Source organism: Sorghum bicolor, chromosome 6 (genome assembly GCF_000003195.3).
Source record: "Sorghum bicolor cultivar BTx623 chromosome 6, Sorghum_bicolor_NCBIv3, whole genome shotgun sequence".
NCBI lineage: Eukaryota > Viridiplantae > Streptophyta > Magnoliopsida > Poales > Poaceae > Sorghum > Sorghum bicolor.
In genome coordinates, this window is record NC_012875.2 from 56,533,619 (window position 1) to 56,673,787 (window position 140,169).

Below are 140,169 nucleotides of genomic sequence, written 5' to 3' on the forward strand. Positions count from 1 at the left end.
GTAGATTGTAGGATGTGGCAGTGGTGCTGGGGTAGCTGTAGATGAGGTGTGAGAAGCGGAGAACGCGCAGGGCAGCCGCGTTTTCCCATCCCGTCCCGTGACGCCGACCCCGGTTGGACGTACGTGATCGAGGGAACGGCCGAAAAGGAAGAGGGCGTTCGCCGCGTCGGCGTCCGCGAGGCCTCGTGCTCTGCTCTCACGGCCTCACTCACATTTTCGCTATCGACCGTGGCCCGTGGGTGACTGGGGCGTGGCGTGGGATTATGAGATGAGATATCGTCCGTGGGTCTGTCGTCTGCGTGGGAGCCTGGGAGGCGCGCGGACAACACAACCCGGTGGCGGGCGCGGCGACGTGCTTGAAGCTTGGGGGGCGCTACCTGCCTAGGCGGGCCACGGTGCCCGGCCGGGTGTGGGTGGAACTGGCACGACCACGATGGTTGCTGCTCACTCAGAGCGAAGACCTGCCACCCACCACCAGTCATCGGGCCCAAAAGGCAAAAGCTGATGATGTTGGACGACGGACGGACGAATCCCATGCGCGACCTCGTGCCGGCCGGTTTCTGAAACGTGACGCGTCGCTCGACTCCGGAGAATCGCAGGTTGCATTGTGTACATACACGGACACGGCGCGGCGCCGCAGAATTATCGCGGAGCGCAGATGGATGGATGCTGGTGGATCGTGCCACAGTGGACGCCGCTTGGACCGGTAGTACATCATGGTTGGCTCATGGGTTGCCAGCAATGAACGACCCAGAACCAAAGCGATCGACCAGGCGATCGAGCACTCGAGCATGCCGACTCATGGGCGGCAGACGTTATCCACACGCTCTTCTTTTCCACGTTCACAAGGCTTTTCCGGCAGAAGAGACGAGACGAGACGAGACGAGACCCCTGACGGCCAGACCCCGTCAAACATCAAAATGCAAATCGGCAGTAATGTCACGGTCGTCCACCTCTATGCGAGACCACGCCCATGCTGTCACGCTATAAGCTATTACGGCATGCGTAGATCCAGAACATCGATCGTGACAAAACAAGGCAGACAATGAACCTCCTCGCAATACCACAAGATGCCGTTGCCGACTTGCCGTCCATCCATGATATATATATGCTGAGGGGAGCCACTAGACATTAGAGTTCAACACTTCAACCCAAGACTCTCTCGTTGACACAGGCTGGCAGATGCCGTGCATGATCCATGCACATCCACAAAACCTGCGGTGGCATCCGGAAAAACTCGGCCCGTGGTGCTGACATGACAGCCCGCGTCAATCATCACCCACGTACTGTACTACGTGCGCGAGTACCATGGGCTCATGGACAGCGGGCCGGTGGTTGCAGTACGAATACCTACCAACCCACAAGGCTTTTAGCCCAAGAGTAGAAAACCTTGGATGGACGGGCCCTGCAGACGAGCCTCGACATGATGAGTGAGGCCCGTCGGTAATAAGCCCATTCCTTCCGCCTGCCACTGCCACGCGCTGCGCCTGCACGTGCACATTTCATTTCTCTCACGTGTCTGCCTCATGCGAGCACCGAGCAGTTGTCTGCCTCTCCTCGTCCCTGCCGGCTGCCGACTGCCGAGGGGAGATTCCGCGACGGGAGCGAGCAGGACACACGACACAGGGCCCCGCTGCTCCGGCCTCCCGTCGTGCGTGCCCCGCCGCGCCCATGCCTTGCGTATTGCGTTCGCGTCGCGAGCCGGGACGGCCGACGGTGGCCCAGCCCCCAGGCGCCACCGGATGGGGATGGGACGAGACACACATGGCATCTGGCATGGCAGTCTGGCGCCCCTTCCCCTTGTCAGATGCCACGCCATCGCCAGACTGCCCGCTCAAGTGTTGGTGAGCGGCGTGTGCAACTGCTGCTGGGAGACCGGAGCGCAGCGGCGCCATGCCTTGGCGACGTGCGGCAGCGACGAGTGACCCGCTCCGTGCCGTGCTGATGTGATCACGGGACGTGGCTCAACCACCCAGCTTTTGGACAGGTGACGGCAACAGAAAGTACAAGTACACTACAGTACTAGTATATCTGAACCACTCCGGTGTGCCCAACTACGCCGTCGACGTTTGCATACCAGCGGCCGCGGCGAGAGACAGCGGCGCCGGACCCGTCAGTTCACGTATACTCGTCACACACTCAGACTCCACAGTTAGGTGCTATCATTGCCTACCTTCTCCGCCTTAAACAATGCCAAAATCGACATTGCGAGCTTGCCAATGTGCATCCCGTGCTTGAAGAAGGTTAAACATGCCACTAGGAGGCAGATAGCATCAAGTCCCGAGACTCCGTGAGATCCCGATGTTTGTAATCCTGTGATCCTGTCAGGACAGAACGTTTTGCATCGACTGAACATGTATCAATTTGAAACATTTCAAATCCTGTTAAGCAGACAGACAGAAGAAAGGTATTGTAATCCTGTGATCCTGTCTGGACGGAACGTTTTGCATTTTAAAAATCTTTCGAGCAGCAGGCGGCAGCTCAGTGCGGGCAGGAGGACGCACAGCCCGGAATCTGCACGGATCACGAGGCCTCTATTCGAGTACCAACCCATTCCTCTGGGGCAGGGTAGCCGTAGCCGAGCCACTTCATCGGTTCATCCTATTCCGTCGTACTGCCAAGGACATGGAGAAATTTGAAAACTTTGTGACGAGTCGTGTCTCTTCTATAGTCCATCTACTGGAGTACGTAAACATCACTCTATACTTCAGTTGAAGTGATTGACACTGCATATTGATTAGTGCTTGGGTTTTGGAACAGAAGATGTGCTGTTCAAAGAGTAGGAGTAGCCGTAGCACGTAGCATGATGATTGATCTCTGGGGAGGATCAGAGTTACAGTTCGGAGAGGCAATTCAGATCTCACCAAAGTTTCTCTGGGAATTTCTTTGTTCAGATCCTAAAAACTGGACTAATAATATCGGCGCTATATTACAACGATCGGAAGCAAGGCGAGAAAATTAATACGGAGAAGAGAGAAAACAACAACAAAAAAATTCGAGACAAGGAGAATCCGATGCATTATTGCCAGCGTGGCCGCTGCCTAATCCTGTGGATCTCTCAGCACCATGGCCAGCTTCTCCGGCCTGTTCCTGCGGCCTGCTGCGACGTCCCTCTCCCTGTCGGCCTTCTTCTCCTTGGCCGGCGACGACGGCATGAACAGGTGCCCGAAGCCGAAGACATTGATCACCGGATCCACGCGTACATTGGCCGAGTAGGACCGCTCCATGCCCCTCGGCCGCGGAACACGACGCCCGATGCCCGCCGACGCCGGCGTGCTCGAGCAGCGCTCCAGGCCGCGGAACACCACGCGGCCGGACGCGCTCACGCGCGGGCTCTCCGCCGCCACCGCGGGCCGGGACGGACACGGACGAGAGGGCCCGCGCGGCCGCCACGGCCCCGCGCCCGCGCGAGGGTTCCTGTAGGAGTCCGAGGAGGACGCCGAGGACGAGGACGAGGACGAGGCGCGGGTCAGGAGCGGGAGCACGCTCGCCGCCGCTGGCTCCTGCCGCTTCAGACGAACCTGCGCGTCCGCTGCGGCGGCAGCGCTGACGTTGTCGCCGGTAGATCTTGTCCTGGACATGAGGTGGAGGAGGTTCGCCACGGGTGCCGACCGCGTCCGCAGCGGGGAACACGACGACGGCGCCGGCGGGCGGCGCGCGTTCTTGCCCGAGTCGACTGAGGACGCCGACGAGGACGACGAGGAGTCCCGCGAGAGGAGCGGCCGGAAATGCGTCTCCCGTCGCGCGTTCAGATACCCATCCGCCGCGCACTTGCTGGCGTCGCCGCCGCCGCGGCCGCTGGCAGCCTTGGGTTTCCTGGAGCTGGACACGAGGAGGAGTAGGTCGCGCCACCGGCGCCCAGCGCATCGCGGGGCACGAGGGGACGTCGGCTCGGACGCGGGCTCCTCGACCTCCAGGCACGGCGGAGGGGAGCAGGGCGCAGATGCGGGCGCCGGTCGGTGTAAAGGCACGAGCTTCCCGCCGGAGAAGAGCTCGTCGGCAGCCGAGAGCGCTGCCGCGGCGGCTGGCACGACGTGGAACTCGAACTCGTCGACGTCAGCCTCAACCGGAGCCGCTGCCGACAGTGGAGCGACGGGGCAGTGGAACGTGAAGGGATCCGGCGAGGTCACCGCTGCGGCTGCCATTACCGGGGGCGGCGGGGCATGAACGCGTGAGGTGAGGTGGCGAGCGGCAACTTTAAACTCGTGCGAGCGGCAGAGACGAGGAGAAGGAGAGCAGTTGGTTTTGGTTCGGCGGCGGCGGTGGCCGGTGGCGAGCCAGCGCGGAGTAGTTAGCTCCACCGTGTCACGGAAAGTTCCCAAGATATATGGGCGGTTTCGGGCTACCGGGTCCAACGCGCCGCCCGGGCGGACAACCCGAACCCGGGAACAGAGTATACGAGGCAACCCGCGGGCAACGAATCAAACGCTGCCCGGCGCCATTAGAGGCTTGCCGAGCGATAAGATATACGGTGATGGGTGATGCCCCGAATCGAACAGCGATCCAGCATCCGGTTGCAGCTTGTGCGTTTGCGTCTCAGTTATTAGTGCGAACAGGACGCTGCTTACTTGCACTGATCGTGATTACTTCTCTTAGAGCATCTCTAAGAGCTTGGCTAAACTTAGTAGTCAAATTCTAATGTTTAGCCATTTTGTAAAATAGATAACTTCTTAAAAAAGAAAAGGTTCACAACAGCCTTGCTATCAGATAGCTAGTGCCAGTGGTTGGCTATATATGGCCAGCGAAAATTAAGGGATAGCAAACTTTCTATTTTACAAAACCAAATAGCACATCTGTTGGAGCCTATTTTTCTACTATAGAAGTTCTAAAGGGCCTCCATAACAAGAATAGCAAAACTGTTGGAGTTGCTCTTACTCGCTACTACAGTACAAGAGCGGGCCAATTGGACAATTACTGCTTAGATTTGACATTTCCGAACCTGCCTTTAGAGCAACTCCAACAGGTATGTTATTTATGTTGTCTAGGCTATTTTTACATTTTTAAAGTAAAAATTAAACTCCAACAGATATGCTATCTGGTTTGCTAAAATAACAAGTTTGTTATTCCTAAACTTTCGCTTGTCATATATAGCATGCCGTCCTCACTAGCTATCCTATACAAAGGCTGTTGTGGAACTCTATGCTTTGAGTGAGTTTTTTATTTTACATAATGGCTAAATCTTGTAGTTTAGAATATAATTTTACCTATTCTCTTGGAGATGCTCTTAGAAAAGGAAAAAGAGTTTCCTTTATTTATTTATGAGCCATGCCAAATCCATCAACTATTTAGAAATATTTTTCTTTCAAAATAAATTAGTAGACAATATTTTCAGCTAAGCGGCCTTGTTTACTTCCACCCAAAAACTCAAATTTTTTCAAGATTCCCTGTCACATCGAATCTTTAGACGCATTCATTGAGTATTAAATATAGACGAAAATAAAAACTAATTGCACAGTTTGGTCGAAATTAACGAGATGAATTTTTTAAACCTAGTTAGCCTATGGTTAAACAATAATTATCACAAACAAACGAAAGTGCTACATTGTCGCGAAATATTTCCCTTCGCGAACTAAACAAGGCATAAGTGTGTGTGGCTATGGCGTGACTTTTGGTCGAGTGATGGAAATGCGATTCTGACGAGCAGCATGCTGTTGCATACTGTCTGATTGTCATGTGAGCTGCGCGGCACGCAGAGGACAAACATTCCGGTTAGTTAGGGTGGGAGCGCATCAATCATCACGACAGATGATACATCTCGTCGGCCTGATTACATGGGAATTGCACATGATATGAGTCTCGGCAGCCTAAACCGCACGCACTGCAGGATTTAATTCAGTGAGCCCATGCGCATTATACTAGTGGTACTCTGTATACTACCGAATACTGATCTCCATGACATAACCTTGATTTGATCATGGAGCTGAATACATTTCGCGGGGGAGATTTTGTCATCGCGGAAAATTCAGAGCGTATATGGATCGACCAGCGTCTTTCTGACGTAATTCAGGAGACAGGCAATAATAAACGCGTACTGAAGACGACTGCTACACGACCTGGGACGCCCGCTTCGCGCATGAGTTTTGCAGAAAATTCATCAGATGGAGAAACGGCCGTCTGAGATCCTAAATAATCAAGAAGTTGCTCCCAATTTGGTTACCTGTGGACAGTTACAATAATCTATCTACTAGCTTAATGAGATTGGCTCGCCTATCTCCTCTCATCGATCGGCTTGGTGCAACAAGGTTGCCAAAAGACAAAAGGAAAGACATCTAGAGCTACTAGACACCATTAGTCTCCTTTACCTGCCCATCAATCAGAACTACTCTACTACCATACCTACTGAATCAGTCAGGTACAGGCAGCAACATTAGAGAAACGCACTTCTTGGTACCATGCATGTCTCCGAACTCTAACCATCTCTTTTGTCATCGATCGTTTTATCATCAAAAAAAGGTAACAAAAACTGTACTCACGAGTCACGACGTCCCTTATTCTCTGATGTCATTCCATGCGGGCACAAAAGATCGAAAAGCTCAAGTAGAGACAGTGCCCACCCAATTCTGTCATGCACCATCCATCAGCCTCTGTGGAGTGGAGGCAAAGGCATGTGAGGGCTATGAGTGAAAAGATGCCCTGCCGTTTGGCACCCTGTGGGCTGTGGCTGCCCAGTGGCAAGAAACCAAGCTATTTGAGGCCGTTTGGAACATGGCCTAGGAGCTTATTAGCTGCCTATCAATGGCGACTTTGCTAAAGATTTCTCTCTCTGTTTATTCTATGTACAGTGCCTCATGAAAGGCCGAGAGAAAGAGAGGGCAGTATAATGTCCTGACGAAGAATGTTGGCGGACAAGGGCAACAGCAATCAGCGAAGGGCCCCCCCTGCGGCAATCATTTCCACCAGAGTGTTTTCTGTTTTCTGTCCCTAAAAAGCAGTGAACTAGCGAACTAGGAATCGAGTACTCCTCTTCAAGCCCTGTTTGGGTACTTTAGCAACTACATAACTATATCAATTAATATATCATCAACTAACTAGGCTTTAAAATTTGTCTCACAAAATACATGTAAACTGTATAATTAATTATTTATATTTATATTTAATGCTTCATGCATATATTAAAACATTCAATAAGATGGAGCCAAAAGTTTTTAGGTAGGAATTAAACAAGGCCTCAGTTTCCTCTTTTGTCAGAGATGTTTAGTTGAGGATGTTAAAGTTTAATAGGTACTGTAACATTTTTATTTTATTTGACAATTAGTATTCAATTATGGACTAATTAGTCTGAAAAGGTTTGTCTCCCAAATTATTCTCTAGCTGTGTTTTAATTTTCTTAAATAGTCTATATTTAATACTTCATGCATATGTCCAACCATTCGATACAATAGAAGTTAAAGTTTATCGGAGGAAACAGGGCCTCGGTTCTCTCATCCTCCCTATTTTCTTCTATCGAATACCCTCCCTATTTTATCTCTCTCCTCTTCCTCCTCCCTATTTTGTTAGTTTTATCTTCAGAAAATTTACTACTCACAGCCATCTGCTCAGTGCAAAAAAAAAAAGTTATTAGCCGTCAAGAGAGATGTATTAGTTGGTACGAGCATCTCAATAAATGCTATTTAAGCAGTGTTGACAAATATTTGAAACACTATACGTATATATATATTTTATTCTTGATGTATCTGTGTGGCTAATTTATTTGGTACAACTGCTCTATCATCATTAACTAACAATGATAACCGGGTATGTACGCACCCAACTAGAGTGTTGATCAGGCCAACCTTAAACTGAAGACGACAGAAGGTGACGACAAATTCATTTACTTTTTTTATTTTTGTAGATTATTATAGATGAATTTAATTTTGTGCCTGAGAGGGTAGATTGGCAGAGACGATGTGGGCGTGGCCATGTAGGATGTTTTTTTAGCAAAATGTAGGATGGTGGTTGGGGTTACGTACGTTTTGGGCTTCCATGGGTCGTTTTATCGATGCCATGCCTACAATTTTGCAGCCCACGATGTTCGCATAATATCACATTTCACCAATCATCACCCATGTTGAAATTCCTGAAAATTACCCGTGCCAAGTAAATAATGGGAAAAATAAGGAAGTTTCCATTTCAGGACTGGTTTGGCTTCACATAATTACATTTCAATCCACGCAGTTTGGGATGTATTGAGGTAAAATTTAAATTAAATAGATAAAGATGAAATTTAAATTAAACTACACCTCAATCCCTCCAAAACCATGTGGATTGGGGTGGATTTGTGTGTGCAGCCAAATAAAGCCTCAAGGTTTGCAATTAGCTCATCTAACAAGACAAAATTCGAACAACTTGAAGCTTATACAGTCAACGAACACATGTACCTCTTCCTTCTTCTGTTCGTTCAAACACATAGGTATCGATCGTTTTCAATTGGCACGGAGCTGAACTTTCCATGCAAGGCAAGCAACAACAGTAGTACGGATAAGTACTAGAGGGTCACTGAGAGTTGCGGCTCTTCCCCTCACAAAAATACTGTAGAAGCTGTAAAAAAGCTACAGTTGTAACTGCAGCCAGCACAATGGTCAATGCAGTGATGCCTCCCATCTTCATTTCCTTCCGGATCAGGTTAGCATAGTTGCCGATTTAGGTCAACAGTTGCTGTTAGACTGTTTTAAAACAGTATGCATGTGTGATGTACTGACGTTTACCTGCAAGCAAAGTTTGACAATTTTGGAGTTAGAGTTGGCGCCAACCATGCAGATCTTGACAGATTCATGGAACGACGTCAGCTCCGAGCAGTAGTTGGGCTAAACAACTGAAACTCTGTGTGGTCATAATCTCAAACAAGAAGTTGGCTTAAGAAGCTAGAGATAAATCTCCATGCGCACTGCCTTGTAAAAGGGGGCAGTAATAGCAGCAATAATGTATACACTCCAGTGCAGCACAATCGTACAGTATAAATACAAGGGAAGGAAGAGGTGTGACGTAGGCGTGCAGGTCGACGCTGACGGAGTCTGTAGACATGAGGAGAGGAGGTGTGGTGTGACACGGCTCCCACACTACCGACTCCTCGCCGCGGAGAACATGCGAAAATCGGGTCAAGAGGGTTCGCCACATCATATGGGCCAAACTGCCTCGGCCTGGCCCAGCCACAGCTCCAAGCCAGTCACAGTCACAGTTGTGGCTGGAATGCTGGATGGTGGATCAATGCGGTGTGTTAGCGTTAGCCCACCGTGTTTCAGTTATGTCATGGCACAATAGTTAGCTCATCCGACACTCTCCTTAAAAAAAGCTAGCTCATCCACCAGTGCAAAGTTTGAACAACATGAGACCTTATTTAGATAAAAAACCTTTTGGATTAGAACACTATAGTATTTTTATTTGTATCTAGCAATTAGTATATAACTTTAGGCCCAAAAGATTCATCTTACAAATTATAGACAAACTGTGCAATTAAGTTTTTTTTATCCATATTTAATGTTCTATGCTTGTGCCACAAGATTCGGTACGATGGAAAATCTTAAAAAGTTTTTGGATTTTGGGTGGAACTAAACAAGACCTCAAGCTTATAGTCAACATAGCTACAGTATAGTACTCCTTTTTTTAAAAAAAAAAATTCTGTTCATTCAAAAACGTAGGTATCGCTTTCAATTAGCACAGGGACCTGAACTTTGCTTGCAACGCAAGCGACAACAATGGTACGTACTGCTAATAAGTAGTTGAGTCCTGAAACAGTTTTCTGAAGGTATCCATCGACTGCTTAGTTTTATCCATGAAACTAGTTTATCTAATGGGCCAGGTTAGCGACCGATTTCGATGAACGTTGTTGCAAACATTCAGTCCTGCCAGAATAGGTACGTTTCACGTTATCTGCATAGTAGCAAAGAGTTGACACCTGCTCTAACTGAAAGAAACTAGAACAGGAAGACGTTCAGCAGAACGAGAGCCTTCCTTGTGCACTGCTGCTGTCTCCCTCGTTCTTCCTTGATAAGCTGTCATACAGATATCCTGCAACATATGGAGAAATCTTTCTCGGTTTCATCTTCATAATCCTGTTCATATTCGTTGTCGCTATCATCTTCAGCAGAGCGGGATTTGAGACAAGCCACAGCTTTGGCACAATCTATTCTATCAGCATACCACTTCACAAGGTCAATATCTCTGTCAGGATCGAAAAACCTGTAGTCCACGTCAATCAGCGTTGGGCAAGAAACTTGTTCGTCTTGCAAAGGAATGCAACAAGCCTGTGCCAGATGGATATAAATGTGGCAGTAAGTTCTTAAATGTATTCTTTTCATCATAAATACTTGTCTTACTATACATGTACTATATATGCAAGAAATGTTCATACTAATTTTACACAATTCTTATTGATGTTTAGGTTGGACTGTTCTGCCAGATTGGGCTACTCATCCGCCAATTTTTTTTTTTTTTTGAAAGAAAACTGGAGGGGCTTGTGCCCCTACAGTACTTTGTTAACTTAGGTAAAGAAGTACAGAACAGAAAACATAACTAGGGATTCAGAAAGGAAGACAGCGGGACTAGGAAACAAAAAAGGAGAAAAATAAGACTCGGCCTACAACCGCTAGGAACCAGGCTAACCGCCGCCACCAGCTGAGGCACATCCATGAGTTGTGATGAAAACATTCTTGTAATTTGTAACCCATGGAGGAATAATGAAATAATAAGTGTTGGTAAAGTATTTAATTGTTGAGAGTTGATAAGTGTTCAATTATTCGGGCACCAAAAAAAGCAAAAGGAATTTTGGGTGTATCTTGAGCTGCTCTATCAATTTGATCTGAAGAGCATAAAGACTGCATGATGATGAGTTGAAATCCACCCTAGGGATGAATGATTTCCTTTGTTATCCTTTTCTTGTCGAAGAAATATGAGACATAGACCCATATCATCGCACCAAAATGATTTTTCATCCCTGGATCATTGTAAATATACTGAGCGAGGGTAGTCATCCCCATCCCGCCAATGCCAACAATTAATGTTTTTTAATACTGTAGTATCCTCGCTGCAGTCTAGATGAAGAAGGGATTTGGTAGTTGTGTGCTCACTACAAGAAAAACATTAATTATCTTAGAGCTAGAACTGTGTCAAACAGTCTAGATGAACGAGCAAGAGGTCTATTTTGTTCATTTACTGAACTAAAGTTTAGCCCCCTTTAGTCACCCCTTAAGGGACTAGAGGACTAAAACACACTTTGTTTGCAATTTTAGGGACTAAAAGACGCCAAAAGGGAGGGACTAAACTTTAGTCCCATGGAATGAAACAGACAAGTATCCTATATTTGGTAGTTAGGTCTGGAGCTTTTAATGTGGGCCTATCACTTTGAGATTCTTGGAAACTGAGGAAAAGCACCGTGTGTATCATCATTTAAATATTTTAGATACCATAATTTCAAAATTACGTAAGTTTAATTAATCAATGTTGCATGCTACTAGTATAAAAGACCAAATCTCTTCTTCATCTAGATTGCAGTGAGGATAATATTATAAAAAAATTAATTATCGCTGCCATCTATATAACTTTTGATTAATTTGATATCGTTCGAACGTTCTTGTACATTAATGGAAGTCTCATTTAAATATTTTGGATACCACAATTCCAAAATTAAGTAAATTTAATTAATCAATGTTGTATGCCAACTATATATACTAGTACTAGTATAAAAGATCAAATCTCTTCACCCAGTCTGACTATGCCGCTGCCAAGTTTGGAAACTCATGGCGTGGTCCCTAATTCATCTTCATTTACCCATCAGGCATATCGCCTGCAATAAACTTCAATATCTTCCTCGGCTATATCTTCATCATTTGTGTTCCCGTTTTTCAAGCCCAGCTTGGAATAAATAGCTTCAGCACGATCTATCTTATCAGCATACCACTTCACAAGGTCAATGTCTCTGTCAGGATCGAAAAACCTGTAGTCCACGTCAATGGTGGTTGGGCAATCACGGTCATCCTCAGTTTCATCTGTCTTGTGTGGATGCCCTCCGAAGTGCTCCTCACCATTTGGATGATCAATTTTTCTCTTGATCCTCGCACAAGCATAACAATTATCTGCGTTTGTCCACAAGCAGGATTAGAGACAGAATCTGCCACTGAAATACCCCAAGAAAAAAGGAACTTCACATCATAAATTTTGCAAACAGGACATGGTACTATCAGGTTGTACAAAACAAATGCATCTCTAGGTTGCAATACTCTACATTATTAAAAATAGACAGATTGCAATGCATACCGTGTAGATCCCAAAATCTTTTGCTCAACATACAAGGCAAACACTGCTGCATATCAATCAGCCTAAACCTGTTATTGGTTTTTTTTCCTTTGCAGAACCATCGTGTTTGTTCTGGCATTAAGCAAGATTCATAAGAAGATTTCATCTACTCCGTCTATTCCAAATTATACTTCGATCAAGTTTATAGAAAAATGCACCAACATCTGTACAATCAAATCAGTTTAATTGAATTCTCCATAAATATGCTTTGATAGTGCATTTATTTGAACTTGTAGATGGTAACATAATTTTGTGAAAACATAGTCAAAGTTAGAAAAGTTTGACTTGGAACAGAGAAAGTACCAACCAACAATGAGTCTTATTTGTGGAACTAATCAAACTGGGAACAAACGAGGAACAGAGAAATAGATGCAACAAAATTAGGGAACTAATAGAAGCTTTACCAGGTTTAACTGGTATATTATGCACAGAACATGCAGCTTAACACAGAATCCGCTAGCCAGTCGTAAAGGAACACCCAATCTACTAATCATATAGGAACGTTAATAACAGGAATGGCCCTGCATATTGCATTTGCAAAGCAGACAAGCAAGCAAGCACGATATGTTGCCCTAGGTGGTCAGGTGGTGCTCAACTTGTAGTAATGTATATGGCGAAAAAGGATCTGAGATTAAAAAAAACATACCAACATGATTTGATGGTTGTGCGCATCCAAGCATGCAGCAGGAGGTGATGGCTTCTTCAGAACAGTTTCTGGTTGCTGGATTATGAGCTTCAGCAAAGAAGCAAACTGGAATCTGGCTTTGGGTTTGTTTGCCCTTTGGCCAGGCCATGAAATTGATGTGAAAATATTGGTCCATGCCACAGCAATCCCCAGCCTCCACGATGCTTTGGCCATAGATAATATGAAGGCGGTATCGTGCCCCAGTTTGACGAGCAAACTTGCGCAGTGCCGCATCTGCAATGTCGATAAACATTTGGTAGGCGATCCTACAGCACCTCCTCCTCTCGGCGATGATTCGGCCGATTCTTATGGTCAGCTCTCGAGAACATGGCTGCTGCGGCAGTGCATCTGGCAGCGGGAGAGGCTGAAGCATGGCGGAGAGGCGCAGGATGTCATGCGAGGAGAGCCTACGCCGGCCTGCAGCAAGCAGCGAGAGCACATCGCGCTCCACAGGTGGCAGCACCGAGGTGACGAAGCTCGTGAGGGCGGAAGGTGTTGGGTGCCGCGCCGCCTGGGCAGCCACCTGGAACGGAACGGCTTCCAATCCCGTGCGGCCGATCGGCACTGCCCCGCGTGCGGAGGCGGAGGCGCCATGGAGGGCGGCAAGGGAGAGGGCGAGGTGCCAGAGGGCGTCGTCGTGGGAAAGATCAGGGCACTGGTGGCAGAGGTAGGCGACCAATCCATCGAGGGACCGGTGGGACAGGCGGCTTATACCCTCGGTGCTGACGAAGTCGACATCGATGGGGTCGGCGCGGAAGGGGAAGGCGGCGGCGTACCAGACGGAATTGAGGATGATGTTGTGGACGGGGTGGAGTGGACCGTAGCAGTGCCCACCGAGAAGGAGGCCACGCGCGAGGGTGGTCCGGAGCTCGGCGGCGGGCAGCCGGGAGATGGCGTCGATGTAGTAGCCGCGGATGAGACCCAGCAGGAACGGACGCACGGCTCGAGCATCTCGTGTCGTCCTCCGTAGATCAGACTTCGTCTCCTTGGTGACCTGCTGCTGCCGATTCGGAAGAGAGGTTTTGCAATGGGCGGCCCGATCGTAGGAGGACGAACCGGAAGAGGATTCGGAGTGCCCCGAACCCAGATTAGCACGGAGGCGGCGACGGCGGCGGCGGCTACGATTACGCCGGCCAGCCATGGCCTAGCTCCTGATTTCGCACGCCTTATTATTTTCCTTTTATTTTAAGCCTTCTTATTCTTATTTTCTTTTATTCTGCAGATCAGAGTTCTCCTCGGTGACATGCTGCTGTCGATTTGGAACAGGAATCAGGGCCTTTAGCGTGGAAGCGGCGACGACGCCTGCTACGATTTTGCTACGCCGGCCAGCCATGCCCTAGCTCCTTTTGACTCGCCCAGGCTCCTGTCCTCACACCATCAGAACATATGGCACGTTACTGATTTTCCATGACAGTCCATTAACATACGATTAAATTTTAATTAGTACTTGGACTACTTTCAGTCCGGAAGGGGAAGTTCCTGTCAATTATCAGTAACACTGCAGTTTCGATTTTTATTGCCAACGCATAAACATGTTTTGATTAACATGATTGTGCACTGTGCAGGCATGCAAGAGCAGCTCCACAGCTAAATTTTTCAGCTTACCTGCTTGTGAGTTTTTGCGAAGCAAATTTGCATAAGAATCAACAGTACATCATGTTTCCTATATCTGGGAATAGCCGAATGTAGTAATAGTGTCCCATTCGAACATCACAAGGAGCAGGACATTTCCATGCGCCTATCAACCTCATGCACTCATGCTAGGAAATGTAGCATGTCTGTTAATGATAAGTAGGCCCAAAACAAGGGGAACAGAAAACTGGGCGCAGAACCAAACACTACTCTTGTTATTGATTACTATATACATGATCGGAGAAATAGTCTGCATTATCAACCAACTCATGACAACAAGAGAGATAAGCACCACGGTAGCTGCAGTGTTCTATTCTATTTTGAAAAACAACCCAGTAGGTCTACCATCGCACTTGCTTAGTCGCTTCCACCAAGACACCCAAACAATCCCTATGGTTTATCTTCCGGGTTCCAAAGATTAACAGCATGGCACCACTCCTAACAGCCAAACTCAATGATCCGTGCTCTCCCTCCACAAGTAATTTGCAAAAGCCCTGTCTCTATCAGCATCAAAAAAGATAGTCTACATCCAAGGGAATTGGAAAATCATTGCCACAATCGACTTCATCCTCTTGAAATTCACGGCCACCAAGGTATTTATCATAAAAGGGGTGCACCACCTTCTTCCTGTTGCTCTCACAAGCAAAGCAGCAGCCTAAGAAGAATTTGAAAGAAAGGTGAGTAACTGTTGTTTGGTTACAACTTCTCAAGCATGCACTGAAGCAGGAAATGAAATTGAAAAGTGCTCCCTCCATTCCATATTGTAAGTCATTTTGACCTTTTTAGATAGATAAATTTACTATGCATCTAGAAATAGCGTATATCTTAGGTTCATAGCAAAAACTATGCACCTAGAAAAGCCAAAACGATTTACGATTTGGAACAGATGAGTATCATTGAACCATATTTGCACATAGATAAGGATAAAGCATGTTGCTGATATGAATATGTCAAATGAAGAACGATATTAGAATCTGATAAACAATCAAAAGTAGCCATGTGTACTGTCAACAAGTTCATAATCAAATCAATTCTGCAGGCGCACAAAACTGAAGGGCCTAAGGAATGGAATACTAATATAATAAGGCAATATTTAGCAAGCTTGCAATGTGGCTTAATTCAAGTGAGGACAGGGGAAGTATATATCATATTCAAGGGAATTATTTGTAGCTGGAAAATGATGGTACTGGAAGCTACTAGTGGAACGAGTCAATCAGTAGACAGCAGAGCATTTGACTCAGCTGCTTCAAAGTAAGCCTGAAATATGGGAGGAACACACCAGAAAATATGCTAATTGGTGAGTGAATACTTGGATCAGAAAAGTTTTCAGTTGTTCAGTGAAGCAAGCAGACAACACTTCACTGTGGACACTCTGGACAAAGAAAGGATATTTCATCTGTAAAATAGATGCACCCTGGCTAATTGACATTTCAAACTAAAGAGGACCAAGAACATCAACATTTGTACGAACAGCAAATGCTCCTTGAAAGTAAAAAACTTGAATAAAGCATACCCAATAAATAAAAATATAAACTGTCACCCAGTCAGGCAGTCACAAATACTTGACGCTTTAGACAATGTCCAGTCAAACTCAAGAAAATTAAATGTCTAGCACAAAACGTTATGTGTACTAAAGTCATCAAAATAGTTTTCATACTGTTTCTTTTTTATAGATGTATTCCAAAAGAATTATTGGTCCATGCTAGGTTTTGGAGAATGTGTTCTCCAAAACATTATGACTGGAGCGGGTATATGAAGTAGTGATATGGGTATGTACAATAAAAGGAACACCAAATGTTTAAGGCAGCAGAGAAACACCAAGAATCATATTTATCCCTCTGCAAAAACAATAAGGGAGCAACTTGTACAGAAATTATCATCCAAATAAGGTGATGACCAAAATTGCATTATGGTGATTGACTGACAATAAAGAAGCCCCGGATGGAGCATTGCATTATGTGGCAGTTCTCCTATCTGAATGGTTGCTTTCAACTCTGGTAAGGATAATGAATACTTATTTGGGCATAACAGTAACTAAATAAAAGAATAATATAATAAATCAAGTTCATGCTGGTAGTTGCCTGCCATGCTTCACACAGATACAACATTGTGTTCCATTCATGTAAACACGAATCAAAAATTGAATTGTTTCACAGAGGAGGGGGCATACCAATGTCTGTGACTGGATCAACTGGCACGCATAGGTGGATATCAGTCTCATCACAAGAAAGAATAACTGCCTCAGTGAAGAAGAGCACAGGAGTGCCTACTCGAGAACCAGAGCCGTCGTGGCACGCCAGGAAATTGATGTGGTAGCAGTTCTTTAGTCCCTCCTCCTTTAGCAGATTAGAGCCACACACGGAATGAAGCGTCAGCTGTTGACCAGACCGTTGAGTGTATTCTTGAAGTGCCATGTTGGCAACATTGACCATCTGTTTTCCTATGCCCTTGAATTGCTGCCTCTGAGATGCAATACAGTCAAGGACTCGTGCGCTTAGCATGAGAGGCGCCACAAAAGGTCCATTTGGTGATGACGGCATCAGCACTTTGGAGAGGTAGTTGATGTGCCGAGTTGCGAGCGCATGCTTCATGATCAAGAGCTGAACAATGTTGTGTTGCCCGTTGATAGAAGGTAACGCTGATGATGCGAAGTCAGTAAAGGCTGTGGGATCGGGGTGTTGTGCAACCAAGGCGGCCAGATGAAAAGCGGCATGGCCCTGAGACGCGACGACACGCAGCGCGCTTGATTTGCTGACCCCGTTTGCCAGTGCGAGGGCAGCGGTGATGTCAGCGCTAGAGAAGAGCCGCCACAGAGTATCACCGTTGGAGAGGGAGGGGCACAGGTGGCGGAGGGCGGCCACGAGCCCGTCGAGAGAGCGGTGGCAGATACGGGCAATGCCGTCGGTGCTGAGCAGTGCGTTGGCCTCATCTTCGTTGTCGATGCCGGCGGGCCGCCGGACGGGAAAGGCGGTGCCGTACCAGATGGAGTTGACGACGATGTTGTGGACGGGGTGGAGTGGACCGAAGCAGTGGCCACCGACGAAGAGGCCCCGCGCGAGGCCGGTGGTCCTCCTGAACTCGGTTGGGGGCAACCGCGAGATGGCGTCGAGGTAGAAGCGGTGGATCATGTCCAGCAGCCTCCGCCTCATGGCCCTCTTGTCCGACTGAGTCCAAGCCTCATCGTCGTCGTCGTCCTGGAGCGGTTGAAACCCAGAGAGAGGGGATTTGTGATGGGAGGTGGCCGGGTCGGTGGATGTACCGGAAGGGAAAGAGGACAAGGATGTCGGGTCCGTGTCGGTCGGCGAGTCTTCGGCAGGCGTCGCCGCCACCTTAGCGACCCGGCCGGAGGGGCGTCTACGCCGGCGAGCCATAGGAGCGGAGATGTGGAAGCTGCAATTGGGAATTTGGGACGATTTCGATTTCGGCTTTCGTACCGGGGAGAGGCAGTGGGGGCTGCCCTAGGCTATTTGGGCATGTTTGGAATTGGAACGATGAAAATTTTATCTGTTTCTATGTCTTTTCAAATAAAATAAAATTATTTCATACGAAATTTCTATAGAATATTTATAAAAAAAATCTGCGTTTCAAACATTTCTTGATCAGAATGAGCAGCTCCTCCTCCTTGGTTGTATAAAGTGTGTTGCTTATTTGGACTATCAGTTTCAAAACCAAAATACTTGAAACCGTGAATGCTCACGTAAATTCGCTTGAAGTTGAAGCATTGCACAATCCACAAATCAAGATCCATGTCACATATGTTTTGTCCAGGTGTCAATCTCACAATTTAAATAATTGATATGATTATCATCAATAACCTCTTTCAACCAAAACTTGGCTCGGCTATAAATCAAACCCAACATTTTAGACCAAAATTTGATCATGTTTCTAAAGCTGCACAGGCAAATATGTTTTTGGGCCTTGGTGGCGTAAACAGGTTAGTGTGTTTGGGCCCATCGGAGAGCGGTGGCTATTGGGCCGTGAACATGTGGTTAGACAGCCTCAGGCTGGCCCAATGGAACCTAGATGGATCAATGCTATGTAGTAGCCTACCATATTGATAAAAAAAAAACCCTGATTTCTCCCTTGATGCTAGGTACTGTTCATATGGTATTAACTAAGTAGATTTGAGTTAGAGCGTATGATCAATTTAGTTCATCTGAAATTTCTATATGATATTTATAAATTTCTGCGTTTCAAGTAGTTACTAACCATGTATTGCTTATTTGGACTATCAATTTCAGAATCAAAATACTTTTGATAAACCGTGAATGCTCTTGTAAATTCGCTTGAAGCATTGCACTCCCTATAGTCAAATCTACAAATCAAGATCCCTATAGTTCATCTGAAATTTCTATATGATATTTATAAAAAAAAATCTGCGTTTCAAATAGTTACTAACCAGAATGAGTAGCTGCCGCTCGTTGGTAGTATTAAATGTGTTGCTTATTTGGACTATCAGCTTTAAAGGCCTTGTTTAGTTCCTAACTCAAAAAGTTTTCACTCATCTCATCAAATCTTTAAGCACATGTATGAAGTATTAAATATAAATAAAAAATAAATTAATTAAACAGTTTGGATGGAAATTACGAGACGAATTTTTTAAGCCTAGTTAGTTTATGATCAACCTTAAGGGCTTATGCTAATGATGAATTAATTAGGTTTAATAAATTTGTCTCGTAGTTTCCAAGCGAGTTATATAATTAGTTTTTTTTATTAGTATTCAAATACCCCTTTCGACATCCTACGAAACATCCTATGTGAAAAAAAAATTCGGACTCCAACTAAACAAGGCCAAAATCAAAATACTTTGATAAATCATGAATGCTTCCGGAATTTTGCTTGAATCATTGCACTCCCTATAGTCAAATCTACAAATCAAGATCTAGTCACCTAAGCTTTGTCCACATGTCAATCTCACAGTTAAAATAGTTGACATGATTATCATCATTCGTCAATAACCTCTTTCAACCTAAATTTTGGCTTGGCTATAAACCAAACCAAAACATTTTAGACTAAAATTTGATGAAGCTTCTGAAGGTGCATAAGAAAATTTGGTGGCGCATGCTGGGTAGTGTTCGAGCCGACCGGACAGCGGTGGCTATGGGCCATGAACATGTTGTTAAACAGCCTCAGGCTAGCCCTAGTACGCAGTTGGGCCTAGATAGATCAATGCTATGGAGTAGCCCACCATGTTTCTGTTGTGATGATTTATTATTTTTCTCTTGATTTCTCACTTGATGCTAGGTACTATTCATATTCTGCTCAAGAAAAGGTACTGTTCGTATGGTACTATTATTATATTATTATTATGGGAGCACCCAAATCCCCAATGACAAGTGCTTGTACATGAATTCATCTTCCTGAAAATAATTCGTACACCAAACAACCATAGCTAGACAAAGGGGCCTCTAGCTAAAAATTTATCAAAGTTAGATCTCTAATGCATCGAACAGGAGGGCTAATGGCTGGGGTCAGTTTTAGACAATTTTTCAACTAGTTATTAGCAAACTAGCCAGCAAACCACATCGTCTAATTTGGTTAATTTTTAGCCTTAACCAGTAACTAGCACCATGTGTATCTAAAAAAGGCCAAACACTCCTCATTTCTGGTGTTCGCAGTTACCTCATCATCTACAACCACAATGTTTATAAAACTTGAGGCATACAGTCAGCGCAAGTATGGTTTCAGTTAGTCTGGAGAGCTGAGCTGGGTATTCCATACAAGGCAAGCAATTGATACAGCTGCATCCTAATAGTGTTTTGAACCTACGCATTGGTAAAATTTCTCCATGAAATCATTTTATAAGCAATCCGGATGGTCAACTCGTCGAATTCCTCACGCCTTCCTGGAGGTTAGCTGACCGTTTGGATAATCAGGAAGTGCAAAAATATTGACAGGATGTGCACGTGTGACGTTACTTGAAGGAAGAATTTGACAACTGGACAGATGCTGCCAAACAGGCAGATTTTGACCAGATTCAGAGAAACATCAGTCACGCGCTATTTCAGCATGTGCTAAATTTGTACTCACAGTCTTATCTGAAATTCACGAGGGAAGTTGCCTCGAGGCCTCACGCTTTAATGACTTGAAGAAGGGGGCAGTAACAGTGCCATGTCCAGTGTCCTAATGGAAGTGGCAAAACGGGAAGAAGCAGCTCTAAATCCTGATGTGTTTTCAGCATCTTGGAGACTGAAACTTGATCCATTTATCTCCATCCCCTTCAAAAGCACGTTCTTCACAAAATTCAGACTTTCTCACAAACATGTTTCGTACACCTCAGTATACAACTATACATCACCAAGAAGCATCAGGCCATCAGCATGAAGAAATTCAGGCAGCATGTTCCTCCTGCTCGATCTTTTCCATGGAAAAAACCAGCTGCGGAGATGCTAGTTGCCAGTAGCTGCCTAGCTAGCTGGAAGCAAGCCAAGGAACCTTGCCTCACTGCGTTCGTCAAGCTTGCACAGCTATTGGATACCGCACGATGGCAGTGATATCTGGTCTTCCTGAAGCTGTTTCAAGTCATAACTTTTCAGAGAAGCAAACCAGAAACGCATCAGGGAGAGATCTTGCTTACGTCTTTTTGGCAGCGTTAATGGTAGCACCACAGATGACATGGATCAGTTCAGGTGTATCTATCACAATTGTGCTACCCAAACCTGCTCCAGCTGCATCTGCACCTCTGAAATTTTGACTTTGGCAGAGTAGTGACCTTGGACTTGGATAGGCCTTCTTGGTGAAATCCGCCTCACAGGATTTTCCCTTCCCTGAAAAAGACCGACATGACTATCTCTCGAGGTGGAGGAGGCCGGACAAACCTAACTGCTTATCAGTACCAGGTGATCAGGAGCTCAGAAAGTCGTGACGAGACCAAGTACGGTACATGCGATTTTCCACATGATCATGTTTGATTTTTTTTCGCAGGATAAGTCTGCTCCGCCCGTGTGCGCGCTACCGAATCAGATGGCGAAAGCCGCTGTTGGTTTGATTTGATCGGGGGAGTAGACTTTCCCATAGGTCCAATTTTCAGGCTTTTGCGTTCAAACTTCAGCTTCAGTGAGATGGATTATTGCTTTGCTGCCCTCCTCAAAACAGCATTTTTGTATATAATTTTTTTTTGCTGAAGCAGCCTTCTGAATTCTGAATTTTCAAACATATAGGTGACAAGTTGCTATAACAGATCTAGACATCTAGTAACAGCTATAACAAGTTGTCATCCTGGTACCTTTTTTTCGAAAAATGCTGGCAGAAAATGCCAAGCAAATATATCAATATAGAAGAGGAAACAGTCAAAGTACAAGTGAAAAAATCGAAAACAAACAAACCAATAGGCTCAAATGAGGGATATAGGCCTGAAGCAGCCTTAAGAATTGTGATTGTTACATATATTAAGTAACAAGTTGTAACAGCACAAGTTGTCATCATGGTACTCCAATCATCTGAAGCAGCCTTAAGAATTATGATTGTTATTACATTAAGTAACAAGTTGTGATAACAAACCTAGTATGAACTATAACAAGTTGCCATTCTACTAATCTACTTTACAGGTTTTAACCACTTTCCACTGAAAAAAGGGTAGCTGCTGATGCTGCTAGTTTCAACTGTCTACTAAGTAGTAGAAGGTAGGCCTTGTCATTTGTCAACTGCCCTACTCCGGATTCCAGGCTTCTGAAAACGTAGTATTTGAAATCTTCAGAATCAACCAAAAGCTGATTAAATATACTAAGCATAAATCCGTTTTGGTATTCTCTCGTCGACCGCATTTGCGATTTGCACACATCATTGCCATCGATATCATTTGAATAACTGCTCATCTCCTTTTCAATGGCATTTTAAAACATTTCCCTCTGGAATTAAACTCTCTCCCGCGGTTGGAAGTTGCTGAACGTAAAAGTGATTGACATGGTCTGGCAGGTCAGAGAACAGTAAACTGTGAAAATTTTCTCGAGGCCGACGAGTAGAGTACATCGACATCGGCTGATGCCCTAAAACATGCGGATGTTGCAGACATCATCGACGACATCTCGGCGCTGTCAGAAGACAGTGTTTGTTGGGCAGATTTGGAATAATTCTCTACATGAGGAAGCTCCTATTCTGATCGATCGAGACATCTCCGTCGACGATCTGATGTTTCATGAGGAGTTCCTAGAACTTTCAATTTTACCCCCGTCGAATATTGATTTCTCTCCAGGGGAAAAAATGCATGTATATATATAGGCCAAACCGACCACGCATCATTCCATGCCTAACTTGATGATGAGCTATACAGCCAGCAATTTGCCACGGCGTATGCTTAATGCTTATCATCGTGAACGCGTCAGTGAGTCATCAGTTTCATAACCTCTTGGGCTCTTCGCTCTTGAAGAGTTGGAGCCTTGTTGGGGCAGCGTGGCGGAAGTATATGCAAGATAAGATAGGAGCTCGATCTGCGCCTGTGACCGCCAGTAGGAAGAGATGAGCATCATCGCTTGAGCCCTATGAGCCCCTGAGCAATCAATCATCTCGTGCCGTCGTGCACAGCTGGTCGTCGGGAAGAGACGCGTCTCTTCCGCCCTGTAACCATCAGGGACAGATGCAATGCAAAGAGTACAGCAGGACAGAGATGCCGGCGCTGGAGCATGACTTCCACGTCTCCCGGTGGCGTGGATCGCCGATCCAGCAGCGGCGGCCGCCGTGACATGGCGCCGTTAGCACGCTGGCACCTGCCACCGCGATCCATGTTGGCTTTTCGTTTGGCTGCCAAATCGTGGCAGAAAATGTTGTTCGTTAATTTGTTGTGAGAGAAAAACACTACTGAATAGCTGATAGATTCGGCTGATAAGTTCAAGTGAAAGTTGGATCGGAAAGTGAGCAGTAGTTTGGAATTGGATTGGGCGTGATGTTACCTCTGAATCATGATGGCTGGCAAGCATTATCAGTTGCTAATATGAATGACACTGACAACATTTTGATCGAACGGGTCGTCGTCCTTTCCGGCATCCTGCAACCGTGGATTTCTACGACTCCAATTTGCTAACGCGTACTACTATGTATTGTCACATGTTCCGTCGCAGTAGTTTTTCCTTCCTATATTACACTGAACTGTCAACTGAACAATAGACGCATGAACGGCGCAAGGACGGAGTCTAATGAGTCTGTACGTATCCCAGACGTTACGGCACACACTGCAGTAGGGAGGAGAGATACCTCCGTACGTATGCAAGCTGCAAGCACATGCATATCCCCATAGACCACATAGCTAGGCTGTGTACTCTGTATTCGAATTGGAACCGGGTACACTGGGCATCATGGTCATGGATGACGTGGCTTTGTGTTTTGTTTTTTTGTGCCCAAAATTAACCAAGGTACCCTCACACCAGATACTATCAAACAGTGCCAACCCTTTGCGACATGCTCGGGAAAGGGTCCCTTGCCAAGATTTCCCTATTTATACCCAGCCCCGTCCTGGGTTCTGAAAGACTGAAACTGCTGAAGACGCCACCATCTTCGTCCCTGTTCTTCTTCCTGCCACCATCTTCTTCCCTGTTCTTCTGCCTCTCGTCGCCCAGCTCCCAAGCCTACGTCGTCAAGAACGGCAGGGCGCGTGTGTGTAGCAGTAGCCTACGGGCTCGGAAAACCACCATGAGCTTGATCAGCATGATGGAGGCGCGGCTGCCGCCGGGGTTCCGGTTCCACCCCAGGGACGACGAGCTCGTGCTGGACTACCTCTGCCGCAAGCTCTCCGGCAAAGGCGGCGGTGGCGGCGGCGCCTCGTACGGTGGCATCGCCATGGTCGACGTCGACCTCAACAAGTGCGAGCCGTGGGATCTTCCAGGTACTTGTCAGGCCCAACTTTGTGCGCTGTGCCATATATCGATTTGCTGCAGCAGGTTCTATGGTCCTGCCTGTATGTTGCGCATGCACACTTGCACGGTAGCACCGTAGGAAATTAGTGGTTGCAATAATAGCCGGACATAGTTGCATACTACGTAAAAGGGAATTAATAAAATATGTAAAAGGCAAAAGTCATTAAAATAAGCAGGGAAATTTCGTAGAAGAATAGGCCATTCTTCGGTTAGGCCCTGGCCGCCGAATCAAGCAGATTGTAGCAGAAAGTGAACCTGCCAAAAAAATAGACAAAATGAAAATTTGGCGTCGCCCGGGTTCGAACCGGAGACCTTCAGTGTGTTAGACTGACGTGATAACCAACTACACCACGACACCATTGATGCTTAAGACCTATAAGTTTTTTGGATTAATAACTTACTTAAATATGTAAAATTTGGAGAGAATTCATCCATCTCTGCGTCCACATGGTGTGCCAGCTGCCAAACAAAGTCTATGCCAATTTTATTTGCTATTTCTTCACAATGCTAGCTAGTCGTATACGACCGGTGGTTCCCTTTTTCCAAGGATGCATATGTCCTAGTTTGAAACTTCCTACCATGTAGAGAGAGAGATCGAAATCGAATGAAGCTAACATAAGAAGTCTTTGTGCATGACCATGATCAGGCGAGGCGTGCGTGGGCGGGCGCGAGTGGTACTTCTTCAGCCTGCACGACCGCAAGTACGCGACGGGGCAGCGGACCAACCGCGCCACGCGCTCCGGCTACTGGAAGGCCACGGGCAAGGACCGCCCCATCTCCATCTCCGGCCGCCGCCGCGGCGGAGGCGGCAACGGCGCCGGCGCGCTGGTCGGGATGCGCAAGACGCTGGTGTTCTACCAGGGCAGGGCCCCCCGCGGGACCAAGACCGAGTGGGTCATGCACGAGTTCCGCGTGGACGGCCCGGCCGTTGCCGACCGCCCCGGCTCACCTCTCCAGGTACGTATACTCCTACGTCTACGTGCGTACACACGCCCGTTACATGGGTGCCCTCGCTTTGTCTCTGTCTGCATCTGTTTCGTGTGATTCAGAGAGTGCAGTGAAGTATTGAGTATTAAGTAGCTCTAGGACGTATTAAACGACGCACTTGGTCAGAAAGCATGTAAAAAACAGCTGAATTACCATGTTAGTTAGTTAGTTAGTTAATTACCATGTTAGTTAATGTCGCTCGTGCGGGAACGAATGAAGCTTCTCGTTTTGTTGAAATATTTTGCCCATCACACACACACACACACACACACACACACACACACACACACACACGTCTCTGTTAACCCCATGCATGTTTCTGTCAGACAAACAACAAAAAAACGCAATCTTTTTTCGTTTTCGCTGAGGCTAGCAAGAGATCCTGCTCTCAACATTCTGATGTGTGAATATGTGATAAACTAGTCGAGGTCGAGCCACTTGGCAAATGGCAATCATTGGAGCTGACCCGGTCCAGCCCAGCACAATGATTCCAAACCTGGTACACATCGTCGCCAATCCGTTCCAAGGTAGTTCAGTGGTTTCTTTCAAAGGGCCACGCATGGTGCATCAGCATCACTAAATTACCAGCAGTGCAGTACGTGCGCAAAAACATTTGAAAAGGTTTTGACCCCCTGTATATGCCTGTTCTTTACACGCCAAGTTGGACTTTCTTTTTTCATCGATATGACATCCAGTGGATACTCCAGCGTATATTCTGTTGTACGAGTTCCAAACTTCTTACTGATGATCGTTGATCGATCAAGCAACGAGTTGCGTTTTAGCAGACTCCAGAGAGTTCAAACGTGGATGCTACCCATGTTTGATCCGATCAATATCATGTCTCATTCACATGCTCTGAACTTGTCAAATCTCACTGTCTGAATTTTTGTACTCCATTGCAGGAGGATTGGGTCCTGTGCAGGGTGTTCTACAAGAGCCGAACTACCACCACAAGACCGGCGGCAGGCCCCGACGAGGCCGGGCCACTGTCCAGCGAGCTGATCGGCCTGCCGATGCCGCAGATGGCCCCTGCCGGCGACGCCTACCTGTCCTTCGACAACACACCGGCGGCGGACGGTGGCTACTACTACCACCACCAAGACGCCGACCTCGCGGACGCGCACCACCACCTGCCGCTGCCGGCGAGTAGCCTGTCGAGCTTCCGGGACCTGCTGAGCAGCATGGTGGAAGGCAGCGACGCCGCCGTCCGGGGCACGACGGAGCTCCACCTGCAGGGCTGGACGGAGGCGGCCTACGCGCAGCAGCAGGGCGGCGTGATGTCGTCGCACTCGCAGCAGACGTGGAACCCGTTCCTGAGCTCTGGATGACGGCACACAGCTGAGCTGGGCTAACGTGTGCTGTGTGCATGGCAGGCTTCGCGTCTGTAGTGACTAGTGAATAGTGAGCAGTTTGCTTTGTCTTCTTTGGTTTCTGTAACTTTTGATCTGCTTACTGCATATGATCTCTGCCGTTTGTTAGCCGTAGGGTAGAAACCCACACACAACGGATAGGTGGAATGTCTTGGTGACTATTAGCGCAGTAACTTTTGTACAAAGGATTGTTGCAGAAAATTGCTCCTTGTTTTTCCACCTATATATACTACACAATCTATCCCTAATTATAAGACATTTGACTTTTTTCATCAACTTTGGCCATTCGTCTTATTCAAAATTTTGTGTTTTGTTGTGGATTGGTTTATTAATAAAAAGTCTTCAAGAATAACTTAAATTTAACTATATTTGTACAATTTTTTAAAAAATAATGAGTGAACAAATTTGGGGTAAAAAAAAGACAAATTGTCTTATAATTTAGGATGGAGAGAGTACCAATTTTTGCAGTCCTTAGATTTGTGGATTGTCATGATATTATATTATTATCATGGAGGTGAATATACGCCTATACGGACAGGGCACGCGAAATAGTCATATCGCACGCGGGCCTGATGGGCTTGGCCAAGTTCTTTTAACGCGCCTCGTGGGCCATAATCAAGACGAAAGTCATTTTATTGCGATTCATCATTCAGTTGGGCTGGAGCGAGAGCGAGTCGACCGCCCTTTCAGACCGATTTGCCTATAGAATTGCAGTGCCAAGAGCCCGAGATCCTGGCCAAACGATCCAATAACTAGACGACTACGACGTGGGATCTCTGATCTCGGAGTTGATTTTTTAGATAATGAAAAAAAGTTTCCGGCCTCTGCAAGCGTACACAGCCAAGTTCTTATAACATTTCAGCTAATTGCTGTAAAAAGAGGGAAAGAGAACACGACTAGATCAAAATGATTATAATAAGCAAAGTCTATTATTTCTCCTCCATCCGCTCGTGCAATGCAACAACTTCTAGTGTTCGGCTCGCCAGTCAAATGGTTTCCTTTGCATCCTCACGCTGTAACAACACCCAAAATGGCAAAATCATGCCCAGTATGTGGAGAAATGGCGAGGTGAGACAAATAAGTCACTGCACAATTAGCAAGGCGAGAGATAGCCAGATTTTAGGACTCTCAAATAAGTCCCACACCATTGTACAAGTTTTTTTTTTCAAAAGGGCAGCAAAGGCTTTGTCGCGATTTCTATTAGACGAAGAAACAAAAAGACAAATGCAAGCCTAGTTTTTTGAATGAAAACACCAGAGAAACCATACAGCTGAGGGGAGTGTCGTACTTAAGCCATATAACTCTAAAACAACTAACACGACCCACGCACCACTTGCAGCGTGGTAAGAAACTACTTAACTAAACTCCGCTACTGAATACTCCGGTGAACAACACAGAGCCAACTCAACTCATGTGGTAACTCAACTTGGTCAAAACCCGAACCAACTAGAACATGCACAACAAACAACTAGCATAAAAAATACTTAGCAAAGAAAAAGAGAACAGAGAAGCCAAACACCCCTAGCAGATCCTCCAAAAAGCCTAGGACTAGGCAGCGCAGAAGGGGTAGTAGAGCATAGTAGGAATGCCTCACGACGCTTGTAAGAAGAACACGACGCAGACGATGTTGACGTCGCAAGCCCATAAGGAAATGTTTTCACCAGCAAATCCAAGGATGGATGGGGGAAGAGGTACAAGAAGGACGCCTCCAAAAAAGGAAGCAACGTCCACAAACGTCGCCTTCAAGGCTTTCGCCATGACAACTCACCCCTACACCACCACTGGCCTCCGTAATGGAGACAATCACAAAGGAAGGCACCAGTGACAAACGTGGGCGTCCCCGCCGACACCCAATGCCACCATGCGTACCACAAGTGTCCTCGTAGCAAGTGCAACCAAATGACAATGCCCCGACCAATCACAGTGATCACAAAGAGCCAGGTGGAGCTGCAAACCAACCAACCAAGAGAGGAGTCGGACGAAGCACGCCGAAGAGGAGACCCACCGTCGGAAACGGTCGAAAACCAAACGAGGGTTGCGGCAAGGAAGACAGGGGATGACGGGGGGAAGAAGGGGCCCATGGAAGTGGAGGTAGAAGCCCCAGCCACCCAGTCCGCCAACCCCAACCCCTCGGTCACAACCAATCGCCCTCCACGTGGCCCTGCCTGTCGGACGTGCCTATCCAGCCGTCGGACATATGGATCCAGCCGCCGACAACCCGAGGCTGCCAGCCCACATGGATACTGCCCGCCACTGCACCATAGTCCGCTAGAGCTTGTGCCACGCCAAAAACATAGGATGCGCTTGCACCACCACCATGCCACTAGAGCCGGATCTAGCCAGCGGGGAGCCAGATCCACCCATAGGGAGTCACCACCATGAGGAGCATGACAACAGTGCAGGTCTTCATTGTGTGTGTGTGTGAGAGAGAGTGAGGAATGAAGAGGAAGGGAGACGCACGGCTGCCGTCGTCCTTGCCCTCCACCGGAGCTCCCGCGACGAGCTCTGGCAGTGGCCGAGACGGGAAGGGCGGATAGATGGCCTCAAGTGTGAGGGTGACGGTACCACCTGAGTCGCCCTCGAATGAGAGCGACGTGGGGGCCAAAAGGTGTGCTGGCGCTGTCATCGTATAAGTTATGCTAGTAACTTATAATGTTTCTTTTGTTCTATGCATAGATTAAGTAGTTGTGTCTGTAGAAGTTATGTATTAAGTTGACTCATGATTACATGGAACTACAAGGTAATGTCGAACTTCTAGGGGATATAGCTACAGGATATGAAAAACATTGTGATGAATCAAGCGATACTATAGGGGGAAAAAAGCTATGGATCCATAATATACAAGATGCAACATCATCTCGAGCTTAAATATATAAGAGAGCAGGAACTGGATAAAGACTTGAACAGTGGTTTTACCACCAATAATAAAGCTCACACAGATTTGACTGAAGACTACTCCTACTTGATTTGGCCTTAACTGAAATTGGGTGACCATGCAGATATAAATCTAGTTTTTAATAAATTTATTTAAATATATAAATATTATACATATTTTTTATAAATAGAGTCAAATTTGTGGTATGGAAAAAACGACAGTACTTGGTATTTCAAAGCTGTTATTTAAAGATATAAATATTGCACATGCGGTACCTTGTGGCGCAATAAGCCAACAATAATAGTGCAAAAAACTTTAACTTGATTTATAAAGATATGTACAATATTTCTAACTTCAAATACATTTATTAAAAAATTAGATTTAAATATATATAATGATACTAATTTTATATTATAAATATTAACATTTTTAATAAATATTTAATTAAAGTTTTTTTCGAGAAGCGAAATGACAAATATTTATGAATGAAGAGGTAGCAAAACAGTACAACAGCGGCACTGTGCCAGCATGCTGCCGCATCAGGCGCAGCACTGTTATCATTTTTGCTTCTCAAAAAATAACTTTGATTATATATATATATTAAAAATAGTAATATTAATAATATAAAATTAAAATTAATAAATAGATATTTAAATTTAATTTTTTATTAAATTTATTTGAAATTAGAAATTGTATCTTTTATAAATTAAGTCAAAGTTGTTTGCACTGTTATTTGCGACCGCATGCTTTTAACAGCTTTAAAATACGGAGTACTCCTTTAGTTCCTATTTAACTGTCGTTTTATCCATATCACCAGTTTGACTCGATTTATAAAAAATATATACAATACTTATATCTTTAAATAAATTTGTTAAAAAACTAAATTTAAAGATCTTTCTATTAATATTAATTACGTATTTTAAATAACTTTGTCATATATATTTTAATCAAAGTTATTTCTCAAGAAATATAAATAACAATTATTTTAGGACGGAATACCCTGCTATGATGGGGGTGGGGAACGCCTAACCCACCATGGATCATGGCCGGCAGGGGTCTGGTGCTGCATGCCACGTGGCAGTTGTAGCCCGCCGTTATAAAAGCGGGTACAGTTTATTTGTCCCGCCATACATGGTGGCCGGCCAAACGGACTACTTTTTAAAAAAATTTCGAAACCAGATTAAGGCCGTGTTTAGTTCCTGATGCGAAATATTTCGCGACACCGTAGCATTTTCGTTTGTTTGTGGTAATTATTTTCCAACCATGGACTAACTAGGCTTAAAAGATTCGTCTTGTCAATTTCGACCAAACTGTGCAATTAGTTTTTATTTTCCTCTATATTTAATATTTTATGCATACGTCTAAAGATTCGATGTGACGAGAAACTTTGAAAATTTTTAGATTTTCGGATAAAAGTAAACAAGGCCTAAATTTGAAATATGTTTCGAATTTACGTTAAAAATATATATAAAAAAAAGTCCCCCTCGCCGTCGCAGTTGAGCAGAGAGCACCCCCGCGGCCGCCCCCCTCTCGTAAAAAGCTACCCAGCCCAGGCAGCCACAGCACCCCAGCAGCCACCACCACCACTACTACTCCACTACCAATTGTACTGCTACTAGCTAGCTACTGCAGAGTGGTAGTACTCCTATATACTAGCGGTACTGTAAAGAGGCCGGGTTAGGATCTCGCTGGTTCGTCAGAGTTCTTGATTTTCTTCCCCCTCGCTCCATCGGACCACCGCTGTCCCGGGCAAGAGATCCGGCCAACTCAGGTGAGCTCTCTCGCCGCGCGCCCGGCGCCGCCCGCCGAGCGGGAGGTCGCCACATTTTCGTTCGTTTTTTTTGGGCAAGGTGACGGTGACGCGGAGTGTAACCGCTTTCCTCGTCGACCGTACCTCGCAGGTTGCTCGGAAGGCCGGCGAGCCGCGCGTGCCGGTGGACCGGATCTCGCCGGCGGCGCGTCTCGGCGAGGTGAGGCGGTTCAATTCTCTCGTGTTCATCTCTTTTCGTTTCCGTTCCAAAGCGGGGTGCCGTTTTTTTTTTTGGGTTGTTATTGTTGTCTGTTAGTATTATTAGTTTTTTCCTTTGCTCTTATCGGTTTCAGAGTGTGTGCAAACTGAAACCGAAGTGGTGAGCTGCCAAAAAACTTATCTTTTGCTGGCGGCGTAGTTCCTTCTAGTGGAGGTCTGGACTCTGGAGACAATGGCAGTGAATTGGTTGGGGAAAGGTGTTTGTTTCCTTTCACCTTTGGGAGGTGGAGTGGGTTGGAGCCCGAGAGCCCCTGATTTTTAGTGCATTTTGTTGTAGAGTAGCCACATGGTCTGTGTTGTTTTCTGCTGGTTGATGAACCGATTTTCAGTTTGAAAATAGGGTGGTATTTTTACGGCATCTGGTAAATCTTTGCTAGTTTCTTCCGTGTTCGTAGAGTGAAGGCTTATGGCCTTTTGCCTTGCGTCTGGAACAATAATAATGACTAATGGAATCAGCGGGGGAGCATCCGTATATTTTATTTTCTTCAGTTTTGAGACAATGATAACAGAAATGTGCCAAGTAAAGTGCTCTCCCATCTCCGCATTTCTCTTGTGAAACTTGTTTAAGACTGTATGCGCATTAAGCTTTGTTAAACCAGGAATCAGTCGAGTTAGCATTGTGTTGGAATTTTTTTTTTAATCTTGTCCACCTGTTTTGTGACAAATGTAGCCTAGTCATGGTTACGACTCATCATGTGCTTGCTCTTGTGTGATTTATTGGTTGATTGATATGATCTGACTGAATTAGGAGTCTGTCGTGCAGCAGTATTCTTGCTGCCTTCCTGATACTGTTATCAACAACGAAAGAAGAGTAGCTTTACCTCAAAGAAAATTTGTATGGGAGAGTATCTTTGAGATTTTTAGCGCTGTAGTTTAGAATTTTAGTTGATTCTGGATACGGCATAGGTTGAGATCAGCAATGAAGATCCTATGTCTTAGCAAGCGTTCAAATATGAAGTTAGTTTTTCTGTGTCCTAGTATCTGCCATGGAAGTATAAGTATCTTGTATCTAATATGAAGTTAGTTTTTCTGTGTCCTAGTATCTGCCATGGAAGTATAAGTATCTTGTATCTATTATATGCTCTGCTTTTAATCCACAATTTGTGTGAAACTTATCAAAGAATGTTATGCATTTTCTGATAGTTTGTCTCTTGATTTTTCCAGTGTGGGCCTCTGAACTTTCTGACCTTGAGTCCTCGATTTTGTCATAGATCAGACAAATAATGGAAGAGTTACAAGATTGCAACTCGAAAAGCCTGGTTGTATTTGATCCCGCTTGGGAAGCATTTGATCCTTCACGGAAGCGGTGGATGAGGCTCCCAAGAATGCCATGGGACGAGTGCTTCTCCTGTGCAGATAAGGAATTACTTGCCGTCGGAACACAGCTGCTTGTCTTTGGCCGTGAATATACTAGCCTTGCTATTTGGATGTACAACTTACCGACTCGCAGTTGGTCCCCATGCACTCCAATGAATCTGCCCCGCTGCCTTTTTGCGTCGGGAAGCTCAGGTGAGATTGCTATTGTTGCTGGTGGGTGTGATAAGAATGGACAGGTGCTGAGATCTGTTGAGTTGTACAACTCAGAGATTGGCCACTGGGAGACTATCCCAGACATGAACCTGCCCAGGCGGCTCTCTTCAGGTTTCTTCATGGATGGCAAGTTTTATGTCATTGGGGGTGTATCGAGTCAGAGGGATTCATTGACTTGTGGAGAGGAATATAACCTTGAAACAAGGACCTGGAGAAGAATACTTGATATGTACCCTGGTGGAACCAGTGCATCTCAATCGCCTCCTCTTGTTGCTGTTGTGAATAACCAGCTCTATGCTGCTGATCAGTCAACAAATGTGGTCAAGAAGTATGACAAGGTAAATAACGCCTGGAACATAGTGAAGCCATTGCCTGTTAGAGCTGACTCATCCAATGGTTGGGGTCTAGCTTTCAAGGCTTGTGGCGATATGTTGCTGGTAATTGGAGGGCATAGAGGACCTCGTGGCGAGGTAATACTGCTGCATTCCTGGTGCCCCGAAGGTGGGGAAGATGGTGCTGATTGGGAGGTTCTCTCGGTGAAGGAACGTGCAGGCGTCTTCGTTTACAACTGTGCAATAATGGGGTGCTGAGTTACCTTTGCTTCAGTACATGCCGCTGGTTTAGCAAGCCAACCATTTCTTGCTGCCATTTAGCTACCCTTTATAATGACTTGTAATTCAGAAATGACACACCCCCCATTTCGCCGAGCTCTCAATTGATGAGTTCAGTTTACCTGGAACTACTATTTTTCTGTTAAACTCTTTCAGAATTCTTTGTTCTTGTCCAGTATGAATTGTATGCAGTATTCTTTATTCACCATTGTTGGAACCCTAGGTGTGCCTACACAACCTGCATGCCGCCAGAGCCGGACCTAGCCAGCGGGGAGCCAGATCCACCCATAGGGAGGCCGAATCCGGGCCGCCAACCACCACCATGAGGAGCACGACAACAGCGCAGGTCTTCACCTGGAGAGGGAGAGATAGATAGAGGGAGGGAGGGAGGGAGGGAGAAAGAGAGATAGAGAGGAAGGGAGACGCCTGGCCACCGCCATCCTTGCCCTCCACCAGAGCTCTGGTGGCGAGCTTTGGCAGCGGCCAAGATAGAAAGGGCGAGGGAGGGCCTTGAGTGCGGGGGGTGACAGGCTAATAGCGCCACCCGAGTCACCCTCCGGGGAGAGCGACGTGGGGGCCAAAAGGTGTGCTGGCCCTACCATTGTATAAGTTATGCTAGTAACTTATAACGTTTCTTTTGTTCTATGCATAGATTAAGTAGTTGTGTTTACTGCATGGCAATTTAAAAGGACAACTCACTATAGAAGTTGTCTATTAAGTTGACTCATAATTACATGGAACTACAAGGTGATGTCGAACTTCTAGGGGATAGCTCGAAGATATGAAAAGCATTGTGATGTATCAAGCGATACTATGGGGAAAAAAAGCTATGGATCCATATTATAGAAGATGCAAGATCAAGAACTTAAATCTATAAGAGAGTAGGAACTGGATAAGACTTGAACAGTGGTTTTATCACCAATAATAGAGGTCAGAAAGATTTGACTGAAGACCACTCCTACTTGATTTGGCCGTAATTGAAATTGCGTGACCACGAAAAGAGAGAAAAGAAAGATAAGAGTTAGCTTTAATCAGAGTTAAAGTTCATCCCAGTAGATAGAATAAAGACGCGTCAAGTAAAAACAGCTATAATAATGATCAAATAAATGAAACTATTAAAAAAGGCATTTGAATAAAAATTTAAATACTCCTTCCATCCCAAATTATAAAGTATTCTGAGAATCTTGCATAAAGCATCTTAAGTTTGACAAAAATTGTAAAAATAAATTATAAAGATTTGTGACATCAAATAAATATATTATGAAAATATAATTAACGAAGAACCTAATGTTATTTAGTTAATATCATAAATGTAAAGCAAAATACTCTCTAAGATTCTTATCATATAAATTTATCTTATCATATAAATTTGGTCAAACTTAAAATACTTGGACTCTCTAAGATTCTTGGATGTCTAAATTGATATGGGATGGAGGGATTACAATAATAAGCAAAATACTCTCTCCATTTCCAATTATAAGACAATTCAAAAATCTTGAAGATTCTAAGCATCTCAAATTTATCTAAAATTATAGATAAAATTATAAAGATTTATGACATAAAATAAATATACAATAAAAATATAATTAATGAAGAATCTAATAATACTTAGTTAGTATAATAAATGCTATTATCTTAATATATATGTTTGATTGGACTTGAGATATTTTGACTTTCCAACATTTTGAGAATATATTATTATTTGGAACGGAAGGAGCAGCTATCTACACTCTTTGCACGGGCGGCCCGGGCTCTACAGGTGTCCAAGTGCTTATCATCACCAATTACGATAACTCTGAATTTTAGGTTGGGTGCTTTGGTGTACAATTCTACGGGGACATCTTTGACTTTACCGTGCATAACGATCACGGTACATATTGCAGCACCAGCGAAGGGATGTCCACCTTCCTCCATCGGATGTCTGATAGTCACACTGCTGTCACTGCAACAACAGCGGCACCAGATGCCGACACCACATGCCGAATCCGAAGCCCCCGCCAGGCCCCGGCCCTGAGTGAACTGATCGAAAAAATTAGTAGGAGCCTGTATATTTCTTTCCAAAATGATGACGCTAACACTCTGACATGTCCGATGGCATTTTGCAGTTTAGTGATCCGCGCGCGTGCATGCTTCGTCTGCCAAAAACCCAGGTGCTGAACCCCGCTGTTGTACTAAAAGAAGGCCATGCTGATTTACCTATTTTTGGCTTAACCTTTGACGTTCATTTTAAAAATGTTTGCAATCAATTATGCTGCTTTTGATCTTGACCGAGTATCAAGCGCGTGTCCATATTTCGGTGGTAACACAAGAACCTTGCAAGCTTCCAGTAAAAACATACAGACCATTGAATGAGGTTCTATTTTAATGAAATGAATATCTTTGGGTGGACTTAGTGGCCATATGGATGCATCGTTTAGCATATCTCTAGTTTCGAAAATTGAAAAATGCGAAGCTTACCAATTGATCAAAATGTGAAGCACCTATTATCTCATTAAACCTCTCGCTTTGGAGATTTAGATGTTGCCACTCAAGATGTGTTAGTCCCTCTGTATTGTATAGTAGTGTCTGGCTAAAACTCTGTTTGATGAGAGTAATATATATCTTTTCCCGTTTGTGGTGGCTAGCTAGTCCGGTTTTCCCTTTGTAATATTTCAGTGAAGCAAAGCGAAGTTAGCGGCTTTGGGGCCGTGAAGAGGAAACTAGGAAAGAGCATCCTGGGAGCCTGACGCCCACGCTTGGGGACAAAAGAAGAGGCTGACTGGATTGCGAAATTCCGTGTTGTATTCTGTAACAACTGATGATTCTTCGTTACTTGTGGATGATGGGCAATCCCACATTCGGAGTCTGGTACCGCTGAGGCCTGAACACTTTGTGGGCATGAAACGAAGTGCCAGGCCTGGAAGCTTTCTTCTTGCCTCCGGGCTCCGGCCGCCAGTCCCAAAGAAACCGAAGAAGACCTGAACCTGCAGTGGTATTGACTGTGATAGCAATCAGTGGTACCTGGAGTAGTGCTAGCCTTTTAGCTCATCTGCCGCCGCAGCCCGCAGGCAGGCATGGACCGACCGACGCATGGCGCAGATTTTGTTCGTGACACCGACTGCAACAACAGCGCGCCACCAGATGCCAACGCCACATGCCGAATCCCAAGCCCCCCGCACCCCCCCCCCCCCCCCCCGAGTGCACTGAGGCCTTGTTTAGTTTCAAAAATTTTGCAAAATTTTTTAGATTCTCCGTCACATCAAATCTCTAGACGTATACATAGAGTATTAAATATAGATAAAAATAAAAACTAATTGTCCAGTTTGGTCGGAATTGACAAGACGAATCTTTTAAGCCTAGTTAATTCATAATTGGACAATATTTATCAAATACAAACGAAAGTGCTACTATTTCTATTTTACAAAAAAAAATTTTGGAAGTAAACAAGGCCTGAAAAAACGTGTACTAAGTAAGAACTGCAGTACTGGGCCTTGTTTAGATCCAAAAACTTTTTGGATTTTGACACTGTAGCACTTTCGTTTTTATCATTATCCAACTATGGAGCAATTAGGCTTAAAAGATTCATCTTGTGATTTACAGTTAAACTGTGCAATTAGTTATCTTTTTTATCTATATTTAATGTTCCATGCATGTGCCGTAAGATTCGATGTGATGGGGAATCTTGTATAGTTTTAGGTTTTTGGGTGTATTGGCCTTAAGAACCTGTAGTTAAACTGACGACGACGCTAACACTCTGACATGTCCGATGGCACTTTGCAGTTCAGTTCAGTGATCCGCGCGCGTGCATGATGGCCTCGTCTGCGCCAAACGCAGATGCTGAAGCAGAGAGAGGCGATCGATCAGATCCATCCAAAACGCTCCTCCAGCTATCTGCTGTGTTGTCGCGCGGCACATCGTTTTCGCTCGAATAAAACCTGTAGTTATGACGGTATCGATCGGCGTTTCAGTTGTAGGCAAGGCAGAGGCAGCATTCAAGTGTCCGCATCAGGGTTGACAAACTTAGGTAGCGAGAGCTAGCAACTGTGTGTTGTAGGTATCGTAACGTACTGTACCCAAAAAGACAACTTAAAGTAGAAGCATGTGGGAAGTAGTACTTATCACGGTGCTGATTGGGTAGATCTGCAGGGAGGAGGAGTGACCTAACCTAACATGGTTTCCCTACACTACATACACTAGCAAGCAAGCAGCAGGAGCTCGCAGCGGTACGTACTACGTGGTCTCCACTCCAGGAAGGCGCCTACTCCATGTAACAGCCACCAACATATAGCAGTAGCTAGCAGACCGATGTACCTCTACCTCCTGCGCAGGCACGGCACGGACCATCCAGTAGTCTTCTCCTGTACCTGTAGTAGTTACGAGTATGAAACATGCATGCATGCATGCATGCGCCCATGCATCCCCCCGCCCCCGCTAGTGATTTGTGTGGGCGCCCTTCCTGTTATTCTAGGAGTATGTATCTACTACTATCAAAGTGTTTTATTTTAACGTGGGGGAGTCGTTGTTTTATCACACCAAATGCAGCCAAGTACGGCACTGTGCGTTAACAGCGGCACATGGCGGCATGGCACGGTGAAAAAAAAGAAGGGAAAAAAACCCCACGAGGACACAGTGGCCCTGCTACTGTTTGGTTGGGTTAATGGCGGGCCGGCGGGCGGCGACCCAACGCCGGCCGAATCTTTGCCGCTACCAGTAGCTAGTAGTAGTAGTAGATCTCAGGTCAGGTTGTGATTGGAGATGCTTTTCTTCCTGATCATGCAGTCATCTCTCTCCCTCTACAGTGCGTGTCAGGCATTATAATACGCCGTTCTGGGTGGTGGGTGCAGATCTAACGCGGATCCACACCCACTTTGCGATTGCGGATCTGGAAGAAAGGTGAGCAATGCAACAGGCGAAGGAAGCCACAGCACCACCCCGCAGCATGCGCCCTTGTTTGTTCTTCTGTTAAATATAAAAGCTTCGATTGATAGCGGCCCGGCCCGGCCGGGCGGGGCAACACAAAAGGCGTCCAATCCTTGAGTGGCCGCTTAACGGTTTCGGTTGCGTGCGAAAGTAGCGTCGTCATCTGCACGTACGTACTGGTAGTAGTAGTAGTAGATTGGATTTCAGATAATGTATTTTAAGGATGCACAGTATTAAGCAGCTGCTGCATCATTACGACGGGCGGCCTCGCTCGTCTCGCTCTCGTCTCCGTGGACGGCAACCACACCACGCGTGCTGCCGCGACTGCAATGCGGTTGTTGCACTTGCTGCCGTGCCATGCCGCTTGGTACACCGCGCGCCGAGACCAAAGGCAACAAATGAAACGGGGGACGGAGGAGCAAGCAGAGCAGAGGGCCGGGGCGTGGCAAAGCTCGATGGGGCCCGCCGCCTCCGCACGTCTCGCGGGGTGGTACTACGCGGCTACGGACCGCATGGGGCCGCGAATAATTAAGCGCGACCTGCCACTGGCAAGGCTCACATGGGCGGGATTATTAGCCCGCCACCGCCACGCCTCCTCCGGCCCCCGCGCACCTACACGAGCACGAGTAATGGCCACGCGCCGCCACCACCTCACCACCTGGCCTTGCCTGCCTGCCTGCCGAGCTGAGGCCCCGCCCCGCCCCGGTTCCTTCCGTTTCCTCACTTCGCGGCCAGGGCTGCTGCCGCTTCACCTCGCTTGTCCGCTCCGCTCCGCCTCGTCTCGTGCAGTGCCGGGCCGTGGTGCGTGCGAAAAAGGCAAAAGCCGCTCGTCGTCGTCCGGTCCAGCTGCGGCGCGCATGGGGCCCGGGCCCGTGCCGGTGAAACGTTCTTTGGCCGGAGTAGTAGAAAAAGTTTAGGACTTGTTTAGTTCGTAAAATTTTTTGTTTTAGGTTACTGTAGCATTTCGTTTTTATTTGACAAACATTGTCCAATCACGGAGTAACTAGGCTCAAAATATTCATCTTACAAATTATAGATAAACTGTGCAGTTAATTTTTTTTTGTTTATATTTAATGTTCAATGCATGCGACTAAAAATTTGATGTGACATAAAATCTTAATTTTTTTTGCAAACTAAGGCCTTGTTTAGATCCAAATTTTTTTGGATTTTGATACTGTAGCACTTTTGTTTTTATTTGACAAACGTTATCCAATCATGAAGCAATTAGGCTTAAAAGATTCGTCTCGTGATTTACAAGTAAACTGTGCAATTAGTTATCTTTTTTATCTACATTTAATGTTCCATGCATGTGCCGCAAGATTCGATGTGATGAAGAATCTTGTAAAGTTTTGGATTTTTGGGTGTATCTAAACGTGACCTTATTTGTTGCCGGCGCAGATAAGACGGAATCTCGGGGACAATGAAAATACTACAGCGCCCGCCCGGCCTGTACAAGAGTTGGGCGACGGCGAGTACGTACTGAGCTGTAGCAGCCACTGCTAGACTGAACAGTGGTGCTTCCTACGGTCTACGGAGTAGTAGTGTGCCTGTACCCCGTGCCAGTAGTGTACCGCGTTTCCCGTGGCAGTTTCTCTTAAGAGAGAGAGAGAGAGAGAGCGTACGTACACAGGTAGAGCAGCCGTATGCCCGTATGTATGGCAGAGTGTAAAGTATCGTCGTAGGAGTATCTCGGATGGGGCGGGGGTACCGTACCCAAAAAGACGGAAGGGACGGGGGGAGGCAGCCGCAGCTGGCAGCGCTGGGTTGGTGGGTGGATCTACCTATACCTATCCTATCAGATCAGGGGACGGGATGGGCCCAGGCCCAGCACCGGCGCTGTCACCGCCACCAACGCCTCCACCACCACCCGATCCATCCATCCATCCATCAGGGCGGGCGGGCGAGGCGTGCATGTGAGCATCATGTGATGGAACAATTCCATTCCATTTGGACGCACCCGTGCTTTTTTCCTCTTGTGGTATCGCCTCCCCACCCTCGCAGTCGCAGTTGCAGACAGAGCAGAGAGCACCCCCCGCGGCCGCCCCCCTCTCGTAAAAAGCAACGCAGCCACAGCACCCCAGCAGGCAGCCACCACCACCACTACTCCACTACCAATTGTACTGCTACTAGTTAGCTACTGCAGAGTGGTAGTACTCCTATATACTAGCAGTACTGTAAAGAGGCCGGGTTAGGATCTCGCTGGCTCATCAGAGTTCTTGATTTGCGACGACGCTAGCTAATGGCTAAAAGCCAGCCGGTTTGGCAAAGGCAACAACAAACAGGGAGGGGAGTCGTTATCCATGAGTTTATGGCGGGCATCTGCGAGGTGGAAAAGTTTGGTACACTGCTTTGCGCGGGAGCGAGCACTGGCATGGTAGCTGTACTGGCCAGGGTACACTACACGTATTTTTATGGGTCCTGAGAAAATGGCAGTACCAGTACGCAAGTACACAGAGTTTTTTTTTTCACATCAAACGCCGTGCTTTAGTATTAGTTAGTGAGCCCTGTCAGGAGGGGGGGGGGGGGTCTTAAATCAACATTATGGCACGTCACATGGCACTAGTGTACCACTACTCCAAATCCAATGTATTTATGTACCAATGTCCACATCCACCACCTCCGCCGGCTGCCATGCATGCATGTCCATATATGCATGGTAGTAGTGGTTGTGGTATTTGCGTAGCTGGCTTTGTAGATCCGATGCGTACCACCAGCCCAGTAGTGCAATACAGTACGTGTTGAGCAATGAGGTGCGTGCCATGACCATCATCGAGCAAGGATACCTGTCCTGTCCCCTTTTTCCTCCCATCAAGCACGGCCCCCGCCCCTACACACACGCTGCTTGTACCGCAACAGAGGCGTACCCTTCAAGTCTCCCTTTCCCTATCCATCTCTCTCAGATGCAGCTGGCCAGGTGCAGCGGGTAGCCAGGTTATTTTCTAGCTAGCTGATTCAGCAGCCAGCTAGCTATAGCCTCGTTTGAGCCCCAACCGGTGCGTCAAGCCTCGCCCTGGCTTTCACTGAACATGCCACACAACACATGCAGGCGATACACGCATGAAGCTAGCAGAGCAGCGAGGAGATGGGCCGGAGTGGAACGCATGCATGCATGCATGCATATGGTCGCGTTGGGGCCGGGCCATGCCACAGCCAGTTGTGTGCTGTGCCCGGCCTGTGCGCTCCCATTAGCGGCAACCAGATCTGCACATTTTCGGGCAACAGAGCTGGCATGATGCGTGTCGTACTTGCACACTACCCGGGCCCCCGTCGTCTTCGTCGCCACCGCCCAGCCGGCCGGTGGCAGATCGATGGATCCCGGGCGGAACGGAAGGATCATCGGAAGACGGGAAGAGCTTTTCGCGGTCGGTCGGTCGCGCGGCCGACCACCATGATCTCGACGCGATGGTTCCTTCGGTGCTAGCTAGGGCGGGGCGGGCCTCGCGCGGCACAGTTTGGCTCGTCGCTTGGTCCGCGGGCGCATCACATGACGCATGTTGGGTACTTCGATCTGGCTATCTCGATCTCAACGGAAAGCTAGCGACGGGACAGGGTCGCGGACTGGTGATACATCCTTGTTACGGCGGCGTTTCGGCCGGACGGGAGGGGACTGCGGCCGTGCAACAGCAAACACTCCTGCCTCTCGTTCCTGCAGGTGTAGGGCGGCTGTAGGATTCAAGTCCTGCCTGCCAGAAAAACACACGCGCCTCCGTTTCAAGACTGCTACAGCAAGGCACAACCGATGCTCGTTTCCCAGGGTACAGGTACAGGTACAGGTACAGCAAGCAGCCAGCAGCGCATGCATGTAGAAGGAGAGGTCAGAGATGTCGCGGCGAGACAACAAACAAAAGCTCACGCTGTTGACGTGAACGATCCGGGCATGCATGCATGCACGCACGCATACGGACGCAGCAACAGACGGGGAATTCTCCGGTTCTCCCACCCTGCCCCTTGTACTCTCCACGCACGCCACTGCCCACTGCCCCCTGGCCTGACATCACCGGAACGCCCAGGCCACCAGAAAAAAAGGGGTCCAGAAAAACCCCCACAGCCACAGGGATAGGGGTCAAACGGCCGGCCGCTGTAACTTTCACCCAGGGCCCGGCCGGACGGCCGGCAGGGCGGCGGCGGCTTTCGTGCTGAGGTCAAAGCAAAAGGGACGCTCGATCGAATCAAACGTAGCCGGCCGGCGGCCGCTTCATTAAACTAGTAGTCCGAAATTCACCGGCCCCGGGCGCCACCGCAACCGGTCGCCGGCCACTCGCGTCGCGAGCCCTGCCTGTCACCTCCTCGCGCGGCGGCGACTGCTCCCGCTTTGACCGCGGGAGGCGGATTAGCGTAGGGAGTGGTGGATTAGGGCGCTGGGATGTTAAAAGAGGAGACGTGGGTGCAGTGTAAACAAGCCAACTTTCCCGTTTACCGGGGCGGTAACTTTACCGCCATGACAAGACAGCAGTCCTTATCCACAACGGACACCCTGGCACCCGGATTGAATACAATATATATGGATGGATGGGAGTCATAAAAGTTTATTATTAGTACTACTAGTAGTAAAATACTCTGCTGCTCAGGTATTTCCAGAATTTGCTTCAGAGCCAAGATATATATATAAAAGGAAAAATGCTTGCTGCTCTCCGGGCGGCTGCTGCTGCTCACTCTCTCAGGTCAAATCACCTTTGATTATGCGTCCCACATTACATTATTATCGCAAAAGATAATGTACCAATAATGTAAGCTGCCAGCCAGAGAAGGAAAAAAAAACCACGCGCGCAGAGAGAGAGGTCGATGGCAATGCGTTGTCGCTTTTCGTTTCTGTCGCGTTTCAACGTGGGGTAAAAATGGTCGTGCTGCGTTGGCCTACCACGCCCTTGGCTTTCGGTCATCGCCCACTTTGGGTCTTGTTTACTTGCAAAAAATTTTGCAAAATATAAATAGTAGCGTTTTCGTTTGTATTTGATAAATATTGTCTAATTATAAACTAACTAGGCTCAAAAGATTCGTCTCGTCAATTACGACCAAACTGTGCAATTAGTTTTTATTTTTATCTATATTTAATACTTTATACATACGTCTAAAGATTCGATGTAATGGAAAATCTAAAAAATTTTGCAAAATTTTTTAGAAGTAAACAAGGCACATGGTTGGAGATTCTTTTCCGCCCCCAGCCCCAGCCCCGTCCCGTCCCCCCTCCCCTCCACCACCACTCCACGTCCACGCCCTGAATCCTAGAGAGAGGGAGGCCAGCCAGCCAGTCGCAAGTACACTGTGAAAAAAACATTCCATTATAACAACAGAGAAAAAAAAAAAGTGGGATGGCAAGCCAAGTACAAGCTCTGCGACGTGTTCAGCTGCTGGATCTATCCACGTACGTGCGCGCCAGTGCAATCCATTATCTAGCAGTACTATTTATTTGAGATTCTCCCATTTCTGACACAGGATATATATATACATGCATTTTGATTGAATCATCTAAAATCACACAGGTTTTGAAATCCCTGCGATGGCCGGCCCTTAGAGCCGCCAATAGGCACCGTCCAGATCCAACCAATCGGTTAAACTCTTTTTTTGAGTCTCAAATTACGAGGCAGGAGGAGCCGTCCAATGGGAAGGTGACAATTTTTATTTAAAAACGCAACTGGCTGATTTTCGAGATAACAGTGGGATTAAGCATGGTAACCGAGGTAACAGTAAAAGCGTAGAAAAGGGTAAAGGTAACTAGCGAGCGATTTGGCACTCCAACCCCGGGGCTAAGCACATGGGTGTCCCGTCCATATATATACGCCTTTCCCCCCCCACCGGCTGCAGGCCTCGCCCCCCATGCCCTCCCCGTCTCACTGACGGTGGCCCCCCACCCGCCCGGCCCCGCTCGTCGGCGAGCCCCTTCCCTTCCTTCCCCCTCGCTCCATCGGACCACCGCTGTCCCGGGCAAGAGATCCGGCCAACTCAGGTGAGCTCTCTCGCCGCGCGCCCGGCGCCGCCCGCCGAGCGGGCGGTCGCCACATTTTCGTTCGCTTTTTTTTGGGCGAGGTGACGGTGACGCGGAGTGTAACCGCTTTCCTCGTCGTCCGTACCTCGCAGGTTGCTCGGAAGGCCGGCGAGCCGCGCGTGCTGGGCGCCGGGATGCAGGCGGCCGGCGCCAGCCGGTGGCCCGGATCTCGCCGGCGGCGCGTCTCGGCGAGGTGAGGCGGCTCAATTCTCTCGTGTTCATCTCTTTTCGTTTCCGTTCCAAAGCGGGGTGCCGTTTTTTTTCGGGTTGTTATTGTTGTCTGTTAGTATTATTAGTTTTTTTCCTTTGCTCTTATCGGTTTCAGAGTGTGTGCAAACTGAAACCGAAGTGGTGAGCTGCAAAGAAACTTATCTTTTGCTGGCGGCGTAGTTCCTTCTGGTGGAGGTCTGGACTCTGGAGACAATGGCAGTGAATTGGTTGGGGAAAGGTGTTTGTTTCCTTTCTCCTTTGGGAGGTGGAGTGGGTTGGAGCCAGAGAGTCCCTGATTTTTAGTGCATTTTGTTGTAGAGTAGCCACATGGTCTGTGTTGTTTTCTGCTGGTTGATGAACCGATTTTCAGTTTGAAAATAGGGTGGTACTTTGACGGCATCTTGTAAATCTTTGCTAGTTTCTTCCATGTTCGTAGAGTGAAGTCTTTTGGCCTTCTGCCTTGCGTCTGGAACGATAATAATGACTAAGGCCTTGTTTAGTTCACCCTGAAAACCAAAAAGTTTTCAAGATTCCCCGTCACATCGAATCTTATGGCACATACATGAAACGTTAAATATAGACGAAAACAAAAACTAATTACACAGTTTAACTGGAAATCACGAGACGAATCTTTTGATCTTAGTTAGTTCATGATTGGATAATATTTGTCACAAACAAACGAAATTGCTACAGTACCCAAAAAAAACTTAAACAAAGCCTAATGGAATCAGCGGGGGAGCATCCGTATATTTTATTTTCTTCAGTTTTGAGACAATGATAGCAGAAATGTGCCAAGTAAAGGGCTCTCCCATCTCCGCATTTCTTTTGGGAAACTTGTTTAAGACTGTATGCGCATTAAGCTTTGTTAAACGAGGAATCAGTCGAGTTAGCATTGTGTTGGATTTTTTTTTTAATCTTGTCCACCTGTTTTGTTACAAATGTAGCCTAGTCATGGTAACGACTCATCATGTGCTTGCTCTTGTGTGATTTATTGATTGATTGATATGATCTGACTGAATTAGGAGTCTGTCGTGCAGCAGTATTCTTGCTGCCTTCCTGATACTGTTATCAACAACGAAAGAAGAGTAGCTTTACATCAAAGAAAATTTGTATGGGAGATTATCTTTGAGATTTTTAGCGCTGTAGTTTAGAATTTTAGTTGATTCTGGATACGGCATAGGTTGAGATCAGCAATGAAGATATGTCTTAGCAAGCGTTCAAATATGAAGTTAGTTTTTTTGTGGCCTAGTATCTGCCATGGAAGTATAAGTATCTTGTATCTATTATATACTCTGCTTTTAATCCACAATTTGTGTGAAACTTATCAAAGAACGTTATGCATTTTCTGATAGTTTGTCTCTTGATTTTTCCAGTGTGGGCCTCTGAACTTTCTGACCTTGAGTCCTCGATTTTGTCATAGATCAGACAAATAATGGAAGAGTTACAAGATTGCAACTCGAAATGCCTGGTTGCCCTCCCGGGCTCTTTGGTTCTGCATCTCTTTAGGCTGTTTGGCCAGCAGGATCAGAGTTCATGGCAGAAGTACATACTAGCTTACTTTCTGTTGGTCAGGAATGACTACTTCTCTGGGGAGTCGAAGAAACACTCAGATGTGTTCTGTGATATTTCAGAATTAGATTTCTTTCCATATGCTACAGATTTGGATAGTGAAGAACTTGAACTGAAGGAGCAGAAACCTATTTCGAAGGCTCAATCAGGAGGTGATTCAAGTAGCAACAGATCAAATGATTGCTACTTCCCAGGCCTTCATGATGACCTGTCTCAAGACTGCCTTGCTTGGGCAAGCAGATCAGACTACCCTTCCCTTTCTTGTCTGAACAAAAGATTCAATTTGTTAATTAACAGTGGATATCTGTACAAACTGAGAAGGAAATATGGCATCGTTGAGCACTGGGTGTATCTCGCTTGTAGCTTGATGCCCTGGGAAGCATTTGATCCTTTGCGGAAGCGGTGGATGAGGCTCCCAAGAATGCCATGCGACGAGTGCTTCTCCTGTGCAGATAAGGAATCACTTGCCGTCGGAACACAGCTGCTTGTCTTTGGCCGTGAATATACTGGCCTTGCTATTTGGATGTACAACTTACTGACTCGCAGTTGGTCCCCATGCACTCCAATGAATCTGCCCCGCTGCCTTTTTGCCTCGGGAAGCTCAGGTGAGATTGCTATTGTTGCTGGTGGGTGTGATAAGGATGGACAGGTGCTGAGATCTGTTGAGTTGTACAACTCAGAGATTGGCCACTGGGAGACTATCCCAGACATGAACCTGCCCAGGCGGCTCTCTTCAGGTTTCTTCATGGATGGCAAGTTTTACGTTATTGGGGGTGTATCGAGTCAGAGGGATTCATTGACTTGTGGAGAGGAATATAACCTTGAAACAAGGACCTGGAGAAGAATACTTGATATGTACCCTGGTGGAACCAGTGCATCTCAATCGCCTCCCCTTGTTGCTGTTGTGAATAACCAGCTCTATGCTGCTGATCAGTCAACAAATGTGGTCAAGAAGTATGACAAGGTAAATAACGCCTGGAACATAGTGAAGCCATTGCCTGTTAGAGCTGACTCATCCAATGGTTGGGGTCTAGCTTTCAAGGCTTGTGGCGATAGATTGCTAGTAATTGGAGGGCATAGAGGACCTCGTGGCGAGGTAATACTGCTGCATTCCTGGTGCCCCGAAGGTGGGGAAGATGGTGCTGACTGGGAGGTTCTATCGGTGAAGGAACGTGCAGGCGTCTTCGTTTACAACTGTGCAATAATGGGGTGCTGAGTTACCTTTGCTTCAGTACATGCCGCTGGTTTAGAAAGCCAACCATTTCTTGCTGCCATTTAGCTACCCTTTATAATGACTTGTAATTCAGAAATGACACACCCCCCATTTCGCCGAGCTCTCAGTTGATGAATGTTTTGTAGAGAGCATAGAGCATTGAGTTCAGTTTACCTGGAACTACTCTTTTTCTGTTAAACTCGTTCAGAATTCTTTGTTCTTGTCCAGTATGAATTTTATGCAGTATTCTTTATTCACCATTGTTGGAAAATTTATCTGCGTCATTGTCCTGAGACAAATCTTAGGCCTCGATTTTCAATGCACCGTACTTCCGTACTGATATTCAGAAATCTTGTAGTCAGCGCAAACAACAGTCAGAAGTCAGAACTTTGTTGTGTGCAATACTTTCAGATTTATATTAGCCATACTTTCGTATTATCCTATAATTCGATTATTCTGTTCACACCTAAATTTTAATTGCAAAAGTTTGACCAGTGATCTCTAGTAGGAAAAAAAAAGGTTCAGATTTGTCCCCTCTGCAGAACAACCTCATGACTGGCTGACAGCAGGGTACACTTGCTAGCGACAGACGTTGAACTGGAACTCTGCTATAAAAAAACACAAGCTGATGTGAACGTGAATATGTGATCTCTGAATAATGCAATACATGGGGGTCAATCTCGCTTTTAAAAAAGAGTTGAAGGGGCTTCGATTCCGACAGCATATGTAATATATTTGACATGTTCACGCCGGGCAATTCTCGCAGCGATACAGCAGCTACCCGATGACGACGGCGACGCGTTTGTCGTCGAAATCCCATGCATTGGAGTGCGGGGATTCCAGGTTTGATCGGTTCTTTGCTCTCAACTGCCTGTCGCGTGTCAGCATCTCTGCGAAAACTTGGAGCCACTTGACCGTCCCTGTGCTGTTGAGATGTGCGACACTTGGACATCTTCTTTTCTGCCGACATCGGCACGGCGTGCTGTCAACGTCAGGTACACCTTTAGTACTAGAAATCTAGGTGCTCTTCGATCTCTTCCGCGTGAGATTAGAGATGTCAAAAACTTTTTATCACGTAATAGTGCAAAGATAAGCAACTATCGTTCGTATTCTCTGGGACAAAAATCCAAGAGATACAAGGTGAACTGATACAAATAATCACTGAAGTTGTAGCAGTCCAAGACTCCAAGTAGTTCGAGAATGAGAATCGTGCAAAGCTTATCTCGATCATCTTCATTTTGAAATATTTACAGAATCAAAGATGCAATAAGAGACCTATGAGATCTTTCCTCATAACGAAACAAACAACAAACTCATCAAAAAATTCATGTAACCTAGCCCACCTACCACATTCACACACTATACAAACTGAAACAAAAAAAAATATCTGCTTCTTACGCCCACAATTTCACATGGATGACTGTGTGGGCGTCTCTGACGATGAGAACGGTTCTGTGCTGGTGAATGATTTCGTCGTGGGAGCCGTCGTGGGAGAGCGTGTCTCGCCTGACCTTTGCTCCTTGTTGCTGATCTTGAGATCTGCAAAATCAGTGATCATGGCAGGCCTGGTGATCTTGTCTATGTTGATTCTCTTCTCCCCTGAGAGCATCCGAAAGACATTGGTCATGTTGGGACGACGGGCCATTGCATCTTGTGTGCATAGCAGGCCAATCTTCAAGAACCGGCATGCCTCCTCAACATCCAGGTCATCGCCGATGTCGATATCTACGATTTCTTCTAAACGTCCTTGCTCATAGAGTACCCATGTCTGCAAGAGAAGCAACATAGTTGTTATGGTCAGTAGTGTTCCTTATATCTTTTGTTCCAGGCACACTGATTCGTGCGAATTTAGACAAAATTGTCCAGGTTTGTTTTTTGCAGGTTGTTTATTGGATATGTGACAACAGGGGCTTACCCTCTCAAGGAGAAATTGATCTTCACTAGGTAATCTTGTGTTGGTGTTGCATCTCCCACTAACAATTTCTAAAAGAAGAACACCATAACTATAGATATCAGACTTCTTTGTCACTTGACCTCGGATTGCGTATTCAGGAGCCAAGTATCCTCTGAACATAATAAATGGAATAAAAAGTCAGTGCTACCGTCCATTATGTAAAAGAACAATCACAAAAGGAATTAGGGGTATGCTTACAATGTGCCTGCTACTCGGGTGCTCACATGGGTCGCATTGGGTGGTAGGAGCCTTGCCAACCCGAAATCGGAAATTTTTGGGGTGAGGTCCTTGTCAAGAAGAATGTTGCTTGCCTTTATGTCCCTATGGATAATGGGAGGACGGATTTCCTCATGGAGAAATGCAAGTCCACGGGCAATGCCAACTGCAATTTTGACACGAGCCCGCCAATTGAACCGAATGTTACTGTATCTGGATCCTGCGATGGCATAGCCCAAACATCTGTAAGTATGAAAACTATGAAGATATAGACAATGTGCTGAGGCGATAGGCAGAACAATGTGTCACCTAGCAATGTCTGTGCAAGGCTGTTGTTCTCAAGGTAATTGTAAACTAGGATTCTGTGAGAGCCTTCAGCGCAGCAACCAATAAGAGTGACGAGATTTTCATGCTTGATATCAGATATTGCTGTAAGTTCAGTCAGAAACTCGCGGATGCCTTGCCTGGAAGTAGCAGATAGAACTTTCACTGCTACTACTGTCCCATCTTTAAGCACTCCCTGTTTAACCAATATTAAAATGTAAGCCAAGGATTTTTCATACTGTATGCATAAGACACTGATGAAGTGCTGAAAAATGTCGTGCATATTTACCCTGAAGACAGAACCAAAACCACCCTCGCCAATCTTGTTTGCGCCACTGAAATCTTGTGTAGCCTTTCTCAAGTCGTTGTAAGAAAATACTTTGACGCTGTGTAGATCTGGAATAAGAAAGCAAGCACATGTAAGAATCGGAAATTGTTTGAAGGTACAAAGTAAGAAGCAATGCTAATATGAGCAGAATTAGCTAACCTTCATCGCCTTCAACAGCTTGTTTAGCTTTCTTTCCAAACAGAAAGCAGCAGGCCATCTTTATCAACACAATTGCAGATGCGCCCACAGAGAAGCTAGAGACTCAACAGCAGTTTCTGAAAAAAAAAAAAGATATCCAACCAGATTAGTATCAGAGAAGGGTTCAATTCAGTATCCAAAGAAAGAAAAGTACAGTTACAGCTAGTATTGGGAAGTAGCCACTGGTTTCACATGGAAAATTCTGACATAAACAACAATTTGCGTGTTCAAAACTGACCAATTGGACCACTTGAGAGAGAAAAGCGCTGGCAATGTCGCGACATACATGGAAGCAAGTTGTTTAGTTACCACATTTTAACTCATCAGGTCACTACAGTAAAGTCTACATGTACTTACTACAAGATAGCTAGGAAGGTCACATAAAAATGTGAGACCGCCAAGCTAAGATATCTCCGGTTCTAGGTGCAAGTTAGATTTAGCCAAGTCAAGGACAAAGTCAGCCTTGAATTTGCCCACCAACTTGAAGAAATGAAGCAAGGACTGCAACATGTACTCACGTCTCCGAAAGGAACCAGCACCTAACGCGACAGGCGGGCCAATCATGTCCGTTGGAGTGTGGAAAATGGCTAACTATAGTAGAAGAAAGAATGGCGATGACTACTCCTAGTTCCTTGTGGTAACCATCTGACGCCGACCGAACGAATGCAAACTGCATCCCGATTCATGGTTAACTTTTTTGTACCAGGAAAAAACAAACAAACAAGAGAGGATGCTTGAATCATTGAGGACCCCAAGGAACTGAGCAGATGACTTCCCCGTTGTAGAGATACACGCACAATTGCTAGTGGTTTCTATCTATGTCCCAAATCAATCGTACCTGAGCCAGGACATGCCAAAACGGGCTCTTGCTTTCTATGTCCCAAATCCAAATCAGAACTGGAATCGAAGGAGGACGAAAATTCACTCTGGAATAATCAGGCAATCCCAACAAACCAAAGAACTCACCGACGCGAAGCAGCTATTTGGACTTGGAAGAGCGGGGCTTCATGGTCTTCTGCGTGGACATGATTCAGCAGACGCACTGAAGAATTAATCGATGGAACACGAAATTTTCTCGGTTTGTACGTCACCAAGCCCCCAGGTTCGTTGCACAAATCCAATCCCTCCCGATCCATACGCGTACGAGTGCAGAATGAACGAGTAAATTTCGAACCCCTCGCTATGTGTCCAAACAGGGCGCCAGTGAATCCAAAACCACCCGAGAAGAAACCCCCAGCTGCCCAACAGCACCAGCAATCCAAGGACAAAAGCTAAAACATCACCGAGCGCAAGAATCACCTGTGGAGGAGAGGCGGAGCGCAGCTCCCCGGCCGCTACGGCGCAACCAGTTCAGCGAGCGAGACAGCCGCAAGTGGGCAGCGAAAGAGAGGGAGAGAGGGAGGGAGAGGAGGCGCGCTCTGCTCGACTGCGGAGGTGGCGGTGGCGGGCGTTGTTAAAAGAGGGGAAGCGAAACGTGCGGGGTAGGCGGAGCAGACGAGGAAGAAGGAGAAGGTGACGAGAAGGCGCCGGGGGAGGATTGCGAGCCTTTGACTTTTCCTCGCCCCCGGCCGCAGCTCTGCTCCTCCTCCTCCTCCTCCTCACCCGTGTGAAGCGAGCAGCTACTCCGCCGCACAAGTCTCCTTCCCCTTCGTCCTCGCGCTCGATCGATTTGTTTTTCCGGAAGTGCCTTGGCGGTTGCGGGCGGCTTAAATAAATGAGAAATGGCGGGGTGGGGCGCGGCGACGGAGCGAGTCGATCGATCGGTTAAAACGAGATGGCGGGGTTCGGTGGGGGGAGCCGATCAGACGTGGCGGCGACGGCCGGCCCGGCCTGGTTTTTGTCACCCGCGCCGCACGCCGTGCTGCGGGCCTGCGGTGCGGAAGGGTCCGGTCCGGTCCGGTCCGCACCGCAGCAGCAACGCGGGAGGAAACCACGACCCGGCCCCGGCCACCGGTCAACGCAGGAGCATGCCTCGTCTCGTCAGCCACGTCCGCCCCGGCCGCGGGGCCCGCCGTCTGCTGCGCGCGCGAGAACGACGGCGAGCTGGGCACTTTACTGTTAGCCGATGGGACGGCACTTGACTTTACCACCTGCAGCGGCTGCGGTACAACGGCGTGCTGGCGTGGTACGCGTTTGACGCCGGTGAAGAACGGCCATGTGATTCGTGGATTTGGGGGTTATGTTAGGCCTTGTTTAGTTTTAAAAAATTTTACAAAACAGGTACCGTAGCATTTTCGTTTGTTTGTGACAAATATTGTTCAATCATGGACTAACTAGGCTTAAAAAATTCATCTCATCAATTCCGACCAAACTATGCAATTAGTTTTTATTTTCGTCTATATTTAATACTCAATGCATGCGTCTAAAGATTCGATGTGACGGAGAATCTGAAAAATTTTATAAAATTTTTTGGGAACTAAACAAGGCCTTATGCTTTGGGGAAAAAAATGGCCAATGCTTGCCTATTCGTGCTCACACTCTGATGATGATCCTCCTCTGGTTGAAAAAAGATAGAAAGTCATCCGTCACATCTAATTTTTCCACGCCGATCGACAGCGGTTGTTTTACCACGGAAATCGGAACCGCATGGCATCACGTGACGTACTTATATTATCACCGCTTGCATATTGTGACAGTAACAGTGGATTTTACTGCTCCACGGATATGATCCAGCTGCACTCGAAACTAAAGCAGGGGGTGTTATTTGTGAGCACAGCTCAATAGTACGGAGTATACTAAAAGAAATTAATTGAGAGTATACATGCATACAGTCATTCTCCCGTGACCAGCTGTAGGCCTGTAGTGATCGATCGTGGATGAGATTTTATTTAAACCAAGTGTCCGATCGATGGAGGCACTGCATTATACTATGTGAATAGTTTAGGCGAACAGTAGTTTAGTATCCTACATATGCCGTTATATGGCTTCATCATCGACCCCAGCTATCGTCGATTACTTCGGTGGGGCACTGCCTAATCATAGTTAGGCTAACTGCCAGTCATCAAAAACAACTATGCATGCAGTATAGTCTATACTGTGTTGGAGCAGGAGAGGCCCTGTCTCAGTCACTGTAATACTATACACGTACCACAAAACCGAAGTCCATTAATTACTTCACAAACAACATGGAGTAAACATGGGCATATAGGATCTTATTTTTTTTTATATAAAAAAAGCAGGCTGGATCTAGTCAATACAGTCTAGGGCTCTAGGTTTAATCTCCTGCCAGAACTTGCCCATCAACCTGATAGGTGACAGCTATATGTAGCAATTAGCATTAGGTTAGATTTTTCTTCTTCAACAAAAAAGGATTCATGGTCCCCAACACGTAAAGCAGCTAGAGGCAACGGAATAGTACGTAGTTGTAGGCAAAGGATGCATGTGCTTTCTTCAGCCGTATAGAAAAATAACCCACGGTCACGGCGAATAAAAAGGGGCAACGGAAACGAGTATGCATGCATGTGCTTTCTTCTTGTGCGCATATAGAATCCGTTCAAAAATCTCCGGCTTCTTGGTCGTCCAATATCACGACACGACAACCGCATCGTCGTCATGGGCCCCATTGCCGTCCGATCCGTCGCCACACGCGCGTGGGCCCGTTTGCGCGACAACGATCGAGACTGGCTACGTGGCGGAGGGAGGTGACGTGGCAAAGTAGACCGCCGTGCGAGGCCAAGGCCTTGACTCCGAAATCCAGAAAATTTTCAAAATTCCTCGTAAAATCGAATCTTGCGGCACATGCATGAAGCATTCAATATAGACGAAAACAAAAACTAATTACATAGTTTGTCTGTAAATCACGAGACGAATTTTTTGATTCTAATTAGTTTATAATTAGATAATATTTGTAAAATAAAAACAAAAATATTATAGTAGCGAAATCTAAAATTTTTTCCCAACTAAACAGGCCCAAGAAGGGGGCCAGGCGGGGGGCGCGATCGAGGAGGACGTGATGAAAAGGACGACGGTGCGCGCGGAAAAGTCCACGGTCGACGGTCGATCGACCGATCCCAGCGAGAGCACGAGCTCGTGCGTTCCCATGCATCCATCCATCGTGCAAGCGGACCGGTACACCAAGGACGTACGGCAGGTGGCCGGCCAGGCGTGTCGAGCGCCCGCGCGTATGTACGTGCGTGCGGTGGACTCGGGTAGTCGCGGTAAAAGCAACCGCGGCTGCGATGCACGCCGCGGCAGCCTTTCACGCCACTGAGCGCGCGTGTTGGCTAGCAATAGCAGCTTTGAACCGGCGGACGAGACGAGCCGTGCCGCCGCCCGCCGGGCACCAAGCACAGCCGCCGGAACCGATGGACAACAAGCGGGCAGGCGTCTGCTTCCGTATTCTCGCAGCGCTCGTGCGTGTCAGATCGACGCTGCTGCGACCTCGGACGTGGGAGTGGGATGGCGTGCCGTAAAGGCTATCTGCGCTGCGCACCTGCAAACAGTGTCCTGGTCTCCATCTTCCCAGGTGATTGATGGGGGGCATGTTTAGGCTTTGTTTGGCCCTGTTTAGTTACTCTGCTAAAAAATTTTCATCCACCCCATCGAATCTTTGGACACATATATAAAATATTAAATATAGATAAAAAATAAACTAATTACACAGTTTGGTTGAAAATCACGAGACGAATTTTTTAAGCCTAGTTACTCCATTATTAGCATTAAGTGCTACAGTAACCCACATGTGCTAATAATAGATTAATTATACTTAATAGATTTGTCTTGCAGTTTCCTGACGAGCTATGTAATTTATTTTTTTTATTAGTTTCTAAAAACCCTTCCCGACATCATTCCGACATATTCGATGTGTCACCGGATGTGTCGGAAGGATGTCGGGAGGGGTTTTTAGAAACTAATAAAAGAACAAATTACATAACTCGTCAGGAAACTGCAAGACAAATTTATTAAGTATAATTAATCTATCATTAGTACATAGGTGTTACTGTAGCACTTAAGGCTAATCATGGAGTAACTAGGCTTAAAAGATTCGTCTCGCGATTTTCAACCAAACTGTGTAATTAGTTTATTTTTTATGTACATTTAATGTTCTATACATGTGTCCAAAGATTCGATGGGATGGATGAAAAAATTTTGGGTGGGAAACTAAACAGGACCTACATCTAAAAAGGATTTTGGATTTTAACAATATAACACTTTTATTTTTATTTGACAAATATTATCCAATCATGGACTAACTAGGCTTAAAAATTATAGACAAACTGTGCAATTAGTTTTTGTTTCCGTTTATATTTAGTGCTTCATGCATGTGCCACAAGATTCGATGTGACATTAAATCTTAAAAAATGATTTTTGGGTGAAGTAAACAAGGCCTTAGTTCCAATTTTTTTGATTTCGACACTGTAGCATTTTGTTTTTATTTGAAAAATATTATCCAATCATGGACTAACTAGGCTTAAAAGATTTATCTCGTGATTTACAGGCAAACGGTGCAATTAATTTTTATTTTCGTCTATATCTAATGCTTCATGCATGTGCTCCAAGATTTGATGTGACGGGAAATCTTGAAAAGTTTTTGGTTTTCGGGGTGAACTAAACAAGGCCTTAGTTTAAAAGATTTATGATTGATGGGGGGCATGTTTAGTTTTAAAAATTGGACAGACTTTAGTATTTTTGTTTGTATTTAATAAATATTGTCTAATTATAGACTAATTAAGTTTAAAAAATTTATCTCGTAAATTATATGCAAATTGTATAATTAATTATTTTTTCTATATATATTTAATGCTTCATACATACGACGCAAGATTCGATATGATAGAAAATCTTGCGCGTATGTATGCAGCATTAAATATAAATAAAAATAACTAATTATATAGTTTATTTGTAATTTGTGAGACGAATTTTTAAAAAATAGTTAGTTCATGATTGGATATTATTTGTTAAATATATAAAAAAAATACTATAGTACTCATTTTATAAAATTTTTTAAACTAAACAAGCCCTGAGCGATGAATATGGAGAGCACTGAAAGCACACTGTACGGACATCTCGTCTCCAACGGAGCTAGCCAGCCACTTTGTAAGCTGAGCCAGAGGTGAGAGTGAAGAGAAAAACAAAAAAAAGTAAAAGAGTCTTGACAAGCAAAAATAGACCTATAGTGTCAGTGCAGGCACACAAGTATTTCCTCCATCTCTAAATAATTATCATTATTTGATGTGCGCGCTACAAATAACTTGATTTTGTAAAAAATACATGAAATATTTATAACTTAAAATAAATTTATTATAAAGTTAGATTCAAAGATCATTTCAGTGATACTAATCACGTACCATAAATATTACTCCCTCCGTCCCAAATTATAAGTCATTCCAAGAATCTTGGAGAGTCAAAGTTTTTCAAGTTTGACCAAATTTATATAGCAAAATAATAACATTTTTTTGTACCAACCAAGTATCATTAGATTCTTTGTTAGTTATATTTTCATAGTGTACCTAATTTATGACATAAATCTTTATATTTTTCTCTATATTTTTGGTCAAACTTGAAAATACTTTGACTCACCAAGATTCTTGAAATGACTTATAGTTTGGAACAGAGGGAGTACCTATCATAAGGTTTACATTCTATAAACCTTGTGATGTGTAGAATTGTGAGATAAATATTTCTTGATGGACTTGAATTTCTTTGATTTATTGAGCCTAGTTAGTTTATAATTAAACAATATTTTTTAAATACAAACAAAAAATGCTACAGTGTTTTGAAAAAAAATTCGTTGAGGAACTAATCACGAATCACGGTCTAATAAGTTAGGTTCTACTGTTATGGCTGGGTCCAAACTTAGGCCTTGTTTAGTTCCAATTTTTTTTTGGAAAATAGACATTATAGCACTTTTATTTATATTTGACAAATATTGTCCAATCATGGACTAACTAGGCTCAAAACATTTGTCTCGTAAATTACAGGTAATTTGTATAATTAGTTATTTATTTTATCTATATTTAATGCTTTATGTATATACCGTAAGATTCGATGTGATGGAAAATCTAAAAAATTTTACTATTTTTGTTTTAGAACTAGACAAGGCCTTTGGGTAACGATGGCACAACACATCATGGTACAGTTAGGCCATAGTGCTTGATAGTGTCATGTCGGGGATATCATGTTGTATAGTGCGAGTGTCGTGCTAGGGTCGGACCACCCGTTTGGCTATCTATAAAAGGCGTGGAAGGATATAGATATTTGATGTTTATTGGTGAGTGTGAAGTTACTGGGTGCAATAGCGCTAGCAAGTTCACTTTTTAACGTTCTCTCTCCTCCATGTTATAGAGAATATGAGGTCAGCCAACGACTTCTTCAACCCGTCAAGGATGCCCCGAGGTATTGGTTGGGCCTTGTTTACTTCCCAGAAAATTGTGCAATTTTTTTTAAATTCTCCGTCACATCAAATCTTTAAACGCATGCATGAAGTATTAAATATAGACGAAAATAAAAACTAATTGCACAGTTTGGTCGAAATTGACGAGACGAATCTTTTGAGTCTAGTTAGTACATGTTTGAATAATATTTATCAAATATAAACAAAAGTGGTACTATTACTATTTTGCAAAATTTTTTAGACCTAAACAAGGCCCTGGTTCCCAAACACCCCTGCCATGCCCCGGGTGTAGTGTCGGCATAATATTACTTGACGCTGTTTGGTTGATGTTTAAGGCCTTGTTCAGTTTCCAAAAAGTACCCAAAATATTTTAGGATTTTCTGTCATATTGAATCTTATAGCATATACAGAGAGCATTAAATATAGATAAAAATAAAAACTAATCACATAGTTTGCTTGTAATTTACGAGACAAATCTTTTAAGCCTAGTTAGTTTATAATTAGACTATATTTATCAAATATAAACGAAAGTGTTACAATATCTGAAACCAAAAAAATTTTACAAACTGAACAAGACCTAAGGAGTATTAGGTAGCCAAAAGTACAACATAACAGTCACTATTCTAACTCTAATTTGTGGCACCGATTTTACGCGCCACAAGTGTAGCACCCCCGCAACAGAGAGCTTGGCAAGCGGCATTCATCAAACAACCTAATCTTCTTCTTTATGGCTGGTGACTGGTGAGCGTGAGCCGTTGGGCACGCGCATGTGCCAGGTCGCGGCGCCCGCGTCCCCGTGCGCAGCCCGGCAAGGTGGAGTGCTGAACGTACTCGCGCGCGGCCGAGAGAAACTGCGGCTGCCTGCCCCGGCTGGGCACACATACGCGGTGAAGTCGCCGCGGCCTTTCCACACCCGTCACCCGCCAGCCAATGTGCCGCTGCCACCCGGCGTGCCGTGCCGCAGCCGTGCACGACACTACGCTGTACGCGCGAGGAGCAGAGCTCGCCCCGGGCCCCGTCCAAGGCCTTGGTCAGTTCCGAATTTTTTTATTTTGATAACGTAGTATTTTCGTTTTTATTTTATAATCTATACCTACCTAATAATAAATCATGAAAATTTCAGTATGCCAATTTTTCTATCCGCTCCGTCCTGTCTGCCACTTCGACTCGCTCACGTATCGAATCCAGACAAAATAGGAATCCAAATCAGACTACATTTCCTCCTCAAATCAAACTAATAAATTCATTGCTACCTCCATAAGACCATGACTCTTCAAATCAACTATTTTGAAACAAAATCAATACAAATTATAGATCGAGCTCGCCAGTGGATGGATTTCGTCTAGACTCAAATTCAATACAATTACGAAACATGTGCCGCCGGACCAGACAAAGGAACAAATAGAGAGGCACACCAAATCGAGACCATCACCACTGAGAATGAATAAAAAACACCATATCGATACAAATCTAAATCCAAAGACAACAACTTATATAAAACCAAATTAATAAATTTGTTTTTTTTCTTCTCCACACACGAATCAATCGAGGAGAAAATCAAAGAAATATAATCGAAATGAGAAAATCAGAGAAATATAATCGAAATGAGAAAATCAGAGAAATATAATCGAAATGAGAAAATCAGACAAAGCATCAAAGAGAGTCGTGCTTCTAGGGCGCCTACATCGCCAGCCAAGACCGCCTGTTTCGCCGGCTTGGTGCTGGCCGGCCAGGGTGCCCGTGCCGTCGCCTCCCCACAAGCACGCATCCAGATGCACCCATGCCGCCGGCCAGGTCTTCCTCGCACATCGGCCATGTGGCATGTGCACCTGCGTCGCTGCCTCCGCGAGGCCTGGCCAGGCCTAATTCACGCACGGTGGAGGAAAGAAGGAGTGGGGAGGAGCAACGACCGCGCCAACTGATAGAGGAGCGCGAGGGAGCGATGGCTATATCGGTGAGCGGCGTAGGCAAGCTACGCTGGCATTGGGGATCAGCCGTCGGCACCGGCGAGCGAGCGAGCGAGTGAGTAGCTTTGTGAGCGAGCGGCGGCCATATCTGTTCGTGTGTCCTGGACATATGTTCCTTTATTAATCATATTGAAGAAATGTGACACACGTACGTGGGCTAGGGCCCAATATTTACCAACCGACCAAGGCCAACCCAAATTTGTTAAAAAATACTCACTGTGCTACAAATTATAATAAAGGAAAATAAATATTTAAAATAATATATATCTATATACCTCTGTATAACTAATATTAAATAGCTAAAATTTATGCTCATTCTTTTGGTACGACCATCTACTAATCTATACCTATTAATAAAAAGTCAAAATTTCAGATTTTTTTCATCCGTCCATTTTTGGTCAATCTCCCTCCGACTCTAGGACATAGAGGCGTCCGGACTCCGCGATACGGATTCGATTCCAAAGCTTAGTCGTGTATGACCCGGACTCATAATAACATATATAGAATTTTCTTGTGATAAACTGCATAGATAAGAGTTCTAATTTTAATAGAGCTTTTAATATGAAAATTTCTTTCGACACATACGTGTAGTTACTCTTATCTTCAATAAACCATATATCTTTCCCAAATATATAATTGTGAAAATTTCAGTCCATCATATCTTTATATGTCCACCGGTCCAAGGATAATTAGACGATGCTCCTCTCATTTGGATCTGGTTTCTTAATATTTTTAGCTTATTTTCTGTTTATGGCACGGGGACTCCGGGTCCAATTGGTTTAGGGGAAAAAAAGGAGAGTTATGGGCTAAATCTAACTCGAAAGCCTAACACGAGTTAAACCATTTTTAGACCGAAACAAGCGAATAGTTGGGCTCGAATCCAAAACGACCAGAAATTTTGCCTTTTTATTATTAGAGAAGAAGAAGGAGGAGGAGAAGAAGGAATTACATATTAGGACTTTGATTTTTCTTCTGCCTCTAATTGACATCTAACTAAATAAAGAAAAGCGGAGCAAAATAAAAAATATAATTCTTATCCTTTTCTATTTGACTACGAAGAGTTCTATTTACAATACTTAGGATGTGAGGAATCTATTTATATTAGGACTCCTTCTCCATATTGGTTTAGATGCAAGTTATTTTAACTCGTATGAGCACGGATTATATATAAGTCCAGATAAAAGACTCCATAATTCGGTAATTAGAGAAAGGCAGACAGAAAAAATGAATGGATAAAAAAAAGAGTCTGTAATTTTATCTCTTTATTATTAGGTGTAGATATATATAATTAGATAATAGAGATATAGATATAAAACTAATAGTTTTTTCTCCCGTTGCAACGCACGGGCATTTTTGCTATATACATATACTAAACAAAAATATAGGAACAGTCCAAGGCGGATTTAGCACCTGCCGTAGTTGGTTAAAACAGGAGCGCCCTCACGTAATTGGCTAAAATATAGGTTGGTTTGGACTTCTAAGTTTTGACGATGTTATAGAAAAATTAATATCGCCAAACCTCTATTATATATTGAAATGGACTCTTGTATGTAAAGACCAACCGTCCTATAAATATAAAGGATAATGATGGATTGACAACATATAATCAAACCTATCAAATACATCTACTATTATTTTTCATCATATCTTACTATTTAATTATAAACTAACTAGACTTAAAAGATTCATCTTAATTTACAATTAACTGTATAATTAGTTTCTTTCGTATATTTTCATATGTGTATCGCAAGATTTGATGTAATGAAAAATTTTGAAAAAAATTTAGTTTTTTGTGTGAAGTAAACAAGGCCCAAGTTCCAACCACGTCGCCTGTGTTCAGATAAACGGTTTTTGGGCCTTGTTCAGTTCAAAATTTTCCATCACATCGAATCTTTAGACGTATGCATAAAACATTAAATATAGATAAAAACAAAATCTAATTGTATATTTGTCTATATTTTACGAAACAAAATTTTTAAATCTAGTTAGTCTATAATTAAATAAAAATTGTCAAATGCGAAAATGCTGGGGGATCAAATCGGCCGGGAGTCAACTTTGTGCTCCCCGACATGGCGGACGTACGGCTTCGTCTTCCTCGGCGCATCACCACGGCGACATATTGAACGGTGATGAATGAATTCTCACGAGAAGTTCATCTGAAGTTGTGGTTTGATTGCAGTACGAAGTTCAACTTTGGACTACCCATTTCGTACCGTACCTATAGCCTCCAAAGGTCGTGTCCTCTTATCCAAGTACACGACTATTTGGAAGCGGTGCGATCGATCAAACCCACCGTACGGTCCAACCATGCTTGCTGAAGCTGAAACACGTGGCATGCATATTCGGTGAAGTCATTTTTTTTTGTGTAGCTAGGGGTATCTTCGTGTTGTAAAAGAAAACGATTCCATTGACGACGGAGCCCCCGCTTTTTCTGACACTCGTGCGTGCTTCAGAGACGACGACGCTGCGCATTGAGAATTCAACTTGCTCTGGTATACAAGCAGGTCTGCACGCACACAATCAGCTGCGGTATGCGAATCTTTTAACCCTACAATATTTGTTAAATAAAAACGAAAATGCTACAGTAACGAAATCCGAAATTCTTTCGGAACTAAACGAGCCCCTACAGCGCTGGCGCCGACGACGACTGGAATCCAGCAGCAGGTCTGCAGGTGCGCGCGCGGACGACGCCGCTCTCGGCTGCCACCAGCACGGCGCGGTGGTGTTCTCGTGGACCGCCCGGAAGCAGAGGCAGGCCGCGCCGCGACCCCACGCGGTGCACCACGGCCACGGTGAAGTCGCCGCGGCCTTCCACACCTGTCGGCAAGCAGCCACCGATCCAACATCGAAGCGCGCGTTCTTGGCCTCGGACCGTCTGACGAGCCATGCCGGCTGCCGCAGTATAACCGCAGACCGCAGGCAGAGATCTACTGCAAGTTGTGCGGCAGCGCGCGGTTGTAACGAAACAAACATTCGAGTGATTTGCATCTCTTTTTTCTGTTATCAGTTGGGTCACTGGGGCGGTCTTTTACAAGTGATCTTCGTTCGGCATATACCTATGGGCTATAGGAGACTAGTGGATTGTGCGCGCCCCGGCGCGCAAGAGCAAATGATACAACGGTGTTTTGAGCAATACTAAAAATAAATAATGATATATGTTGAAAATATTAAATATCATAGTCATGCTTATTAACAATCATCGAGTTTGTCAACCGGTACATGGAAGGATAGTATGGCCTTGTTTAGTTCCTAAAATATTTTGCAAAATTTTTCGCATTCCCATCACATTTAATCTTGCGGCACATGCACGAAACACTAAATATAGATAAAAGAAATAACTAATTACACAATTTATCTGTAATTTGTGAGAAGAATCTTTTGAGTCTAGTTAGTCCATGATTGGACAATAGTTGTCAAATACAAACGAAAGTGCTATTGTTCATATTTTGCAAAAAAAAATTGGAACTAAACAAGGCATATGTTACAAAAGTATTGTACACCTGCGATGATATGACATAAGGTAAAAGCAGTCTTCGGTTGGCTAAAAACATAGCGTTTATTTTGTGTTTCTTTTCAAGCTGCATAGAAGGATGATCAGTAGTTCATGCTGCGGTCGGATTCGCAGCTAAATTCATGTTCGCTTGAGTTCCGCACCGGCGAAAATCTTTCTATATCTGAGAAAATATGAAACTATTTAGGAAATCTAGATGTATGATCTTACTTTTTTTATGACTGGGTTAGAGAGTTTGTAATACGTGCCTCTTACATGTAGGCTTTGAGTATTGGTGGATAGTTTAGAAGAAGAAAGCATAGATTTAACAAGAATAAAGCTAAAAAAATGTTATACCTAATCCAATGAGTACGAAACTTTTACCATTGTTCAAACATATAATAATGAGCCCACTATAAAAATTTTACCACAAATGAACAATATGAAAAACATATATGATTTGTTCTTATTAATTATAGAAAAACATAGATTTAAAGCTACAACAAAAACTTTGTACTAAAGCCTTGTTTAGTTCACCTCCAAAACCAAAAACTTTTCAAGATTCCCTGTCACATCGAATGTTGCGGCACATGCATGGAGCATTAAATATAGATGAAAACAAAAACTAATTGCACAGTTTGCCTGTAAATCGTGAGACGAGTCTTTTAAACCTAGTTACTCTATAATTGGACAATGTTTGTCAAATAAAAACGAAAGTGCTACAGTGTTAGAATCCCAAAAAATTTTAGATCTAAACAACGCCTAAAGTATATCATATTATATATTCATTCCGTAGATCTACTCATCAGGACCCCAACAAAATTAAATTTTTTATTTTATATTTTTTTTGATTTACTACAATTTTTAAAATATTCAGCGGAAATAAATAAATAAAAGACAAAACCACCCTCTAAAATCACGGGTTATTTAACCGGTTTTAAAAATTCAGGGTGTAGAATATCCGGTTTATAGTTTAGGGATGAAGTATTGCACCCTAAATAGTTTGAGGGGTTAATCTGCATCCCACAAATAATTGCATTTCTTTGACTTCTATGATTCATGTTTGACCGTCCGTCTTATTCAAAAATATAATAAATATTATTTTTTTATTTATGACTTATTTTGTTGTTAGATATATTTTTATAATGATTTATTTATTTTATTGTTTGATAAAAAATAAATAAGATGAATAGTCAAACATGAATCGTAGCAGTCAAGAAATGCATTTATTTTTGGGATGAAGGGAGTAGCCTTTTTACTTTTTTCTTTTTTTCTCTAACGACCTCTTTAACCACCGAGAGGTTGAAAGATATCAGAAGCGCACCTTCCTTTTTTTCTATCCAAATACATATCACGCAACATGGAAAAAAGATGTAGATGGACACGTGTACCAATGAAACATTTCAGATGACTTCAAGAGAGATGAGAAATCATGGGGAAAATAAGCGGTGGCAGTTTTTTTTTTGTTTTCTGTTGGTACTTCGCTTGACCACCGAGATGCTAGAAGAAAATATAAAAGGCCCCTCTTTTTTCTCCCTTTTATTATCTAGAACAGAGTACACAGCGGGCAGCACAAATAATTGAGAAAGAAAACACAAACAGAGTGCAGGTGGACACATGACCCAAGAGATATTTTTAACTGCACACTGTAGCAGTAGGTGGAGTGAATTTGGAGCGTTGATCGAAGAATCCAATGGCTAAGAATTTTGGGACGACGTGTCCCATGTAGTCTGCGCCCTTCAACCTGGCCATTGTAGAGAGTAATTACAGGACTGAGGACAGGGGAGATCTTCATGCGACGACATCTGGCGGGGTAGATGGCACGGATGATCGACGTCGCCCCGTCGTCGCCGGCGTCAAAAGATGAGCTTGTTCTGGGGAGTTCCATGATTGGTGGTAAAGTTCAGAGTTAAGACTTGGGATTTCTTTCAGTCAAAATTTGTTTCTACTGGCTACCGCGATCGACAAGCCGACAACCTAGCATCTAGCCTAGCGCTATTTTGCAAAGAATGGCCACTAATAATATAGTCATGACTTCCTCTCGTTCCACAAATTCTCCAAAGCTGAACCGAAGAAAATCAATCTGATCTTCCTCCCAGCCGTGCGATCAAGATTAGGAATTCTCCCGCAGCTGTGGCCCTGGCCCATGCTTGCTATTGCTACCCAAATCACAGTTGTTGGTCAAGTCAATTTTCTTTATGGATCGTTGGCTATGTATCTTGGGACCTTGGTGTTGAAATATTGACGGAACTCCTCATTTTTTCCCCAATCTCTTAAAAGACGAATCCTGCCCCACGAAAGCAGGCATCTTATTTGGCCACGTATCCAGTACTTCAAACGGCCACGTGCCCACGTATCTGGCTCGCTTCATCTCCGACTCGATACGGTGATAAGTCGAGAAGCTTCATGGACCGTCTCCTGTGTTGCTCCAGACCAGACTCCTTCCCCTCCACCGCCATGCGTGCCATCCTTGGCGCCGCTGCTCCATCCCCATGGCCCAACCTCCTTCTCACTGCTGCGTCGTCCCTCACCTTCCGCGGTCTCAGAATTAGCCGATGCTCTCGCTTTTGCCGCCTTGTGCGGTTCTGCCATCTCCAGCTTCCTCCACTAGCGCACCACCGGCTCCTCCTCTGAATCAGTGCCGTCACCTTCTACTCCTTGCCGCCAACGCGTTGCACCAGAAGGCCATCCCATTAATAAGGTGCACGCTTCTCTTCAAGAATGTCTCATACTCGAGACTCTTCGGTGGTGGTGGAGCGGCTCTCCCCTTCAGCATGGCAGCCACGGGCGGACCTAGCCTGTGCGGGTGCGGCGCAGCGCAGCGCACAGCCGAGAGGGCGAACTCAAACTCAAACACAAATGACACAGCTCCATCCTCAGTGAGCCCAAATTCGATCCTCCATTGCCCTGTGTTCCTCCCTACCTTTAGTTCTCATTTGACCTGCACCTAATGGGTGCACAGGCAACACAACTCCAACAAACCGTTCTGAATGGGGTGTCACCGAGGAGAAGGACTGTTCTAATGTTTATGATTCTACATGCTACATTGCTAACAGGGAACTAGTAGGTAAAGTGAAGGAAGAAATAGTATTTACTAAATAACTCACTTTCAGTTTTCACTGTAGTCCCAACATTAATGAACATGGACTTATTCAAGCAATCAGACCAATGTTGTAACTATAAGATAAATTGCTGAATTTTCAGAATAGTATATCTTAGAACCAAAATGGCAGCCTGGACTCTGAAGCAAGTAAATACCTCCTCCTTGCACACCATCTTCGGAAAGACAAAGATAAACTAAAATTCTTATGAATAGAAACCGCTACAGTTCCTGTAGCAAAAAATAAGTTCTTGCGTAAAAAAATAAAAAGAAACTGCTAAAGCTGGGATCACTCGGTTCTGTTCAGAGTATTCAGGTTCAGACTGTATTGAACAAACATGGTTGAAATTCTTGGCTGAATTTGCTAAATTTTAGTACTTTTTCCTCCAACATTCCAAAAATTTAGTTGCAGGCGTAAGTAGAAATGTGGACGCCCGCAAAGTCCCAAAACCACCTGAGAATCGGTAAACATAACAATTTACTAACTCAGCTGTGCTTCCTTTTCTCTCTGCACTTGCAACAATGTCTCTATATATGGATCATTGACATCATTTTAGTATGATTGAATGGAACAGGTGGCAGCAATGCCAATTTGGCAATGTGCCATGGAGGCATGGCTCATAGAAGGTCAGGATCCAATCAAGGAGCATCAAACTCACCTGCACTAACCAAAATCAAGTATCAATGATAACACAAAAGTGCTAGGCCGGCACACTCCAAGGGGGGCGCGGCAAAGCCGCGCCGAGTTTTCTAGTATATATACTATGCCGGTGCATGTTCCCAACGTGTTATGCATAAAACTTGCTCCGGACCGGAAGGTTAGCTGATGCTAGGCGTTAGGCGGCGGTCAAGAGTTCCAGGCTACGCGAAACGACATCGCTGCTGGATAGCGGTCAATCATCTCCGCAGTTGTAGCCGTGCACAGCGTTGAGGACCATCTATCTAACTTCGAATAATTCTGCGGGCTTTTGCCCCGCTACAACTCCTGCTGACCCGTGCACGGTGGCTGATCCCGACGCCGGCCGGTCACACTCACTCACACACGTCGGCCGCCGATGAAGCCACCATTGCACCCGGCGCGCACATTGGGCATGCATGTCTCTGATGCGCTCGCTGGTCGGCTTCACGACGACTCGAGGTCGCGTTGCCTGCCGCCGCGCCCGCAGAGCAAATTGGCTGAGGCTTCCCACAAAGCCTCGCGAACCTTCCAAGCGGACGACGTCGTTGCGAGGCCGAGGCCCATGTAGGCCCGACCCGGTGGAGGACCGGATAGGAAGTCCTCGGAAACCCCTCGCGGTGCCCAGTTTTGTATCAGAAGTTCAGAACTTCAGGTCTTCAGCTGCAGCTCAGATTTCTCTTTCTCATGATGAAGACAGGTGTCGCATGATTGATTGATTGATTGATTGATCCATTATAGACTGATGACTGATACCGTGAGGTCGTCTCCCTAATCTCTCCCGGCTGTCACCGCCTCCGTCAAGAGACCACGCCGGTGGGTTGAACGGAATGCCGTAATATGCGTGCCATATTTTCATCTCATCAGAAGGCACTTGCAGGTTGCCGTGACAGGTTTTTTTTTTCGTGCAGTCTGAACCTTGGGCGTTTCGGTAGGCATGGGTCGGACGGATCTTCTTCGCGCACGGCGTGGACGGACCTCGCCGGCGACCCGCTGAATCCCAAGTCCGAACTGTGTCCTGCATCTTTCTGATCCCGTCGCCCTCCTGTCGAGCTCAACTTCCTCCAGGATTCACTGCAAAACAAATGTCTTACAGACATTGAGGGACATACCCGTTCCGTACGCGAGCAAAACAGATACCATCTTCCGGAGCTGCACTACCACTACCACCTTCTGTATCCATTTGGTACATCAAAACTTAACAGTGCAGCTGAGGCTGAAATCGTGTGAAACATACGAAATGACAACAAAAGGGGCATATCTAGACATAGCGTATACCTCCGTTCCAAATAACCAAATTATAGGCCGTTTTAGGTTTGCTAGGTTACATAGCCAAAGATATACTGCGTTAGAAAATAGCCAAAGTTATGTACCTAAAGAAATCAAAACGGCATACAAATTCGGCCGGATGGAGTACTAATTACTAAATAAGAAGTTGCCACTAAGCATTGGCACAAAGAAACCAGGTCAACAATATATCCTCAAAGATAATAATTATCAGTGCCAGTTATACAGGTTACTCAGGCAGCAGTATAAGCATTGGTACAAAGAAGCCAGGTCAACAATATATCTTCAAAGATATCCACTATAGTTATCAGTGCCATTTATACAGGTCACTCAGGTAGCAGTACATGGACGGTGGTTATGCAGATTTCATGATACAGATGTCAAGGAAAATCTTGACACTTCTGTGTCTTTTTTTTGGGCGGGGTTTGGTAATCTACACAAGAAAAGAAAACACTATTATTCTACACTTGTCAAGCAGGAGAATGCCCAAAGGAATAAGAAGCAACTGACAGCTAAAAAAAACTAAGAGAACAATATAACACAACTTTACATCAAGATCATGGCTACAAAGCAAGATTTTTCAGTGAGTTTTGCTGAAGTCAGAAGTTCTCATGTGTCTAGTTCCTCTCTGATACTTGATGGCTTAGAGTGGCGTTCCTCTTCCCCCTCTCTGATGTGAGGGAGGCTAAAGGATATATCAGCGAATCCCAACTCACCGCTTCCAAATGATTCAGACTCTACATTTCGCTTGTAAGCTTCATGGAGCTGCAGCACATACTCAAGATGCCACAGGACCTCGCCCATTGATGGCCTGCTTCTCCCATCATCAGCGAGACATTTCTCTGCAATTTCACCAAACTTCTTCAGTGATTCTGATGAGAAGTCGCCATCCAGACGAGGATCCATGATTGCTTCCAGCGAACGCTGGCGCTGCCACCTCATCGCCCACTCTGCCAAGTTGATTTGATCCTTTGGCAATGTGGGATCTATCACAGGCCTTGCACAAGCAACTTCAAAGAGCACCACTCCAAAAGAATACACATCGGATTTTTGTGTGAGTTGCTGCCTCCGGAAGTACTCTGGATCTAGGTATCCAAAGCTTCCCCTGACTGCAGTACTAACATGGGTGTGGTCGAGCGTTGGTCCAGTTTTGGACAGCCCAAAGTCTGCTATTTTTGCAACAAAATTCTCGTCCAACAGGATGTTAGTGGTCTTTACATCCCTGTGGATTATACCTCGGTCCGCTCCTGTGTGGAGGTAGTGAAGGCCACGGGCGGCACCAATGCATGCATCGATCCGTTGCTTCCATGTCAGAGGAGGAAGGTTGCTCCCATAGAGATGGCTTCTCAGTGTCCCCTTAGCCATGTATTCATACACCAGAATCATCTCTTTCTGCTCTTCACAGTAGCCAATCATTGCAACAAGGTGCCGATGCCGAAGCTTGGAAAGCATCTCAATCTCTGTTTCAAATTCTTTCAGACCCTGGCCACATAGTGTATTAGCACGCTTGATAGCCACTGTAGTGCCCTCATCGAGCTCACCTTTGTATACCTTTCCAAATCCTCCAGTTCCAATGATTAAGGACTCATCAAAATTCTTCGTGGCAGCCCTAATCTCTGCAATGCCGAATCTTCTTCCCATCCTATGACCGATGTTAGAGGCATTTCGTGCCAAGGATGATTTACTGGTTGCACGAGCATCTGTAGTGCTTTTCATAGTCTCATGGAGAACCAACGGATGCCACCCGAGAGGGGCCTCCTTCTTAACAGCTTTTTGTTTCTTTCTTATATAACACCAAGAGAACAGAACAACGCTTGTAACTGCAACTAAAGATGCTGAGCCAATACCAACTTCTTCCCATAGACCTTTATTCTTTCCCCCTTTTGAAGAACTCCTTTGGTTGCCCGTGTCAATATGACCAAGCACGTAAGAAAGGTCGGAATCCTTGCTGAGCTTGAATATCTCCAAACCATTCAGAAGTGCATCAGTACCTGAGGCACTGGTCATGGAATCAGGGCCTAGCTGAAGCCAAAGTGAGTCTGCCTGCTGTGTTGAGTTGTCAAAGAAGTCCTCATGATATGCTTTATTAATTCCCGCAGCCCTCGCATATACATCATAGTTCTCAGCAGCAGTCTTGTTATTGATGTAGATCTTGAAGATCCTCTGGCTGGGCTTGTCATAGACAAGCTCACAGAAATGAAGGCGGACTAAGTAATCAAAGTTTGGGTGGACATAGAATCGCCATGACACGTTAAACCGCTTGTCCACAACCATGTTATTGCTCATGATTCTTGCAGTCTCGTAAACATCAATCGGTGCAACTGATGAGTCGTTGCTTGATACATACATTATGCTTGAAACATTAGACACAGTCTGAGCAGCATTTGTAGAAAACATGAATGCTTCATCAGTGTACCATGGCCTATGGAGATACTGATCACTGGCCGATTTAAGTGCAGGACCTCCAATGTTCAGCCGGTACATTGTCTCAACACCTCTACCGCGCAAGCCAAGCGGAAGCTGCACGCCTGCACCACCAACTTTGCTCACTGTATCATTGAACAAATTATCTGGAGCCAGCATGACCTCAATTGCATTCACAAAGGCAAATGACCCAGGTCTTGGATCAAACTCAATATTCAGGCCATGAGCACCAACTACAAGAAAGTACTCCTTGACAACTGCACTGATGACTGAATTGCTCACAGAGGCTCTCCAAGCAATCTCCTCTGACACATTGAATTTTGAAACAAGCTTGAAATCATTTGCTGTGACATCAAACACAGAATTGTTTGCACTGAAATTCCCGAATGTTGAAGGGAAGAAATGCAATCTGACACAGTAACTTCCAGGCAGCACACTAATGGTATACCAAGTTGCTGCGTCAAAGAAACGGGCAGAACTGTAAAGCGGTCCGAATATTTCATCGGAATTGCTCTTCCCAACCTGTGACGCGGCAATCCCAGGGCTGCTCAAGGTAAAATTGCCCTCAGGGGTTATGTCACCGATCCATCTCCGCCCATCAGCATCAACAGTGCCGTTCGAGCCACAGCTCAGAAGCAATTCACTTCCATGAGCTTGCAGGAACCACAAGTTGAGAAATGCAATGCTCACCACAGCCAGCACAAATGGACTCATCTGAACGTCAATCATTGCCACTTTTAGCTCTTGCAGGTCTCATTTAGTCCACAGAACCTAAAATTAAACAGAAAAGAAGCCTTAAACACAGCAATTACAATAGGCAGAGGTAGCATATAATAAGGAAGATGTTCGTCATTTCCCCTTTAGATCCAAATCGTCAAAGCAGCTAAAATACTTACCAACGAGAGAGAAGCAGAATTTCACCGTCTTCCCCTACTCCTCCGCCGCAGAAACTGAGATCCCAACCAAGAACACGCACGCTGCATCAGCTTGGATCCCACAATATCTCAAGAAAACGACAGGCTAAAGAAGATGAAACTCAGCTGCGGCCACCTTACCTGCGCTAGACCGAGTTCGGCAAATGGGAAGCAGCAGTGCCCGAGTGCTGCCTTCGTCGGATCGGTGAACAGCAGGGGTCTTCACTTCAAAGGCCGCTGATTCACTGCGACCTGTCGCGGGAATCGAGAGGGGACGCGACACTGCAAGGACAGGGCCTATCTAGTATCCAAGTGGATCGCTTTGTCTTCTGGGGATGAACGATTTCTTGGATGGGCGGATGGATTGGCCAGCCCCCCTTGACCCGTGGAGCACAGGAGACACGAGTGCCAACTGTTTGTGGAGCAGGCGCTGCCGGAGGCTGAACTGCTGGAACACAGCAGCCGCAGACGCTACCGATCGAGCCCGAGAGAAGGAAGGAGAGGAGACGAGGAAAAAGGCTGAAAAGGTGCCGTGGCCGTCCTCTACAGCTGACGCATTCCGCCAACCCCAGCCAGGGGCAGGCGGCGCAGACGTCGGTGAAGCGGCGCGCTTGCTGTGCCTGCCTGCCTGCCACGCGTCGCCCTCGGCAGCGGCGTCCCGGCCCGTTGGGGCGGAAAGGCGATGGCGGCGCGAGGGATCGAGCCGAGCCGGCGGCGAGTCTGGATCGATTCCTTGTGCAGGCGGGCGGATGGATGGATGGATTGGTTTCTTGGAGAGCGGCACAAGAGAGACAAAAGCGCAGGCAGAAAGAGGAGGGAAACCAGGGGAAAAGAATGAAGAATTGGGTGTGTGTGTGTGGAGCGGCGGCAGCGGCAAGCGCTACTGGAGCACAGCACTCCGCTGTCTGCTCGCCCAGCTGACGTGTACGCGAGCAGCAGAGAAGCCGCAGCTGATGTGATGTGATGGCTTTTAATTAATGATATTGCAAAGAAGCAAACTCCTCGGCCGTGTTTGCTGATGAGAAAAATTTCAGGATACTATATTTTTGTTTGTTTTGGTAATTATTATCTAATCATGAATTAAGATGGCAAAGATGGCAATTAGGCAATGGTATAGTATGGGCTGCACTGCAAGCTACCCCAACCAATTTCCCTGTCAATCCAAGAAAGATTTGAGTCCATTTATCAGTAATGACTAATGAGGAGACGGTTGAAGCAGGACCATTCTTAGGGCTGTAGCATTTATATGACTTACGTACTTATTATAGTATGACGAATTTGTCATGCCTCATGACATACAAAGCAATGTTAGGTTTATATTACAATAATAAAGTTGAGTTATCCACTGATTAAAAAATGGCATCCTGCCTTGTTCTTGTTCAGTGTCAGTGCTCCTCCTCCTCCTCCTCCTCCTCTGCTTTCTGGGCAGTGGGCCCTCCTTGATTCAGCTAAATTGTTGGGAGGGTGGTGGTGGGTCACATGGATGGAGGGTGGCAGCAACACATGGCCCTGTTCCTCCCTTCCTCTCTTGCCGTGGCCGACTGGCCGTGCCTGCACGCAGAAGCAGATGATGACACTGCCCTCTACTACTTCCCTTGCTCCTCGTCGTCACGTTCACATGAACAGCAGATCACTGGCTGGGGCTGCCCTGTGACCGCCATTGCAGGATGCCCCGAGAAGCTCCGATTCTGAATGGCCAGAGAAACCACGCTCCTGCTGTCAGCTGTGGCAAACCACTCCGTTGCATATATACATACATACATTGACATTGCATGGTGGTGTGCCGGAGCGGTGGACGTTGGCATGTCACCGATTGAGATTCCGATGTTTTTTTAGAAACAGGCATGCAAAAGTTTTGATTGCGAAGGCAGTGCCAATCGCTGGGCGACACTTGATAGTCGCAGCTGCTCCCAAATAATCTAGTCACTACTGTGTATCACAAGCAAAAGCGACGTCGAGATTCTACGCGCCGACGCATCGCAATTCGCATGCATTTCAGTTCAGAGAGGCCGCCGACGCGGAGCGGCGCAGGCGCAGGGAACAAGATGTGCCAACCTCTCACATCAGCGCTGCACTTTCTTTCATCTTCAAAGAAAGGGCGCAATTTGACGCGTCACAAGAAAATAAACTAAGGCCTTATTTAGATATACCAAAAACCCAAAACTTTACAAGATTCCCCATTACATCGAATCTTGCGGTACATGCATGGAGCATTAAATATAGATAAAAATAAAAACTAATTACACAGTTTGTCTGTAAATCGCGAGACGAATCTTTTAAGCCTAGTTACTCCATGATTGGACAATGTTTGTCAAATAAAAACGAAAGTGCTACAGTGTCAAAATCCAAAAAGTTTTTGGATCTAAACAAGCCCTAAACAACAGGCGCATCAATCGCTTCCAACCGGGGGTTCCCGATCAGGATCAGGCTCATCATCGCACTGCTCAAACGGTCGGCAGATGCGAGCAAAGGAAATTGGAAAACCTAGAGGTCAGATTGCGAGGAAGCACCCAGGAAGCTTCCTGCTGCGAGAGAGCAAAAACTCTCTTGCTAGCACTGCCGAGTTCCCAGTTTTAGGCTCCTGATAAAAACCTGCAGCATGTGGGCACTGCATGGCCTGTCAGATGAAAACGCTAGTTTAACACACACGCATAAACAAAACAACGGTGATGATGTAGATGTAGGGATGCAGAATTGTTTTATGGCTATGTTACTGCTAAAATATTAGCAATCATTCAGACAGAGCAGAACTGGGCAGGCATTGAAAATTGCGCTTCCTGACATTGCCAATGATTCAGAACGATTGCTGTCTTGCCCAGTGGCCAGTGCGGCAGAGCCAAGACATCAGAGTGAGTGCTGGAGAGTGTATTATCACAGGATTCTTTAAAATTTAGCACCATCGAAAAGACAAAAATGTTAGCATCGAATTCGTTTGAGGCTTTGACAAAGCTCGCAATATCTGCATTACACCTGATCAAACAGTGTTGTTATCAAACCATCACCAAATAAACTGAACTCCTGGACCTCCCGGAGAACAGAACAAGCTCACATTACAACAGAAACGCTCTCACATGTAAAATTGCCATTCTCCAGCACCATCGGGTACTACTGGTGTCAACACTTTTGAAGCATGTGCAATATGTTTTGTAGTAATAATATATCTGAAAATTAGAAAACATACATACGCACTTCAGGTTTACTACTGGTTACGGCTCTAGCACTGAAACGACAGTAGGATCAGACATGTAGCAGCTTACCATGAAAAATGTAAACCGGGCCATTGAAAGTGATGCCGTACAAGCACAAGATTATAGAAGGGAGAAAGCCTTCAGTACAAGTACTAGGTCACTGAAAACTAAATATTCTTTTACAAGTAACAGAAGTACACAAGTCGATAATGTAATGTTACCAAGTCTCTCAATTGGCCAAAAGCCCAAAACTGCAAAAGGAAAGCTAAAAGACCAAAAGCCTTTAGAATTCAAAGATTTGAAGGACTTGTCATTGATTTGGTCAATATACACTAGGCATAGAAGAATTGCATATATTAAATTGGAAATTATAACCACATAAAGTAGAACACCTGAATGTGCCAATGTTGAACTAAGTATTAGTTGACCCATCTTCAATGAAAATAAACTCTTAGCAAGTACTCCCAACAAGGAAGTACCCAATGATGGCAATGTATGGCCACAATAAACTGCAACTCAGTGAAGGGCTACTAATCCTAATCTAAGACTTGGCCTTCTCATTAATGGCACGCTTGTTGTGCCAAGTGGCACTCTTATCAGCCTTCAGTTGGTTCTTTTTCATGGCTATTGAGCACTGGTCAGGCCTTCTACCATTTGCATTCATCTCTACTTGTGCCTTCCTCCGCCTCATGCGGTTCTCCTGCCTCAAACTCCTTAGAGCCTGTGCCCTCCTCTCAATCTCCAGTGCTTCTGAGAAGTTCCAGACTCTAACAGAACCATCCTCACCTGCACATACAATCCTATCTGCACCAATGGCGATGGAGAAGAGATCACATCCAACGCCATGAAGCATCCTCTGTGGAGGCTCTATGGCACTTGCATCAAAGCTCTTAACACGCAGACCTTTTGATGATCTTTTGGGAGTCAGAAGCTTCCTCAAATCAATAAGTGCAATCCTGCCATCACTCGAGGCTGACACAAGCCATGGATACTCAAAAGCAAGAGAATGAACAGGACCTGAATGTGGCACCCAAGTTGCCACTGGTTTAATGTCCTCCTCATCATCAGAGACATCAGAAACATTGAACAAGCGAATAGCGCCATCCTCTCCACCAGTAAACAGCACATCCGCCAGGTGTGTCCAAGCCAATGAATATGCATTACCAACATGGGCATTGGAAACTAAGCTTGTTAACTCGCCGTCCCTGATATCCCATACATATGCATCTCTACCAGCAGTACTGGCAACAGTATTTCCACGCAGAGCAAGAGACCACACCCAGTCTGCATGCATGAACTTTTGCACGCAATCCATCTGGGCTCTGTCCCAAACACGAACAGTCATGTCCCAAGAACCACTATAAATCCTCAGTGAATCCAAGGCAAGACTAGTCACAGGACCTTCATGCCCCCAGAGGCGAAACTCCGCATTCTGGTCAGTACCACTTCCAGAGATGTGAAATAAGTGATCATTGCCTTCAACAGCCCTCCAACACTGAATATAGGCATTAGTTCCTCCACTCACTAAAAGCCTAGAGTCAGCTGCAATCGCCCGGATGGTGCCACCAAGTGCACGGGATGTATCAATCAATAACCCTTCCTCCATTTTCCACATTCTAACCACAGAATCGCGGCCGCCAGTGAATATCAGATTTGCTGATACCAAAAGGAAGACGGCTCGAACATCCTCATTGTGGCCACGGAGAATATCCACATTGAATCTACCCATGAATGATTTACTCCTGAACTCCCGCTCCACGAAAAATGTTTTCCAAGACTTCCCATCTAGGGGGGCACCAGGCAACAAGGGCCCATTCAGGGCGTCGGGAAGGTCTGGAAGCCCCCACCTTTCGCAGTATAACTTCTTCCATCCCTGATGATCTGTGGCTAAGGCATGCAGGAGGGTGGAGACACAGGATACAATTCCAAGGTCCTTTGCATCGAGGCGTGCAAGGACCTCGCAGACCAAAGCAGCCGGCAGATCGGTGAAGCACCTGATGCCACAGGTTGAGGCAGATGCCTCATCGCTCGCTTCAGCTTCTTGTTCTGGATTATCGTCTCTCGGAACAGATCCATGACTGGACTTCTGGTTCTCCAATTTGTTGAGGCTCTTCAAACCCTTAGGCTTCCAGTAGTGAGATAAGGGATTTGCCTGGACGAGAGTACCCTCAGTGCAAATGCGGGAGCAATTATCAGGCGAAGAATCTCCTCTTTCCTTGTTGCAGTCAAAGGCCATAAAATTGTGAGGTCCAACCTCGAGATTAATCTCCCTAGACCTCAAATCCCCCTGAAACGAAGACAATCAGAATTGAGTTACATTAAAAAAAATAATCAACATCAATTCTCCATCACAAATCATATGCAATATCATTCAGGTACACCATAAACTGAACCTAGAGAGCAACAGCAAAGCAACGAGGCTGCTCGGGATACAAACATCCTGGCTATGGTTTGATTTAGGCATTAATCAGATCGAAGCAAATTTCACTCCCTGCCTAACCGACAAGCTTCGCACCATAAACTTCACCCACCAAACCAAAGCGGAGATTAGGCACACCAAACCTGATAATAATTCGACCTATAATGGCTACAAATGAGTCCAGAGAGGTAAACCAAACAGGCCAGATCTAGATGTTCTACACCAACACAGGTCGAGGTGCTCTACCTAAATCGAAGCCCCAAATCCACGGCAATCCCGCCGCAGAAGCACGGAACCACTCCCACTTGAAGAAAAAAAATCACCAGAAAGTATGGCCCTCTGCATGCCCAGACGCCTAGATAGAAATAATAGAAGCTACACACGTAATATTGCACGAATTTGTCGCCGCAAAAATTACCACCTCCTCTACGGGACCGGGAGCATGATTGAAGAGCGCATCACCAGCCGGGATAACTTGAATCAAACTAGAAGGAAGCAAAAAAAAAAACGAAGAGGGTTACCTCGAGGCGGCCTCCGAGATCTCGTCGAATGGTTGGGGGACAAATTTCTCTCGTGGATTTGGGCGAGACCGCGGCCGGTGGGGAGGGGAAGAGGACCTGACGGCTGACGCGAGGCTTGGTCTGCACCGCCCGTGCTCGGCGCCGAGATTTCCCTGCTGCTTTGGGCTCTACGATCTGCGCCGTCGCGGAAGCAAAGGAAAAGCATCCGTGCCGCACAAGGAAAAGGCCGGTAGGCCTGTTGTGGGTTGGGCGTGGTTTTGCTGGGCCGGCCCGTTAGTGATTTTACCTGTGGAATCAAACTTCCTTCGGAACGGGCCCAAGTTTGTCGAATAAATCGGGCTTTATCCCATTTTGGGCTTCTGAACTTAGCTAAGCACGCCTGTCTCCCTTATTATCACTTTGAAACGAAGCCGAGCAGGTTGTGACATTGCAGCACATCGCCGCTGCAGGTTGGTTTCGTTTCAACTGCCAATTTTGCTAGAAATAGCTATCGAAAGCAGAGATGTTCAGTATATTTGTGTATGTATATAAAGATAAAAGCAAAGCGTTATCACTAAGCATCAAACTTAGCACATACGTACTAATGTATGTATAATCTCTTCATACGTTATATACTCTGTCGATCTGCAGCCGGCAAGGCGTAGGCGTCTTTAGAGCTGATGGATGGGGCTTGTGACCTGTAACTTTAAACAAGATATATAATCTATCCATTATGTCATTCTGCAGTCTTGTTCGCTTGAATCAACACTACTTTTTAACCATGGAATAATTTTTTTTTTCATATTAGCCAATGAAAGTGGAGGCGTGGTATAGATCAGCGGCAGGAACCAAACGCACTCTATTACCCCATGAAAGTTGGATGTTTCTAAGGCCTTGTTTCTTGCCAAAAAAAATTGCAAAATGTGAACAGTAGCAATTTCATTTGTATTTCACAAATATTGTCCAATCATAGGCTAACTAGACTCAAAAGATTCGTCTCGCAAATTATATGCAAATTGTGTAATTAATTATTTTTTTACCTATATTTAATGTTTCATGCATGTGCCGTAAGATTCGTTGTGACGAAGAATCTGAAAAAATTTGTAAATTTTTTTGGAAACTCAACAAGGCAACTAGAATTTTTTGCATGCCTTGTCAGAACTAAGGTGAAGGCTCCGTGCAGCCTCTAATAAGTACTCTGGTTCAAAAATGAAATTTTATGAAGAGGGGCGATATCTGCATGAAGACATATCAATTAAGATAGGAAAAGAAATGGTTTACAAGATCGCCCCTAAGGGCCACAATACAGTCTCAAGCACTTGCCCACTCGCAAAGATAACAATAAATACAACAACAGCAACATCACCCCATGCCATAAGCCTCAATCCTACAAGGTTGTCCCCAACAGCATAAGTGTATTATTCTATTAAGATCCAATTGATTTCATTTAAAGGAAAGTCAAATTTAAATTTTGATCAACAGTTATTCAAATTATATATAATTGAGGCCATAAACGCACGCATCAATAGATTTGTATCAAAACAGTCGGTAAGGCAGATCCATCCATTATTCCAGGCTTCCAGTTCCAGCTATGAGTTTCCCATGGTGCTGGGGTGGGGACTGTTGACGGAATGACCGAATCATACCATGGTTAGTTTTTACTTTTAGGACACTAATCAGCCATTAATGCATGGAGAGAGACAACTGAAAAGGAACACACGAACGCTACCTAATTACAGCCAGAAGAGGCTCATCACCATGTAGCCAAAGTACTCCCGTACAAGCGTACAGGGTACAGGCGTGCAGCAGTACAGCACGTGTCCTTCCCGCTCGCATTAAGCAACTGATAAACTCTGTAACAGGAGCAACTAATCATACTACCATGCACCATCATCAAGGCTCATCATCAAAATTCAAAAGCTTAAAAAGCACACTCACTACTGCACACGCCGGGACAAAAGATCAGCTGCCTGCCCCCAGCACCCAGCACTCCAGCAGCAACAGCCAGCTACCGCACCGCAACCAATTTAACGTCACGTCGCAACGATCCAGATTCCCGTACAGACAGTCGTGTTGTCCCGTCGCGCAAAAGAACATGAACGAGCACGGCCGAAGCGCCCATGGGGAAACTCTGTCGGCGTCACTCCACCAGTGACCACTGAACACAGTCCGGGTAGATTAGCTTTAATTTGGTCCTCGCTATCCAGTCTCCCTCTCCACAAGAGAAACATCACTCACGGTAATAAGATCACGGAAACTTGATCGGGATAGTTGCGGTGAATCCCTGGGAGTGAGGAAGTGGATTAGTTAGAGAAAGCTCCAAAGACACGCATGCATGGGGCATGACCGTCCAGGTTCAGTCGTCAGAGTATCCAGTCGATCAGTCACACAGTGATTACCAGTAGCCTACTAGCTAAACAACACTGCCGTCGTCTGTCCTGATCCATATGATATGGTGAGGGAAGACCTTTATGGATTTATTGGGGTTAGGTAGAAAGAGTGTAAGAAAAGCAGCCAGCTAACATAATCGGCTGGCCCAAAGACCACCCCTTTTGTTTTTGGGTCATCTAAGCTTACAACTTATTTTAATACTGGACCAGCAGACAGCAGACCGTACCTACTCCGATTATCAGATTCCTTTGCCTCTTCATGTAGATCCAATGCACTCACACTCTTGTTATTACCGGCCGCTCAACTCACCTAAAAGCAGTTAAAGTTGTTACCACTGGCATTTTATTACTACTACTCTAGAGCCTATCTAGATTCTTGATCTAACAGCTAGTATGCTGCTAAGTTTAATAAGGATTAATCTAAACAGCGAGTCCTAATAGACCACATTTTCATCCATGGTGTCAGCGGCAACACATATAGCTGCATGAGCTCTACTTTAGTAGAGCCTACTATTGGCTTATTTATTGTGAAAGAAAAATATTATTGAATGGATGATAGATTCAACAGATAAGCTCAAGCGAATAAACTCATAGTCTCTCTTTTACCGCCATGGAGCTGGTAATGCGAAATCTCCCAGCATTTTATTGCATGCTAGGGCCACTATTTTCCTCTATTTTTTTCTTGCACGTTAGACTAGTGAGCTACGCCATTGGCCATTAAGGGAATGTACAACGTGGGGCGTTACTCCTTCACCGTGAACGTAGATCCGTCCACCACTTCGCGAGGCAGTGGCGCCATGACCGACCTCGCACAATCCCCAAGAGTCAGACTCTGGAGAAAATGCTCCATGGACAATGGAACAACCTCAATACAATAGACGATAGTTGAATCAATTCCAGGACTGGCTGGATCGAGAATTTCTAACCAGGGTACTGCCAAGTTGCAATCCCCACACAGCATCGCCACGACCTCCAGCCACTAGTGGAGCTTCATTGGAGCCATATTGGGTCATGCCCCCTCGTTTTTACAATTCTGAGGTTGTTATAGTGCGTATGCATATTTCGCTTGTAAAGCTTTATAATGGACATCCCTAAACCATGTATATTTTCTTGTTGGCCTCCTCTATATTTATCGTCAAGCTTTACCACTGTCTCCAGCTATCGTGGTGCCATGGTTGCACACCGTTGCTACTTGTGTTCGTCACACCACACTACCATGGCATCCTTTCCCTTGTGAACCCATAGCTCCATACTGATATAGCTCAGGGTAACATCGTCTCTAAAGGTGATATAGCTCAGGGTAACATCGTCTCTAAAGGTGGCTCTCATGACGTCGTTGCAGGATCTTAGCCCAAGCTCCATGGATCCAACCTATGAGCTTATCATCGTCCATGAGTAGTTGAGCTAGATTGGGAATTTGGGAATAAGTCAGAAGGCAAAGGCAAAGCAACAAGATGAGGAAGGAACAAGAAGAGGACACAAAAGCAGTAGCATGGTAGTTGACCGCTCAGATGGCGCTGGCATTATTGAGACATTTGGTTAAAACTTAAGCACCCTTAAAATAAATTTTTCATTGCAGGTTCAACTCCTTGAGAGACATTTGCGGACATAATTTTTTCTCTTACCTTTGAAGTGCCTTTGTCAGAACTTGAAGAAGAAGAAGATAACAGTTATATTGTTAAATTATCAATATCCAACTAGAGCCTAGACTCCCTCAAAAAAGTTATATAGCAGCCATTCGCAGCACCCGATTTTTTTCTTACCTCGTGCCACCACACTCACACCCACCTGTGCCCGCATCGCCGCCGCGCCCGCCTTGCATCTTCTCCAACTTCGGTGAACTTCTTCTTTGCCAACTCCGGCACGGGCCACCGAATTTGTCCTTGTCTTAATGTTTCTTGTGATTTATGATTTGTACCAAGGGCGGGGCGGTGGATGGCAGCGGGGAGATGAAGAAGATAAACAGTACAGTGGGAAAAAAGAGCGTGTGCCAACAACCGAAGCGTTGGATAGACTGACTCTTTTCTCTTGGTTAATCCAGCAGCCGGGCATCATTGCTGCCCCTGTGCATCCGCGTGGATCGATCTCAAGGGGCATGGACATGGAGTGATGAGTTCCGTGATTGGACGGGCAAACGCCAAGAAAGCGTGAGCCCGTGACTGCCTGCCAAGAGCAATGCGGCGACGCATGAGCTAATCAATCGAGTTAACGCTCCTCGTGGTTTCATTAATCGAGAATCTAGGCCCTATCAGCTAGACATTAGACACGAATTAGCGGTAGCGTGGCTTCGCTTCCCATGCACGGCGTCACCGTCGTCGTCTTCGTCTTCGTCTCCGTCGGTCAGAGACTCAGAGCGCGGTGGCTTGTCCGTGAATCTCGGCATCTCGCCTTGTGACGAGCGATGTGAATTGCATTGAGGTGGCGGCGAACGAGAGCGAGGCGAGTACGGCCGCAGAATCTCGACACGGGCGGCGTACGTGGTAATAGTAGATCGAAGCAAGCCGACAGAGTTTGGTGAAGGCTCACATGCCCACCTAACATGGGTGCCTGTGCCTCTCTCTCTCTCTCTCTCTCTCTCTCTCTCTTCATGCTGTGCTCTTCCAAAGTCCCAGCCATGGTCATTCTAGCTTCGTTCTCACTCCAGACTCCAGGCTCCACACCACGCACAGACAGTGAGCTCTTGCCCCCACAGAGCAGCAGGGTCCAGGCAGATAGATCCTCACCAATTTTCTCTCTCACTCTCACTCACATTATCTCCCTAAATATACTCTTGGTTACCAGGAATCATCACTGGAGTGGAGCGTGTATAAAAGGGCCAGGTCCTCTCAAGTCTGAACCTTCAAGTGCCCTGTGCAGCCGTGTGCTAGCTCCTCAGTCCTCACTAGTCCTTTCTCCATCACAAACGCTAGTCTTTCTCTAAAGGTATGTGCTAGTGTTACTCAAAGAAAGCAACCCTTTTCGATTGAGCTCTACTCCTACCTTTGTGGAATTGTGAATTGTGAATTGGCATGTTTGCTTGTGTCTGCTTCATCATGAACACAGACAGCTCCTTTCATAATCAGATCTATCATCGGTGGGACCTCGGTCTCTAGATTTTGGTTATATAAAACTGAGTCCAATTCTTGCCTCATGATTGGGTGAACAATTTGATTTACTCTGTCTGCATTTCTTGAATTGCTAATCCTTAGTCAAGTCAAATGCCAGAAACTCGAAGCTCTAGATCTTGATGAAAGGGGGGAAGAAATGTAGCAGTGCCAAAGAAACCTTAGGTTCAGCTGTTTGTAACAAATTCTCTGGCAACGACGACAGGTCGGAGACTCGAAGCAATGGCGTCCAAGATGCTGCTCGCCGCGCTGTGCGTGGTGGCGCTGCTCGCGGTGCGGTCGGAGTCCCACGGCCTTGGGGACTTCACGAACAGCGAGGCGACGCCGCAGATGCAGAACTTCTTCAAGCCCGAGGCCGCGGCGCTCCCGGAGTCCCTGGACCCCTCCTCCATGCCCGCCGCCACCATGGCCGCCAAGCCGGAGGCCACGGTGATCCCGACCACCACAACCACGGCCACCACGGCGGACACCTCCGCCGCGACTGCAGGCACGGTGCCCAAGTCGTCAGCCACGCCGCGCAGGTCCGTGTCCGTGGCCGCCGGCGTGGCCTGCGGCGTGGCTGCCGTGGCCGTGGTCGGCATCGCGGCCGCCGTGGCGTACGTGGTGCGCGGCAGGCGCGGCGGCGCGCGGCGCGGGACGGCGGTGCAGCTCGGCTCCTCCCCGTGAGCTCGGGCTCAGATGGGGGCCCCGGCCCGCTTCGTAGGCCAGGCCAGCGTCGTTACTCATTAGGAGCTGGTTAAGCGCGTCGTTTAGCTTCGCGATTTGTGTTGAATCGATCGGATTATTGCTTTTGGGTTATTAGTGGTTGAATTCTTTCGTGTGTGTGTGGGGGGGGGGGGGGGGGGTGTCGGTGAAGATCAATCACGCTACCGAGTACGGACCAGCAGTGGTGCATGTAACATAAATAATGCTGGTGGAGTGGTGGTAGTAAGCGTCATGTTGTTGTGTATGGTGTCTACTGTAGACCTTTGATATTGCTGTGCATCAGGATTTTCAGGATTTTGTTGTTGAGATGTGATCATGTGAGTGAGATGTTGCCGTGTGTACTAGCTACTTAGTAGTGATAGAAGTAAAGCGACTTAATGCGGATCTGCTAACCAGGGAATTAGCCGGGCAGATTCTAATACCAGTAAATAATGGAGTATTTCGAGAACCTAATACAAGATCTAGATGCACATAATGTAAAGAAGGTTAGGGTAAAGCACAGACCATCCGTCTTAGGAGCAGAGGAGCCGGGATCCACCATCAGCGCCGGATCTTGACGCGCGGTGTGCTCGCCTTGCCGGAGGTGAAGAAGAGGACGCCGGGAAGTAGCGCAGCGGCGGTGGATCTTCCCGTCACTGCCTGCGACCCTCTAGATCGGATTAGGGTTAGAGATATGGGAGAGAGTGTTGGCGGCGGCCAACTTCGTGGTGCGTGCCCCGGCTCCCCTCCCTTCTCTTTATACCGATCAGGAGCGGATCTGGCCGTTGGGCCATCAGGGGAAAACGGATCCCTCTGCATGGCCGTTGGGCCATGCAGGAAGAGGTCAAACTAACAAGTAGCTCCGGACGCCTGAACTCAGTACCTTGGTAGCCTACCATGAACATGCTTGAGAAACTCTGAATTAATTCATGCCTCCCAGAGATGGAGCCAAGTGATTTGATGATGATCACGTACTAATTGACTATAGGCGGTACGTAGTAGCCGGTAGGAAGAAAGGCCTGCGACCTGCCAGAGTGGCCGCGTTGTCCGGGCACGCGAGCAACGGAACGGGACAACGTCGTGGCGCCTGCCTGCCTGCCTGCCAACGCGATATCTCACCCTGGACCAGTCATTGCAGTGATTGCGCAGGCTCGCGTCGCATGCAGGCGATCCATCACTCTGCGTCCGCGGGACGAGTGGGCAGGTTGTGCTGGCGCTGGGGCTTGGCGTCAGTGGATCGTCGGAACATACACCCTGCAGAGCTGTAGATCCGTGAATGCAGTGCAGGCAGCTTCCGCGGTCCTGCCGAACTGCTCCCGCACCGACGTGGTCATCACGGCGGTTTGCCCAGATCCCAGAGGGCTCGGGGCTCGGGGCTCCACCCCCGCTCCACTCCACGCCACCGCTGGCTCAGCTGTTGTTTGTTACCAACTTTTAGTAACTTACCACCACCACCGACTGTCGCTCGCCCCAGCGCTAGTGATTGTCGGTGATCCGGCGGCGGTGCCGGTGCCGGTGCCGGTGCCGCCGGGTTCTGAGGTCCGAACGGCCAGAGGCTTGCCAACAGCGCGGCACGATGCGCGTGAGGATGCCGCGCGCGCGGCCGACACCCGTCGCGTCGGCGAAGGGGGGGGAGGTGCCCGTGCGCACACGCCAGCACGCGGACCACGGTCGCGTGCGCGATGGTCGATGCACGCATGCATGGAGCGACAAGAGGCTCGGCTCCCATACGCGGTGTGATGGCGCACGTAGATTACCGTCTTCGGGAACTCGACGACGGTACGGTACGGTGCTTCGGGTTTTTATAGGCAAAAAAAAGATGCATCGGATATCTACGATTTACTGGAACCAAGGGGAGTAGTATATGTTAGTACAGTTTAGAGCCCCACTCCTTGGTTATTAATCAGCTCCGGCTGACCGGCTCCTTGATCCTCTGTTAAACTGATCCTGGTAGGAGAGAGTAGTTGGAAAGTGATTTTGGTCGAGATTGAATATGAATAGTTGAGGATCAGTTTTTTTTAGCTCTTAGCTCCCGATGTAAAATGAAAAATTAATTCTCTAATTCTCACTAGAATTTTTTTTTATCATTTTTTACCTTTTTTTTTTAGAAACTGCCCTCCCTCATCTTTATTCAGAAGCAATTATATCACAGACTCCGTCTGGTGGAGAGAGATACCAGACATGCCTACGTACGGATCGAAAGACTTATTCGTCCAAGGTGCGTGTGTTCCTGTGGAGGTTAGCACCGTACCAAATTGTATACCAACGGAAGTCATTTGTCATCGCAGGAATATGGCATCAAACAAAGGATGTTCTTTATGTGGGGAGTTAGATTCATGGAAACAATCACTGATTGAGTGCAATGTTTCAAGATGTGTATGGAGCTTAATTAGAAAGGGAAGAGATTTGTGGAGTTCCTTAGACAAGTTCCGAAGGTTCATCTACCACACGAGGACTTGACGCAGGTGGTGGCGCGCCTTTGGACGATGTGGTACATTGGACCTAAGATTATATACACTAGGGCTAGTTTCAGAGCCCGCTCTCTATCATTTTCTACTGTTTCATAATAAGAAGTGTTTCAAAAAGGTTCGACTGTCCCGTTGGTAGATTCCTGCAGCCCTTCTAGCCCAAGATATAACAGGCGCGCCCATCAATCGCTTGCTTTTCCTGCTCTCAAAAGCGCAGTCGTTTAGCCCAAGGTATGCACTTTCCATGGTCCAAGAAGGCCCAAGCAGAAGTAGCCCACGATTCTTGGACGACACACGACGCTCCTACGTGCAACGAAAACCACCGGTCCAGGTCCACCGCAGACCTGGCGCACATGCATGCTGCGTGGGTGGACAGAAGGGCATCCGGGCAGGTGAATCTATCTACCTCGGTTCATGCGCCTCGATCTGGTGCCAAGCCACGCCCGTGGCCGTGGGCATGGATGTTTCGGACGTCACGAGCCAAGTACGTACCCCTACTACTGATTACTTGTCGCGATCTCTCGCTCCACTTGTAATATAACTACTCGATCGATCGTATGTGCATGCATGCATGTTCTCCTGATAGCGACGGATTGGTTGCACACAGACGCTTCCCGTTTTTTGCTCTAACTAATGATGTTAGCGCGCGCCATACCGTCTTGCTTGCTGCATGTAAGTTGTAACCACAAATCCTGTGTTGTCTGTATCCCTCCCTCCCTCCCGTGAAGGCGAGGGCGTAATTGTGCATCGCAGCCCTGTCGTTTCACGGCTCTATTTTCAAGACTCTCTGGTATTGTAAATAAATTTGATCTCCATGAAACTCATTTTATTCTATGAAACTATTTCCATCTCTCTTTATTTAAGCTATGTCATGTCAACTTATTTAATACGTATGGAACTCCTACAAAACTCCCATTTAGACTAGCTAGCTATGTCACATCAACTTATTTGATCCTCAACCAATTGGTAGCTAGTGCTATTTGTGGCGGCCATGTACTTGTGGCGTGGCAGATTGAGGTCGGCAAGCAAACACCCCCGCAGGCCTCGCGATCGCCGCCACGATAAACACAGTACGGTCCACCATTTTAATTCCACGAGAAACGGCCGGTCGATGCATGTAATGTTCCCGGTTGTGCCACTACCTATCAATAAGTCTTCTCTGTGCATATATGATGAACGGAGATAAGCTCGACCGGGCGGAGTGGACGTTGCACGTTGCAGCATCAAGATGCATGCGTGCATGCATGCATATGCATGACGCCCAGTTTGGTACGGTGTTGCTGGTAGGTAATAGACTGTTGGATGCCTTGTGCTCTAGACAAAGGGCACGTATTTAATTTAACTCTACAAACTGCGTGAGGTTCACAGAAGCCACGCCCACGTCTACATAAATAAGCCCTGCCGTTTGATTACCTGCATTAGCGGCCAAGATTACTTCATAAAGTGTGCTTAGAAGCTGATTCTAATTCTGTTGCCGGGCTTCTACTCGATTCCTTCAGTCTTTATGCGGTCCCTCCCGCTTCTTGTCCGGATCAGCTAGATTTCTCCCGACCCAATCCGGTGCCTTCCACGCTCTTCTCTCCCTGTTTCTCGATCTTCTCTGCCTCCCGAACTTTCTTCCGACGCGAACAGATGGGCGGCGGCGGTGGTGCTAGCCGTCACCGGCGCGCCGCGGCGTCGCTCGTCCGTTTCCTCCTCCTCCTCCTCCTCCTCCCTCCCTCGCCTACTTCTTCCTCTGTTTCTTCCTCTCCTTCCTCTCTCTCTACTCTTTCCTCTCCCTGCGGCGGTGTGTGCGACGCAAGGGGGCGCCCTCCTCGGCCAGGGCTAACACTGGTGAGGCCTGGCGACCCTCCTCTCCCCCATCCTTCGCACGCACTCGTCAACTCTTCCTCTCTTGTCGCGGAGTGTCTGCTTCGCTCGTTCGTGAAACCCTAGGTACCTAAATGGATCATTCGACTTCATCCTTCCAGTACCGATTGCCAGGTCTCATCTCAGGAACATCAGCAGGTAAATGAATTTTTTTACTTTTAATACAATATATAACAATTGTGTCTACTTTTTGCTGGCTGTACTTAGGTTGATTCAAGGAGTTATGGCAAACATTGGCCTTACCAAACATGTTCGTTCTGGTCCTGTACACTAAATTTATTTTTTAGTAGATTCTTGTCAATACTTGCAGCTATTTTTCTTACCTCTAGATTTCTGCGTGTAGTTCTTTCCTTGTTCTCAAATAATTATTACCCCAGCCGATTTGTTGCTTGCCACAATCACGTCAATATCAAGGTATTCTGATTCCTGTTCTTCCTTTAATTATTCATCTCTTCTTGATAACTAGGTGTGCGCATTATGTACCTGTTACAAATTTGGTTATGGCTATATCTTGATAGTATGCTGCTATTTTTGAATTATCAACTCAAACTGCTGGAAGCCTGCCTGCCTTTGGCTCGATGAAAGTTGTGTCTATGCGTGTCCCCTGCCTTTGTAGGATGAATGGCAGCACACTCTATAGTATGTGTTCATGCAGTATCTCTCTTAGTTGTATTTTCATCCCACCTAATGTGTATATTAATGCCTTAATCTACAAATACACGCTTCTAGCTTGCAATGTACAGAGTTTAGCTGACTATGCTAATGTGAGATCTGCTGTTTTTCTGTTGTAGGTTTGATTGTCCATATCTAGGATTCCGTCATAGTTCAGTATTGTCATCCTTACCTAGATCTCCTTCCTGTAATATGTTTCGTGCCTCCAATCCTATTGAAGCATCTGCCTCTATCGGATGAGGCTACCTATCCAGCTCACTTCTTATGTGTTTTGTCCGAAGATGAACTTTAAATACTTCACCATGGTTTGGAATTAGGATTTTACAGTGTATGTGCAACACTGCTATTTTTGCTTTTCTATAGTTGAGTTAGTTGATTTATGTGAAATTGAGCTAATTTAGAGACATACTATATTTATGGTCTGCTTATTCATGTTTAGGATATGCTTGATGGATGCTATGTGGAACCTTGACAAGTAAATAATGGATTATTCATTGTTCTATAAAAATGGCAGGGCTTCCATATTCCAAACCCCACAGTGCAGGGCGCAGTCTCAGGATAACAGCCAAAGCAACCTCCCAATTCTCCAGGATGTGCACAAAAGTAGCCTCCACACTAGGTACTACGTATTTTTTTTAGCTAACTCACAATACAGACCTAATAGATAGGTATTACGATGGCCATCATCTTGTATTTCACGAATGTAAGATTCTATTTTAGGTCAACATGCAAAGTGAAAATATAGGTGCTTCCAACAATGTAGGTGGCATCACTACTTGCTTTTCTTTCCCACGCCCGAAAATGTAGGTGATTCCAGCAACATTGCTCAGTTTGGTATTTCCCCTGCTTCTGCCCTTGCTTGCTTTTATTTGTGCATACCAGCTTCATTGCCACACATGATGATTGCTAACTGAGGTCCTTTATTTGGTGTTTAGGACAAATAGTTGTCACATTTAATGTATTGTCCTGCACTCTCTTGCTATAATTTTTAATACTGAATTAGAGAATACTAATATTTAGATGTATCCGCACACAGATTTGTCATATGCCCTATATTTTCAAACAAAAGTTCTCTCAATAATAGATACTTCATAAAAAAAATTGATTAATATGAATCGTTAAATATGTTGTTATTTACCTACTGTTGCATCCAAACTTTGTCAATGACATGCTAATTTTTTTCTTTGTAAATGGCACAGAGCACTACTCTACATGAATTCATTCATAGTTATATACAGTTCAGGCACAAATGGTATGATTTGATACGCTGAAGTCCAAGGGGGACAGTAGCAGGTTTGGTTGTTGGGGACCTTGCGGTGTCTCCCCCCTCTCTTCCCTAGATGTGGGCGATGGCGACAGTACCCTTCCGGTGCACGCCCCCATGGCTGCCCTTCTCAGTGTCTCCCTCTTTGCTCGCCACTCGGCAGCGTCTTCTTTCCCTCTGTCTCTCTCTCTCTCTCTCTCTCTCTCTCTCCACGTGCCATGGCGCTCTGCCTGGGACTCTGCATTGGCCACACATGGTAGACACACCCAGGACAGATGGGCCTTAGCAACCCACGGTTTGGGAAGGAGCAATCTTAATTAGGTGCTCCTGTTTCCTCTCCTTTTGTGGTTTTGATTCTCTCGATTCTCTCTGATTTCTTCCTAGGTTGGCTTCGATTCCTAAACTTTTTCCCTGGAGCCTGTGATGAAAATTCTAGACCCACTGATCAAGGATATGAACTGATGTTCGTTTGCCTGTCAATTAGTTGTGCAATTAAAGACAACAAAGTGCATCAGCTCCTCAACAAGAAACCACGTCCACTTCTACCTAAATAAGTCCTGCCATTTGATTACCTGCATTACCCCATAAATCGTGCTTTGAAGCTGATTCTAACTGTGTTGCCTAGCTTCCGCTCGATTCCTTCAGTCTTTATGCGGTACCTCTTGTTTCTTCTCCGGATCAGCTAGAGACAAATATATATGCCGAATCATCATAGATTCCTCCTGAGGCAGTCCGGTGCCTTGTTTCCTCTCATTCTTGATTTTGATTCCGTCTCTTTGATTTCTTCCTACATTGGCTTGGATTCCTAAACTTTTTTCTTCTTTGGCCTGTGATGAAAATTCCTGAATATTGGTCAAGGATATGAACTGATGTTTGTTCGCTTGTGAGGTACTAGGCATGATCTGCTACTTATCTTGTGCATTTTATGGGAGTAACAAAATTGTGACCACGCCTAGAAGCTCCAAGTTCATGAACAAGTGATGATTGGAATATTTCTGAGGCCTCTAAACTTTTCCCTTCTTTGGCCTGTGAAGAAAATGTAGACCCATTGGTCAAGGATATGAACTGATGTTTGTTCGCTTGTGAGGTACTAGGCATGATCTGCTACTTATGTTGTGCAGTTTATGGGAGTAACAAAATTGTGACCATGCCTCGAAGCTCCAAGTTGACGAACAAGTCATGACTCAAATATTTCTGAGGCCTCTAAAGTTTTCCCTTCTTTAGCCTGTGATGAAAATTCCAGACCTATTGGTCAAGGATATGAACTTATGGTCATTCACCTGTGAGGTACTAGGCATGATCTGCTACTTATGTTTTGCAAATTATGGAAATAACAAAATTGTAACCATGCCTCAAAGCTCCAAGTTGATAAACAAGTGATGATTAGAATGTTTCTGTGGCCTTTAAAAATCATGTCTTCATTAAGAAAAATTTTAATCTTTTTTGTTGTGTAGATGATGAGTTGTAGGCTCTGCACTCCTTCCCACTCTGCATTGAGTTCTTCCTGCAATTAAATAGACTTCTTATTTATCTAAAGTGCTACCAGGCATTGAGTTCTTCCTACAATTAAATAAACTTCTTATTATCTGAAGTGCTGCCAGGTACATAGGTACCTAAAATCTTCAAACACTTTTGTTTTGTGAACACTAAGTAGTACGCTCTCCACTCCTTCCCACTCTGCATTGAGCTCTTTCTGCAATTAAATGGACTTCTTATTATCTGAAGCGCTACCAGGTAGACAGGTATGTACAATCTTCATGCACTTTTGGTTTGTGAATACTTAACGTGATAGCATAGTACTTTAACACAGGTAGTTGGTGACAATAAGAAAAACTACGGTTGCAAGTAATAGTTCAAACGCTACAAAATTAGGATTAGTATATGCACAAAATGTAGGAAGAAAAGTAATGCCTATAATGTGGCTGACCTGCCACAGATAGCAATGTATATATATTTTAGATGCCCCTATTTTGTGCCCAAGCGCCACATTTGTCAGACTCCAACAGAGAGTTATGCTAACCGGTGAATAACACTTTTTTTGATATTTTCCCCATTCTTCTTTGATGCGCGAATGGGCTGATGGCACAGAAATGCTTGTCACTTTGTTTATTTGTACAGAATCAAGCACCAGTGTGACGGTGTGGCTGTGCCAAATGTCAGCGCAGATACGATCGAGCTTGCATTGTTTCCATTCTGATGTTTCATCTATATTAGTTACATGCAGGATGATAAATTCATGATGGATGCTTATATACTGTATGTCTCTTTGATCTCTCTTCACAAAAATTTACTGCTAGGATGATTAGCACAACTAATATAGTATATAACTATATGATGACTTTTTGTCAGTGGTGACTAACATCCATGAACCCGATGCAGGATGATAGCTTCAGTAACAACCTCTTCAGTAAATTAGCATCTGCACTGCAAAAAGAAAGGCTCATGCCCTGTCATCAACCTTATGTGCTCTGTCAGCTCACACCATCCACCCTTTGTATAAAGTTTATAGTATGTACCATGAACTCTTAATTGTAAAATTCCTATTTGTACAAAAACTACTGACTGCTCAGACCATGTATGCACCCTATATATATTAGTGTAATATGGCCTCAGCTTGTTTTAGTCGCACTGCTTTTCAATTGTAGCATCCAAAAATAATCAAGACAGGTCATACTTAATTAATATAGTTAGCTTCATAAATAATACTATTTTCATTTCCTTCAATTTGTGACCGCACTGGCGCGCGGAGGCGCGCCCTGCCACTAGTTATCAGTGTATCACAATGCAAGCTTGGCCTGCCCTTTTCAACGCCAGGTCTTTGGTCTGTGGAATTGTGGAATGTACATATACTTGTAATTAAGTACTTCTAGCGTGTGTGTTCTATTTGGACACGTGGTGTACTCCATACATATGAATATGGTGATGATGCAGGGTTTCAAACATAATGTTACTACCGTAGCAAAAGAAAAAATAACTTCTTAATGCAATACGGCCTCCAACCGGATCGTGAAAAAAAAAGAAAAAGAAAGCATACACACTACTAGTACGTAATTAATCTAAGTGACACCATTACCACACCGGTCATTTTCTAAAAAAAAAGGTGATACCACCGGAGGTACGTACACAGTTCCTTAAGCTTCACGCAAATGATCGATTTGCGCAAGACAGTGTACGCATGTAAATCAGGTGCGCCTTCAGCTAGTACTGTAGTACACATGTCGTTGAGCGTCACATGACGAGCAATTTTAAGTGTACAAACTGCGACAGCTTCGTGCACAGAAGCGATGTCCACGGTAGCCTGAATGTGGTGGCCCGTCCGATTTGCCCACTTACAGGTTCAGATTTGATTCACTGTTAACTTTCAGAAGCAAGTTTACTTGCTGCAGCTCTGATTGTACTTTGTGTCTAAGATGTATAGTAAAAATTATATATTAAAAAAATAAAATATTTTATAATTTAGAATTGAAGGAGTACCAAGCTAAGAGATGTTTTATGCTGTTTAGGAGGATCTACTAGTATATATACAACTTGTATGCAAGGGCCGCATTATTTGGTCAGGAAACCTTCGGCGCGCTGGACCACGCCCTGGAAATGATCTAGCTATATATTCGGTGATTGATCTACATTTGCAAGCTCCCTCTACTACTTGCAATTAATGTGTGCCTACTAGCTACGAGGCACAACTAATTTGCTTAACTAAATCACTGATGAGGTGCGTAATCATAGGGCGAGCGAGAGGTTAAATTTGGAATGGACGATGTAATCGATCGAAGGCGCCCATTAGATGGTTCCTCGTGTTGCAAGCAAGCTGGCATCATTAAACAGTGGGTAGCGACTCAGTGCAGTACGATTTCCTCATCCCATCCCAACTGCAGCTATATATGACGACAATGATGAGCGAGCTTATTTCTTGACTAGTCTCGCGAAAAATTTTGCGACACTGTAGTATTTTTGTTTGTTTGTGGTAATTATTGTCTAACCATAGACTAACTAGGTTCAAAAGATTCGTCTAGTAAATTTCGACCAAACTGTATAATTAGTTTTTATTTTTGTCTATATTTAAAGATTCGATGTAATCGAAAATTTTGAAAAATTTTAAACTTTTGGGTGGAAGTAAGGCCTAGATCAGATATCATATGCAAATGCAATGCAAGTGGGCCCATTTGGTCACTTCCAAACACTGAAGCATAGGCATAGCCAGAAGAGTCAAAAGCATCATGCATGGGTATGCATTGTCCGTGTCAGTCGTCGCATTTAATTTGGTGTTTTACAGTACTCCATATAGTTGTAGTTCACACAAAAACTAAAAATTTTTCAAGATTTTCTGTCACATCGAATTTTGTGGCACATGCACGAAGCACTAAATATAAACGAAAATAAAAACTAATTATATAATTTATAAATCATGATATGAATTTTTTAAGTCTAGTTAGTCCATAATTAGATAATAATTATTAAATAAAAACGAAAGTGTTACGGTAGCTAAAATCAAAAAAGTCGGAACTAAACAAGGCCATAGTATATACGACTAGAGACATGCTGGATATGTAGGAAATCTCCCGTTCTTCGTACGTGTGACGGCGCCAACCGCCAAATGTCACAGCAGCGTCGTCACGCCACGCCTTTCCCATGCATTCTTCCAGGATGATAGGAGATAGCAGCAGCGAATCACTTTCAGTTTGAGATCACGCACAGGGCGCGCCGAGGCAAAAGCAAGGCAACACGGCCAGCGCCTTTCGCGAAACGGAACCCTGAAATGCTACCCGTGGAGGCAGCAGTGTTATAGCTGAGGCAGCAAAATAAAGGCGGCATGCATCGCTAGCTCATGCCTCATGACAGACAACATATACTCGCCGGTGCCCACTACAACTACACTTATGTGTAGCATAATAATCGTATCAGTTAAGCTACAAGCAGAAGCAGCCCCGATCGAATCGATGGATATCTTTCCCTGGGCTAGCTGGCTGTGGCTAATGATGTTGTCAGGTCAGGGACATATATCTGCTAGCACAGCACGAAAGCCGCGCATGATGAGCGCGGCACTTGGAGATTCTTGCCTGGAAATGGACGCTGGCTGCCCCGCCTGCCCCTGCCATTTCTGCGCCAGGCAGCTAGCCGCCGCCTTTTCCCCCCGTGCTCGATGGTGCGTGCCGCCGCCGCCGCCGCCGCCCCGCCCGCGCCTGGCGGCCGGCGGGCGGAGCACCCAGACCCAGCACCGGGGTTTCGCCCGCGCAGATCAGCGCCGTTCGTCCCCGCGCGGTGTCTCGGTTCGCGTGGCCGCGTGGTTGCCGCAGGGGTGGGGTAGGGCCCTCGCTCGCACGCTCTGTTGCACGTACGGCATGGTGACATGATGAGGCGATGCGGCCGGCCGCGGGGGGAGGTGGCAACGCGAACACATGGTTGGGGACAGGACAGGCTACTGTCTATATCCGCCTTCATATCAGTGTCATTCTTGGAGCACGTGGTCGTGTCCAGTGCAGGATATATTGCGCAGCGGGCTAGGGTAGTACAGCAACAGCAGCATGAGACAGGGGAGTTTTGTTCGCCGAAGATAAACTTTTTGTGAGAGCACAACAATCGTTGAACGGTTCAACTTCAATGTTTTTTTCTTTTAAAAAACATGCAATCCTAATTCTTTGATCTAACAATCTAAAGTTTGACTACTTTTTTTTTTAAAAAAAAAGAAAATCATTATCTAGGACATCAATTTTTTTGAAAAATATATTTTGTGATTAATCTAATAGTTAATATCATAAATATTGATATATTTTTTATATAAATTTGGTTAAAATAAAATAAATATATGATTTGGTATGATAGACAATTCTAGTATTGTTTTGTGGATGGAAGGGGTATACTACTTCCTCCATCCTAAATTATAAGTTATTTTTATTTTTCTTTGAGAGTTAAATTATCTTAAGTTTAACAAAATTCATAATAAAATAGTAACATTTATAATATTTAATAAGTATCATTAGGTTCATGCATTAATTATATTTTTATTATATACTCCTTTTGTCTCTAAAAACTTTAATTTTTGGAGTTGTCTTAAGTCAAGCTTTTTTTAACTTTGACCGAATTTCTAGAAAAAATGCTAAAATTTATAATCTCAAATTAGTACCATTAGATTTATTATAGAACATATTTTTATAAGATACTCATTTTATGTCATAGATATTGATGTTCTTTTCGATAAAGTGGCCAAACTTAAAAAAAATGAATAACATAAATTTTAGGAATTAAAGTTTTCATAGATAGAGGGAGTATCGATGTCATAAGTTTTTTTCTTTAATTTTAATCAAACTTGAGATGATTTGATTTTTCTTTAAGAAAGTTAGAATGATTTATACCGAAGTCCATATGCAAGCAACATAACACGTGCTGGATTCTATCTGAAAAAAGGGAAAAAAAAAACCAAAGCAGTAAACATGACATGAGGCTGCAGCGGTACGGCCCTGCAGAGTAACCATCAAATCTTCTGTACTCCTACTTCTCAGAAAAAAAAAACAAATCCTCTGTAGAGTCGTTCTACAGACAGGTGGGCCGGCTTCAGATCAGACGGGCAGCCTGGCGTGGGCCCATCTTGAGCTGTCTTCCGTAGATGTTGTCTGGTCCTGTTTAATTCTTGAAATATTTTATAAAATTTTCAAAAAAAAAATGTCGGCATATACATGAAATATTAATTATATATAATAACTGATTATATAATTCATCTGTGTAGAACTTTGCAAAAATTTTCACAATCTAAACAGCCCCTGTAGCTTCCTCATGCCAAAATCAATTAATGAAAGTCTAGCTTCTACGAGTAATAAACATTTCTAAGTTTGACTAGGTTAACATTTATATTTATATATTTAAATAGGCTATTATAAAAATATAATTTATTCTGAAAATTATAAAAATATAATGTATGTATGATTAATCTAGTGATACTTACTATATATCATAAATGTTAATATATTGTAAATATTTAGACAAGGTTAATATTTTTTGTCTTTTCTGGGAAGCTGATATTTTCATTTTTAGATGAGGGAGAACTGCTATCTATATTTTGAAAAAGATACAATCATACGACGATCTTTAGTTAAACTATATATAAAAATATAATATTATAATTTATGTATGATATAAGTAGGTACTCCCTTCATCCCATCCCGTAATAGATGAGATTTTAGAATCTCTTACAGAAACTAACACTAAAGGCAAAAGACCAAAATACCTCTTAAAGAGTAGATATAGAGATGTATTGAGAAAAGATAAATGTGTAATGGGAAATGAGAAGGTCAACTACCACATATGTATCTCTTAAATACAATTTGTTATGAAATATATTCTATGACTAATTTAATGATGTTTATTATGCATCATAAATATCAATAATTTTTTAATATGTTTAGTAAAACTTGAGATTGATGGAGTCAACAAAATGCAAGAATTATATTTTTTGGATTGAAGGATCATTAACTAGTACTTTCTCCATCCTAAAAAATACAATTCTAGCATAGTTCAAAGTCAAACAATTTTGACTTTGACTAACTTTATACCAAAGAAAAATATCAATATTTCTATACCAAATAAGTACTATTATATTTATCATAAAATATATTCTCATAATGTACTGTTTTATGGGATAAATATCAATACTATTTTTTTTTGCAAGTTTTCAATGCTTTGATATATGGAAGAATTAGAATTACATTCCAGCCGAGTAGTATTACATTTCAAGCACCACGGTCCCTTTGTTCCCTGTTCTCTCTAGTCCCACCATCTGTGCCACCACAGCTCCATAAAGAAACACCAGTAGAGAAAAAGGAGCAAGATTGAGACATGTGGTGCTGTTCTATATAGTGGAAAATGGAAAGTTCCAGTACCTCACTTAACCAGGATATGCAATGAAATTATTGCAAGTCCTCTCTAACGCTGAGTTTAAACAGTATTCTTTAACAATAGAGACACAGATAGCTTTTTCCGATGAAGGAAGCTTGATGAGACTTGTTTCGGTGGACGGTCTATGTCTTTTCCAACTACTCTGAATCTTGCAAACTAAGGCCGTGTTTTGTTGCTGAACAAATTTTTTCGAGAACACTGTAGCATTTTCGTTTGTATTTGATAAATATTGTCCAGTCATGAACTAACTAGGCTCAAAAGATTTGTCTAGCAAATTACAGACAAACCATGCAATTAGTTTTTAATTTCGTCTATATTTAATACTCTATGCGTACGTTTAAAAGATTCGATGTGACGAAAAAATCTTAAAATTTTTTAGGTTTTGGAGAGGAAGTAAACAAGACCTAAATATACCCGCATCAAGTCAAAGCATTCAAAATGTTCCCTAGAGTGACAATTGGCATCTCCCTCTCCCCATTCTTCACCCTGAGTTTCCTCTGAAATTCAGGTATACGGCCATGCCAACACCATACGGTTTGCCAAAACCATCGCACGCACCCACAGGCAAACCAAATACGGAAACGTTATCGCCCGGACGCCGTAGGGGCATATCCGTCTTCCCCGCGGAAAAAAAAAAAAGGAACCCAACCAAAAGGCCCATTTGGCCATTTCGATACGTGCGCCCTCCCCCCGTATAGACGAAACCGGCAAACAAAAGAGAGTGGGCGAGCGCAACAGCCCGAACGAAGAAGCGCGTCTCGTCTCGTCTCGTGCCGTGCCTCCCCTCCCCTCTCCCGCGGGTCTCCTCTGTCCTCCGTCTCGCCTCTAGCTCTCCCACACGCCGCCACCACCTCCCGCACTGCACCAGCCACCGCACCCCGCGACGGGCAGAAGCTTTCCATCCTGGGACGACAGCCGGAGGGAGGGAGGGAGCTGGTTGCGTACGTACGTGTCGTCGTCGCTAGCTAGCTCTCTCCATGGCGGCGTCGGTGGTGATGCACCGGTCGAGCTCGGACGGCGGGTCGAGCAGCGGGTGGTCGGACGCGGCGGCGGCCGTGGCGGCGGCGGCGGAGGAGCGGGCCGGGTGGGAGGTGCGGCCGAGCGGGATGGTCGTGCAGGCGCGTGACGACGTCGCGGCGGGGCCAGGCGGTGCCCCGCCGAGGCCGCCGCCGCCGGAGATCAAGGTGCGCGTCAAGTACGGCGGCGCGCGGCACGAGGTGTCCGTGTCCCCCATTGCCACGTTCGGTGAGCTCCTCCTCCTCCTGCCCTTAGCTTGGTCGTCTCTCGCTCGCTCTCGTCTGTCCTCGTCGCTTTCGTTAAAGCCGCTTCCATTCTCTCTCCAGAGGAGAGGAGTAGTAACCGCGTTCTTAGCTGGTCCTCCATGAACAACTTGCTTGGGTTTACTGTCGTCGTCGATGCTTGCTTTCTTTTCTAGCTCTGTAGCAGACGAGACAGAAACTGAAAGCTCTTCTGTTCCGTCTTCTTTTTGGACTTTGTATTTTCCTTCGTCGCTAAGTCGATGCTTTCTTTGTTCGCTAATGCGGCAACTAAGTTAGTATAGGTTAATCACGAAAGGTGATGACAAGGCAGAATTCTGGTTTATACAAATCTAGTATACATCTTTGTTTATTTCAAAGTTTTGACCTTTGGGCAACTTTAAAATCCGAGCTTGTAATCATGGCTCGCACGAGATATTCTTTATTTCCGATATAAGAAATCTGCACTTATGTGAGTAAATATAAAATGAGTCAGCGAGAGCGACAGAGACATCATCACCCCCCCCCCCCCCCCCCCCCCTTTTTTGTACTGCCACCATTTTCCTCGCAGCAGCATTTCTCTTCTTCTTTCATTCATCAATGGCACAGTCGGAAGAAACAAAAATGGCAGGAATATTTTTCGTACACCATGCACACGCCACATGATGTGCTGAGAATTATGCGTCGTGAAGCGCAAAAATTCTCTGCCCCCCAAATCCAAAATCCTCTCGTCCTTGGCCCCCGTGCCCACGCACGCAGACGCAGCCCGATCGAGTGATTCGAATCCACCGCCAATTCCCCTCCTGATGAGGAAACACGCTTGCCAGAAAAACCAGCCGCAACCGCAAGAAAAGCCATCTGGCAGGCGCCCAAGATTCTGCCGAATCCGCCGTGCTTTGGGACTGGCGGTGTAAAAGAAAACCGAGACTTTTAACCCACCAGGACCGTACGGCGAGAAGAGAGCGATTCCTTCCGTGAAATCCCGGCATTGCCCGCTTCGTTCAACGTTAGCCTCGGATCACGAGGCGAATTCACCGGTTCAGCGGTCACCGCCGGCGGTGCCGTGGCGCTCGCTTTTTGCGGGGGCACAGCATGATCCGGCGGTGGCGCCTTTCCTTTCCCCGACAAAGCGACGGGGGGGAGCTGGCAGTGCCCGGTGCGGGGAATCCTGGGGCAGGATGGCTCCCACGTGTACGGGACGGACCTGTCGGACGGCGTGGAGGTGCACTGGACTGCACTCTGCAGGCACACGTTGCTGTGTTTCCCTTTTTTTTTTTCCTTTTGATTTTTGACTCGTTTGTCCCGTTGCACCGACACCTTTGGCCGCAAGCGATCGCCACGCTGCTTCGTTCACCGCGCGCAGTAGTATTCTGCGGAGAGAAGGCTGGAAGTGGATGTGGGTGTTGGGAATGGGTCGTATCGTATGCGCAGCACGTTCTGCTACTACTAGTCTACTACTACTAGCATCGGATCACTCTGGCTTAGCGTGCACATGTGCGTCGTTATCCTTTGAAAAATCATGAGCGTTTTGGGGGATCGGAATCCGATGGAGTGGAGGTGGTTTTAGTGGCATGGCAACTGTCAACTGTGCAATGATCTGTAGTGCCATGGCATGCTGCGAAAAATCTCAGGAAAATGACGTCTGCCAAATGGTTATATCCCCGGAGATATTTCTGTTTGGTTTTACACAGAAAATAAAATAAGACCTTTTTTTGGACGTAGGGGTCATATTAGCGAGAATGCTAGCTAGACCTGCTGGTGGCCACAAAGACAGAGCTCCTCGTGGGTGTAGGTGTCAGCCATCACTGCCATTCACCAGCAGAAGGAGCAAGTACCGAGCAATGGCGCTTCAGCATGGATCGTCCTCGTCCTCGTCCCACCACGCGCTAGCAATTAGTAGCAGCTAAATGCTGGTGAGGACTCGCAAGTACTCCTACTCTACTCTACTCCTAATAGGCACCAGGCAGCAGCTGCCTGCTATCGGTGTCGCAGATCGACCAGGAACGAACACATTTTACTTTGGATGTGCTAACCAATGCAATATCATCGCGCGACGTACGCAACCCCTTGTGAAGTGTGAAATGTGCAATGTGAATTGCTACGAATGTGTGATCTGATGGTCCGTGGTTAGTTGTGCAGGTCAGCTGAAGAAGCTGCTGGCGCCGAGGACGGGGCTGCAGCCGGCGGACCAGCAGCTGAGCTACCGGGGCAGGGCGCGAGGCAACGCCGAGTACCTGGACTCCTGCGGCGTCAAGAACAAGTCCAAGATGGCGCTCGCCGAGGACCCCGCCAGCCTCGAGCGCCGCTACATCGAGCGCCAGAAGAACGCCAGGATCGAGACCGCCAACCGCGCCATCGGCGCCGTCGCGCTCGAGGTCGACAAGCTCGCCGATCAGGTACCAGCTCCGTGCATTGTTGTTGTTTGTGGTGGGATCGGAGTGTCAAGGTGCCATGCCGATCCGTGCTGCTTCGGACAAGGACAAGCAAGCATGGGAGGCGGGGAAGAAGGTGCAATTGAATGGCGAGCTGAGTACGTAATGATCTGTCCAAGGGAATTAGTATAGTAGGTGAGCAAATTGATGTTGCATCAATGGACGGACACGGATGAATGCCCTGCCCTGCCGATGTGGTCATGTACCTAGCTAGTGCCGACTGGGGAGCAGTGGAATTCCCAACCCACATGGTCCCCGGTCGAGTCCATTTACTGGTAGTGAGTGGTACTAGAAGAGCCATAGCCATTCCCATTCCAACAGGGACACTGTCAGCTCGAATGAATGAATCCCTGACAAGGATGTGCTCCTGCAGAGCAGGATACTTCCATTTCCATCCATCATTACTGTATTGTATTGTATTGTATTGCTGCTTGTCTGATGACGACGATGAAGTAAGTGGTCTTCGTAATGCTGATTGCTGTTCCCTGTCGTAGGTAACCAGTATCGAGAAATCGATTGCCAGAGGGAACAAGGTGGCTGAGGTGCAGATCACGACGCTGATCGAGCTGCTGATGCGGCACGCCGTGAAGCTGGAGAGCATACCTGCAGCCGGCGGGGACTCCTCTTCGCAGAAGAACATTCAGGTACACCTACGCTGAATGGCATCACAGCATGGGCATTATTATTCAGACCAGTTTCAGACTTTCAGCAGGGGCACCGTTCAGTGGTTATCATACAGTAAAGTAGCAACGTCTAGCGTTGATATCAATAGAAAAATATCTGCCTGTGAGTGGCCAAGCAGTGCCATGACAAGCAGTGCTCAGTGCATGCAAGTGTTCATGAGACTAGCTAGCTGCCTCATGCCTGTCACCTGTCGTCGTCGGTGGGTGAATGAAGGTGTCCAGTGTCCTGTAGCATGCCACCCGAAACAGGCTCATCAGTCATCACCTATTCGCCATACTTTTATTGAACAGTAATGAACACATGCATGGTCCCGGGCACGGGCATGCATTCCACCTACAGCCCTTTCCCTGCTTCAAATGTCAGGTTTGGTGCCAGCTAACCTGCTACTCTCCTAGATTGTTCTCTGAATTAGCCTACCAGCCCTGTTTCTGAAGATACCCTCTCTAGAAAGGATGCCCTTTTAGATAGATAGAATTTACGAAGAGTGCAGGGCAAGGCATGTAGATTGCCGCAACCAGGCCACCAGAAACCATGTCGCATGAGCATAGTTGATTGATATATAGGATGGAAAAGTCAGGCTACTATTTCTTATGAAATGATGATGGCTTTGCATGTGAACGATTTCATTCAGCAAGCCAAGGCTTTAGTACGATAACTGTAAACAAAAATGAACCGGATGGGATGTTTAACATCATCACAGTTACATATAAGTGTCTCGTCCTGCGTAGTATAAATCTGACAGGCAGAGGCATGCATGCGTGTTTTTGCAGGCGAAGCGGGTGCAGAAATGCGTGGAGACGCTGGACGTGCTCAAGGTGTCCAACGCGCGGCTGCAGGCGGTGGTGGTGACCACGAAATGGGAGACGTTCGACGCGGCGGCCACCACGCAGACGCAGTGGGAGCTCTTCGACTGAAAAAAGGAGAACGTCGATCGTCAGTGCAGTGCAGTGGATACGTGCATGGTGTTTTTGTTTTTGTGTCGTCGCTATTCTCTCTCGGTTTTAATTTGGTGCGCATTGATTCGTTGTGGTCATGCATGGTGGTGAGACGACGGTAGGTTAGGACAACGCTAGGAGAACCAAAACCCCACTGTTAACTGTTTGTAATCACAGTACCGTTCCTCCCCTCCGGATGATGGAGCCGATTGATCCGTCTAGTGTAATAAATAAAGGAAAGCAACACCGTTCTTTTTGTATCCTAGAGTCCAGAAAAATGATGAAATGCAACACATAGGGACGTTCTTTTTTGTATAATCACAGCACTGCTTATAGCGGTGCATATGCTTCTCTGGGCCTCTTGGCACACATATGCATAGCTAAATAGCTATGGTAGGCTGGTACTGGTACTGGTAGCACACGTCCTTGAACAAACTGGTAGCTCGGCGGCTTGCGCTGAGGATTGGGCAGCTTGTTGGGTAGCCGCGAAGGCTGCTGCGACACTCTCTCTTTCTTGCTCCATCCTTTGCAGCTGATCTTGCAATTGCCGAAGTTCTTGAGCTGCTGCAGGCTGCGGTGGTTGATGTTCTTCTTCTGGCAAAGATTGCTCTTGTGCCGTTTGGTCGTCCTCTTCTTCCTGGCTTGGAGTTGAGGCATATGCGCTACGTGCGCTGCGCCTCGGTCTGCCTCTTTGGGTGGAAGGTGTACACTGGCGGAGGCTCTTCTTTTGTCTGCCATTAGTGCCTTTTTGTGTTGGCCAACCACGGTGGGCATCAATGTTAGTGAAGATATCACCAACGAGAGTGTGAGCCTCCGCCAAGAGCGGTGGAGACAGTCTTGGGATTTAGTGTGGAGGAGCCTTCGCTTGTTGGAGCGGAGGTCCCTGGACGTTATTCGAGAGATAGACACCACTACACCAGAGTTCAGAGTCATAAATTCATTCACCAACCAACCCGTCAAGCATTTACAACCCTTTTTTATAGGGCACACATCCTGCTAATAGAATGTTACACATTTGCCTCGTGACGGTGGCAGGATATTCCTGTATATTCCCTTCTCCAACCACTCTAGACAAGGGCACTCTAGTTACTTTTCCTTCCAACCGCCTTCAGCTTACTAGGCTGGAACACAGGCCAACATGCAGCTCAGGACGGAGCTTCTCGGCATTTGCCGGCCCATGAGGTCCTCTGCTTGCCTCTTTGACGTTCGCCAGGCCCGCGGAACCTCTGGCTTCCGACTGTCCAAAGGTCCCAGGATGTGTGTCCCTTTGAACCCGCCACAACGGCTCCCTCCTGCAATGGGACCGCAAAACCAAAGTGCGTTAGCTTTTCTACTTTGATAAGGACATTCTCTGATTCTCCTCCGAAGGTTGCCCTTGCCACGGCCAAAGGCTCCCTTTAGGCCACCAGCTCGGCGAGAAAAGCGGCGCGAAGCCTTCAGGTCGTCCCCCCTTTTGGCAGCCTCCGGCCAGGCCAAGAGCCGGAGGCTCAAGACCTCCGTTCCTCGGCCGCGGCCTCCGTTACGCGGAGGGATGTTCCTCCAACAAAGTTCTCCATGTAAAGAAAAATATTTGGACAAACTGGGATATCAATGCTAGGAAAGCAAACTCATGTATGACACCCACTTCAACCCCCAATCCATGCCATATGGTCCACTGTTGCGTTATCACACATAATTATATTCAAAGTTAGTGTTAAATTTATCATAGTTTGTCTTACTAATAAGGCAACAACAATGTATATTACAAAATTAGTTTATATGTGTGGGACTTAGGTAATTAGTTTTTAGTTATAACAAAGTTTACAAGGTGGGAGCCATAAGGCATTGTGAGGGAGAGGGAGGAGCTAAGTTTGTACCATGAGTACTTTATGATATCAGAAGTACCGTTTTCTTCTTTTGTTTCACATTGTGGACATTGAAGACTGCCTTCTATGTCACTGACAATTCTAGGGCATCCCAGGTTTGGTAAAAAAAAACCTGGCTTATGTGATGTACTTTACCTATTACTGATTACTAGTTAAGTGCCCGTGCGTTGCTACGGGTATACGATTAGTATATTATGCATGCATGACAGAGATGGTGAATCAACGCAACCAACAATCTATTTTCCCATATAAAACAACTGAGTTTAGGAATTTTTCAAATAGGCTGCTAGCCGTGTTATGTGAGCTGCCAAAGTAAGATGATGACGAGTACCATGTTGTCTAAGCTCATATTAGAACTGCAAGAATTGCCAAAGAATTGGTGTCAAACAAGGAAAGTGTGGTTTGTTTTTGTTTTAGTAGTCACTCGGCTATATGCTAACTAAGAGTGTACTCTCTATATGAAATCATGTTGACCCAGTTTGCAATGCATATGGACAATAGCACAGTCCCTTGAGTTCTAAAAAACACTACATAGGATTTGGTTGCTACCTCACATTTAGGTTAGTCCAACCTGATCAGGTTTCATTCTCGTCTTCAACAATAATACCCAGGTAGGCTAACTTATGCGAGCGCTTTTGCATTGAGTTTACAGGACCATGAAAGCATTGGAATGTCACTACTAAAAAACGATGACATATCAAGGCAGCACTATATAATATTTGCCCCAAAATTGAATGCACAAAATCACTCGACTTACAATTGAATGTACTATGAACAGAAGCTATAGCATCAGATGTTTCTCTGCTACCCACGCATGACACATTTTCAAGGACCTCACCGATTGCTGGATTCTGAACCTATGAGAAACAAATGATATTTTAGTAATCGACAAATAAGATAGAAAAAAAATGACCTAGCACCGTCACAACCTAGAGTCATACAAGTCATGAATTCACCAAAACGAAGTGGAAACTTCACTCAAAACCCAAACTCCTAAATCACCCAATTTCACTTAAAATAGCTCCTCTATGCTCTCCACTGATCTAGAATCAATGCAGCTGCCAAAAAAGCCCAAAAAACATGTCAAGCTATGGCGTGATAGGAGCCAACCAACACACTACACATTCCCATGTAATTTCCAACTGAACATGAGGTGCACAGGCGCAAAGCAGGATTAACTCGGGAAAGTGGCGCGTACCTCAACCCAGTATGTGGTGATGAGCCCTTGCGTGGTGTCAATCATTTTAGAAGGCACTCACATTCTCACAATGGTGTACATGCAACAACAAAAAAATACTCTCAAAAAGCATGAATGAATCAATAAAACGAAAACATATTGTCACACCTATTTCCTCGTGGCTGAAGAAGAGTTCTATTATATGCCTATAAAATATCAAAACATGATGCAAATGAGATCAACATAAGATCATGGAGTAATGGAGATACTAATATCACTGTATAACTGATATCTAAATCTTAGAAAAATATTATTAAGCCAAATACAGAAAATTCAAACAAACAGGGGAACAAAGAAAAAGGAACTACAGTAAATCAGTTTTCAAAACCTATAAGAAAGGTCCCAGCTTTCCCAGAGTTTGCTTGACTTTCAATTTGAGATTTCATAATTTAATTTTGGGGCATATGCCTCTCTAGAGAATGGCAGATCAAATATGATGGATGTGGTTTTGGGGCTGATCTGGCTAAAATTTGGAAACCTGTTCTGGGAGTGGTTACAATGAACCAACGGGTTCAAACCAACCTGTTCTGGGAGTGGTTACAATGAACCAACGGGTTCAAACCAGTTCTCTGAACCTGTTGTGAAGTCCAGAAAGCAAAAAAACATACTTTGCGATAGGAATGCAGGACTCTTATCTCAATAAGCCTAATTGCTCGAGTAAATCCCCCTGAGCTAAGGACGAGACTAACTGGACATGAACATCCAATAAAGGCAAAATCAAATTCGTCCTGGAACCTAGTGGCACAATCTAAGAAAGCCAGAATCGAATTCATCCTCCAATAGGAATGGCATAAGAAAATAGAGGAAATTCTTGCTGAAGCCCAATCATTGTACCTTGCCGACCTCAAGGCAGGCCCTCTCGTCTATCAAGCACGAAGATGGTGCCGGGCTGCTGCTTCCCATTGGCCGTACTGGGTAGGATTGGGAGCCTGGCTGCCGCGCATGCTCCTCCTCCCCTGCCACTACCTCATCCTCCTCGTTGCTGCTGACCTCTGGCGATAATAGCTCCGCCGCTTCTTTGGCCCGTGCTCGTCCAGCACGTCCAAGTCGCCGACCAGCACGCTGTACGGAATAGGGGTAGTCGAGGAGGACTACAATAGTCAGGCGGAGATTCCGGCAATAGGTGTTGGCTCGGTTGTGGACCGGGCGTGGTGGGGCGGCGCTCCGTTAGTCACGGTGGAGGACGGCAGCTCCAGGGCAGCGGCCCTGGCGTGATTGGGGGCAGTTGTCGGGCGGCAATCTGGGAGTCGCAGTACCTAGCATCGCCTTGTGGGAGGGGCAGGGGCGGCGGTGCCGCCTTCGGAGTCGCGGTGCTGGACAATGGCCTAGAGTCGCGGGAGGGGGGATTGCACGCGGGGTGAAAATGAGTGCGTGGTTTTCGCCCGCTGGGTGAACGATTGACATCGATAATAGCTGCGACCTCGCCTCTCGCTGGCGGCCATGGAGGGCGTGCGCTGGGCGAGGATGAGATCTTCGTCGCCTCTCCCTTGGTGGCAGCAGGCGCGGCTCCTAGGTGAGAAGGGAGCGAGGCGGCTAGGTGGGAGGGGAGCGAAGGGAGTGCGGCATCGATGGGAGTGCGGGAGCGAGGGCAATCCGAGCAAGAGGAGTGCGGGCTGTGCGGCGTCGATGGGGAGTGCGGGTGCGAGGGAACTGAGGGGGAGCGAGGGGAATCGAGTGGACGATTGCTTTTCGCGTGTTTTAGTTGTATAGATAGAGATTTTTGTTTACCACCCATCTGTGGTACGTCATAGGGAGTTTCTGACAAAAAGTATGCGAATATATGGTAGTTGTAGTAGTAGTAGAATATTACAGTTTTTCTTACTTAGAAACATCTACTTCCCCACTCACTAAATTGCCTTTTTTATTTACGGAAGAGAATTTCAACGTTATAGGAATATGAACAGCACATTTCTTTAGTATTGGACGGATGGACGAGTTTATCATGGCCAAAAGTATAGGAATTGGACATTTCTTTAGTATATATTGGACGAGTTTAGCCTGGCCGAACGTTATACTTATAGGAACGGCACGCTTCTTTAGTATTGGACGAATGGTCAAGTTCAAAATGGCCGAATTCGGCGTTTTTTTTATCTCGCCAATGTTGCATTTTCAGGCCTGTCTGTCAGTCCTGGATTCTCCCTGAATTCCTCACCCGGAACACTCCGGCGGTTCGTGCTGGGCCTTGGCCCATTGCTGAGCTGTATACAAGACGATACCAATAGCCAGATGCTAGCCATCCACATGCACTTGTCTTTTTCAACAGAAAAATTGCATTGCACGAATTACCAAAACCTGACATACAATCGTCTCGTAACTGTCCGTGAAAAACTACAACCCTTGCGGACGACGGTACAGGAATCGTCCTGCTGTGACAAAACTAGCTCGTTATTCATTTTCAGAAGAGGAATCAGGACCATGAATCTACTACTTAAAGCTCGCACGTTATGTGTTGCTGCAGCATCATCTACACACCGCAGGAATCAAATCCGCCAGAAATAACTGCACCTCCAGCCTACTCCACAATGCTGCTGTGCTCCAGAATTCTACATCTACATTTGGTCCCAGTCAATAGAACCGTTGTTCTCAAAATTATAAGCAGGTTGCTGCAGACGGTTGCGGGCCAATCTGCTCATCGTGGCGAGGCCTGAAAGGGTACATACAAATTGAGTCAAGAAAAAACCACAACAAAGCTACCTGTTGATAAGCAGAACTGTTGAGCTAGTTCAGCTGAGAAACAAAGTAGACTGGCATGGCAGATAGTCTGCAGGGGCCAAGGCCCCTCCAGTTCCCTCAAAAAAAGATAGAAGACAAATTTCACAGAATCGTGGAGTGAGATATACATGCAAGATAACGGTAGACATGTGTTTGTTAATTTCTAATTGGTTTTTACTGAAGAGACTGATCCTATCCAAAACGTCACTTATTTGTGAGTGACTTGAGGGAGTATTACTTAGGTCAGTGTAGCATTATCATTCTTGGACACATTGCACATAGGCCAAAGCATGATTGAAAGAGAGCTGCCAAAGCTTCTAAGGGGGGAAAAAGTGACTTAGAAGCAACCATACCTTCGACCACTTTGTAAAGTGACGACCACCATCGATCAGCTGGGACCTGATACAGAGTTAGAGATTCATCGATTTCAGTATTGTGCTTCCCTTCTAGTACGCTTTGCAGAGTGATTACAGCATCCTTTGTTCTCCTCAGAATATTATTTCCCTCGGCAGCTTCTAGTGCAAGGAGGTCACTATGTGATGATGTGAGGCTTCTAGCAAGTGCAAACTGGGCAGCTTCAGCCCATCGGTTTGATGCAACCCATCTCCTTTGGATATCTTGCAGTTTGATTTCTTCCCTCCGGGACCTCTCTTCTCCACTTCCAAATACAAGACTCTGTTGACCATTTTTCATTCACAAAGAAAGATGAATTAGCAAACCTCTGAAGCCATGATGTATGGTGCAGATTAGCACAGATGGGCATGACAGGATTACAAGCAGACATGCAATAGTCGTTGTCACTGTGACTGCATGGCAATATTAAAATGGATTCAGTACTCAATGCAAATTACCTTGAGGTATTCTGCGTTGCTAGGTCCTGTACTTTGCACCATCTTGGAGAAAGCACTCTCCTCATTGCTTAGAAGATTCTCAGGAGAGTCAAATTCCAGAACCTGAAACACAACATTATAAGACTTAATTCCCAACAAATATGAAGTTGGGACAAAGTGTGAAGTAATTTTGATTTAAGTATCTATTTATAGGAATGACTACTTCAAAGTACCTCACTGGTGAAAATATCACGATTAATGCTTACACAACAAATATAAAGACCCAAACATCATGAATGAGACATCACAAAGAATACTGTGAGTGATACATAGCTTCTTTAGTCTTGATTCTAGTCTTATGAAAACCTAAGAACTAGTTCATCATGGTCAAATTTAGTATTTGTTCAGACAGATACAGAAAAAACATTAATACGACCTAAAGAATTGTTATCTGTAAGAGAAACTGAAAGTACTGTAACTTAGAAAAATACAATAATCAGCACATGACATGAAAATGTTAGCATACAGCTATTATAAGATTCAAGCACAACAAAAGAAGACAAAAGGTTAGAACATACCTGCCCAGCACTTAAAATAAGCAACCTGTCACAGTCAATGACAGTGTTCAAACGGTGGGCAATTATGAGCATTGTGCAACTCTTGAATTCTTCTCGGATTGTTTTCTGAATAAGAGCATCAGTCCGCACGTCAACTGCTGCAGTTGCCTCATCAAGAACAAGTATCTTTGCTCTTCTCAGCAGCGCACGAGCTAAGCTCAACAGTTGCCGTTGTCCAACACTGAAATTTTCACCAGCTTCAGAGACCTGTGTCAATAAAGTGAAACTCAAATTACTGGAAACTTTCTAAACTGCAAAAGAGAGAGAGAGAGAGAGAGAGAGAGAGAAAAGCTAAGCTAGCTCAGTTGGTCAAGGGTGTGGATGTACTCCCAGACCACCCAGATTCCAGTCCTCATCGAGGCAAGTTTGATGCCTATTTTCTTCTAAATAAAATGCCACATAGTTCCTCCTAGGTTGGTCTAGTTTTTTTCTAAACCCCAAAAGGAACCTGAAAAATCTCTAATACAAATCTAATGACTTAATTTAGGATTGTTTTCTGTAGGACTAAAACACAATTATATTGTTTAGTGATTCCTCCTGACATTACAAAACAAAGTCCTTGTCATCACTCGTAAGTCGTAAAATAGTGATAATTAAAGTATACCAAATGCTAACACATGTCTGACTTAAGAGTCTCACTGAAGACTACCTTGCATTTCGTAAGAAAAAAGTGGAATATTTGTACAAGCATATACATATATCATTTGTAAAATGAAGTAACAACCGAGAATCAATAGCCATGAACTTCCATGAATAAAATCATGAAAACTGCATACCTCAGCATCTAATCCTAAAGGATTCCTCCTTATAACATCTTTTAGATGAGCCCTTTCCAGAGCCTCCCAGAGATCCGCATCATTGTGCTCGTTAAAGGGATCCAGATTAAACCGAACAGAACCTGAAAGGGCATTAATAAATATTTGCCACAAAAGAAGAGATAGAAAACACAAATTACACAAAAAAAACAAGCTCCAGCAGCTAACATGTATATTTTTCACTAACATACCTGAAAATAGAACTGGTGCCTGTGGTATTATTCCTAGAACCTTGCGCAGGTCCCAAATTCCAAACTTAGAAGTGTCACAATCATCAATTAATATTCTCCCTCGTTCAAGCTCCACAATACGGAACAAAGCATTAAGCATGCTAGATTTACCAGCACCTGTTCTGCCAACTATTCCTACCTTCTCACTTCCATTAATAAGAAAAGAAATGCCATGAAGAACAGGGGGAAGTTCTGGTCGATATCGAAGCACAACGTCTTCAAACTTGATGACACCTGATGATGGCCAACCCGGGGGTGGCCTATGATCCTCAATGACAGGAGGAGCTTCTGAAGGTAACTCAATGTATGTTCCAACCCGTTCAACAGCATTTAAACTATTTTCGGCAAGACTAGCAAGACGAAGAACAGCTGTGAGTAAATTGGTAATATTGAGAGTGTAAGTAAGAAGAAGACCCATTGTAGAAGCAAAGGCTTTCTGGTTCTCTGCTCGTTGATTTTGCATAACAGCAAAAGTTGCTGTAAACCATATCATGATGCCACCCAATGTTTCCAGACGAATAGCTAGCCACCTATTTGCACTCATGTTCACAAGTGTGAACCTAATGTTGTTGTCCATTGATCTCCCGTTGATGTTTGCCATTCTATCATAGGCTTTATAGGCACGGATTGTGGACAGACCATTCAAAGCCTCTGAAAACTGAGCATACACAGGAGACCTGGTAATGGAATCCAGACGCTTCACCTCGCGAGATGTTGCCTGAGAAGATGGAAATACAAAGAGTCAACAAGGCAAAAAGTAATGATAGATTCATCTATAAGACTGAGGGAAGTAAGTGTATGAAAACTTTTCCTTCCATAAAGCAACTTGTTTCATGCAATACTAGTAGATGTGATGAAATTATTTGGTTTTGTGGTGACTGACAGCTTATTTCTGGGTGAGACGTAACTTGGGTTCTTAGTCATTCCCATGTGGATGTCATGGTGGTGTTTATTTTCATGTGTTCCATAATGCAAACTTTGATTTCAGCGATGTAGTTTTTGGTTGTCATACCTGGTAATAGAGGTAAGCTGCATAAAACAAAATCAGGAGTGGCATGATAGCCCAAAGAGACATGGTGCTGACAAAACCGATGAGAACAAAAGTTGAGAGCAACTGAGATATTTGTGCCATAAACATATTGACAAATACAGCAACATTTCGGTCAATGTCACCCAAATCCTTCGAAAATCTGTTGATGATCCGTCCAAGTGGGTTTGTATGAAAAAATACCATGGGAGCTCTCAATATTGATCGGAGCATGGCATCATGAAGCCTTTTGGCTGCCCGAAGACTTGATATAATCAGCCAGTATGAATTTGAGAGAGTGACTAAAACCTAAACCAAAAGTTCCACTTTATTAGCTCAAATCCCATTAATCATAGACACAAAAGAGGGTGCGAATATTGAATAAGTAAACAATGGGTAGAAATACCTGCCCAAAAGAAAGAATTCCATAGATCAAATTGTAGTAACCAGGGCCATGAATTTTCAGAGAACCCTGATCAGTCCAAATGCTCAACCATGTGCTACTTGAAATGCGAAGAACTTCAGTCAGTGCATAGCAAAAGAAGAGTATGGACACCACCCACATCCCTCCCAGTGCATTTTTGTAACTGCAAAGATCAGACTACAATACTCAGAAATCATGCTTTTATATTATACACCTCAAAGGATTAAGGACAATCACAGAATCTTCTCTTACCGTGAAAGGACATTCGCACTGACAACCCCAGTTTCCCTTTCCTCTTGTTTAATAAGCACAGATTTTCCTGGTTTTGTTTTACTAGAACTATCCTGGCTCTTCTGTGAACCTTCATCAGCTATTATAACATCCCCATTTTCAGTTTGTTTTGCAACATCCTTTGGTTTACTTTCATCCTCTTCCACCTGCTCCTCCATTTTTCCAGCATTTTCCATGAGCTTCTTGAAGAGCTCCCCACTGTTGCTAAGTTCATCAAAAGTACCCTCCTCTTTAATTACACCATCATGAATTAGCAGTATTTTATCAACATATGGCAGAAAATGCAGCTGATTGGTAACAAGAACCCGGGTTTTATGCTGTAGTTCCCCTTTGATACATTTATCAAATACCTGCACATATACTAATATCAGTGATAACAGTCGGCAAGAGTAAATTATTTTTTTTCAAACAACGAAGGAGAGCTGCGTGTCATTCATTTAAGGCAGAAGAAATAATAGTATAATACAAAGGAGAGGCTAAAGAAGCATCTTCCAACACGCTGGACACACACACACACCGGGCAAAAGGTTACAGGCGTGCCACTCTGAACAAAAAAATACGACCTCTAACCACTCAAGTCTACTAAGATTCTAGAGCTCAACCTCAGGAGTAAATTAAGAATAAAGAAAAAAATAGGAAAAAAACACAATGCAGAAAGCCTAAATATTTTATTATTACAGCAGAAACCTAAATTGCAATCACTAATCTCAGACAGTGCGACACATCAAGACCATATGATTATTACATGATGTGTGATAAATGAAATATCCACATAAAGCCATTTGAGATGAGTTGTATAAACTATGAATCAAGTAATTTGTGAATGATGAATCTATTATGTATTGTAAGGCTGCAATACATCGGTGTTGTCGATAGCACTTTATACTTTTCAGTTTGCACAAATCCATGTTTCAATGAACATAACTAAGTTGTTATTAATATCTGGGTTCTAGGTGGCAAGAAGAGTTAATTTTTATCCTGTTATCCTGTCCAGACTAGTCTCCATGCCTCCTAGGTAAAGAGAACCTAATAATAAGGATCAGAACATTGTCGATGATTCGTCCTTTTCCGCAAGTGAGTATAGATCATAAAAATAGAAAGCACAAACAAGATGGTGAATGCACCTGACGGCCAACATGGGCATCTAATGCACTGAGTGGATCATCAAATATGTACACATCTGAATCAGAATACACAGCTCTTGCCATTGAAACTCTTTGCTTCTGCCCTCCACTAATATTAACTCCTCTTTCACCAATCTCTGTCAGATCGCCTCCCTGATAGCAAGCATAATTAAATCCACTATTTGTTAATGTGCAGTAGCAATAAAAACATCGTGCACCAGTACTAGAAAAATACAAAGGCATCGCTGGATTATAGCATGCCAAATGAAGGAACATGTTCTCCAGGAAGCTCTTTCTTCGTCAAATGGATGCCATAATTTTCCAAAATTTCCATCTGAACAATGAAGTTGGAATACTTGTATTTAGAACTTACTGGGAGTAGGTCAAGGTCATGCCGCAATGAAGTGACATCGATCGCTTTCTCATAGCGTGGGGGTTGAAAGGGAGACCCAAACAAAATATTGTCCCGTACCTGTGGGGTCACGGTTAGATCTCTGCAGAAGTTATATATGGTTTAATTTGACACAACAAAGCAGCAGAGAATCTCACGGTAGCATTGAAGATCCAGGAAACTTGAGGAACATAAGCCACTGATCCACGAATGACCACTGAGGTACCTGATCCAGATACTGGTGGTATTTCTCCAAGCATTGCAGATATGAGAGAAGTTTTACCCTCACCAGTGCTTCCAACTATTGCAACTAAACTTCCAACAGGTACATCCAGATTGACATTTGATAAAGTTGGTCTCTGAGCCTGCCAACATTCAAAATTTTGGTTTTTAATATGCATCTTAAAATCAGATGAAGTTCACATTAATACCTTTACACTCATATTGGCAAAAAGGATTTTGATATAAGACTAAGGGGCAATGAGAGTAGCACCTAGAGTCCTATGATCAACTAGGAAGACATCAACAGATGTCATCTGCTTTTAGTTATCTTACAAAACCAATGGGCTATTTGGTAATAAGTTTCTATCTCTATTCCTGTTGACTCCTGCCCATGGAGCATGATAGCCTATAAATACTTTGATTCACTGTCCATTTCAGACCTACCATGAAGAGAGTTGTGCTAATGACATATTTTTCAATATCTGATGGCTAGAGAATCAGAGGACAAGAAATCAACTACCATAAATCCTTAGGGCAGCAATTAAAAGAGTGAAGAATAAATAAATGAAAGTGGCAAGTAAATAAAAATATATGAAACATGAATTTACTACCTCTGATTCCCATGAAAAATACCCATTCTTGATAGAAATGGCTGGAAGATCAGGATCAATAGGTGGATTTGGCAGAAGTAATCTCTCTTCAGCCAACAAAAGATCTTCTAGACGCTTCAATGACACCTTACAATTAACTACCTGTTGAATTTAAAAGAAAAGCAACACTGTTAAGAAACTGTGAGTACCAAACATAACTGTTGAAGGAAAAATAACACAGAAAATCAAGCCATCAATGGTTAGAATCAAAATCCCAGACAAATTTAGCTGGATAAATTTTCTAAGCCAAAAATATTTAGCGCTTAATTTTTCTAAGCCAAATGAAAGCGGAACAAAGGTAAAAAAATAATCAAAGGACATAAGAAGCTACTTTATATAGAAATAGAAATGCTGTGTAACTTCCAAGTACTTTACAGATAATTTAATAAAAGGAAAACAAGACACTGTCATACATACCTGAGTTATCAGATTCGGGAGCATGAAAAGTGGGAACCTTAAGACTGCAAATAATGAAAGGGAAGTAAACGCCTTCGCTGGTGTCAAATCACCTCCCAGTAGAGAATATACACCAAACGAAACAACAGTGACAACGACCGGTATACTGTTCAGGATAAAGCTATTCAGCTGCAACAAGCAAGAAAAATGGTAAATAGTGCAAACTTGAGTTTAATTTTGAAGGCACATACATGGTGCACGACAGAACTTCGCACAAGTCATCTTATGTACAAAAACATCAATCTTGGAATTCTTGCAAAATTAAAGGAATATACCGCAGCAAGCAACTGAGCCCTGCGGAACCAAGAAAGTTCATCATCGCGGATGTCCTGCACCTTTGACTGGAAACTTTGCTCCCAAGCATAGCACCTAACGATGAAATTTTTGGAAGTTGGAACAGTTATAACCAAAACTAATGTTACTAACGTGATAACAAAAAAGTGAATATAACATACTTGACCGTATCCATGGCAGCTAATACTTCATTCATGAGACTGATTCGCTTGTCGGTCCTTTGCAACCCCTCCTTAGTAAGTTTTTGCATTTTGCTGATGATTACTGTCTGAAAAAATAAATACAAATAGATTAACCAGGCAAATCTATGTTGAAAACTAAAAGCAGTAAACTTAAAGAAACTTCACAAACCACAACTTATTTGACAGAGATGTGTCAAAATTTACAAATAGATTGTCCTGAAGATGCTAATAACTACTCCCTCCCTTCAGAGTTATAAGATGTTTTGGCTTTTTTATATACATAGCTTTTGCTAGCATTTAGATCTAGATACATAGTAAAAGCAATTGTATCTAGAAAAGCCAAAACGTCTTATAATTTGGAATAGAGAGAGTACTTAGCAACTAAACTTCCGGCTTTTTTTTTACATACAGAGACCATAACCAGTGGTTCTTCCTAGAAATCCCAACATATTAACAGATAAATTCCAATTGATATTTCTAAATATGAGCTGAACAAAGTCACAAGGATTGCTAAGAAAACATATGTGCTGATTGCTGACAGCACAAATAGGTGCAAGCCAAAAGGGACTACAATTATCAACAGATGAACCAAAATTTCACAACTGCTTGATTACAGTAAGGCTCCTATATCAACCCCAAAGTACTCAAAGATTTGTACATAGTGAACATCTTTTCTCTAGCAAATGTAGAAGCCAATTCACTAGTAACATTGGAAATTCCAGGAATGCATGTTGACAAAGAGAAATGTACCTGAATTGGAAACAAAAGAACCAGCATAAGTGCACCGACTAATGCTGCAGGACCAAGCTGTGCATATAGAAGGACCATGGAAATAACAATGCGGAAAGGAGCAGACCATAGGCTGTGAAGCTGCTGGCACACTTGCTGCGAAGGTACAAATCTAAATTAGAAGGGTGCAAAACAGAAAGCCATAAATGGCCAGCATGCATGGCATCCACACATGGCACTTTCTCCTTCTTCAGTCCTTCCATCCTCTGTAACATTGAGTCAGTCTAACACAAAAATATACCTGAAGGGACTCCGCATCAGTTGAAATCAAATTGGTAATCCTCCCAGAAGCAAACTTTCTACGACTCTCATTAGTTAGTCGCAAAGACTTGCGGAAAACAGCTGCAATCTGTACAAGAACAAAAGGTTAGATTTCAATGGAAACTTTGATGACCGGGGCTAAAAGAAGAATACAAAACCTTTGACGTAGAAACCTAATAGCAGGTATGTATTCTAGATGCTAAAGATAAATTCACATTAAACTAATATCATTACCAACAAAACCAGGTCTAGTCTATGATGTTAAGGGGAATTTGCAAAAACACTCAATTATTATGTCATTAAGTTCCCTACCACAATCTGCTTGGACTAAAAGGCTTTGTGGGGAATCCACATGTTATCACAAATCAGGAATTGTGATCCCCAACTCAACCTAAATAAAAGTAAAGAGTTGTCTCAAGAAAGTAGAACAAAATATTTCAATTGTCAAGGATGCCTGTTTACTGTACAACCTCTTATAGAAGGACAATAGAAGTTCTCGATATAAAAGAAACACATACCAATGTGGACCTCAACCTGAAACCCACACGCATGACATTCTGAAAGTACTGTGCCTCAGCAAGAACCCCAAGTGACTGAAAAATGAAAAGAGTTGTAAGTACTATAATTATCGGTTCAACTACACCGAAACAACAAAGAAATGTGGTGCACAACATGCAGGAAACAAAAATGATCCATACCACTCCTGCAAAGATCGAGAAAGCATAGATGTACCCGCTCCAAGATGGATCACCTTTTTGCATAGACTGTCAAAAAAATGATGTTTATTGGTGCAAAAAGCATAATAAAGGTGCGCTAAGATATGCATGCTTTGCACCTTCTGTTCTAGAATCAATGCGCATCAGTACCACTGTTAACATTTTTTTTTGGGGGGGGGGGGGGGGGGGATCATGGAATGAGAAGCATACCTCTAACAACAGGTTCAATACAAGTGGACCAACAAATTGAGAAGCATCATTGCCAATCTACAAAGTTGAGAGAAAAAAGATGAGCTGCTGAGAATATCACACAAATATTGAAAGGAAACTACAGGGCACATCATCTAAAGAAAATGTACCTTGAAAAATCCACCCAGCCAGAACCTGAAAATGAAAATGACTAATCACTATAGGCAGAAACATCAAATCAGATGTATAGGCATCAGGTGTTGAATGTGCATACCTTCCCCAAAGACTACTGTGAAGAGCTCGTAACAGCCAAGGTTTTGGTTTTCGAAGCTCATCATTCCAGCATTTCTGGAATCTGAGATAGGATTGCCATGTAAGATTTGCAGGCTCAAGTATTTGACATTTTAACAAGGAAAATGGGAAAAAAAACATACTGGCTATACAAAGTTTCAGTCTCGTCCCAGCTGTCCAATTTCCAGATATCCTTATCTGTAATGGGCCTTCTAAATCCTTGTTGCATTAGAGGAGTCATCCATGAAAAGAATATTCCTAGCGAAGTCACAAGATAGCAAAATCTGTCATTATTTGAACAGTGGTAGAAAGATAATTGTGTGCATATATGATAGTGTGCAACAATTTATATTCACTTACTGGCAAATACATTGACATGTCTCTCAGGGCAAATCTGCTCACCGCCGGGAAGAGGTTCATAATCAGTATTATCAACCAGCACCTCATTCCTGATCGGGGTATAACCCGGATATGGATCCACACTAGGCAGATAAACCACCATGAGAATTCCAAACAAGAGCTGTAGAAAATAAAGGTTTAGTATGAGAGTACTGAGTACTAATAAAAATATGGTTACAGGACACTAGAAATGAAGATGCAGACCTGGCATGCAATCTCACTACAGTATAGGTAAAAGATTGAACTGCATAGGAAAAAAGATATCAAAGTTAGCCAATATTAAAAGTGCTAATGTGACAAAAAAGTTGGGTCATGACCAATGAAGGTCCCATCAAGAAAATAAATGTTACAGATGTGGTGTACCTTGAACTGTAGTACTGCCTCACCGAGAGCACAAGATTGAACATAGCAGCCTCACCAACCATCACGTAAATGACCACAAACCGAATGTACCATCTGAACTCATTGATGTAAATTCTTGTCTCGAGCAGAATCATTACAAGCATACAGCACCAAGCAGCAGACTCAATGATCAATGAGACAATCTGTAGAAATGCAGATTTTTAAATGACCCAAAGGCTTCAATTGAGTTGTGGTTATATACTCTATCAGCATTTTCTGCATATTTCAAGTTAACTCTAGTTCTAGCGGTAACAAAATCAAGGAGAAACTTAGGTCCCTGCCATCATAATATCTACAAATTGGAAACAACTGTCCAATATGACACAGCAAGAGCCAAGGGCACACATTCAAATTACTTGGGTGGTATTTTCCAACTTGGCAATCTTTGCAATGGGGCTGAGAAGTACCACCAAAGAAAAGATATACTTCCTGTACTTATCAGAATGAATATAAAAAGCAATAATTTCTGCAAATCACATAAAGTACTTCCTACAATCTAGTGATACATATTGGCACTATGTAAACATAGTTGTACGGGGACAATAGCATATCAGCATATGTATTCAGCAAAACTTGATAACAATGTCATGTAGATCCTTCTCACCTCAAATGGAGCAAGGCCAGGCTGCCCATCCAAGTTCATGATAGAGGTGCCAGTGGCAATCCGATAAAGCGGCTCTGCTATGCAGTACACCACAAGTAGTCCAAGCAGGTAGTTGTAGTACGGTGAACGTAACTTGTACCGCTGCACTGTGTAGTCCCTCGTCGTCCTCCATATGCGATAGAAGCAAACGCCAAAGAGTGCGAGGTATGAGATGCAGACCACCAGGGTGTCAGTGCCACACGGAGTGTAGGCGCCGAACGCATTCTCCACCACAAGTGACCACACACCATTCTTGACCGGCTGGCAGTACCACTCCAGTGGGTCGAACCCCATCTTGCTCAGTTGCTCCCTCCACTTACCTACCCTATTCTTCAATCAGTTCTGATGTTCTCCTGAATTCAAGAATTAAACCAGTGAAATAAGAGACAATCCAGATAATGAGCACTGTCATTCAACACCAACCTAACAGGAAACTTATCTACTAACCCAAAAATCAACTAGAACAAACACCTCGGTTTCTAAATACTTTGATGCAGATAATTTCACCAAATGAAGATATATACAGAAACAGACTTTCCGAGGGACGAGGGCATGGAGATTCAGTTGATGCCCACAAAAAAAATAAAAAATAAACTGGACCCAGCTTCATAATTGAGTACAACTGCGGCTCAACCAAAAAAACGACCGGCATATTGAAGAAGAAGAAGTGAAGAACCATCACCTCATCAAGCCAAGGGTGGATGGGATGGATAGGGCACTACAGCACGAAGCACACGAATCCAAAACTAACTAAATGGACCGAGAGAACACATTCAACCAAGGCCAGAATCACTTGCCAGTTGCAACCCGAAGGAGAAGCCAATCCACGACCGGGTGGATCTCCACGCAACTGCGCACTATACTATTCCGACGAACGAGCGGTGCCGCGGCGGCGCCACATGCCCACTCCAGTACTCCAATAGTCTACTAAGACACGCCAGTCACGGAAAGGGCAAAAGGCGATATTAACAACGAAGCTCTATCATCTCGACAGAATCGAGAATCCGCGCCCGTGAATGGTCCATCCTCGCGAGATCCTCCGCAGAGGCGACCACAAAAATATCTGGAAAGGGAAACTCGCCCCGCAACTTTCCCGGTAAAACTTCGGATTATCTCTTGCGCGCGCGAGGTCGCCCAAGGAGAGCCACCCAAACTGATAGGGGCTACGCGACAAGGCATCGAAATCAGAGGAAGTGAGGAACACGCGCCTCGCGGAAGAATCCATAGCATGGCTCGCGATCGGGAGGATCCGCGGGCGGGACGGAGCGCTCACCTCGGCGGCGGATCAAGCGGAGAGGCGGTGGCGGAGTCGGAGACGAAGCGTGACAGCATCCCACGCCGTGGCGGGCACACGGCACCACACCACACCACACCACACCACCCCTCGCCTTCGTGGGAAGGACGAAGGAGCGGAGGAAGTGGTTAGAGAATACTGAGGGTACTCCTAATGAGAGGTTTATTTATGGGTTTGGATTTGAAGGCGCCGGCGCTTGGGCCTTTGGGGACTGTATTTGGATTCTTCTACCAACCCCTTTTTTACCATCTGCCTTTTTTTTTTTGTCATCAGGAGAGAAAGATATAGTACGTACAGTACTTGGCTGGTTTCGTCAGTGGAGATGGTGGCTGCTGCCCGCAGCCGCTTGCCTTTTTGTGTTTGGACTTTGGACCACACACAGATCATTGGCTGATTATGATATTGTGGGCATATCACCTTTGGAAATTTACGTGGAGGTTTGATGAATTCTGGCTTCTAGTGGCAGGTAGAAAGCCTCACGGAATACTAGAACCGGATGTTTCCACGCGGCCCCCTCATACAGTTTTACTGTCAAGCAGTTAGACCTCGTTTAGTTTACAAAAATTTTTAACTTCGCTTATTATAGTATTTTTTATTTATATTTAACAATTATTATCCAGCCATAGATTAACTAGGTTTAAAAAATTATCTTATAAATTATAATTAATTATATAATTATTTATTTTTTATCTATATTTAATATTTTATGCATGCATCCAAAGATTCAATGTAATAAGAAATCTTAAAAAATTTTGGAAACTAAATAAGGCCTTACTCCCCAAATTTTTTTCGGAGAGTGTGTCCTTATGACACTTATTTCATTAAAACCCCTAAATAACTCATAGATCAATGTGAAAGGATGGAAGCCAACACAACCCAAATGAACCTACATGAAAGTTTTGCGACCAATTAGGCATCAAGCCAATCAACATGCGCCAACACGACCTAAAAGAAGAGCTTGAAGTGTAGCCTTTTTTTACGTAGTTGAGTGGGCCCTAAAATGTCCGCTAGAAGTCTACCACTACTTGAGCATGCGACAATTTTGTGAAGTGGTGGGGTTCCTACTTAGACACAAAGCACTTTCTGCGCTTAAAAGGGCGACATTAGGGGTCCGAGAGGCGCACTTTGGTGCAAGATGCGTGTTATGGCAGATGGTGGCCATAGATAGAGAGCGACAGGGTGAACATCGGGGTGGCACCTTGAGGATCAGAGTCTTCAATGGGGCTGAGACGTGCCTACAAGTATTCTAAACTTATCTAGTAGAATAGAAAGATATGAGTTATATGTATAGGTTTGTACCTGAAATACTTACAAAATTTTATAAATCTAAATGGCTTGAAAATGATCTTACATCTAAAAATGGAAGACCACCAAATTATATATAACAAGGTTTTTTGAACAGGACAAGTACAAGTCATTCCCATAGCATGTTCTACCATGTTTAGTTCGCACCCTAAAACTTTATATTTCATCACATCGAATATTTAGATATATGCATGAAGCATTAAATATAAATTAAAAAATAACTAATTGTACAATTTATATATATTTTACGAGATAAATCTTCTAAATCTAATTAATCTATGATTAAACACTAATTGATATAGTTACAAATGTAATATAATACTTTTTTTTCTCCGCGGACTAAGCAAGGCCTATGTTCGATAGTGGGGAGGACCATTACATGGTTTTTTTTATAAAGCTCATACCGTCATCGACCTTTAGATTTATTCATCCGTATTGTTTATCCAATGATATTCCAGTCTTGTTATTATTGTTGATGAGTATCGCAGCCCTTCCTTTTTCTTTATCGTTAATTAATTTAAAAAAAGGCCCTCGAATCCTGTGATGGCTGTCTGTCTGATGCAGTGATCCGGCGTCCGTAGCTCCACTTCTCTACCGTTCCGATTTAAAAATGGAGTGGTTTCGGTTTTCTATTAGCGACCACGCGCCACATTCGGTGGCGGCTTAAGCTGGGCGACGTCATTGCTGACGAGCAGGGCAATCGGGGACACGGGCAGTCTGGCACATGAAAAAAAAAAATACTACAAGAAAGTCAAAGAAAAGATCCATCGCGAGGCCCACTGCTCTTGGCGCACTCCGAATTTGGCGGAACAAGGTCGTTTGGGCGTTGTTTACTTCCAAATTTTTTTTGCAAAATAGGAATAGTAGCGTTTTTGTTTATATTTGACAAATATTGTCCAATTATAGACTAACTAGGCTCAAAAGATTCGTCTCGTCAATTCCGACCAAACTGTGTAATTAGTTTTTATTTTCATCTATATTTAATACTCCATGCATATGTCTAAAAATTTGATGTGATGGGGAATCTAAAAAATTTTGCAAAATTTTTAGGGAACTAAACAAGGCCTTGGTTCTGATGCGCAGTAACACGCACGATACGAATTCTTCGAGGAAAAAGTCTACATAACCCCCCAAACTATCTAAGGTGGAATACTTCACCCCTCAAACTATAAAACCAGATATTCTTCCCCCTGAACTTTCAAAACCGGTCAAATAACCCCCTCGAGTGGTTTTAGAGGGTGGTTTTGTCTTTTATTTTTTTATTTATTTCTGTTGAATCTTTGAAAAATCATAATAAATCATAGAAAAATTATAAAATAAAAAATTCAATTTTGTTGGACTCCTGATGAGTAGATCTACATAGTGAATATATAATATGATATACTTTAGTACAAAGTTTTTTTGTAGCTTTAAATCTATGTTTTTCTGTAATTAATTAGAATAATTCATATATGTAGTTCCTATGGTCCAATTATGGTAAAATTTTTATGGTAGGCTCATTATTGTATGCTTGAACTATGGTAAAAATTTTATACTCATTGGATCACATATAACTTAGTTATATATAAAGCATAGATTTAACAAGAATAAAACTAAATAAATCTATAACTAATTTTTACTTGATCCAATGGATACGAAACTTTTACCATAGTTCAAGCATACAATAATGAGTCCACCATAAAAATTTACCACAATTGAACCATTGGAACTACATATATGAATTATTCTTTTTAATTATAGAAAAACATAGATTTAAATCTACAACCAAAACTTTGTACTAAAGTATACCATATTATATATTCATTGTGTAGATCTACTCATCAGAAGTCCAACAAAATTGAATTTTTCATTTTATGATTTTTCTGTGATTTATTATGATTTTTCAAAGATTAAGTGGAAATAAATAAAAAAGAAAAAGACAAAACCACCCACTAAAACCACTCGAGGGGGTTATTTGACCGGTTTTGAAAGTTCAGGAGGTAAAATATCCGGTTTTATAGTTCGGGGGATGAAGTATTCCACCTTAGATAGTTTGGGGGGTTATGTAGACTTTTTCCTCGACATGAGGTACTCGTATATGTATTGCAGCAGGATAGCACTTAGGGCGTCTTTGTTTAACATCTGCTAAAGTCTAGTGACTTAAATCAGCTTTTAACATTTAGTCACCTCCTATTTGGTTTAGTGAACTAAAAGAGATTAGAAAAAAGTCTTTTAGTTTCTTTTAGTCAAAGTGTTTGGATAAAAATGATATAACTTTTGGTTTTCTTTATGACAGAAATAATTAGTTTAGGGCTGTAGGTGAAGCCGTGAAGGTGGACAGAACATTCGAGGGGTAATTGAAATGATGAGATGAGAATTTGAAGGTAAGAGTTTACTCTTTTTTTCCTTTGTCTGTTTTGTGGATCGAGAAATTTTGTGGGGAAGGGAATGGAGATTTGGAGAGCAACCTACCACTACTTATTTACCAGGGAAGGGTAGTAATTGAGTAGGAATTGTGTTTTAATGGAAAAACAAATGCATTGTCATAGTTCATTAATTGTGACATCGCGTACAATTTCTCATTTGAAAGTTGATTCACGGAAGATAATTTGACTTACAGTGACTCTAGAAATTAATTTATTTTGAAACATAAGAAGTGTACATAGTAGTAAGTAGTATTGCTACATAGTCTAAGCCGCTCGAACGAAGGCTTAAGTGAATAATAATGTATGGCTTGTTGGTCCGAAAAACGGTGTTGTTCGATGATTTTTTGAGAAACCGTATAGTATCGTGTAAAGTGCACTCACAGAGAAGGCGAACAAGCACGTCTAAAACAACGTACTGATTCAATCTATGAAGCAAACAAAACAAATTAATCACGTTCAAAGCTAGATTCCTATTCCACATCTGCCTGATCGCAAACCCAAATACATCAATAATGTTTCAACCTTACGATGAAAGGAGAATTTTTTGTATGCAGCTACGCCTATTATTATAACCTATAAATCCCCTTAATTCATATTTGTAATTTTATTTGAAACACAAAAACCATGGATACATGTGTCGAGTCCACATGGGATAGGATAGAGCTGAGATATTAATTTATTTCTTTTTTTAAAAAAAATGAGATAGGATAGAGCGTATTGCACGATCGTGCCGACATTTTCAGCAACCGATGTACTATAGCGCACGCTTTTCTATTCCATTACTGTTTAAGAAATGTTTTTTTTCTCGATCAGAACAAATATAGGCCCGTTTTAAGAAATGAATAAATGGTGGCCAATTTGTTTTTTTTAATAAAATGATGGTCAACTACACGCTACAATTACTACAGTTTTGGCGCATCAAAACTTCGTATTAACCCCGGACCAAAAGCCCATTCTAGAGAGGACCGGAGCGGGGAATGTTCAACCGGATCAGACCTCAGGTGCGTTTGGCAAGGGTATTGTTTTTTTAAAGAAACTTTTCTGGATAAATAAACTGATTCAATTCTCAGGTGAGCATGGTTTCCTCTTCCTGGGCCTTGTTTAGTTCTGTAGCACTTTCGTCTTTGTTTGACAAATATTATTCAATCATGGAGTAATTAGGCTTAAAAGATTCATCTCGTGGTTTACAGGTAAACTGTGCAATTAGTTTTTATTTTCGTCTATATTTAATACTCCATGCATGTGGCGTAAGATTCGATGTGACGTGAAATCTTGAAAAGATTTTGGTTTTTGGGTGAACTAAACAAAGCCCTGGTTTATGATTCTCGTGTGAATGAGATAAACATCTTTGGTACTCATTTTGAATATTAAGACCGTTTGGTAGGTTTCCTCTTCTTTCTTTCTTTTTTCTAAAAAAACAAATTTGGTTTGGTAGCGATTCATTCTGTCGTTTCTTGAGAGAAACAGTCTCAACAATCTCTCTCTAAACGCACCGTAAACTATCGACTTGTTTAGTTCATCGTAAAAAAAAATTTTAAGATTCTTCGTCACATCAAATCTTGGACCACATACATGAAGATTTAGATATATACGAAAATAAAAATTAATTACACAGTTTGCATGTAAATCACGATATGAATCTTTTAAACCTAGTTAGTCTATAATTAAATAATATTTATCGAATAAAAACGAAAATGCTATATTGCCGAAATTCGAAATTTTTTCAGGCCCATTTCCCTATTCCTGCTTGCCCCTGGCGTCTGCTCTTACCACATGGGAGAAAAAGTGCATGAGCGTGCGGTGCTGTTGGGGCTTGCAGTTGCAGGTGAGTGACCGCTGCTGCGTCGAGTCAGAGAGATGCCGGTACCCGATGCTTCGATGAACCTGGGTTTAAGGCCTTATTTAGTTTCAAAAATTTTGCCAAAATAAGTACTGTATTATTTTTGTTTATATTTGTTAAATATTATTTTAGATTTAAAAAAATTATTCCACAAATTATAGACAAATTGTGTAATTAATTATTTTTATCTATATTTAATGCTTTATGTCACGAGATTTGATGTGACGAAAAATCTAAAAAAAAAATTGTAAAATTTTTTAGAAACTAAATCAGGTCTAACATATCATGTGCGAGCCGGAACTGCAAGGGAAAGATAAATAAAAAATTAAAAACTGGTCAATCTGCTTTGACCCGGCTGGCCGGCTCCAATGTGTTTTCTCATCCTTTGTATTCCACCTGTGTAGGTTTTTAATGCATATTCAGTTGAAGACTTAAGCTACATTTGCTCCTGTTGTTTTTTTACAGCATCTATAGTTTGGCTTTTAACTTCTCATCATATTGCATTTTTTTATACAAGTGTTGAAACTTTTAGCGATTGTTGTATCTCGTATTCAAAATTTTCTTTTATATCCTATTAAAATATGGATTTTAGGTTCTACATTCCACTCTTAGTTAACACAAATTCATAATAATATTAAATAGTCATTTCCGCATGCCCACAAACACTCATTTGAATTTTGCGACATAGAAGAAGTATACTTCAGCCAAAGTGTAATAGTAGGTGGGTAATTTAACAGCAATAGAGACTACTTTATGTATCTATAACTCTTATAATCCTAAACTCCACTAAACTATTTCTCTAAGCATGCAAGCTATCCACCTAAGCAATGCACTACCATATTCAATTAAAATCCACTAAGTAAAACCTCAATAACTATTTATCTCAACATGCAATGCACTACCACATATACAATTAAAATCCAATAGCACACATGACAACTGTAGTGTCTATGTCAACAAAACAAATAAATATAGCCCACATCATGATACTACATAATCTATTAATCCGCAATTCCCGCAGCAACGCGCGGGGTATGCTCCTAGTTTTTAATATTGACAGAGGTGGAAGCTATAAAACATAATAAATTCAATTGCTATTATCGACAACTATCATTGCAATCTACCAAATTCAGCATGGATTTGTCCTGAGACAACAGATTTGTCGTGTGCGAAACAACTTAAATCAATATTGTTTCCTCTTTTATCTTTTTCCGACTCACAACTATACGCCTTGTTCGTTTGGCTAAAAGTCAGAAGCTGAAACAAATAGCTTAGCTTATAAGTTAGCTTTTGAAAATCTGGAAAGTTGCAATTTAAATTACTCCGTACAGTTCCGTCTGTGTGTGTGTGGGGGGGGGGGGGAGGGGTGGTGTTAATTTCAATTGCAACTACACCGCTACACGGTTGAAGAATATGCTGACCAATTTATCAAGACGAGGAGAAACATGTAACCTCAATCTCAAGGATACAAGTACGAATCAACATGGGGTACAGAAGATCATGGTCAACTCCGAGACAATTCGGTAGCTTTTTTTTTTTAAAAAAAAAGAACAAATCACAAATAAAGCAGTCTGGCCTGCATCATCCACGCATGAATGATTAAAGCCGCTAGACAATACAACAGTTCAATAGTACTATAAGACAATTCGCAGGGAGTCGCGATCGATGCACTCTAAAATTTTCCTTTTCGGCCGGTCGTTGATCGTTGCCTCATTAATTGGTGTCTAATCTTTGTCGCAGGAGCACAAAAAGTCTAGGCGTTGTTGTCAACAAAGATATTTCATGTGGAAAAGATGGGTTTCTTCGAAACAACCGGCGGCACGTTGTCACGTTCTGCAGTTCGACAGTGCGACAACGACCATTCTAAGGCCTTGTTTAGTTCGCAAAATCTTGTGAAAAACGATACTGTAGCACTTTCGTTTTTATTTGACAAACATTGTCCAATTATAGAGTAATTAGGCTCAAAAGATTCATCTCGCGGTTTACAGATGAACTGTGCAAATAGTTTTTGTTTTTATGTATATTTAATGCTCCATGCATGTACCACAAGATTCGATGTGACGGGGAATCTTGAAAAATTTTGCGAACTAAACAAGGCCTAAAGAGTAAAAGACCCTCTGAAAAGCTCGATCTCAAGACTGACTCCTGCACAAAACAACCATCGCCAGCTGACTGTGTGTGCACCTGAATTCTTAACAAAACATGCATGAGCTTCCAGGAGCAACAAGATTCATGCAGCTGATGGCAGAAGAAAAACGAAGACCACAAGCTACAGAATCGTGTTAAGGGAGAAAAAAAACATTGAGTTATTATATAAGTAGCTCTGACCACGTTGATGAGCAAAAGTAATCGCTCGTCAGCATGGACGTCTCAGCAAATTCCTCCGTGGGATCGTCTCTGCAATTGTTTTCGCAGCCAAGAGCTGTTGTTGCTGGATCACTGCCTCACTGCATGCACGGTTAACTGTTTGTTTTCAGCCTAACCGTTGTTATTGTCCCTACCAAACTCCTTATCTGGTGGGCGTAATTGCAACTTGTAAAGTCAGGACAAACACAGGTTCTTGTGATCTTGTCCTGGAGCAGCAGTAGTTCTGAGAAAGAATAGTACTAGCTTCAACTATCACTCTGAGTTTATTTGGCTGAAAAATCATAAAGTATTGTTCGCTGATTTATTATAAGAAAAAAATAATACTAAATAATTGATAGATTCGGCAGATAAGCTCAAACGAATTATCATCCTCACACCGGCCATGAGTGAGGAGCAGTTGAATTCCCAGATCAAAAGTTTGGGAATAAATTTCCTTCAAGTGTGCACGCTTGTCCAACAAGTAACAGAAGCAAGGATGTTAGCCAACAAAAAGAGGAGAACATATTTAAGTTTTCATATTCTGTTTAGTTCTTGTTCAAAAACTTTTCGTCCCATTATATAAAATGTTTGCACACATGTATAGAATATTAAATATAGATTAAAAATAACTAATTGCATAGTTTACAAGTATTTTACGAGACAAATTTTTAAATCTAATTCATTTATGATTGGACACATATTACTATAGTTATAAATATGCTATAGTACTCAAATTTTTTTTCACAAACTAAATAAATAAGACCTGATAAACAACAAGCATGTACTACAAGCTGTTGTACATACTAGTACCTTAGAGCAACTCCAAGAGCCTGGCTAAAATTAGTAGGCAAATTCTATTATTTAGCCATTTTGTAAAGTAGAAAACTTTTTAAAAAATAAGAGATCCACAACAATCAATCTTGCTATTTTATAAAATCATATAGTTTGTGTCAGTGTTCGGCTATATATGGCCAGCGAAAATCAAGAAATAATCAACTTTTATTTTACAAAACTAGATACCACATCTATTGGAGTCTACCTTTTGTTATGTAAATTCTAAAATAACCTTCATAATAAAAATAGCTAAGTTGTTGGAGTTGCTCTTAGGATGACCCTTAGAGCATCTCCAAGGGCTTTCCATTCTCAACTTTGCATTTCAGGGGATTTGCAAAGTTGCAAATGAGTTTGCAAAGTTCCCAAAGGGGGGATCTCCAACCGTTTTGCATTCTCATCAAGTCCTTTCCCGAAATTTTTTCCCACGCGCCATCCGGCCAAAAAATTTCGCGCGCAGTGCCAGATCGCAGTCCGTGTTCGGCGTACGAAGACTTGCGTCGCGATGAAGATGTTGTGTGGCGGCGGCGAAGGGAGCTGTCGCGCGATGAAGAAGCCGAGCGATGAAGAAGCCGCGCGATGAAGAAGTCGCGTGGCGGCGGCGGAGGGAGATCGCGGGGGGGGGAGACAAATCGCGCGGGAGTCCTTTGGCGCGCCGAGTCGGGCAACCGCGATGCCGCCCAAAATATTTCGCGCGAGGGGACCGAGCGGCCTACGTGGCGGACCGAATTCCTTGCGAATCCCAAATGCAAAGCCTTGAGGAGGTTTGCATATATGCAAAGTTTCCACCTCTATTTGCAAACCTTACCAAATTGCAAACCTCATTTGCAAAGCCATTGGAGAGGTGTTTTCTACTCTTTTTTGCAAATTGGGCAATGCAAAGTTGATTTGCAAAGCCCTTGGAGATGCTCTTAACAGTGACTAGAGTCAAAAGAAAACATCATTTGTATCGCCACTTCACCAGCAAAGTCGCATGTTGCAATGCAGAGGGCAGAAAAAAAAAAATATCAACTCCCCAAGTGGGCCTCCAACTCCAAGCATGGAATCAGCTCACAAGCATCAGAAAAATTAGTGACCGGCATTATTGGTGGGCCTCCAAGTTTGACCGGTGGAACCAATCCTCTCCTTTTAGTATTTTTTTTATATTTTATAAAAAGGGACTGACTAGGAGTACACATCAAGAACATTCGAGTGTGGACATACTTGCATGGGCCTTTGGAATGGCCTAAGCAGCTGATGGTACCCATGGGCTGGATTTCAATGGGCTCTAAAGGCCCAGACTTTTTAAGAGTGGGAGGCACAAACGGAAGAATGCAGAGACTTGCTGATGGATTACTGTTACCGATTTATCAATTTATCTCTGACAATCAACCCGGAGCATCACTTCTCAGTGGCAGGGTCACAAGACGTCAAGGATGAGTATTCCTTAAAAAATTTCATATGACAAGTCAGGAGTATTTGGTTACAGATGTTAAAGTTTATTTGACAATTAGTGATTAATCATGAACTAATTAAGTTTAAGAGATTTATCTTACAAATTATTCTCTAACTATATTTATAGTTTTGTAAATAATTTATTTTTAGTACTCCATGCAGGAATGTGTCTAAATATTTAATACAATTGGAGTAACAACGCGGCCTATGGAGCTTTGCGAATCTGCAAATTGGACACTGAACGAGTGAACGTCCGACATGAACGAACACCTTGAACACTGCCACTGCAGCAGGAAAACTGTAGCCGGGTCAGCGGCGTACACCATCATGCCTGCGAACCCATCCAATCCGCTGCAACCTAATACCAGGGCCTTGTTTAGGCCTTGTTTAGTTATTTTTTTTGCAAAATAGATACTGTAGTACTTTTGTTTATATTTGACAAATATTGTCTAACTATGAACTAACTAGGCTTAAAAGATCCGTCTCGCAAATTACAGGTAACTGTGCAATTAGTTATTTCTTTTATCTATATTTAATACTTCATGTAAGTGCCGCAAGATTTAATGTGACGTGGAATGTAAAAATTTTGCAAGTTTTTTTTTTGGAATTAAACAAGACCTTAGTTCCAAAACATTTTACAAAATGGATATTTTTCAAAAGATTCGTTTCATAAATTACAGGTAAACTACACAATTAGTTATTTTTTTATTTATATTTAATGTTTTATGCATGTGCCGCAACATTCGATGTGAAAAAGAATCTGAAAAATTTTGTAATTTTTTTAGAACTAAGCAAGGCCTAGGAGTACTACCCTACTCGGCTCCTCCTACAAAACTTAGGCCCCGCTTAGGTTTTTAGCTTGTATTTGAAAATTATTGTCCAATCATAAATTAATTAGACTAAAAAGATTCGTTCCAAAAATTATAGGAAAACTGTGTAATTATTTTCTGTGTTTGTCTATATTTAATGCTCAATGCATGTGTTCGAAGATTCGATTTGATAAAAAATCTTAATTTTTTTAAAAAACTAGACCTTAGTTAGTTTTGTTAAACTTTAACTCTTATTGCATAGAATATTAAGACACATGTATGGAGTATAAATTATTTATGAAACTAAAAATATAGGTAGAGTAATTTGCGAGACGAAATTTTTAAACCTAATTAATCCATGATTGGACACTAGTTGCTAAATAAAATGAAAAATACTATAGTACTTCTCAAACTTTAACCCTTCTAACAAAGCACGTCCTTAATCGGCATCGATTCACCCTACGGAGTAGAACGTCAGTGAAAAAAAAAGAGCAGATCTACCTTTGGCGATCGCCATACCTCCTCTGAGAAAGGCCTGCGCTCGCCATCCTCCGACGCTGTAGATTTTCGCCTTTCACCAGCCTTCGCAGGCACACAGCACAGCTCCTCCAGTCCACCTCTCTTGTTCTTCTTCCTCCTGACCTGAAGATGCTCTCAGCTTTTCAGGGTTTAGCCCTGCACGTCACTTTTGTTATGCTGCTCACATGGGGAGGAGTCAGAACTCATCACAGAGCTCACAAAAATGGCCAGAAAGCCTCTCGTCGAAAGCAGCACGGGATCGGCAAATAATTGCTGCATGGGACGGGGGCATGGCGCAGTCCGCAGTCGTTTGATCCACAGGGGAAGGGAAAGGTTCCATTTCCATTTTCCATTCCGTGGCTTATCCGGATTTACAGCAGTAACTAACAGCGGAGGCAGTGGAGCTGCTGCACTGCACATGCCAAGTTCACATGAATCACAGACACACTAGGGACACGTGGAGCCCCCCCTCTCTCTGACCTGTCGTTTGTAAACCTCTGCCTACATGGATGCAATGCAAGACCGAGCGAGGCTAATTGGAAACCAATCCCATGCATCATTTGGACATGGAATTCAGCTTCCGGTGTTTCATTCATTGCAATCAGCCATACTACTGTCCAAACGAAAACCCATGATTTGTGGATGCCTGGGCCAATGCCGCCAGCGACAGCCAGAGAAACATGCTTTGATAAAAAAACTGTTGTGTTGTGTCCTACTACAAACAAAAGATTCTTTCCAGGCAGGCAATTACAATGCGATAACTACTGCTCAGAGAGAGGGAAGAATTCCTCAAACCGAGAGCCCCTCCTTGTCTGATTGTTCTAACGGTCACTCTTGCCGTTGGAATGCGCCCAAACTAGGCTCTTACTGGTCCGGGCACTATTTGCTGACAAAAAAGTGTGCCGTCCAACTTTCAATTAGCCTCGAGGACTCTGCTGCGCTCGAGACAGTCTTTCTCCCATGCCGTGGGTTTGTGCACCAAACAATCATTTGTAGTGGCCCGTCCCAAGGTTATGGATTCCCTGTCAATGTGCTGTGCATTCAGGATTGTCATGAGCTAGCTGTTTCATTTGACGAACAGAGCTCTGCTGCATGCCTGCATTGGATTGGAGGACGACACTGCCTCTTTCTCTGTCACTGAGACAGATGGGACATAGTACAATGCTGGCTAACAAAGTAACAATCCTGCTAATTACTCCCAAACAGATGCTTCTGCAGAGCCATTCATGGGTGTGAGGTAAGCTGCAGGTCATGGACATGGACGTTAACAAAACACCGTAACTGCACTATATCCCATGTTTTGGCCTTTCAACACCAACACCCTATCGTTATCTTGCAAGAGACAATAATAACGGGACCAGAACCCGGTAGCAGGACAAAAAACGTCAGTTTGCAATAGAATAGTACCATGCTAATCATAAACATCAGTTGCAATACTAGATTACAAAAACATGCCATGGATATGTTTGACCACCAACCAAAGATGTCCACAACAGTCCACATGACTACTAGGAGACATGGAAAATGAGATTTGGACTCATGGGCTCATGGCATTAACTGAATGAACTAACAATAATCAAACATGTGAGAACGGATGGACCATATACACTCATCATCAAGCTGCTTCTGAAGGCGTCATTGGTGATGCCCGGCCAAGGGCAAGCATGATGGCCAGCAAGTTGGACCACGGTGTTTAAGGGTCACCAGTGTTTGAACTTTGATTGAAGCCAATAAATGGTCTGAGGGCACACATGCAGTAGTACGCCAAGGCCTCGTTTAGTTCCAAAATATTTTGCAAAATCGATACGGTAGCTTTTTCGTTTGTATTTGACAAATATTATCCAATCATAGACTAACTAGCCTCAAAAGTTTCGTTACGTCAATTTCGACCAAACTGTGCAATTAGTTTTTATTTTTATCTATATTTAATACTTCATGCATGTGTCTAAAGATTTGATGTGACGGGAAATCTAAAAAATTTTGTAAAATTTTTTGGAAACTAAACAAGGCCCAAATCAAATGGCTAGAGGAAGTGATCAATTCAATGACCTCGGCTAGGCTTTCGTACCCGCTACTCATACGTACGAGTATGTCAATCTGCAGAGACCAGAGAGGAACACACAGATCGCTCACATTTCCAAGGCCGTGTTTAGTTGCGGAAGACCTACTTTCGTTTGTTTGTGGTAATTATTGTCCAACTATGGATTAACTAGGCTTAAAAGATTCGTCTTGTAAATTTCGACCAAACTGTGCAATTAGTTTTTATTTTTATCTATATTTAATACTCAATATATACGTCTAAAAATTTAATGTGATGGAGAATCTTGAAAAATTTTAAGTTTTTGGGCAAGGCCCAAGTTTCACTACCAGTACATGGCGCGAGAACAGTCATCACAAAACCACAGTGAGGTCACCCACCAGTGTAACCGACGTGACACGGTGCATGCCTTGCCAACGCAAGGAGAGGAAACTTTGGTCAAATCTTGCGAATGCCGGAGCGGGTAGAGTAGAGGACAAAAGTATATTCAATTTTCATATTGGCAGTGGCAGCATCCGCCGTCCGGAACCGGGGCCTTGTTTAGTTCCAAAATATTTTGTAAAATGGACACTGTAGTTTTTTCGTTTGTATTTGACAAATATTGTCTAATCATGGACTAACTAGGCTCAAAAGATTTGTCTCATCAATTCCGACCAAACTGTGCAATTAGTTTTTATTTTTGTCTATATTTAGTACTTAATGCATGTGTCTAAAGATTCGATGTGACGGAGAATCTGAAAAATTTTGCAAATTTTTTTGGAACTAAACAAGGCCGAGGTGCGTGAGCGCATGATGACATGAGATGGGCCGGCGCGGTGAAAGTGAAAAATGCCAAGACACGGGCATGCAGGGCACGAGCACGGGCCACGATCACGACGCTGACACAGAAAGATGTGGCGGTGCCGGTGCAGCAGCAGTCTCTCTTCTCGCCCCATGATCCCTCCGTGCTGTAACGACTGCGGCCGGGACTGCTTGCGTGCTGCGTGGTGCTACACCTAGGGACCTCTGTTTGACCACCTTAGTTTATACGGAGTGCTGGTAGTACTATTTGGAGCTTTGGACTGTGGGGGCGGTAAAGGTGCACACATCTCGAGGAAAGAGATTAGCTTTCTTAATCTCTGTTGTTAGGGCACTCACAATGCAGACTCTATCATAGAGTCTAAAGTCATTTATTACCTCGAACAATGTAGACTTAGAGTCTAAATAAGACTTGGAGTCTTATTTTTTCTATCTCTTTCTTCAATAAATATGCTGCCACATCATCAAAATACCATAAATAATGTGTAATTAATTGTCTTGAACTCTATGATAGAGTCTTGCATTGTGAGTGCCCTTATGGTAGTATGCTGATAGGAGTAGTATATCAGTACAGTACTACTCATGTGAAGTGCTAAAAGGAGGAGTGAAGATAACTTTGTGAAAAATATAGTAAAAAGGCTTGTGTGATTTTTTTGAACTTAAGGCTTGTGTGATTTTTTTTTTGAAATTAGGCTTGTGTGATTTACTACTACTGATAAAGGCCGAGCACCGTAAAGAGGATGAACACTTTCTGTGTACAGGCCGAGCAAAATGTTGCCACTGTTGACTAATTAACGTTGTTTGTACGAATCCTAGTTCTCTAGGTGCACAGCAGCACATGGACGAGTTTCTAGCGGGTACTCGTTGCGTGTGGTCAGGTCATGTGACGAGACACTTGTATTTCCATGGAGGAAAGAAAAGTAAAGCTTTTCTGGAAAGAAATTTCTCATGGTCATGGCTAGAGAAAAAGCGAGAAACTGACTTGTGGACTCCTGTCTAGCGTCTACTACTTGTCTAGTAGCATAAGCTCATGAATGGAGACATGACATCGCGTTGCTAGTAGATCGTTGATCTCTGGTCACTGGTCTTTGGACCTCTGGTGCCCACTGCCCAGTGCTCTCCACTCTCCTTCTCCCTCCCTCCCCTCCTCTCTCTTCACTCTTCAGTCTTCAGTCTTCACCCCCTTGTTTGTCGCTGGCCACTCGTCGCACCCTCCTCGGCAGGCCAGCAGCAGCCAGCAGCAAGGAAGAATGGAGTACGAGAGGATTCATCAGAAAGCTCAGGTATGCGCTCTACGCGAAGCCGCAAACCAGTGCGGTAGCTGGTTTGATCCGACCTAGTACTTCACTTTCTGTTGCTTGCTACTCAATTTGCTTCCAAGTTCGTCAAGTGAAATGTCACTCTTGCCTGGCTGCCATTTCTTTCCGTCTCTTCTCCCCCTCTCCTCGAGAATATTATGTTCCTGCGTGTTGGTATGCTCATCTGTTTCATTTTCAGGCTATTTTCCTGAAACTTGAAGGATGCTGTAAGTGGGTAGAGTTTTGAATGCCAATAGCTGAGTATAATGTTTCTGGTTTAGAGAGCTTCCGGTCAATCTGCCTTCTCAATGGAGGCGAAACCCCCAAAATCCAGCTCTGAATACACCCTATTTCCTTATGAGCAAAAGCATCTTTCGGAGGCAGTGAGTGAATGCGTAGCTAGAATGCTTATTCTGCAGGATTCACCGTTGGTACAGTATATCCTAGTATTAGGCATGGCATTTACGATGGCTTAATTAATTTTGCAGCATTTTTAATTATTTTTTTACATCTTGTTCCAGGTTAACATATAGCAGTACCCTTCCACAGTTCAACACTAAATTTCAGTATTGCCTCATCTCGCAGTTCTTTTTCCCCCTCCAAATACCTCCCAGTTCTTCAGAGTAATAGAATGCCCTTTGGCCTACACCCACATTGACGTATTTGCCTCCCCCCCCCCCCCCCCCCTCCCCCTCCTTTTTTTAAAAGTAACTACCTTGATTGTGAAATTGTAAGCTGGGGCTTTCATCATGGAAAAAAGACTTACAGCTTTGAGGTTGCTGCAGCCTGGTGCTCTTTCCCCAACAAAGCTAAGGATGAAGATTATGGGAGCCCACAATCGAGTTAGAGTCATCACCAGCAATTCATCATCGCGAACGTCGCCTGCAAAAAACATCGAGGCTTCACAAGCGCAGAACAGGCTACTAGTCTGTGATGTTCTCGAAGAAGGTACAGACGAATTGGCCATTGATTGGATTAGTTACCCTTTTCCCCTGACTTAGTCAATAACTCATCTGTCTTGTTCCGTAACCAGTTTCAGACAGCACATCAGATGGCACCAAACACCCTTCGGCAGTCAACAAAACTGAAGCCGTGGAAAAGGATTCAGCAGTGGACAGCAATAAAGTTCAGAACATTTCCAAGAGTTCAGTTCCTCAACCAGCAACAGGCAGCTCTAGCATGATACACCCAGTGAGACCTGTGGAAGAAGACAGTACCGAATGTGACAGTGGTCTTGACAATGCTAGCACTAGTAGCTTTGAGTTCCATGGAGTTGAGAAGACAGCGACGCAGAATCCAGCACATGGGTATTTATCTAGACAGACTTCCATTTCCTCCAAGTGGAATGATGCAGAGAAATGGATCGTGAACCGGCAGAATGTTAACCAGAACATCACCAAGGGCACAGCACAGAACCAGACAGTAAACCAGATGAACTCTGCTGCAGCCAGGGGCGCCATTGTGCCCAAAATTTCTGGTCGTCCTGTGCAGAAAATGAAGAGGGTGAATCCAGCTTTGTCTGCTCCGCGCAGCATATTAGAGAGGTTATCGTTTGCTTCGTATCAGCCTAAGTTGGTTAGGCATGCAGATGTCTGTCCAGTTAGTAATGCTAGTGCTAACTCAGAGTGTCACAAGGCAACTGATACTGGTTCATCAATTGAAATGAAGCCCTGCAATGAAGCAAACGGTAACTCTTTTTTCTTATTTTGGCCAGAAGTTAACTGTAGCATGAAAAAAAGTATAGCATATTGAAGTTCAAACCTTATGTCTTCAAAACTGACACTGATTTGAACGTGTGAATTGTTACACGCAGCTATTCCAGCAGTTCAGTCAGTGTCCGTGAGAGATGTGGGCACAGAAATGACTCCAATACCTAGCCAGGAACCTTCAAGAACTGGAACTCCACTCGGGTCAAGGACACCAACTCGAAGCCCTAATTGTTCGATACCCTCAACACCTGTAGGAGGGAGGTCAATAGCATCTCCTGGAGAAGAATGCACAGATGATGGTCCATATTTCAACAGAAAAGGTGTCGCACATGCAAATGAATTGTCAGATACTGAAACGAGGCTTAAAACAAGGCAAGAAATTGCTGCTCTTGGTATACAGCTAGGAAAGATGAACATTGCTACATGGGCCAGCAAAGAAGAGCTAGAACTAGTCTCTGCGGCACCAAGCATTGCTGATTTGGAGCGCATGAAGAAGGAATATGCTGCTCGTGCTGCATCATATGAGGAGGCAGAAAACACTAAACATACAGCAAGGTATTATTTCTCCGAAATATTTTATCATTCTTGTTGGTTTTATCTGCTATTGACTTACAAAGAGAACTAAAAAACTAAAAAAGGTCTTAGATCTTGGTCTTGTTCATTTCATCTTGTAATGGAGATTGTATTCCTCAGATTCAAAAAAGAAGAGGTGAAGATTGAAGCTTGGGAGAGTCGTCAAAGAGGAAAAATTGAATCCGAAATGAGAAGAATAGAGGTATTGACTCTTCTTTTAAAAAATGGACTGTACCTGGCTTTCT

The 140,169-nt window shown here is 44.3% G+C and overlaps 13 protein-coding genes, 2 long non-coding RNA genes and 1 other non-coding gene across 30 annotated transcripts in view; 8 read left to right on the top strand and 8 right to left on the bottom strand.

Annotated features, from left to right (window-relative positions):
• LOC8074716 lies at positions 2,704-4,282 on the bottom strand. The gene has a single exon (XM_002448499.2). The coding sequence runs from the start codon at positions 4,143-4,145 to the stop codon at positions 3,042-3,044; it is 1,104 nt and encodes a 367-aa protein (XP_002448544.1). The 5' UTR covers positions 4,146-4,282; the 3' UTR covers positions 2,704-3,041.
• On the top strand, positions 9,754-10,411 carry LOC110436192. The gene is made up of 2 exons (XR_002453932.1): positions 9,754-10,247; positions 10,358-10,411. It is a non-coding gene; the product is annotated as an uncharacterized LOC110436192 (long non-coding RNA).
• LOC8074717 lies at positions 11,500-14,313 on the bottom strand. 2 transcript variants are annotated; one of them, XM_021462508.1, is made up of 3 exons: positions 12,914-14,313; positions 12,229-12,339; positions 11,500-12,047 (listed from the first exon to the last, which is right to left on the bottom strand). In XM_021462508.1, the coding sequence occupies exons 1-3, from the start codon at positions 14,091-14,093 to the stop codon at positions 11,746-11,748; spliced, it is 1,593 nt and encodes a 530-aa protein (XP_021318183.1). In that variant the 5' UTR covers positions 14,094-14,313; the 3' UTR covers positions 11,500-11,745. The 2 variants fall into 2 exon arrangements, with proteins under 2 accessions (XP_021318183.1, XP_002448545.1); XM_002448500.2 differs by lacking the exon at positions 12,229-12,339 and having other exon boundaries at positions 12,914-14,309.
• LOC8074718 lies at positions 14,680-18,085 on the bottom strand. The gene is made up of 2 exons (XM_002448501.2): positions 16,755-18,085; positions 14,680-15,239 (listed from the first exon to the last, which is right to left on the bottom strand). The coding sequence occupies exons 1-2, from the start codon at positions 17,953-17,955 to the stop codon at positions 15,094-15,096; spliced, it is 1,347 nt and encodes a 448-aa protein (XP_002448546.1). The 5' UTR covers positions 17,956-18,085; the 3' UTR covers positions 14,680-15,093.
• On the top strand, positions 24,044-27,058 carry LOC8074719 (NAC domain-containing protein 21/22). Its single transcript, XM_002447064.2, has 3 exons — positions 24,044-24,398; positions 25,076-25,386; positions 26,319-27,058. Exons 1-3 carry the CDS (start codon positions 24,206-24,208, stop codon positions 26,742-26,744), a joined length of 930 nt encoding a protein of 309 aa, XP_002447109.1. The 5' UTR covers positions 24,044-24,205; the 3' UTR covers positions 26,745-27,058.
• Positions 24,714-24,787, bottom strand: TRNAV-AAC. Its single transcript has one exon. It is a non-coding gene; the product is annotated as a tRNA-Val (tRNA).
• Positions 31,199-34,032, top strand: LOC8066794 (F-box/kelch-repeat protein At5g60570). Of its 3 annotated transcripts, none has more exons than XM_021462801.1 (3): positions 31,199-31,432; positions 31,563-31,631; positions 32,902-34,032. In XM_021462801.1, exon 3 carries the CDS (start codon positions 32,914-32,916, stop codon positions 33,808-33,810), a length of 897 nt encoding a protein of 298 aa, XP_021318476.1. In that variant the 5' UTR covers positions 31,199-31,432; positions 31,563-31,631; positions 32,902-32,913; the 3' UTR covers positions 33,811-34,032. The 3 variants fall into 3 exon arrangements, with proteins under 3 accessions (XP_021318476.1, XP_002447110.1, XP_021318475.1); XM_002447065.2 differs by having other exon boundaries at positions 31,200-31,432; positions 32,907-34,032; XM_021462800.1 differs by having other exon boundaries at positions 31,201-31,432; positions 32,855-34,032.
• Positions 44,536-47,965, top strand: LOC8066795 (F-box/kelch-repeat protein At5g60570). Of its 2 annotated transcripts, none has more exons than XM_002447066.2 (3): positions 44,536-44,674; positions 44,806-44,906; positions 46,297-47,965. In XM_002447066.2, the coding sequence occupies exon 3, from the start codon at positions 46,356-46,358 to the stop codon at positions 47,706-47,708; it is 1,353 nt and encodes a 450-aa protein (XP_002447111.1). In that variant the 5' UTR covers positions 44,536-44,674; positions 44,806-44,906; positions 46,297-46,355; the 3' UTR covers positions 47,709-47,965. The 2 variants fall into 2 exon arrangements, with proteins under 2 accessions (XP_002447111.1, XP_021318473.1); XM_021462798.1 differs by having other exon boundaries at positions 44,542-44,674; positions 46,349-47,965.
• LOC8066796 (putative serine/threonine-protein kinase) lies at positions 48,899-52,458 on the bottom strand. Of its 2 annotated transcripts, none has more exons than XM_002448502.2 (7): positions 52,025-52,458; positions 50,687-50,802; positions 50,489-50,595; positions 50,185-50,395; positions 49,858-50,095; positions 49,621-49,771; positions 48,899-49,473 (listed from the first exon to the last, which is right to left on the bottom strand). In XM_002448502.2, exons 2-7 carry the CDS (start codon positions 50,742-50,744, stop codon positions 49,114-49,116), a joined length of 1,125 nt encoding a protein of 374 aa, XP_002448547.1. In that variant the 5' UTR covers positions 50,745-50,802; positions 52,025-52,458; the 3' UTR covers positions 48,899-49,113. The 2 variants fall into 2 exon arrangements, with proteins under 2 accessions (XP_002448547.1, XP_021318474.1); XM_021462799.1 differs by lacking the exon at positions 52,025-52,458 and adding an exon at positions 51,692-52,009.
• On the bottom strand, positions 68,850-72,783 carry LOC8074720 (probable receptor-like protein kinase At1g30570). Its single transcript, XM_002448503.2, has 3 exons — positions 72,058-72,783; positions 71,899-71,952; positions 68,850-71,773 (listed from the first exon to the last, which is right to left on the bottom strand). Exon 3 carries the CDS (start codon positions 71,729-71,731, stop codon positions 69,188-69,190), a length of 2,544 nt encoding a protein of 847 aa, XP_002448548.1. The 5' UTR covers positions 71,732-71,773; positions 71,899-71,952; positions 72,058-72,783; the 3' UTR covers positions 68,850-69,187.
• LOC8074721 (F-box/WD-40 repeat-containing protein At5g21040) lies at positions 75,197-84,915 on the bottom strand. 2 transcript variants are annotated; one of them, XM_021463049.1, is made up of 2 exons: positions 84,727-84,915; positions 75,197-77,391 (listed from the first exon to the last, which is right to left on the bottom strand). In XM_021463049.1, the coding sequence occupies exons 1-2, from the start codon at positions 84,727-84,729 to the stop codon at positions 75,646-75,648; spliced, it is 1,749 nt and encodes a 582-aa protein (XP_021318724.1). In that variant the 5' UTR covers positions 84,730-84,915; the 3' UTR covers positions 75,197-75,645. The 2 variants fall into 2 exon arrangements, with proteins under 2 accessions (XP_021318724.1, XP_002448549.1); XM_002448504.2 differs by lacking the exon at positions 84,727-84,915 and adding an exon at positions 78,045-78,236.
• LOC8074722 lies at positions 82,897-84,530 on the top strand. Of its 3 annotated transcripts, none has more exons than XM_002447067.2 (3): positions 82,918-83,114; positions 83,195-83,335; positions 83,723-84,530. In XM_002447067.2, exon 3 carries the CDS (start codon positions 83,740-83,742, stop codon positions 84,181-84,183), a length of 444 nt encoding a protein of 147 aa, XP_002447112.1. In that variant the 5' UTR covers positions 82,918-83,114; positions 83,195-83,335; positions 83,723-83,739; the 3' UTR covers positions 84,184-84,530. The 3 variants fall into 3 exon arrangements, with proteins under 3 accessions (XP_021318726.1, XP_002447112.1, XP_021318725.1); XM_021463050.1 differs by having other exon boundaries at positions 82,919-83,085; XM_021463051.1 differs by having other exon boundaries at positions 82,897-83,335; positions 83,618-84,530.
• Positions 88,169-93,182, top strand: LOC110436379. Of its 3 annotated transcripts, none has more exons than XR_002454279.1 (2): positions 88,169-88,676; positions 89,725-93,182. It is a non-coding gene; the product is annotated as an uncharacterized LOC110436379 (long non-coding RNA). The 3 variants fall into 3 exon arrangements; XR_002454278.1 differs by having other exon boundaries at positions 88,172-88,952; XR_002454277.1 differs by having other exon boundaries at positions 88,177-89,538.
• On the top strand, positions 99,039-103,986 carry LOC8066797 (BAG family molecular chaperone regulator 1). The gene is made up of 4 exons (XM_002447068.2): positions 99,039-99,606; positions 101,757-102,013; positions 102,544-102,693; positions 103,504-103,986. Exons 1-4 carry the CDS (start codon positions 99,339-99,341, stop codon positions 103,645-103,647), a joined length of 819 nt encoding a protein of 272 aa, XP_002447113.1. The 5' UTR covers positions 99,039-99,338; the 3' UTR covers positions 103,648-103,986.
• On the bottom strand, positions 109,018-122,189 carry LOC8066798 (ABC transporter C family member 2). Of its 2 annotated transcripts, none has more exons than XM_002448505.2 (29): positions 121,999-122,189; positions 120,687-121,078; positions 120,044-120,225; positions 119,885-119,924; positions 119,642-119,801; positions 119,425-119,539; positions 119,265-119,345; positions 119,161-119,185; positions 119,012-119,068; positions 118,784-118,849; positions 118,604-118,678; positions 118,066-118,173; positions 117,786-117,920; positions 117,015-117,121; positions 116,835-116,928; positions 116,521-116,688; positions 116,065-116,205; positions 115,390-115,596; positions 115,214-115,312; positions 114,841-114,993; positions 113,678-114,066; positions 113,408-113,588; positions 112,987-113,310; positions 111,936-112,692; positions 111,706-111,827; positions 110,891-111,136; positions 110,334-110,435; positions 109,836-110,157; positions 109,018-109,414 (listed from the first exon to the last, which is right to left on the bottom strand). In XM_002448505.2, exons 2-29 carry the CDS (start codon positions 121,017-121,019, stop codon positions 109,320-109,322), a joined length of 4,884 nt encoding a protein of 1,627 aa, XP_002448550.1. In that variant the 5' UTR covers positions 121,020-121,078; positions 121,999-122,189; the 3' UTR covers positions 109,018-109,319. The 2 variants fall into 2 exon arrangements, with proteins under 2 accessions (XP_002448550.1, XP_021318568.1); XM_021462893.1 differs by lacking the exon at positions 121,999-122,189 and adding an exon at positions 121,523-121,860.
• The window catches only part of LOC8074723, a 3,497-nt gene continuing 592 nt past the window's right edge, over positions 137,265-140,169 (top strand). Inside the window, exons 1-6 of one of the 4 annotated variants that reach the window (XM_021462592.1) lie at positions 137,265-137,627; positions 138,164-138,301; positions 138,428-138,590; positions 138,676-139,329; positions 139,456-139,906; positions 140,045-140,126. In XM_021462592.1, coding sequence (XP_021318267.1) covers positions 138,458-138,590; positions 138,676-139,329; positions 139,456-139,906; positions 140,045-140,126 — 1,320 coding nt within the window. In that variant the 5' untranslated portion in view covers positions 137,265-137,627; positions 138,164-138,301; positions 138,428-138,457. The other 3 variants (XM_021462593.1, XM_021462594.1, XM_002447069.2) reach the window with 3 other exon arrangements.

What these genes read in the sequence shown, in the direction of transcription:
- LOC8074716 (XM_002448499.2), bottom strand. Translation starts at nt 4,145, where the DNA reads ATGGCAGCCGCAGCGGTGACCTCGCCGGATCCCTTCACGTTCCACTGC.
- LOC8074717 (XM_021462508.1), bottom strand. Translation starts at nt 14,093, where the DNA reads ATGGCTGGCCGGCGTAATCGTAGCCGCCGCCGCCGTCGCCGCCTCCGT. An exon ending in ACAACCATCAAATCATGTTG is followed by an intron (nt 12,340 to 12,913) that starts GTATGTTTTTTT and finishes GCTTAATGCCAG; the next exon opens with AACAAACACGATGGTTCTGC. An exon ending in AAGATTTTGGGATCTACACG is followed by an intron (nt 12,048 to 12,228) that starts GTATGCATTGCA and finishes GGACAAACGCAG; the next exon opens with ATAATTGTTATGCTTGTGCG.
- LOC8074718 (XM_002448501.2), bottom strand. Translation starts at nt 17,955, where the DNA reads ATGGCTCGCCGGCGTAGACGCCCCTCCGGCCGGGTCGCTAAGGTGGCG. An exon ending in TGATCCAGTCACAGACATTG is followed by an intron (nt 15,240 to 16,754) that starts GTATGCCCCCTC and finishes AATTCTTCTTAG; the next exon opens with GCTGCTGCTTTGCTTGTGAG.
- LOC8074719 (XM_002447064.2), top strand. Translation starts at nt 24,206, where the DNA reads ATGAGCTTGATCAGCATGATGGAGGCGCGGCTGCCGCCGGGGTTCCGG. An exon ending in CGAGCCGTGGGATCTTCCAG is followed by an intron (nt 24,399 to 25,075) that starts GTACTTGTCAGG and finishes GACCATGATCAG; the next exon opens with GCGAGGCGTGCGTGGGCGGG. An exon ending in GCCCCGGCTCACCTCTCCAG is followed by an intron (nt 25,387 to 26,318) that starts GTACGTATACTC and finishes ACTCCATTGCAG; the next exon opens with GAGGATTGGGTCCTGTGCAG.
- LOC8066794 (XM_021462801.1), top strand. Translation starts at nt 32,914, where the DNA reads ATGGAAGAGTTACAAGATTGCAACTCGAAAAGCCTGGTTGTATTTGAT.
- LOC8066795 (XM_021462798.1), top strand. Translation starts at nt 44,848, where the DNA reads ATGCAGGCGGCCGGCGCCAGCCGGTGGCCCGGATCTCGCCGGCGGCGC. An exon ending in CGGCGGCGCGTCTCGGCGAG is followed by an intron (nt 44,907 to 46,348) that starts GTGAGGCGGCTC and finishes GTCATAGATCAG; the next exon opens with ACAAATAATGGAAGAGTTAC.
- LOC8066796 (XM_002448502.2), bottom strand. Translation starts at nt 50,744, where the DNA reads ATGGCCTGCTGCTTTCTGTTTGGAAAGAAAGCTAAACAAGCTGTTGAA. An exon ending in GTTTTGGTTCTGTCTTCAGG is followed by an intron (nt 50,396 to 50,488) that starts GTAAATATGCAC and finishes TTGGTTAAACAG; the next exon opens with GGAGTGCTTAAAGATGGGAC. An exon ending in ACCCGAGTAGCAGGCACATT is followed by an intron (nt 49,772 to 49,857) that starts GTAAGCATACCC and finishes TATTATGTTCAG; the next exon opens with AGGATACTTGGCTCCTGAAT.
- LOC8074720 (XM_002448503.2), bottom strand. Translation starts at nt 71,731, where the DNA reads ATGATTGACGTTCAGATGAGTCCATTTGTGCTGGCTGTGGTGAGCATT.
- LOC8074722 (XM_021463051.1), top strand. Translation starts at nt 83,740, where the DNA reads ATGGCGTCCAAGATGCTGCTCGCCGCGCTGTGCGTGGTGGCGCTGCTC.
- LOC8066797 (XM_002447068.2), top strand. Translation starts at nt 99,339, where the DNA reads ATGGCGGCGTCGGTGGTGATGCACCGGTCGAGCTCGGACGGCGGGTCG. An exon ending in GTCCCCCATTGCCACGTTCG is followed by an intron (nt 99,607 to 101,756) that starts GTGAGCTCCTCC and finishes TTAGTTGTGCAG; the next exon opens with GTCAGCTGAAGAAGCTGCTG. An exon ending in TCGACAAGCTCGCCGATCAG is followed by an intron (nt 102,014 to 102,543) that starts GTACCAGCTCCG and finishes TCCCTGTCGTAG; the next exon opens with GTAACCAGTATCGAGAAATC.
- LOC8066798 (XM_002448505.2), bottom strand. Translation starts at nt 121,019, where the DNA reads ATGGGGTTCGACCCACTGGAGTGGTACTGCCAGCCGGTCAAGAATGGT. An exon ending in AGGCAGTACTACAGTTCAAG is followed by an intron (nt 119,925 to 120,043) that starts GTACACCACATC and finishes TTTCCTATGCAG; the next exon opens with TTCAATCTTTTACCTATACT. An exon ending in ATTTTTCATGGGAATCAGAG is followed by an intron (nt 115,597 to 116,064) that starts GTAGTAAATTCA and finishes GAATGTTGGCAG; the next exon opens with GCTCAGAGACCAACTTTATC.